Below are 144179 nucleotides of genomic sequence, written 5' to 3'. Positions count from 1 at the left end.
ACACCAGGTTTTGGGGAATGTTCATATCAGTATTTGTGAGATTTTGTGTTGTATATAAATATTATATTTTCAAACTTAAGAGAAATTATATTTTATTAAGATTATCGGCTTGCCTAGTATCGATATAGGCGTCATCACCTAGTCTTACATGTTCTCTTTACCGATGGAACCATCCTCATTAATCTTGGAGGGTTCTATGCTATTTATAGATGATGCTATCCATAACATAAATTCATGAGGAAGTAACTTATATATCTAAGAGAACCAATTAGAGTTTAAGAGATTATATCAAAGAGAACTAATGTATTATAACTATAATACATGCAATTAAAAATACATGTACACTCAATCACAATGGAGGTTGAAAAGATAGAAAGAAAAAGGAGAAAGAAAATGAAAAAGAGGAAATAAAAATGCAATTTTTGTTGGCTTGGAATCCTTTGGGAGGTTTTGGAAAGTTTCTTCAATGGATGTTTAAAGGAGAGGAAGAAAAAAGAGAAAGCAAATGAAGGGGAAATAAATAAATAAATAAATAAAACTAAAATGAGGGGATGCAGAGGGGTATAATTGTAACGACCCGACCGGTCATTTTGAGCTCTAGCGCATCGTCCGGAGGTTTGAGGCCTTAAGTAGATTCACTTCATATTTTATGACTTGTACTTGTGGTCGGAATCGAATTTCGGGAAGTTCGGAGTTGATATGGAAAAACACTTCTAAATTCGGAAGTTTTAAGTTGGTAGAATTGACTAAGGTTTGACTTTTGAGTAAATGATCTCAGAATTGAGATTTTAAGATTCCAATAAGTTCGTATGATGATTTCGGACTTGGGCGTATGTTTGGGTCGAGTATCAGGTGGCATTGGAGCATTTCAGCACTTATTATGGAAGGTTGGCATTTTGAAGGTTTAAGAATTTTTTAAGTTTGGTTTGAAGTTGGCTTTGGTGTTATCGGTGTTTGATTGGGGTTGCGAGCCTTGGAATAGGTTCGTATCGTAATTTGTGACTTGTACGCAAAGTTTGGCGTCATTCCGGAATGTTTTGGTATGGTTGGGGTGCGTTCGTCGAAGTTTGAAAGTTTAAAAGTTTAAAGAAGGATTTCAATCGTCGATTCGTAGTTTCGATGATGTTTGGAGTGATTTGAGGCATATTCTAAGTTCGTAATGTTTTTTCGGACGCGTTGGTATATTTGGTCAAGGTCCCGGGGGCCTCGAGTGGATTCTGGATGGTTAACAAATCGAATTTTGTACTTAACGAAAAGCTGAAGAATTCCGGTTGCTGGTGCAACCGCTTCTACGGAACCTTCACCGCAGAAGCGAGGCAGTGAACCACAGAAGCGACTGGGAGTAAGCTGGACAGAGGTCGCAAGTACGAATAAATTTCCGCTCCTGCATGATCGCAGATACGACCACTGGAGAGTAGAAGCGGATTTTATTGGGGAAGGCTGGGACCGCATATGCGGTCGAGTTTCCGCAGAAGCGGAACCGCACCTACGGATAAGGATTCGCAGAAGCGAGGGTGCATAAGGGCTTAAGAAGTCAAAGATTCGATAGACGATCTTGCATGGGTTCTCACAGGTGTGATATTGAAGTCGCAGAAGCGTCTGTCGGATAAGCGACCTAGAATCCACATGTGCGAAGAGGTCATTGGGCAGTGTTGTTTTAAGAATGGGATTTCGCCCATTTGCTTTCATTCTCTCTTGGTTTGGGCGATTATTGGAGAGCTTCAAGTATAGATTTTCACCATCTATATCGAGGTAAGTAATTCCCATATATTGTGAGTTAAATACATAGTTTATATGCGGATTTGAACATGAAATTTTGTAGAAATTGTGGGAGTTTGGTAGAAAACCTAGAAATTGGTATTTTTGGATTTTGACCACAAAATTGGTCATGGAATTCAAAATAAATTATATAGTTGAGCTCATGGTGTTATGGGTAAAGTTTACCTTCGAAAATATTTGGAATCCGGCACGTGGGCCTGAGGGTTAACTTTATTGATTTTTAGAGTGGAGTTGGAAATTATTATAAATTAATTAAGTATAAGCATTGGAGTATATTTTGATTGAATTGCACATTGTTTGACTATTTTCAGATCATTTGGATTGATTTGAAGATTTTGAGAGGCGTTGGAGCCTGTTATGGAACTTCGGAGCAAGGTACATCTCATGTTTAACCTTGTGAGGGGAAAACTACCCCTAAGTGATAATTATTATTATATGCAACTAGTTGTGGGTGCTACGTATGCACGAGGTGACGAGTGTTCGTATGTAACTAAAGCATGTTTATGTCTGGGTAGACTTAGAACTTTATCATGTAATACTTGAATTATTTGGAATTATTTTTCTAGCTTAATTAATTGAAATTTTTAACTGAAATTGATTTAGAAACATGTAAATATAGTAGGCCGAGCTTTATCACCTGAGTTGTTTCCAAGATATTTGATAAATGAATATGGGTATATCTCTTATTATGCCCATGTATTGTATTATAAACACGTATCTTGTAATTCGATAATCCCCTTCCCTTTTTGTGGAGCGAGCCGAACACCTCGGCAGTATAATAGATGCATCTATGGTTCGTGTCGCACGACCCTCGGTAGTGTACATGTTATTCTGGATAGGGCCGAATGACCTTGGTATAATCATGCGTTATATCGCTGGTAGTATGAACATTCATGAGGTCATCTTCCCACCGATGCCCGGCATTTTGTATGGTATTCCTAATTCATTTGATATTGGCACTTGACATGTTCTGAGCTGTTAAGGTAGAATACAAGAATGAGAAATTCATACTTTAAAAGAAATATTTGGAAGATTACGTAACTTACCGACTTACCCCTTTATTGCAGTGTGCTTTATATCTACTTATGATTTATTATATTGCCTTATTGGTCCTCTAGTAAGTGTCGACGTCGACTCCTCGTCACTACTCCTCCGGGGTTAGGCTAGATACTTATAGGGTACTCGTTGATTTACGTACTCATGCTGCACTTCTGCACTTAATGTGTATGATTTACCTACAGGTTCATTTGATGACTATCTTGGTATGTAGGAGTAGTTGTTGAAGAGACTTCGTGTGTGCCACAATCCAGGCTACACATCGCAGCCCGCACAGTCTCCCTCGTACTACTTATTTTATCCTGTCTTATTTACATTCTAGACAGAGGATGTATTATTATTTTATTCCTTAGAAAATGCTCATGCACTTGTGACACCGGGTTTTGGGATTATACTAGTTGATGCTTATAGTTTCGTATATTATTATCGCCTTTTTAATTCTTGTATAAACTACAAATGTTGTCTTATTAAAATATATGATTTCGAAAATAATGAAATGAGTAAATAAATGGATAAATCACCGTTGGCATGCCTGACGGCGGCGTTAGGCGCCATCACGACATGTAGTAGATTTTGGGTCGTGACAATAATTGTCTCATTTCGTATAGTTTAGGGGCATACTTTGACCCTTTCTAGAAAAATGAAGGGGGATGGGGGAGGGATGTGCCAGGTGGATTTTATAAAAGAGAAAAATATTTCCTCGGAATAAAATTCAAAATTAGGTTCGTTAGTGAAGGAATGTAGAAATGATTCCTTTAGGACACGACATGGGAACAAACGATGTCAACTTTTAACGGAGGGTAAACATGTCCTATTTCGATTAGTCGAGGGACAATTTTAAACCTTTTCCGTTCTTTTTATAATCAATAAATAAAGAAATCTCTAATTTCTCATGCCCTCTTTTATTAACATAATTGTATGCCCATATTCATAAAATCCTAAATATGGCTCTGCTTGTGGTTAGTATATTTTACTCCTTGATCAATACATAAATGACACTATGATCAACTTCTATATCTCAAAAGAACTATGTGGCAATTTAAAATATTTTTGGTCGAAGTTGGAGGTGAACAATAAGGATTTTGAAAGTTATAGAGAGGTACCCTTGCCCATCAAATGGTTGAAGATATATAAGAACACAAAAATGTTTATTGCTCAAATAGATATTCTGTATACGGTCAAAACCTATTTGAGTCAGTCGTACGGACTGGTCGAGACGAGAATGTTTCGATCAAAATATATCCGCATGACAAGCTCGGTCAAGGTCTGAAGTAGGTACGGCGAGCTTCGAGCTCTAAGAACAATCAATGAATAGCTCGATATCATTATCGAGCTCATATCCAAATCGAACTACGAGGCAAAACGGAGATTATAGAAGATGCATGGACCGACCAACACTCACCCCGAATACCGAGACCCCAAGTCAGAATCGAGCTCGGACCAAGACCGAGGGCTCGATCTAATACAGAGCTCGAGCCAGTATCGAGCTCGCAGACTAGGGCCGTTGCAACTACACTATAGGAGAGAATCTTGGTGGAAATCGAGAAAAAGATAATACATCATGGGTTCTCCACTACGTATTTTTTTATTGTATATAAATTAGGATCCCTCTACTATAAGAGGGACATGGATTGTAAGCAAGAAAAAGGACACTGTAACAACAAATCACTTCTCACATTGAAAGATATCCCCTTGTGCTTGTTTTACTTTATCTTATTCATTCCTTTTACTCACTATTCTCATTCTCATAGTCAAGAATACACATATTTCTATTTCTCTACACGATTTATGTCAAATTGTATCACATATCCTTAGAACCATACACAAATCTAACGTTATCCGATTTTTCGGGTAAACAGTTTGGCGCCCACCGTGGGGCTAAGGGTAACAGTGGTTGTTTGATACAAATCTACAATGCACACCAGCTTACAACTTAAAATTAGCAATGGCTTTACCTATCGACCACGAAGCCGGCCTTCAAGATAAAACCAACAACTTGGCACCCGGGGCCGGAAGGCCACTCGATGATGGCACAGAGGCTCGAATCGAAGCACCCAAAATTCGAGCCGAAGTACCATTGGAAGTCAATTCACAAATAGCTCTAGAGGCGAATCAGCGTTCCGAACCGGAAAGAAGCATTCAGGGCGGTACTCGATCCGTAGCTCGAGACACCCATAACGTGGAGGAGATCGAAGTCAGCTTAAGGATGATCTTCGAGATGTTACAAGCCCAGCAAATGGCGATAGCTCAGTTGCAGAGCCAAACTCAGGTACAAAGAAGGCTGGAGCCCAATCCGCTTCGAGAAATCGCCCACAGAACGGAACCAGCCATAGTGAAGTCAAATGAGCAAGAATCGGGGACTACTCCCAAAATTACTAAATTGCGCGAGGAACTCAAAAAACGACGAAGCAAATGATAAAAAAGTAGAAACATATAATTCCAGGGTCGATCAGATCCCGGGAGCTCCACCAATGATAAAAAGGCTAGATTCAAAAAAATTCATTCAAAAGCCTTTTCCCTCGAGTGCAGCCCCAAAAATCAATCCCCAAAAAATTCCGTATGCCCGAAATTATCAAATATAACGGAACGACTGACCCCAATGAGCACGTCACTTCTTACACGTGTGCCATCAAGGGCAATGATTTGGAAGATGATGAGATTGAATCTGTATTATTAAAAATATTCGGTGAAACTCTGTCAAAGGGGGCAATGGTTTGGTATCATAATTTACCATCTAACTCTGTTTTGCTATGCTTGCAAATTGCTTCGTAAAAGCACATGCCGGAGCCATAAAAGTCGAAACCAGAAAGTCGGACCCGTTCAAGGTAATACAAAAGGATAACGAGATGCTAAGGGAGTTCGTAGCTCGTTTTCAAATGGAACGAATGGATCTGCCACTAGTCACAAACGATTGGGCTGTTCAAGCTTTCACTCAAGGTCTAAACAAGCGGAGCTTGATGGCTTCACGGAGGCTGAAGAAATATCTAATCGAGTACCCAGCTATTACTTGGACCGATGTGCACAATCAATATCAATCCAAAATAAAAGTCGAAGATGACCAGTTGATTTCTAGGTCCGTTACGAAAAAGCAAAAGTCGACCAGAGATCGATACCAACCATATAGCAAAAATGATACTACTGCTGAGTATCCGAGGCCTCTTTAAAATGAACCTCATACACTGGGGGGCTTTATCATTAAATGCATATGTGATGATTATCAAGTTCGGTGCAAAGGAAGTTACTTCGTTATTTCATGACAAACAGTGTCTTAACAGGAAACGTTGTAAGAGCCAAATGGTCTAAACGAACCATGCTTATGTAGTTGGCCCGAGCCCTGACGCAAAACATGAACCCATGTATAATGACTTGCAAAGAAAGCCCTCTTCTTTACCGATATTCTATGTTCAAGATTTATTATGCAAACAGGATCGAGTTCGAACAAGCGCTCACTCGACCATAATGCCTACGGGCTACATTATTTCGAGTTCGAATCATTCACTCAACTACTAAGCCTACGGGCTATTTTTATTTAGAGTTCGAATCAATCACTCGACTACTAAGCCTACGGGCTACTTTTATTTCGAATTCGAGCAATCACTCACTCGACTACTAAGCCTACAGGCTACTTTGACTATTACGCCTATGAGCTACATTGCATCGAGTTCAAATCATTCGCTCGACTGCTAAGCCTACGGGCTACCTTTATTTCGAGTTCAAGCAATCACTCACTCGACCATTAAGCCTACAGGCTACTTTGACTATTACGCCTATGGGCTACATTGCATCGAGTTCGAATCATTCGCTCGATTGCTAAGCCTACGGGCTACCTTTATTTCAAGTTCGAGCAATTACTCACTCGACCATTAAGCCTATGGGCTACTTTGACTATTACACCTACGGGCTACATTGCATCGAGATCGAATCACTCATTCGACTCCTAAGCCTACAGGCTACTTTTATTTCGAGTTCGAGAAATCACTCACTCGACTACTAAGCCTACGGTATACTTTGACTATTGTGCCTACGGGCTACATTGCATCGAGTTCGAATCATTCACTCGACTGCTAAGCCTACAGGCTACCTTTATTTCGAGTTCGAGTAATCACTCACTCGACCATTAAGCCTACTGGCTACTTTGACTATTATGCTTACGGGCTACATTGCATCGAGTTCGAATCACTCACTCGACTACTAAGCCTACGGGCTACTTTTATTTAGAGTTCGAGCAATCACTCACTCGACTAGTAAGCCTACGGGCTACTTTGACTATTACGCCTATGGGCTACATTGCATCGAGTTAGAATCATTCGCTCGACTTCTAAGCCTACGGTCTACCTTTATTTCGAGTTCGAGCAATCACTCACTCGACCATTAAGCCTACGGGCTACTTTGACCATTACGCCTACGGGCTACCTTTATTTCGAGTTCGAGCAATCATTCACTCGACTGCTAAGCCTACGGGCTACTTCGACCATTACGCCTACGGGCTGCATTGCATCGAGCTCTAATTATTCACTCTACTACTAAGCCTATAGGCTACTTTGTTTTCGATTTCGGGCGAGCACTCACTCGACTATTACGCCTACGGGCTACATTATTTCGAGCAAAACTACTCATTTATTCAAATTAAAATGAATACTTGACTATTTAAGCTGAAGGATGTTCGAGCCCGAGAAAGCAAAGGGGACTACCCACAAGGCCCGAAGGCAACAGAGATTTAAACTCAAACTATCTATTTAGTTTGAAAGGCCATTTTTCTTCAAAAAGAAGAAAGATTTATATTTACAAATTCTTTGTATAAAGGTGGCTACTCCTCCAAAAATAAGTTCTTTATACAAAAACCGAAAGCGGTATCAAAAGAACGCATCGATCGACCTAAGGCCCTAAATGACTCAATCTTCATCGGAGGCCATAATCTCGGCATCGTCCTCGTCTTCAGACTCCCCCGAGTCATCGGAGTCCTCCTCAGGAAAGGCCAACCTCCGTGATTTGTTCTCCTCCGCCCTGGCGACTTCAATCTCGGCCCCAACATCGAAGCCCTGAGCTCTGACATCCTCGAGAGCCTCTCTCCAAGCATGCCACTTTGCATTTTCAACCATGCTCGCAGCTTTGGCTTGGTTGACCTCGACATCGATCCTGAACTGAGCCACTTTAGCATCGGCTCTTTTGTTGGCCTAGATCACTTCAGATCTGGCCACTTCGAGTTCTTTGGCCAAATCTGCTTTATCTAAAGTGGCCAAATCCAACCGATGCTAAAGCTCTTTCATCTTTTCGATCAGCCCCAAAGCATTTTCTTTCGCAGATCGTAGTTGGGCATTGGACAGCTCCAATTGAGCTTCGATGGCTTCCTTTTTCAAGGCAAGGTTATCCATACACCTTTTAAATTCTTCTGCCTCGGCCAGTAGCGCATTTACCTATAAGTTAAGCCGTTTAATCTACTCGACCCTCTGCCAAACCTGCAGAATCGGATCGTTAGTGGTTATCTATTTTTCATCTTCACTATCATGGAACATTCGAAATACCTGCTCAGCCATCTCCTCGTGCTCTCCCCAAGCCGCTGTCAAATCTGCTCGAAGTGTTTCACTAAGAAGCTTGTACGAGCCACTCTTCTCAGTGAGGCTCCGAACCTCGGCATCATGCTCCTCCCTGATTCGAAGAAAGGCCTCGTAATGCAACACCAAAGCCTACAAACGAAAGGAGAAACATTAGAATTACCTACAACTCTGTGTGAAAGAAGCGGCAAAAACGTCATCAGAGTTACCCGATTCAAAGCATGTTGGGCCTCGTTGAAGAGACAGACAGGCCCCACCGCATTCATCACTGATGTATCTTCTTCAGTCATCAAGGACCGAAGGTAACTGGAAATCCCCACAGAGGAAGAAAAAATTCGGGTATCCGCAGGTACGGAGAGCACTATCTTCCGCCTTCGGTCGGATCGATACTCGGGGCCGGAAATCGGTCCACTAGTTTATGAATCGATGAAGGCTCGGTGGAACCCGACCAAGACACTTTTTTGGGTACCGGCATTCCACCAAAACCGGTAACCTCCTCTGAGGCACCTGACTCGAGCCCCTCCAGAAAACCGTGGATATCGGCCGACTCCTGAATACCCTCATAGGACCGATCCTCTAACATGATGGCCTCTCGAATCATGGCATCCGAAATTTGAGGGGATCCACCAATGTCAACTATCCTGAACTCATCCCTTGAAATATCTTCTACTGCCTGAGAAGATCTACCCTCGGTATCCCTTCCAACCATCTTAGCTCGAGAAGGGACAATCTCGACTTCTTCTTGTTCTGGGATTATGGCCAAGGTTCCCTGATTTGCTTCCACCAAATTGGAAGACTGTTGAATCACAACATTAGCCCGTACGCAGGCTAAATTCTCCTCTCCTTCTTTGGGTTCGTCCCTTGAATGGCAGACCGCTTCCGAAGACATAACACTAGAGCCCCCTTTCGGCTTTCGATGTCTCTTAGCCGGTTTCTTCTTTTTTAAGCTCAGGGAGCCCGATACGTCTTTTCTCTTCCTTTCTTTCACCTGCTTCAGGACAGGAACGTCTTCGCCACCAGATGGCGGCCTCATGAATACATCTTTCCCAAGTCCTACAAAAGGGAAGAGGGAGATTTACCATACAAACCGATGAATAGACAAGTCAACAAAAAGATTTACCATGACTGCTAGCCTCCCATCGACCCTTTGATTATTCGACCCAAGCACGCTTGGAGTACGGTCTCTGCAATACCAAGCTTTTGACCCATTGTCTAAGATCCGGGATCGGTTCCGGCATTCGAGCTACGACTGTGATAAGGAAAAATGGATCAACAAAATAAAAACACAAAATCAAAATGGGCAAAGAGAAACGTTAACTCACGGCTCATGTTCCATTTCTCGGGAAATGGCAAGTCATCGGCAGGGATCAGATCCGAGGTTCTGATTCGAACAAAACGGCCCATCCAACCCCGATCCCGGGTCTCGTCTGGAGAATGGCGCTTTGGTTTCTCGGCGAGCAAGCTTGATCAGCCCTCGTCGATAAAGTTGTGGACTGTAAAGACGCATAAGATGATCGAGGGTGAAGATGCGCCCCTCGACCTTGATCTAGAAAAATCGAAGAAGAATCACTATCTTCCAAAAAGAAGGATGGATTTGGCCCAGGGTCACATCATACCTCTTACAAAAGGCAACGATGACAGGGTCCAGGGGTTCCAACGTGAAAGGATAAGTATAAATAATTAAGAACCCTTCGACATAGGTAGTAATTAATTCATCGGGCAATGGGATTACTACGAGTTTATTATCCCAGTTGTATTCTTGTATGACTTTATCGAGAACTTTTTCGGTGATTGAAGATTGGTACCTCGACATCGACTCACACTGACCCGGTCTCGGAGAAGTCTTTTCAATTTTAAAATTTCCTACTGTCGAACACCCAACCGGAATGAATTCCTCAGGGCGGGGCTCTTCCATATCCTCGCCACCAGCAGGTCAAGATAAAGAAGCGCTCTCTTTTTGCGGAACAGTTTTAGACGTTTTTGCCATTTAAAATTTCGTAAATAAAGAACGGAAGTATTTGATATTCTAAGGAAGAGTTTGCAGTAAAACTCACAGGCTTACAGGCAGAAAACTCAGAAAAGATGAAAAGGAACTTGAAAATTTTGGAAGATTGAAGACGTAAAAATGATGAATGGTGGAAGGAAAGGCTATTTATAGATTAAAGCATTGACAGTTCAATATCGAAGGTGGCCGACCACCGTTTGACACATTAAATGTATCGGTAAAACCGAACCGATGGGACAGCTATCACATACGTCATGGTCGGGATCGATGAAAACGTCAGTATATATCTGATCGAGCTGTTGGGAAATCATATCGTTTCTCGCCACATCCTTTTTCGAGAAACGAGGGGACTATCTGTGTACGGTCAAAATCGATTTGGGTCAGTCGTACGGACTGGTCGAGACGATAATATTTCGATCAAAATATATCTGCATGACAAGCTCGGTCAAGGTTCGAAGTAGGGGCGGCGAGCTTCGAGCTCTAAGACCGATCAATGACAAGCTCGATATCATTATCGAGCTCATATCCAAATCGAACTACGAGGCAAAGCAGAGATTATAGAAGATGCATGGACTGACACTCACCCCGAATACCGAGATCCCAAGTCGGAATTGAGCTCGGACCAAGACCGAGTGCTCGATCCAATACCGAGCTCGAGCTAGTATCGAGCTCGCAGACTAGGACCGTTGCAATCGCACTATGGGAGAGAATCTTTGCGGAAATCGAGAAAAAGATAATATATCATGGGCTCTCCACTACGTATTATTTATTGTATATAAAGTAGGATCCATCTACTATAAGAGGGACATGGATTGTAAGCAAGCAAAAGGACACTATAACAAAAGATCATTTCTCACATTGAAAGATATCCCCTTGTGCTTGTTTTACTTTATCTTATTCATTCCTTTTACTCACTATTCTCATTCTCATAGTCAAGAATACACATATTTCTATTTCTCTACACGATTTATATCAAATTGTATCGCATATCCTTAGAACCATACACAAATCTAACGTTATCCGATTTTTCGGGTAAACATATTCATATAGTATTTTTTGTTAGAAGCGGAACCATGATTTGAATCTTACGAATTCGAAAATCTAGTCCTTTTATATATATATATATATATATATATATATATATATATATATATATCAAAAAAAATTTAAGACAAATATAAGATCTTCAAAAAAGTTACTGAATTTCACCAAACTCCTAATCAAAAACGTTCGCTCCGCCCTGTTTTATGCGGTTGAAGTAGTGCCAGCACATAGGTTAGACATGATCTTGGTCTATTCATAGACAGAGATATGATTCATATATATATATATATATATATATATATATATATATATATATATATATATATATATCTTTTATTTAATCGGGTGCAACTCGTTAAAAAGAATTTTGTCCCTTTACGCTAAAGTTTAACGAGATCGATTCGTTGCATCCCAAACATGCCTTTATGCTCCTAAAAATCTAAAATTCTCTTTTCTCCCTCTCTCTTTTGCGTAATGAAAAGTTAAATCCCAAACGGGACAGCCACAAAAGAAAAAAATACTATTGTCAAGTCACTCAAAAGACATTTATGTGTAATCCGTCATGCAATCTGAAATTTATAGTATTTGACTTGCTATAACAGATAAATGTAACTTGATAGTACAAAGTTTTTTTTACAGATTTACAAATAAACTGTTGGTAGAGATAGTTATTCAAGAATAAGTGACCAAAATACAATATTGGCTTTGGAGAATTGATTTAACAAGGTCGCAGATTCTTTGACTAGTTTGAGTTTAAAAAAGCATACTTTTATTATAAGTACATCAACAAAACAAAATATATTTGTGATAAATTCACTACTATATACTCCATCCGTTTCAATTTATGTGAACTTATTTCCTTTTTAGTCATTTTAAAAAAGAATAACTACTTTCCTTATTTGGAAATAATTTATCTTTATACAATGATTTATAGCTACACAAAATATAGGTGCCTCATTTTACTCCACTGGTTCAAAAGTCTTCTATCTTTTCTTAAACTTCGTGCTCAATCAAATGGATTCACATAAATTGAAACGGATGGAGTATATGATTTCACTACTATAAGACGAAGATCCAGAGTTAGTGCGTCGCTAGCTAGTAATTAATTGATCTCTATATCCAAATAGCATTAGCCCTTAGAAGCAATTGTTTGAGCTTGCCTCTAACATTAAGACTCATAATCTCATTAGAACCACCAACAAAATCCTTGCCAATGAACACGGCTGGCAAACTTAGTTGACACCCTAATTCAACCAATGTATTCTCCATTTGCCTCCCATTTGGAAGTTTATCGAGCTCATAAACTGTAGGATTTGCTCCGAAACCTCGGATTAGGGTTTTAATACTGTGAGATATGCAGCAACTGCTGTTGCTAAAAATCACCACTGGACTTTCTGCTCCCAACTTCATCACCATATCCATGTTTATACCTTAAGAAAATTTATGGTTTTGACTAGACTATGGCAAGTTAGAGAAACTTTTGTGAAGTTGTGTGTGTAGCTAAAAGAAAAGAAATTTGTATAACTAATTAATTAAGTCTTGATTTGGTATGAGAAATGTGAAATTGTAGAAAGGCTAAATATAAGGCTTAAGGTGGTGCATGGGATCAAAATGAACAGAACAAGAGATTACAGAATTCCAAAAGGGACAAGTAGGTGGATATGCAAATTATTCCTTAATCATCATGTATTGTTTCACAAAGGATCAATTCGTCTTCTCTAGGACTTGATAATTGTGTCACGTTGTAGTCCTAATAATTTCCATAGAAATATTTTACTGTTCGAAATATATTCTTGGAATCAAACATTCTCTTACTACTTTATGACCTGATCCACAAAGAGTATGATTTCGGTATCATTATTTAATATGAAATTAATATGAGAGAATGAGCACGTCTATATACTGTAGTGATTGACAAAATGATCCTTTTTATGTCTTAATCTATTAGTTTTAAAAGTGAAAAAATTGAGTGTATATATCTTTTGGGCAGATCCGTACACAAGGCATCTCGTATTTACGCAGGGTTCGGGGAAGAGTCGCACCCCAAAGGGGTGTAATGTAGACACTCTACCCTAATGCACATCTCGAACTCATGACCTATAGGTTCCACAAAAATAATTTTACCGCTGCTCCTAGACTCTCCTTCGTACATTTCTTCTCAAACTAAAAAGAATCAATATTTTAATTACATTTTTTTAATCCCATATACATAATGGCATCTAAGTATTGATTTGAAAAATGAAAGCCGAGATATCCTATAAACATGCTGTTGCATAAAGTCAATAATATTATCCGTACCAAGAGAAGACAGAAGAAGAAGGAGGTACTATATAAAGAGGTATCTAGATAACTCTGCATGTATTTATAAATTGACTTTGCTTTAATTAGCTGGACTGGAATAAATGCTTTTTCAAATATTCTGAACAGTAAATCACATGATAAGAAGAAGGGTACTACGTATTGTTCTCCTTATCGTCAAGGGATTCTTACCTAAAGAAAAGGGCCTTAATTAGCAAGAAGAGAAAGGATCGATTGCTACTTCGAAAGGCCATATATTATCTCCTCTTTGGTCTTTTTACTGAGAAGAGGTACTATAGGAGAATGATCAGCTACTTTTAGGGGCGGAGCTAGAGTTTAAAATACGAGTTTGGATGAACCTAATAACTGTAATTTAAATTTTGTATTTGTCTTAATAATATAAAAGAGTTAAAATTTTAAATGCGTTAAGTTTCAAATACTAACGTCACCTCTAATTACTTCAATTGATCTCCGCAAAAACTAATTTGTGTGGTCATTTTTCCTCAGTTATTTTTCTTGTTTCTTTGTGGAAGTAAGCCACAAAGAAAGACAGAGAGAGGACGGTCGCGTTAGTGGAATAGGAACCCTCTAGTTAAGTGGTAGGGTGAAACACTATCTTCACTAAACTACAATTCTAATCCAATTTAACTGTTATTTGTACTATATCCTTTTGGTTGATTAGTATATTTTACTCCATTTTAATACATAAAAGACACTATGATCAGCTTCTACGTATCTCAAACGATTTATGTGTATTGGTTGTCCAAACAAAGTCCCACATTGGTAGCTGAAAAGATTGGAAGTCTACATATAAGTTGTAGAGATCTCTTAATGGCGTGAGGCCTTTTAGAGAAAATCATATGGGCTTAACGCAAAACTGTTAATATCATACCATGTTAAGAGTATTGTTTGGCCGTTTTAGCCCAACAACTGGTATCACAGTCTAGATTCAGTGAATGAGTATGTCGATGACAAAGTGATGGTGCATGACTTGCTTTGCTTACCCTTACGAGCTTGAAGACGCACATACAAGAAGGAGCTAGTTGCGGGCTTTGGTTGTCATAATACTTTAAAAATGTAGATGTACACAATGAATCTCGAAAATTGACCAGTTGATCGTGATAACTAATGGGCTATGTGGAACTTAGTTCAAGGGGAAGATTGTTGAGTATGCGAATGAAGTCCCGAATCGACCCCCAAGGCACTGCTTCGAGGTCGGAAATGCGCGACGCCCATCTTGAAGGTCGAACTCGATCCAAGACCGAAGGGCCCGACCCAGTAACGAGTTCGAGCTAGTATCGAGCTCACAGACAAGAGCCGTTGCAACCACACCAAGAAAGAGAATCTTGGCGGGAATCAAGGAAGAGACAAGTCATTATGGGTCTTCCACTACATGTTTTATTTTATTATTTTTTGGTAATGACCCTCTTCTATAAAAGGGGGAATCCTTGTAAGCTAGAGGAGGTTGAACACAAAGGGGGGAACATAAAAAAAGATCACTTCCTCTAGATATTGATAGTAATCCCCTTGTGCTTATTTTACTTATTCATTCTTTTTGCTTATTATTTTCGTTCTCACAGTCAAAAATACACATATTTTCATTTTTCTACGCAATTTATATCAAATTGTATCGCATATCCTTAGAACTATCCACAAATCTAACGTTATCCGATTTTTCTGGTAAATAGTTTGGCGCCCACCGTGGGGCTAAGGGTAACAGTGATCGTTTGATATAAATCTAAAGTACACGCCAGTTTGCAACTTTAAATCAGCAATGGCTTCACCTATCGACCACGAAGCCGGCCTTCAAGATGAAACCAACAACTTGGCACCCGGGGTCGGAAGGCCACTCGATGATGGCACCCGAAATTCGAGCCGAAGTACCATTGTATGTCAATTCACAATTAGCTCTAGGGGCGAATCAGCATTCCGAACCGGAAAGAAGCATTCAGGGCGGTACTCGATCCGTAGCTCGAGACGCTCATAACGTGGAGGAGATCGGAGTCAGCTTACGGATGATCTTCGAGATGTTACAAGCCCAGTAAATAGCGATAGCTCAGTTGCAAAGCCAAACTCAGGTACAAAGCAGGCCGGAGCCTAATCCGCTTCGAGAAGTCACCCACAGAACGGAACCATCCATAGAGAAGCCAAATGAGCAAGAATCGGGGACTACTCCCGAAATTACTAAATTGCTCGAGGAACTCACAAAACGAGTCGAAGCCAACGATAAAAAAGTAAAAACATATAATTCCAGGGTCGACCAGATCCCGGGGGCTCCACCAATGATAAAAGGGCTAGATTCAAAAAAATTCATTCAAAAGCCTTTTCCCTCGAGTGCAGCCCCAAAACCAATCCCCAAAAAATTTCGTATGCCCGAAATACCCAAATATAACGGAACGACCGACCCCAACGAGCACATCACTTCTTACACGTGTGCCATCAAGGGCAATAATTTGGAAGATGATGAGATCGAATCTATATTATTAAAAAAAATTCGGTTAAACCCTGTCAAAAGGGGCAATGATATAGTATCATAATTTACCATCTAACTCCATTGATTCTTTTGCTATGCTTGCAGATTGCTTCGTAAAAGCTCATGCCGGAGCCATAAAGGTCGAAATCAGAAAGTCGGACCTGTTCAAGGTAATGCAAAAGGATAACGAGATGCTAAGGGAGTTCGTAGCTCGTTTTCAAATGGAACGAATGGATCTTCCACCAGTTACAGACGATTGGGTTGTTCAAGCTTTCACTCAAGGTCTAAATGAGCGGAGCTCGAGGGCTTCGCGGCGGCTGAAGCAAAATCTGATCGAGTACCCAGCTATTACTTGGACAGATGTGCACAATCGATATCAATCCAAAATAAGAGTCGAAGATGACCGGTTGACTTCTAGGACCATTACGAAAAAGCAAAAGTCGACCAGAAAAAAGCCAACCGCCAGATCAAAGTCTAGAGTAAGGAAGAAAAACTGTTTTGAGTGCAGGGAGCAAGGTCACTACAAGAGAGATTGTCCTAAGCTGAAGAAGAAAAAAGGGAAATAGAAAACAGACAATTCAACAAATATTGTTGACACTAGCAATAATTCTGATGATAGTGACTATGTAGGGAAAGTTTGTGTTGTGTGTTATAGTCATGGGCAGAATTCATGGGTTCTTGATTCTGGTGCTATTTTTCATATGTGTCCACACAAGAATTGGTTTGCAACTTACAAGCAAATGAGTGGGACTGTCTACATAGAAAATGATAATCCATTACCAATAGAGGGGATTGGTAACATCAAATTGAGAATGTTCGATGGAATTATCAAAAATATTGAGTGTTCGTGTGTTCCTCGGATAAAGAGAAATTTCATTTCTCTTTCGACTTTGGATGATCAAGGGTATAAATTTCACTCAGAGAATGAAATACTTAAAGTGTGTAAAGGCTACATGGTACTCATAAAGGGTAAACCACATTCTAAATTGTATCATCTTCAGGCCAGTGTAGTTGAAGGGGTAGTTGTTGTAGCTTCTTGGAATAATGATCTGAATCAGTCGCAGTTGTGGCACTTGCGACTTAGTCGTATGAGTGATAAGGGATTGTTTTTGTTGAGTAAGCAGAATTTTCTGAATGGGTACAAAAATCAAGTTTTGAATTTTTGTGAACATTGTGTGATTGGTAAATAGAAAAGGATAAAGTTTAGCAAGAAGGTCGAACACAGGACCAGAGACAAGTTAGATTATATACATTCAGACTTGTGGGGTCTAAGTAGAGTTTCTTCCAAGAGTGGTATTAGGTATTTTATGACTTTGATTGATGATTACTCGAGGATGGTGTGGGTGTATTTTCTAAAAACAAAAGATGAGGCATTTCCGACATTTGTTAAATGGAAGACGATGGTTGAGAGGCAGACAGAAAGAAAAGTTAAGCGTCTTTGAACTGACAATAGGTTGGAATTTTACAATTTTGAGTTCGATAATTTTTGTAGTGGAGAGGGCATAGTGAGACATCGCATGTGTGTCGGAACACCACAACAAAATAGTATTGTAAAATGTATGAACCGAACGCTTTGTGATAGGGCACAGAGCATGCTTTCACACTCATGTGTTAGCAAGGATTTTTGGGTTGAAGCAATCAATACAACTTGTTATTTGGTTAACAGATCTCTATCCACAGCTACTGAGTTCAAAACTCCTTTTGAGTTATGGTACGGTTCACATGCTGATTATTCAAATCTAAGGATATTTGGTTGTCCTCCTTATGCTCATGTGAGGGATGGAAAACTTGAGCCGAGGGCAAATAGGTACATATTTCTAGGGTATTCAATTGGAGTGAAAGGTTATTGTAAAGACTCGTCCAGTTATTTTGAGTATTACAACCTTGTTCCCTTACTTACTGTTCTTTTTGTGCTTTTCAGTTGTTATGTGACTTGCCGGGGTAGTTGGTTTGGGCCTGGTGAAGTTTTAAAATGAATTGAGACACTCAGTCTCAAGGATAAAAACTTAAGTTGAAGAGGTTGACCGGATGTTGACTTATATATAAACGACCATGGAATTTAGTTTTTATTATTTCAATAGCTTTGTATGGTGATTTTGGACATAGGAATATGTCCGAAAAATTATTTGAAAGTCCGTAGTTGATTTTGGCTTGAAATGGCAAAATTAGGAAATTGAATATTTCGAAGTTTGACCAAGAGTTAACTTTTTGATATCCAGGTCATAATCCATTTCTGAAAATTGTCATAGGTCCGTTATGTTATTTATTACTTGTGTGCAAAAATTGAGGTCAATCAGACTTGATTTGATAGATTTCGGCATCGAATGTAGAAGTTGGAATTCGTTAGTTTTCATTAGGCTTGAATTAGGGTGCAATTCATGGCTTTATCATTGTTTGATGTAATTTGAGGCTTCGAATAAGTTTGTATGATGCTTTGGGACTTATTGGTATATTAGGTTGAGGTCCCCGGGGCCTCGGGTGAGTTTCGGATGGTTAACGAATCAAAACTTGGACTTGGAGAAGTTTTAGAAAATTTCCAGTTCTGGTGCAATCGCACCTGCGATGGAAATAGTTGCAGGTGCACGACCGCAGAAGAGACATATTGATCGCAGAAGCGAACTGGAGCAGTGTAGGAAGAGGTCGCATATGCGCGGGAGGTTCCGCATCTGCGATTACGCAGATGCGAGGGAGGCAGCGCAGAAGTGGAGGAACCTGGCATGGGGGAGTTCCGCAGAAGCGGTCCTTGTCTCGCAGAAGCGAGTCTGCAGAAGCGGATATGGGACCGCAAAAGCTGGAGTTCCGCAGGTGCAAAAGAATGACCGCAGAAGCGGTTAAAATTTCCGGAGAAGAGAAAGAACTGGGAAATGTACAAAAACAAAGGGGTCCGAGATTTTCTCATTTTTGGGCATTTCAAACACGATCTGGCGCGCTTTTTCAGAGGGCATTCAAGGAAAAACTTGAGGTAAGTCACTTATTATCATTGTTAGTCAATAATATTGAATTATCATCGAGTATTTTGACTAGATTACGTATTTTTGAAGTGAAATTAGAAGATTTGGGCCTAGGGATTTAAAAATAAGATTTGAGGATTTGAAGGTCGAGTTGATGTCGAAATTTGGTAAATTTGGTATGGTTGGACTCGTGGTTGAATGAGCGTTCATATTTTGTAACTTTTTTTTGACTTCCGAGATGTGGCCCCACTGATGAATTTTGAGTTGAATTTCAGATTTTGTTGGAAAAGTTAGTATTTTCATATGGAATTGATTCCTATAATTTGTGTTTATTGTATCGAATTAATTGTAACTAGATTCGAGTCGTTCGGAGGCCGATTCGCGAGGCAAGGGTTTATTTGAATATATAACTTACACGGTTTGAGGTAAGTAATACTTCTAAACTTGGTTCTGAGGGTAGAAATCCCTGAATTTCGTGTTATATGAATTGTTTGGAGGTGACGCACATGCTAGGTGACGGGCGTGTGGGCGTGCACCATAGAAATTGTGACTTAATTGATTCCGTTGAGTTGCATAATTAAATAATCATAATACACATATCCTCCACGTATTAGAGGTAATTGAGCAGAGACTCATGTTAAAGATCATGTTTAGGCTACGCGCCGATATTTTGGAGACCCACAGAGGTCTTATGGCTATTGAATCACTTGTTTAAATTTAAAATTTTTGTACTCAGTCACATCTATCATTTACATATCATATCTCAGTCGTTGTTGTAATTCATTGATACATCATATCATCATGTCGGGTTGATTTTCATGTTATTGAGGGCCCGAGAGACTGATGATTTTGAGTGATATTTATGGGATCAGGCTGCACGCTGCAACATATTTTTTTATTTATGTCTGGATCTGGCTATTATAGCGCCTAGGCTGAAGGAGCCCCTCCGGAGTCTGCACCCCCACAGGAAGCGCGATTGATTTTATATTGAGGGATGGATCTTCCATGTGCATGGATTTTACACGAATCATTTATATGTTTCGATGAATGTTCCCTGTCATAGATCATGCCTAATTATCTATATTGAGGGATGGATCTTCCTAGGGATAGATTGGCCTTACACAGTACTGAGCTACTGACTGTCAGTTGATATTATATTTGGGATGGACATTCCCTAGCTGGATTGGCCATATACAATACTAAGTGATTGAGTATTTTGAGAGTGTGAGTACACGAGGTTTCCACTGAGGTGCATCACATACAGCATGTACATTGGCATATAGATATAGAGATACCATATTACTCATATAATTCAGAATTAATTTATTTTACTTGTATTGAGTTTAACTGTTGAACTTGAAAGCATGATTACATTTATGTACTGTTATTTCTATACTTGACTATACTTGTTGAACTTGTCACTACTTTTAGCCCAAAGGTTAGACTTGTTACTTATTGAGTACATGGGGTCGGTTGTACTCATACTACACTCTGCACTTCGTGTGCAGATCCAGGTACTTACGGATACGGCGACTGCTAGATTTCGGAGTCTTATCTGTTGGAGACTATCAAGGTAGCTTCTTGGCATCCGCAGACCTTGTCTCTATTTCCTTTAAGTTATTTGTGTTGCTCTATATTTCCAGATAGTGTTTTATCAGTCACACTATGTTTTCATTTAGATGCTCATGTACTCAGTGACACCGTATTTTGGGAGTATATTTGTATCAGTATTTGTGGGATTTTCTATTAAGTTTACATTTTGTGTTTTCAAACTTAAAAGATTATGGTCTTTTATTGAGGTTATTGGCTTGCCTAGTATTGATATAGCCGACATGTGAATTTTGGATTGTGACAAGTTGGTATCAGAGCCTAGGTTACATAGGTCTCACAAGTCATGAGCAGGTTTAGTAAAGTCTTTCGGAACGGTACGGAGATGTTTGTACTTATCTTAGAGAGGTTGCCTAACCTTTAGGAAAATTTCTCTTTCTTGTATTCTGGTCATGCGAATTTGTTGATTCTGGAAACAACAATTCTATTATTCTATTCTCTCATGGATAGTGAGGACACATACTACCGAATTGGACGGCAGCCACCAGTGCCACCAGTTAAGGCCACGAAAGGTCGTGGCCGTGGTAGAGGTCGAGGCCATGGTAGAGGCCAAGGTGTAGCTCGTATAACAGTTAGAGCAGCACCTGTAGAACCACCAATTGCTCTACCTCAGGAGCAAGTTCTAGATATAGTTGAGCCGGCTGGACCAGTTCAAGCACCAGCTATGCCTATTGTGATTTCAGCCCTTCAGGAGGCTTTAGCCCAGATATTGACTGTTTGCACTGTTCTTGCTCGGGTGGTTTTGGCTCAGGCCGCACCAGCCACTTCTCAGACCGGGAGAGGTACTCACACCCCTGTCGCTCATACTCCAGAGCATGTAGTGCAGGAACTTCAGATACAGGGGCCACTACCAATACAGCCGGTTGCAGCTGCTCAGGCCTAGGTGGGTCCTATTATGATGAAGAGGAGTAGAAGAGACTAGAGAGATTTGAGAGACTCCGTCCTCCATCATTCAGTGGAACTGAGCTAGAGGATGCTCAGGATTTCTTGGACAAATGCCAGCAAATTCTTCGTATAACGGGTATTCTGGACACCAGTGGGGTCTCATTTACTACTTTTCAGCTGAACATAGTAGCCTTCAGATGGTGGGAGACTTATGAGAGGAGCAGACCAGTTAGTGCAGCACCACTTTCATTGTATGCATTCTTCGTATTATTCCTAGAAATGTTTGTGCCATAGACCCGCAGAGAGGAATTGCGCAGGCAGTTCGAGCATTTATGTCAGGAGGATCTGTCCGTGACCCAATATGAGATGCGATTTTCAGAATTGGCTCGTCATGTAGTTTGGTTGGTTCCCACTGAGAGGGAGAAGATCGGGAGGTTGACAGTGCTCGACGGTTAGAAATGGTCCATACTCAGGAGTGTGAGAAGAGGGGGCCAAGAGGTCTTATGGTTTGGGTAATTCCAACAGTGTTCCTTCTGGGGGACAGTCCTATCATAGCAGGGGTCGACCTTATAGGCCCATTCATATGGCTCGCTCAGTTCATCGTGATACATTAGCTAGCCATGATTCATACAGTGCTCGACCGAGTCAGTCTTCTCTTAGTGCACTTCCAGCTCAGAGTTCATCTCGTGCACCATAAGTTCAGGTTCATCTGTACCAGGTTCTTCTGGTAGTTATTTGGGTTCTCGGGGTCCACCTCAGTACTTGCCGACATTTTCATAGAAGGGTTGTTTTGAGTTTGGAGATTTGGGTCACATAAAGAGATATTTCCTCCCCCTACCTTCGGTAGGTTCAGCTTGGCAGAGGAGTCAGACTATGACTTCAACACCAGTTGCTTCACCACTCGCCCAGCCAGCTCGGGGTAGGGATCGATCAGCTAGGGGTCGCCCAAGAGGGGGAGGCCGAACAGGTGGCGGTCAGGCCCGATTCTATGTTATTACTACCATGACAGATGTCGTTGCTTCAGATTTAGTGATCGCATTTATTGCTTAGTGTGCCACATGGAAGCTTCTATATTATTTGACCTTAGTTTCATATATTCGTATGTATCATCCTATTTTTCTCGTTATTTGGTTATGGCCCGTGAATCCTTAGTTTCACTTGTTCATATATCTACGCCGGTGGGCGATACTATTGTTGTGGACCATGTATATCGGTCTTGTGTAGTGAATATTGGGGGACTGGAGACTAGAGTTAATCTTATATTGCATAGTATGGTTGATTTCGATGTAATATTGGGTATGGATTGGTTGTCTCCATGTCATGCTATTTTGGATTGTCACGCAAAAACATGATTTAGAATTGGCAGCCATCATTCATGCATTGAAGATTTGGAGGCACTATCTATATGGTGTGTCTTATGAGGTATTTACGGATCATCAGAGTCTTCATCACTTATTCAAACAAAAGGATCTAAATTTGAGGTAGCGGAGATGGTTGGATTTGCTAAAGGACTGTGATATTACTATTTTGTATCATCCCGGAAAGGCCAATGTGGTGGCCGATGCCTTGAGTAGAAAGGCAATAAGTATGGTTAGCCTTGCTTTCATTCCTGTTGGGGAGAGGTCACTTGCATTAGATGTTCAGGCCTCAGCCAATCAGTTCATGAGATTAGATGTTTCGGAACCCAGTCGGGTTCTAGCTTGTGTGGTTTCTAGGTCTTCCTTATATGACCGCATCAGAGAGCGCCAGTATGATGATCCCCATTTGCTTGTCCTGAAGGACACAGTTCAGCACAACGATGCTAAAGATGTTACTATTGGAAATGATGGGATGTTGAGGATGCAGAGTTGGATTTGTGTACCAAATGTAGATGGACTGCGTGAGTTGATTCTTGAATAAGCCTATAGTTCACGATATTCCATTCATCTGGGTACCACTAAGATGTATCAGGACTTGAGATAACACTATTGGTGGAGAAAGATGAAGAAAGATATAGTGGGGTTTGTAGATTGATGTTTAAATTATTAGCAAGTGAAGTACGAGCATCAGAGACAGGGCAGATTGGTTCAAAGACATGGAATCCTGGAGTGGAAGTGGGAGCGTATTACCATGAACTTCGTAGTTGGACTCCTAAGGACTTTGAGAAAGTTTGATTCTCTTTGGGTGATTCTAGATTGGCTGACCAAGTCCGCACATTTTATTCCAGTTGGGACTACTTACTCTTCGGAGCAGTTGGCTGAAATTTATATCCGCGAGATTGTTCGCCTACACGGTGTGCCAGTAGCCATCATTTTAGATCGGGGCACGCAGTTTACATCATAATTTTGGAGGGATGGGTTGAAGCTCCATCTCCCCGAGCTAAAAATCGTTAAAAATGGAAAATGGGTTGAAGTTCCATTTGCAGAACATAAACATTCTGCTCAGGCATTTCCTCTTCGCAAACACGGAAGATGCCTCGCGTTCGCGAAGCACAATTTTGCACAGCTGCTAAAGCCTTACAGGGTTTGGCCTCCCTCGCGAATCCGATGCCTTGCAGGGTTTGGCCTTCGCGAACGCGTCCCCCTGATCGCAAACGTGAAGCTTTAAGGTCTGGTTCCTAGCCTACCTCGCCCTTCTATGCGAACGCGAGCCCCCTCTCACGATCGCGATGCATAATAACCCCCAACCCTTCGCGAACGTGGCTCCCCCTTCGCGAACGTGAAGAACACTTATTCACCTTCCACCAACTACTCTTAGCAAACGCGGAACTCTCATCGCGAACGCAAAGAAGTAAACCAGACACTAGAAATCTATAACATCACCCATATTCCAAGTCCAAATTCTCATCCGTTAACCATCTAAAACTCACCTGTGACCCCTTGGACCTCAACCAAATACACCAAAAGGTCCTAACACATCATACAAACTTACTCGAAACCTCAAATAACGTAAAACAATGCTAAAAAGCAAATCATACACCAATTCAAGCCTAATGAAACTAAGAAATTTCACTTTTACATTTGATGCCGAAACATATCAAATCAAGTCCGATTGACCTCAAATTTTGCACACAAGTCATAATTAACATAATGGACCTATTCAAATTTCCTAAATCTGATTCCGACCCCGATATCAAAAAGTCAACTCCTCGGTCAAACTTCCAAACTTAAATTTCTATTTTAGCCATTTCAAGCTTAATTTAACTGCGTGCATCCAAATAATTTTTCGAACACACTTCTTAGTCCAAAATCACCATACAGAGCTATTGGAATCATCCAAACTCTATTCTGGGATCGTTTACACATAAGTCAATATCCGATCAACCTTTTCAACTTAAGTTTTTACCTTTGAGACTAAGTGTCTCAATTCATTCGAAACCTCACCGGACCCGAATCAATTTTCCCGACAAGTCACATAATAACTGTAAAGCAAATATTGAGCAATAAATGGGGGAACAAGGCTATAATACTCATAACGACCAGTCGGGTCATTACATCTAGTTATTATAGCGTTTGGGATGAAGGAGCCCCCCGGAGTCTGCATCCCCCACAGTGAGCGCAGTTGATTTTATAATAAGGGATGGATCTTCCCTGGGCATGGATCTTGCCCGAATCATTTATATTTTGGGATGGATTTTTCCTGGCATGGATATTGCCTAATTATCTTTATTGAGGGATGGATCTTCCCTGGGCTGGATTGGCCTTACACAGTACTGAGTGACTGACTGTCAGTTGATATTATTTTTGGGATGGATCTTCCCTGTGCTGGATTGACCATATACAGTACTGAGTGATTGAGTATTTTGAGAGTGTGAGTATACGAGGTTTCCACTAAGGTGCATCATATACATCATGTACATTGGCATGTAGATATAGAGATTTCATATTCCTCATATCATTCAGAACTTATCTATTTTACTTGTATTGAGTTTAACTGTTGAACTTGAAAGCATGCCTACATTTCTGTACTATTATTTCTATACTAAACTGTACCTGTTGAGCTCATCACTAATTTCATCCCAAAGGTTAGACTTGTTACTTATTGAGTACATGAGGTCGGCTGTACTCATACTACACTCTGCACTTCGTGTGTAGATCCAGGTACTTGTGGATATGGCAACTGCTTAGATTTCAGAGTTTTATCTGTTGGAGACTATCGAGATAGCTGCTTGGCATCCGCACACCTTGTCTCTATTTCCTTTAAGTTGTTTGTACTATTCTATATTTCCAGACAATATTTTATCAATCACACTATATTATCATTTAGATGCTCAAGTACTCAGTGACACCGGTTTTAGGAGTGTATTTGTATCAGTATTTGTGGGACTTTCTATTAAATCTAAGTATTGTGTTTTCAAACTTAAAAGAATATAGTATTTTATTGAGGTTATCAGATTGCCTAGTATTGAGATAGGCGTTATCACGACATGAGAATTTTGGGTCGTGACAGTTATAGGTTTAGGTGCACTGATCAAAAGACTCCATGGTTAATTATCAGTAGTTATGTGAAATTTAATGAATCTGCCTCACTGGACAGTTAGAGGGAGAAAGAAATAGTGAAAATATATCATGGTGTCAGTGACCGCATAGAGCTAGAAATTGAATCTCCACAAGCTCAGCCCAGTAGTTCTAAAGTAGAGGAATTGAAAGAGGTGCAAAATACTGATCAAGATGATAATGTTGATGCACCCGTGCAACAACAACCATATAGCATTGCAACAAGCAGAGAGAAGAGAGTGATCAACCGACCGCAAAAGTTTGCAAACATAGTTGATAGGAATCGTCTTGTATATACAAATTCTGTGGGATTTGCTTTGGCAGTTGTAGAGACCGTTGATGTATTTGAGTATTATAGCTATCTGGAAGCCATTTAGAGTACAGAACCAAATCGGATTAGTGCTATGGCTAAAGAGATTGAGTCTCTTAATAAGTTTAGGCATTGCATAAACTTGGTTAATGTGTGCGGCAATGGGTAGAGCCCTCACGAGGGTAGAGAGAAAGGTAGACAGACGCTGTTCCTGTTGATGAAGAGAATTCAAGCCAAGGGAAAGATTTGTTATTTTGTGGCTTGAATTATTTCTTGGTATTTTTAGGAAACCCATATCCCTATAGGTTTAGGAAAACCCATTGTCCTAACAGATTTGGAAAAGAAAAATCTATTGTCCTTGTCAAATAGGGAAACTTTTATCTTATAAGTTTGAGACTATTTGGGATCTATATATAGGGGTTCTAGTTGAGATTGTGCTTTTCTTCTCATTCATAGTGGAAAACTCTCTCTACTTCTGCCCCGAGGATTAGGCTTAGCCGAACCTCGTTAAATCCTTGTGTTGTTTTTTCTTCTCTAATTGCTTTGTGTGCGATTGTGTGCTAGTTAACCCATGATCTTCCGCAACAGGATGGTTGTTACACATAGTTTCATAATATATCATATTATATTGTATTATACTATATAGTTTGATGAATACAATGTTTGGATAGATTGTACCGTTTGCCCTTTTTTGTGATATCATGCACCAGAATTATGAAGAATAAACTTGCAGTATTATAAAAAAAAATTAAAATACGGGATAAATGTATTATATAAAAAGGTAGGGTAAATGATAAAATAAAATTATTTAATAATAATGATGAGTTAGATGAGAGAAAAAAAATAAGATAACGATGCAATCACACCAAATCGGTCATTAAATAAAGTGGCACATTTTGTTATTACGTACGAATTTTACGATACAATAAAATAAAATTTAAATATCAACCAAACATCGTATTTAAAGTAACAATACGGTACAATTCAATAGGTATCAACCGTCCAAACAAGCTGTAAGTAAACGAGGAGATATTGCCATTGAAATATTCTTCGACTTATAGGACGGCATAAGGTGAATATAAATACATGTTTTGTTATCTCAAATGGTTGTAGTTATTCCTCATTTGCTTGTAAGATAACTATCATTTGCAATATATATAATTATATCCTTGTGTTGATAAACACTAGGTATTTGTTGTGATTACAGCATATACCTAGGAGTTCAATATTAAAACTTATGATGTTAGATACAATTCAACGTGAGTAGGCTATACTGATTGTAAGATTCATGATCTTTCTTTCTTAACCTATTTGGTTGTAGATAACATTTTAAACTCAAATCAATGTTCACATTTCTAATTCTTTTTTCGAGGGATTACGTTGGAAAAGGAAATATATACAGCTACCATGCATAATTACAGAACGGGACGAGTATGCAGGGTACGACAAAAGCAGCGGTGACATATGGTTGTACTGGTCAGCATTGGTCAGTCTCTCATTCCTCTCAATCGTTCGGCACTCATCACTCGTACTCAGTAGGTACCTACGCTCACTAGGGGTGTGTACAGACTCCGTAGGGGCTCCTTCAGCCCAAACGCTATAACAAGTCAATCATGATATAGATCAATAAAACATGTTACGGCGTGCAGCCCAATCCCATAAATATCCTCACAATCAGACTCTCGGCCTCACTCAATCTTCAGCATCTCTAGTCTCTCGGACTCTCGGTAATTATGATTATCAGCCCAAACAACAATGATATAATATATCAATAATGAACAATAGAGATTGAGATGTAATATGCAAGTAAAACTGTGATTGAGTATAAAATAATATTTTAGCAGATAATTCAACATGTACACGACTTCTGTGGGTCCCAACAATGCCAACACATAATCTAAACATGATTTCTAACATGATTTGCAGTTCAATTTCTATAACACATGGAGAATATACGGTTAACAACAGATTATTCAACTGCACATTTCCTAGGAATTGACCAAGTCACAATTCCTACGGTGCACGCCCACACGCCCGTCACCTAGCATATGCATCACCTCAAAACCAATCACATGATACATAATACAGGATTTTATACCCTCAGGGCCATATTTAGAACGGTTACTTACCTCAAGACGTGCAAATCTCTAGTCAAACACACCCTTGTCTCGAGAACGGCATCCAAATGCCTCGAATCTAGCCATAAGCAGTTCGATACAATTAACACGGGCTAAAGGAATCAATTCCATTAGAAAATACTAAGTATATAATCAAAATTCAAAAGTAAACTTAAAATCTCCCCCCTCAAACCCGGCCCCCGGGCCCACGTCTCGAAATCTAATAAAAGTCACAAAACCCGAATGTCCATCCAACCACGAGTCCAACGACACCAAATTGCCACCCAAAACCCAAATCCCTAGTCTCAAATTCCCAAATTCCACCTTAATACACACAAACTAGGTGAACAATTTAATGGGGAAACAAGATTATTGATTAAAAATGAACACAAGTGACTTACCTCAAGAAACTCCTTGAAAATATTCTTAAAACATCGCCTAATCCGAGCTTGAAATGATCAAAATGAAGAAAAATCATGAACCCTCAGATTTAAATGTTCTGCCCATCCTTTTAGCTTCTACGGTTCATTTAGCCGCTCTTGCGGCACCGCTTCTGCGGTCGCAAATCCCGCTTATGCGGGTGCGTATCCGCGTAAATCGTCCACTTCTACATACCAGCCTTCCAAGCTCTCTCCCTCTTCCACGATTCTCCACGCGCAGGTGCGATTCCCTACCTACGGAATTCTTTCCGCACCTACGATACACCCAAGGCCATACCAAAATCTCGCTTCTGCACCACTCTAGCCGCACTTGCGGCCAACCCCTTGCAGGTGCGATCACACCAGAGAACTCCCAGCTTCAGCAATGCACTAAGTCCCCTTTTCGATCCGTTAACCATCTAAAATCAACCCGATGCCCTCAAGACCTTAACCAAACATACCAACAAGTCCTAAAACGCGATACAAACTTATTCGAGCCCTCAAATCACCTCAAACAATATCAAAAATAAGAATCGTACTGCAATTCAAGCCTATTAAAACTAAAAAAAATTTAACTTCTACAAACGACGCCGAAACCTATCAAATCACGTCTGATTGACCCTAAATTTTGCACATAACTCACAAATGACACAACAGACATACTCTAACTCCCGAAACTCCAATACAAGCCCGGTAACCACAAAGTCCACTCTCGGTCAAACTTTCAAATTTTTAATTTTTACCATTTCAAGCCTAAATTAACTACGGACCTCCAAATCACTATCCGGTCACGCTCCGGAGCTAACGAAACCGCCAAAAATCACCCAACGGAGCTAATGAAATCGCCAAAACTCCGTTCTGGAGTTGTTTACTCATAAATCAACATCTCGTCAACCTTTTCAACTTAAGCTTCCAACTTTGAGACTAAAAGTATCAATTCATTCTGAAATCTCTCCGGACCCGAACCGACTACACCGACAAGTCACATGATAGCTATAAAGCACAAAATGAGCAGTAAATAGGGGAATTAGGCTACAACTTTCAAAATGACCGGGCGGGTCGTTACACATATATTTGTCATTTTTTCTTGATCATCCTCGTCGCTCCAAGTTGATATTCTATGATTCTTCTTCTTCAGGTTAAGACATTTTAATTTCATATGCTCAGGTTTACCACATTCGTAGCAGCATACGTTCTCTTGTTGTAGAACCTCATTCTTGTGATTCTTTTGATAATTCTCGAAGGATTGAGATTTTCTATTCTTATTCTTTCTACTCTTCTTTTTTCTCGTTCTGGGTATTACGGCCAAGTCTTATCCATCTTCACAATTTTCAGATTCTTCAAGATTTGACTTGGAATTAATTTACTTAACTTTGTTGGTGTCCCCGTGAATATTTTCCAATATGTCCCATATAGCTTTAGCAGTCTCATAGGCAGACATTTTCTTATATTCTTCTTCACTAATCGCACAATAGAGCATGTTGATTAATCTAGCATATGTTTGCATAATATCCAACTTTTCTTTTGTGTAGTTAAATATGTATGGCCCCTTTTACAAGCTTCCTTCCATCACTGTTGTTCAAAATAGGTCTTGGTTCATTCTGAATAACTAGCCCGGCACGATAATCTATTGATTGAACATAAACCTTTTTTCTTTCTTTCTAATAGCTATAGTATTGACTATTGAAGTACGATGGCCTTCTTTTTGAGTATCCCTCATGAAGAACGGTTCTAGTAATTTGAAGACCCCCCATGGATGTTTTCCCACCTGTTGTTAAACAAAAATAAAGATGTGAGACTTGCCTTGATACCAATTGAAAGTACAGGATGGGAGGGGTGAATTGTACGCCTATTAAAAAATTAGTCAACTACGGTATAGGCTTAGTCGACTGCTACGGAGACAGCCTGCATAAAACTGCTTGTCCTTTCGATTTAAACAAGAGTAAATCACAACAAACAGTAAAGTCACATAATATAATATGAAAGCGATAAAGTAAATGACACCAATAATTTTTATACTGGTTCGGAACCAATGTGGTATCCTAATACAGTCCTCTTCGATTGCAAGAGTGTTATATTTTAGAGCTCTTTGTAAATTGGGTTGAGTACAGCTTTTGTGGTTTCTAGCGTTCACCACCAAGGTTTAAAAGAGTTGGTTTTCACTCGCTCACCAATAAACGATAAAGGGTTGGTTTTTACTTGCTCTCCAACAATGACACTTTGGTTTTCACTCGCTCACCAAAGAAACAAACAATGACACAACCTCTTAGTATTTTTCCCTTTCTCTCTATCTTTTATGACGCTTGTAAACTTAAGAATACAGTACTTAACTAAGGTGTAGAAAGTGTAGTAAAGTTGTCTGCGAAGCTGGTGCTAAGAAATGTCTTCAGATCTTCTTTAAATAGTTGTTCCTCTGGCTTGCAATTATTCAGATCATTGCTCCATATTTGGAGTAAATCTTCCTTGATATGATTTCCTGATTTGTCGCATAGTTGAAGTGCCTTGTTCTTTTTTGTTGTTGTACTCATTGCTATTTTGTGCATGACCCAAGAGATTTGAAATTGCTACATAATTATAGATATCCATTGAGAGAGTTTGGCTACTTGTGGGAAGCATGTAATGATAAATAGTACTGATAATCCATTCTAAGGATTTTGACTTAATCTTATTTGAATATGGTTGTGTTCACGAGCATGTTCTTCTTGATCTTCTTTATTGATTATATCCAAAATTTGTCTAATGCACTTCCTTGTATTAAGGCATCCAGTTGTATGGAAAAGATCTTTCAAGATCATATTCCTCCTTAATAGCTGTACCAAGCCCCCTTTTAATACTTTTCCTTATTAAGCATCAAACCATCCTTTTTTAATCTCCTTTTTATTATTTTTCTTTTTAAGTGTAGTACCAATCTTCTTTCCACTTCAAACTTCTTCCTTTTTTTCTATGGAGTAGTAAGTCTAGGGGCGTATTTACTATTCAGTATATGGGGCACGTGGACCCATGGTCTTTCTTCCAAATTAAGTATTTTATATACATATTCTTTAGAATTGATCTAACATTATATATTGGCTCTTTGCTCCAAAAAGCTGAATGCTGCACTTGGTAGAATGCTGAGTGATTAACCAAGAAACATATGGATCAATTCTCACTTAGTGTCAAAACTCTCCCTCGACTATTCGAAATAGTATAGATTTACCCTTAGTTAAAAATTGGCATTATTTGAGCCCTTGCCATTGAAAGTACAAGAAGGGAGGGATGAATTGTACAGCTATTTAAAAATTAGCCGACTACAATATAGGCTTAGTCGACTGATACAAAGAGAGCCTGTAAAAAATTGTTAGTCCTTTCGATTTAAATAAGTGTAAATCACAACAAACAGTAATGTAACGACCTGACCAATCGTTTTGATCTTTAGCATATTGTTCGGCGGTTTGAGGTCTTGAGTAGCTTCACTTCAGGTGTTATGACTTGTATGTGTGGTCTGAATTGAATTTCGGGGAGTTCGGAGTAGATTTAGAAAGAAAGTCCTATTTTGGAAACTTTAAGTTGAAAGAGTTGACAAAATTTTGATTTTTGGGTAAACGACCTCAAAATTAGGATTTAAAGGTTTCAATAGGTTCGTATAATAATTTCGGACTTGGGCGTATATTCAGGTTGAGTATCGGATCATCCGGGAGCATTTCAGCGTTTATTATAGAACGTTAACATTTTGAAAGTTTAAGAATTTCATAAGTTTTGCTTGAAGTGGATTTTGATGTTATCGATGTCCGTTTGAGATTTTGAGTCTGGGAATAGTTCCTTATAGAGATTTTGGTCGTAGGAGCGTGTCCGCACGTTGATTTAGAGGTCTGTAGGTCATTTCGGTATCAATTGGCAAAAAATGGAAATGGGATAATTTTTGAAAAGTTTGCTCGGGAGTGGACTTTTTTATATCAAGGTCGAATTCTGATTGTGAAAGTTGGAGTAGGTCCGTAATGTCAATTATGACTAGTGTGCAAAATTTGAAGTCAATCAGACTTCATTTGATAGGTTTCGATGTCGAATGTAGAAGTTTGAAGTTCTAAAGTTCATTGAATTTGAATTTGAGTGTGATTCGGGGTTTTAGCATTGTTTGATGTAATTTGAAGGCTCAACTAAGTTCGTGTCATATTTTGCGACGTGTTGGTATATTTGGTTAAGGTCCCAAGGGCCTCGGGTGAATTTCGGATGGTTAACGGATTGAATTTTGCCTTATGAACATGCTGGAGCTGCTATCATCTGGTGTAACTACACCTACGAGGTTTTGGCCATAGGTGCGTGGCCGAAGAAGCAGCCCAGGGGTCGCAGAAGTGGAGCAGGTCAGCCAGGGGAAGGACCGCAGGTGCGGTATTTTGGCCGCAGATGCGCAAGCACAGATGCGAAGTGTTGGGCACAGATGCGAAATGTTGGGCACAAAAGAGGGAGAAAGCGCAGGAGCGGATGGGGGCTCGCGCTTCTGATGTCGCAGAAGCGCAAAAGCAACGCTGCAGGTGTGCCTACTATCCCGCAGGTGCAAAAATATCGCTGGGCAGAATCGTTTTAAGAGTGGGATTTGGCTCTTCTTCTCTCATGTTTCACTTGGTTGGGGCGATTTTGGAGAGCTTCGAGGAGGGATTTTCGTCAAGCAATACGAGGTAAGTAATTCCCACCTATTACAAGTTAAATAAATGGATTCTATAAGGATTTAAACATGGAAATTAGTAGGAATTTGTGATTTTTGGTAGAAAATCTAGAAATTGGTATTTTTGGATTTTGATCAAGAAATTGGACATGGAATTGGGAATAAATCGGATATTTGAGTTCGTAGTGTTATGGGTAAAAATTATCTTAGAATATTTTCGGAATCCGGGCATGTGGGGCCCGAAGGTGACTTTATCGACTTTTTGAGCGGAGTTGGAAATTATTAGACATTCATTTATAATGAGTATTAGAGTATATTTTTATGGATTTGCATATTGATTGACTAGTTTTTGGAGCGACATGCATCAGTTTGAGTTGTTAGAGAGGCGTTGGAGCCGGTTATGGAACTTCGGGATGAGGTAAGTCTCTTGTCTAACCTTGTAAGAGGAAATTTATCCCATATGTGATTTAAACTAATATTTGCTGCTAATTGTGGGGCTACGTACACAGGAGGTAACGAGCATCCGTGCGTAGCTACTAATTATGCTTATGTCCGGGTAGTTTACGACCCAAATCATGACTTACTTGTAATGATTGCATCCTTTGTTAATTGAAGTACCTGAATCATATTGGAAATTGTTAGAGGAAATAGTAAAAGACCAAAATTTCACGTACTTAAATTTTTGTGCGAGCTACTCGACCATTAATAGAAATTGTACATTCTTACGTGCTAGCCTCATGATAGTTTCTCATTCTGGAGGCCATAAAGTGTCCTCCTTTCTTGTGGAGCGAACAGAACGCCTCGGTAGTGTAGATGCATCTATGGTTCATGTCGCTCGACCCTTTGCAGTGTACACATTATTTTGGATCAGGTCGAACGACCTCGGCAGAATCGTGTGTTACCACTAGTAGTTCGAATATTCATAAGATAAACCTTCCACTGAAGCCAGACATTTTATGGTATTTCTTATTTATTTGGTTTTGACACTTTGGCATTTTTCTAAGATATTAATGTAGAATACAAGATCGAAAAATTTAATCTTTAAAAGAAATAATTGAAAGATTATAAACCTTGCAGATTTACCCCACTATTGTTGTGCACTCTATATCTACTCACGCTTTTATTATATTGCTTTATTGGACCTTTAGTAAGTGTCGATGTCGACCACTCGTCACTACTTCTTCGAGGTTAGACTTGATACTTACTCGGTACATATTGATTTACGTACTTATGCTACACTTGCTGCACATTTTATGCGGGTGCATATATGTCTAGTGGTTTTTTGGGCGCAGAGGCGCGACCATTGCGGGGACTTACGGTGAGCTACATTCCATGTTACGAATCTGCAGCATACAGAGTCCCTATCATAGATATTTACATTCTCCTGTCTAATTTGTATTCCAAACAGATATTGTATTTTATCATATTCCCTAGTTAATGCTCATGCACTTGTGACACCGTATTTTGGGGGGTTCTTTCAGGTTATTTATTATTGTAGTTCGTGCAGATACTTTCATTTACTCCGTAAATTCTATTATATATTGTTTAATTAAGGAAACATTTGACTTCAAAAAGACTAAAACGGGTAATTAAATTCGTAAAATCACCGTTGGCTTGCCTGACAGCGTTGTTAGGCGCCATCATGACCCATAGTAGATTTTGGGTCGTGACAGCTTGGTATCATAGCGTTAGGTTCACTTAGGTCTCACAAGTCATGATCAAGTCTAGTAGAGTCTTGTGGATCGGTACAGAGACTTCTGTACTTATCTTCCAGAGGCTACAGGGCTGTTAGGAGCACTTCCCTTCCTGAATTTCTTTGAAGAGGTTTAGAGTTGGTAGCAGTTTGTTAGCTTAGGTGCTAGAGAGCCTTATTTTGATTCGATGCAACAATTGGGTAACGAATAATGAGGAAGGACATGTGGGAGGTGTCTTGCAGTGGTTAATTTACTAGTAGGTCAAGTATGAGAAGCGGAAGTCAGGAAGTTTCTTAAAAGCGATGGTTTGACCGAAGTGGGAGAGGCAGAGTAGCATATGAATTTGGTGGTATGATAACCACGTACTTTCAGAAAGTGTATAACGGTTTGAGAATCATGATGGAAGGTGATTTGGTATACGTATTTTACTTGGAATGATGGTTACCGTATGGAGAAAGAGTAAATATGGCAGAAAGGAGTTTGCTTGGAATGAAGAAGGGTGTGAAGATTTGACTATCATTTCAGATGCGATATGACTTGAGTTTGGATGATATTGTTGACTCTCAGTTGATGTTAACGAGGAAGGAACAGACTTATACAATGTCATGGAAAGAGATCGGATATGAGATCGTGGATGATGATTCAGAATGTTCATGAAGAGATTTAACAAAACACTTCGAGAAATTTGGCCAGTTAACGGTGCGATATCATGGTAATTGAGAAGGGGAATCATTGCGGACCCTACATTATGTGATGGTAGCTATGTGGGAGAGCCCCACCATCTATGACTTGATCGTGTGGTTGCCTACTTGTTTGGGTTCTAGCTATAGGTGCATTGGTGAACTATTCATGACCGATAAAAGAAAACATCAGGAGTAATTCGAGCACGGAACTTGATGAATGTGTGCCAAACTTCATCTTATTGATTCGGGTGCAGGATTTGGGAAGACTTAGAGTTTATGCTTCTTGTGGGTGTAATGTACAAGGAAAAGAATTCAGCCGATTTCTTCCTTTAGAGGGTATTCATGTGCTAGCATAGCAATGAATTTTGGTTAAATTCGATATCGGGTCAGAGTGGGTGACTCTTAACAATGTTCCAGTGAGTTCAAGAATTTAGGTCTAGTACCTAAGGATTTCGGGTCCGTTGTATGGTTAAGGATCGAGTTTCTGCAGGGGATTGTGAACGAGAATAGGAGTGTTTTATATTATCATCGGGTATGGGTGAGGTATTGGAAGAAAGGAAGAAATAGCTTCGAATTTATGGGAGGTCTTGCGGAATAGGTATACCAGTTGGAAATGCCATTGTGTGTATGAGGAAGGTATGAGATGAGTTATAAGTATTGAGAGGATGTGGTCTCGTGATTCGGGTCACTCGGTATGAGTGCGGATTAGTTCGTTATGTTTGAATGGAGCTTCTACTATTTCTAAGGCAAGTCAAGCGTGAATTTGAAGAAGTTGGGTTGGTTAGTAATAGTTGAATCAGCATTATTATGGCAGTGATCAGTTCCTTCAGCGTGAAGTTATACATATGGTTTGTGGTTGTACTCGTAGGCTTGACAGCCACCATAACTTGATTGATTCGGGAGGTATTTAATTCAAATGGTCTAGTTGTGTAAACAGATTCCGGAAAAGTCATGGCAGTTCAGATCGCGACTTGAGGTTGGTATATCTCCGCGGTCTGGGAATTCAGTTGTGTGTTGCATTGGTTCTTCAGAAATGAGCTAAGCGAAAGGTTTCTAGCCAATGGAGTGACTTATTCCACTAGTAGTGCAAGGGTTATGGTGAACACGTGTATTATCGCGTAGCAGCATAATAGGTGCAGTGAGCAGCATGGGAACAGGAAGATTGAAGGCCAAGGTTGCGGTTCGGTGTTGATTAGAATGTCACGAGCTCAGATGAGCAGGTGTTCAGAGTAAGCGAGCATTTTCTTTAGTGTTACTTGAGAATGGCATACTGTATACAAGGCATTGTGTATTGAATTGCGGATTCTTAATTTATTTTACAGAATTTTAACGATTGGTGGTATGGATATGCGGAAGGTTGTGGGAGCGTACCCCACAGGAAAATCTGTATAAGTGTGATATGTTTGTCACTTGATTGCTAAAGATTAAAACCAAGTATGTAGATATTTTGGTACTATCGTTAATGTGGGAGTTTATTCCGGATTGGGATGGCTGCTCGTGTGTGTCATGAATAGGGCCATTATGGATCCTTGAAAGGTTGTTAGCCTAGTATGGTTTGATCAGAATCGGTTTGAGGTCTGTTGGTGGGTCTATTATGAAAGTGTGCTCTACATAAGGTCGGACGTGTTCATTCATCATTACACTGCTTACGATGGAGTCGTCGGACATTAGATGTTATCTCCATCATCAGCTATTCCGTGTATCGTATATTGTGCCACGTGGGTTGTGAGATGGCTTGATTATTCACACGTATGCTGAGGTCTCGTGTAGTTTGCGGTGTTATATGAGCAGGATAGCTCTCGAGATGCGGGTCATTTATTACATCTTAGTTGTGCTTGAGATTCGTAACTTGTGGCGTTATTCGCCTTACCAGGATTTGTATTATGCATTGGGTGTGGTTGTGGTCGATATTCGGTCATTTCGTAAGTATAAGCATTAGGGCTTGATGTGTGTGTTTTCTTCTTGATTATTTTGTACGGATCGGGTGGCACGCCGCCGCAGGTATTATGTGTGGATCGGATTGCATGCCGCAACAACGAGATGTTGAGTATGGTTCCCTATATTTATTCTTGTGCATTTTGTTTCTCGTTTTCTGAGAAAGGATCATAACATCTTTTTGGTTGTTGTATTAGCTACGTGGGCTGGGTAGTTCTTTTTTTCAGAGTTCGTTTTTCCTTATATATCATATTCGAGTTGTCGCTTATCGGCACATTGATGTCGTCATATGAGATTTTGGTCAGTGGTTGAGATGGCTTATTGCCTGAGCAGCTTGTATTGGGTGAGACGAGGTCATTAGACCTGAAGTTAGTGTGATCAGGTTTATATAATGTACATTAAGGAAAAAATACCGTTATTCAGTTTAGAATGAGGTAATGATTCTTGTTAGGCGGAGAGACTCCATGAATTGTTGATTCGGCCAGAGTTTATGAGTTTTACACGTCTCTTTCGTCGTGGAAGTATTGCGAGAGTTGGAACAGGACCCATAGGTGTCATGAGGTGTGTTGTGGTCACCGAATTCGTGAAATTACAGCTACTGTGGTCAGGGAATATTACTATGTTCTTGTGAATTATGCGGTGCATGGTGTGACTTCAGCAAGGGTATACTACCATGTTTTGGTACAGTGTGTGGTGATTGATATGGTGGTCGTATGTTAGAAGCAGGTCTTGTAGAGAAATTCGGAGGTTGGAATTTGGTTCAAAGGCTTATTGACTAAATAAAAGGAAGGATGTTCGGTCTGGCTCGAGCTAACATGTTTGGATGGGTTGTGGCAGCACGGGCAGGTGCACGAGGCGTTAAACAATGATTTTGGAGAACTCCGAAGTAGTTCTTAACATGTTCGAGGACGAACATATGCTTAAGTGGGAGAGAATGTAATGACCCGACCAGTCGTTTTAAGCTTTAGCGCGTTGTTTGGCGGTTTGAGGCATTGAGTAGCTTCACTTCATGTGTTATGACTTGTACGTGTAGTCGGAATGGAATTTCGGGAAGTTCGGAGTAGATTTAGAAAGAAAATTCTAATTTCAGAAGCTTTAAGTTGGAAGAGTTGACCAAAATTTGACTTTTGAATAAACGACCTCGTAATCGGTATTTGAAAGTTTCAATAGGTTCGTATAATAATTTCAGACTTGGGCGTATATTTGGGTTGAGTATCGGATCACCCGGGAGCATTTCAGCGTTTATTATGGAAAGTTAACATTTTGAAAGCTTAAGAATTTTATAAGTTTGGCTTGAAGTGGATTTTGATGTTATCAATGTCCGTTTGGAATTCCGAGACTGTGAATAGTTTCGTATAGCGATTTTGGTCTTAGGAGCGTGTGCGGACGTTGATTTGGAGGTCTGTAGGTCATTTCGGCGTCAATTGGCGAAAGTTGGAAATTGGATGATTTTTGGGAAGTTTGACCGGGATTGGCTTTTTGATATCGAGGTCGGATTCTGATTCTGAAAGTTGGAGTAGTTCCATAATGTCAATTATGATTAGTGTGCAAAATTTGAAGTCAATCGGACTTGATTTGATAGGTTTCGACGTCGAATGTAGAAGTTTGAAGTTCTAAAATTCATTAAGCTTGCATTTGAGTGCGATTCGGGGTTTTAGCATTGTTTGATGTGATTTGAAGGATCGACTAAGTTCGTGTCATATTTAGGACATGTTGGTATATTTGGTTTAGGTCCCGAGTGCCTCGGGTGGATTCCGGATTGAATTTGACCTTAAGAAAATGCTGGAGCTGCTGTTATCTAGTGTAACCGCACCTTCGAGGTTTTGGCCGCAGGTGCAGGGACGCAGAAGTGGCCCAGGGGTCGCAGAAGAGGAGAAGATCAGCCAGGGGAAGGACTGCAGGTGTGGTGTTTTGGCCGCATCTGCGCAAGCACAGAAGCGAAGTGTTGGGCGCAAAAGCGGGAGAAGGCGCAAGAGCGGAAGGGGGCTCACACCAGCGATGTCGCAGAAGCGGGGAATGTTTCCGCAAGTGCAAGGCACCGTGTTTGGGTGATTTTTCGTAGAAGCGGTGGCGTGGTCGCAAAAGCGACGCCGAAAGTGCGGCTACTGTCCCGCAGGTGCGAAAATATCGCTAGGCAAAATCGTTTTAAGAGTGGGATTTGGCTCTTCTTCTCTCATTTTTAACTAGGTTGGGGCGATTTTGGATAGTTTCGAGAAGGGATTTTCATCAAGCAACACGAGGTAAGTAATCCCCACCTATTACAAGTTAAATACATGGATTCTATAAGGATTTAAACATAAAAATTAATGGAAATTTGAGATTAATGGTAAAAAACCTAGAAATTGGTATTTTTGGATTTTGACCACGAAATTGGACATGGTATTGGGAATAAATAATATATTTAAGTTCGTAGTGTTATGCGTAAAAATTATCTTCAAACATTTTCAGAATTCGGGCATGTGGGCCCGAGGGTGACTTTAACGACTTTTTGAGCGGAGTTGGAAATTCTTATAAATTGATTTATAATGAGTATTAGAGTATATATTTATAGATTTACATATTGATTGACTAGTTTTTGGAGCGACGGGCATCGGTTTGAGTTATTAAAGAGGCCTTGGAGTCGGTTATGGAATTTCGCGATGAGGTAAGTCTCTTGTCTAACCTTGTAAGATGGAATTTACCCCAAAGGTGATTTAAACTAATATCTGCTACTAATTGTGGGGTTACGTATGCACGAGGTGACGAGAGCCCGTGCGTAACTACTAATTATGCTTATGTCCGGGTAGTTTAGGACCCAAATCATAAATTACTTGTAATGATTGCATCCTTTGTTAATTAAAGTACCTGAATCATATTGGAAATTATTACAGGAAATAGTAAAAGACCGAAATTTCACGTACTTGAATTTTTGTGCGAGTTACGCAACTATTAATAGAAATTGTACATTCTTAAGTGCTAGCCTCATGATAATTTCTCATTCCGGAGGTTCATAAAGTGTCCTCCTTTCTTGTGGAGTGGGCCGAACGCCTTGGCAGTATAGATGCATCTATGGTTCGTGCCGCTCAACCCTCGACAGTGTACACATTATTCTGGATCAGGCCAAACGACCTCGGCAGAATCGTGCGTTACCTCTAGTAGTTTGAATATTCTCAAGATAAACCTTCCACTGAAGCCCGACATTTTATGGTATTTCATATTTATTTGGTTTTGACACTTGGCATTTTTCTGAGATATTAATATAGAATACAAGATCGAGAAATTTAAGCTTTAAAATAAATAATTGGAAGATTATAAAGCTTGCAGATTTACCCCACTATTATTGTGCACTCCATATCTGCTCACGTTTTTATTATATTGCTTTATTGGATCTTTAGTAAGTGTCGGTGTCGACCACTCATCACTACTTCTTCGAGGTTAGACTTGATACTTACTGGGTACGTATTGATTTACGTACTCATGCTACACTTGCTGCACATTTTGTACGGGTGCATATATGTCGAGTGGTCTTTTGGGCGTAGACGCGACCATTGCGGGGACTTACGGTGAGCTACATTCCATGTTACGAATCTGCAGCATACAGAGTCTCTATCATAGTTATTTACATTCTCTTGTCTAATTTGTATTCCAAACAGATATTGTATTTTATCATATTCCCTAGTTGATGCTCATGCAATTGTGACACCGGATTTTGAGGGTTCTTTTAGGTTATTTATTATTGTGGTTTGTGCAGATACTTTCATTTGTCTAATTAAGGAATATTTTGATTTCAAAAATACTAAAACGGGTAATTAAATTGGTAACGTCGTTGGCTTGCCTGACCCATAGTGGATTTTGGGCCGTGACAAATAATTTTTATACTGGTTCGGAACCAATGTGGTATCCTAATTCAGTCTTCTTGGGTTGCAAGAGTGTTATCTTTTAGATCTCTTTGTAAATTGGGTTGAGTACAACTTTTGTGGTTTCTATCATTCACCACCAATGTTTAAAAGAGTTGGTATTCACTCGCTTACCAACAAACGACAAAGGGTTGGTTTTTTCTCGACCACCAACAACGACACTTAAGTTTTCACTTGCTCACCAAAGAAACGAACAATGACACAACCTCTCGGTATTTTTTCTTTTCTCTTTATCTTTTATGACACTTATAAACTTAAGAATACAGTGCTTGACTAAGGTGTAGAAAGAGTAAGAATGTTGTCTGTGAAGCTGGTGCTAAGAAATGTCTTCAAATCTTCTTTAAATAGTTATTCCTCTTTCTTGCAATTATTCAGATCGTTGCTCCATATTTGATGTAAATCTTCCTTGATATGGTTTCCTGATTTGTCGCATAGTTGAAGTGTCTTGTCATTTTTTGTTGTTGTACTCATTGTTATTTTGTGTATGACCCAAGAGATTTAAAATTGCTACATAATTATAGTTATCCATTGAGGGAGTTTGGCTACTTGTGGAAAGCATGTAATGATGAATAGTACTGATAATCCATCCTAAGGATTTTGACTTGATCTTCTATAAATATGGTTGTGTTCACGAGCATGTGCTTCTTTATCTTGTTGCTTGATTGTATTCAAAATTGATCTTATACACTTCCTTATATTAAGACATCCAGTTGTATGGCAAAGATCTTTCAAGATCATATTCCTCCTTAATAGTAGTACCAAGCCTCCTTTTAATACTTTTCCTTATTAAGCATCAAACCATCCTTTTTAAATCTCCTTTTTATTCTTTTTCTTTTTGAGTGTAGTACCAACCTTCTTTCCACTTAAAACTTCTTCCTTTTTTAGACCAATACCAATCTTCTGTCTAATCTTCCGCTCATAAGATAGTAGATCTTCAATATAAAAAATATTTTCTTCCCTAATTGTATAGTAAATCAATATCTTAATTCCATAAATTGAGGATTCTCACTTTGAATTTTGGATGGCTGGAGTAAGTATCATGGACAACAATCCACATATTTATTTTACACGCCTATCTTCTTCTTCAATGGAATCCATATCTAGGACATATCTCAGTTTCCTTGTTAAAATTTTTCTTCTCTTTCTTTGCCCTTGTTCCATGCATCCATACTTTCCTTCCCAAAACTTTCTTCTAGAAATTCCAAAATATATATCGAAACTTTTCTTTCTTTGACTCTTGTAACTTTGTAGAGATTTGCTATCACGTTCATGTCTTCTTAATTCTGAACAAATCTTTATTGCCTTATACGTCTTCATACATCTTCTTTCCTTTTTATCCAAATCCTTTCTCAATTAACAAACTTGTATAAAAATAAATTTACCGCAAGTAAATATTCTTTGATTAAAACTTATATTGGTTTGGTATCATCAAAAATAATATGTAAAACCATGTTTCTAACAGCCATGACCTAAAGGGGTCATTTCTACCCTCCTTCACTAGTGGACACAATTTTTGAATTTTCTTATTTCGAAAAAATATTTTTCTTTTCTAAAATACACCTGGCACACCCCCTCCATCTCTCCCTTTTTAGAAAGAGTCAAAAACTGTCTTTGAACTATACTAAATGGGTTATTTATACCCCTCCCCAACCCTTTATTTTAGTTTTATATTTTTATTTCTTTTTTTTTTCTCTCCTTCATTTTCTTTCTATTTCTTCTTCCTCTCCATTCAACCTTCATCGAAGAACCTCACACCAAAACCTCCCAGAGACCCCAAAAAAGATTCCCACACAAAATAACACATGCTAATAAAAACACATGGGAAAAAGTCCAAATTTATCCCTCTACTTTCAGATATTGTCTATATCTAACCTCCGTTATACTATTCGGCCAAATTTATCCTTAGTAGAGGCTATTTCAAGTACCTTGGGTCGGTTCTCCAGGTGGAAGGGGAGATCAACGAGTATGTCATACACCATATTGGGGTGGGGTAGATGAAGTGGAGGTTAGCATCTTGATTCTTGTGTGACAAGAGAGTACCACCGATACTCAAAGGTAAGCTTTATAAAGCGGTGGTTAGACCGGTCATGATGTATTGGGATGAGTGTTGGCCTGTCAAGAACTCACATATCCAGAAGATGAGAGTATCAGAGATGAGGATGTTGAGGTGGATGTGCGGGCATACTAGGATGGATAAGATTAGGAATGATGATATGTGAAAGAAGTTGGGTGTGGCTCCCATTGATAACAAGATGCGGGAAGTGAGGCTCAAATGGTTCGGGCACGTATAGAGGAGAATCACAGATGCTCCGATAAAGAGGTGTGAGCAGCTGGCTTTGGAGGGTATGAGAAGAGGTAGAGGCAGGCCTAAGAAGTAGTGGGGAGAGGTAATCAGGCAGGGCATGGCGAGGCTTCAGATTTTCGAGGACATAGCCCTTGATAGAAAGCTGTGAAGGTTGAGTATTAAGGTTGTAGTTAGAAGGTAGTTGAGTCTTGCCTTAGTTCGTACCATTGTGAGGCTAGTCTGGTAGGGTTTTTGTCTAAGAGATCTAGTGGCAATATTTTGTCTTACTACTTTTTTATTTTTCATAGTGACGGGTCTATTTACTGGCTATCACTTTTGCTTTGCATCTATTTCCTTGTTTTAATGATGTTGTTATTTTTTCTTATGGTATCTGTTGGTGGTACTGATATTGTCTCCTTTTGCCTTCTTAAGCCGAGGGTCTTTCGAAAACAGCATCTCTACTCCTCGGGGTAGGGGTAGGTCTGCGTATACACTACCCTCCCCAGACCTCACTAGTGGAATTTCACTAGGCCGTTGTTGTTGTTGTTGTTGTTTGTACTATTAATGTGAATGCTAAAGGTACTAAACTATACAAATTATTCGTGGATATTTTTATTTACCATTGCACACACTTATCTTATTTTGATAATGGTTTTGAAATTGGTTTAATTGTTTTAATAATTTTTTAACCATATACACACCGCACAATTCTGTGGGTCTATTTGTTATGTATTATATGTGGATGCTCATCATATGTGTATATGTATATTCGAATATATTTTATAATTGTCTAGTTAGTATAGAGTTCGATCGACTAACTTAAGAGTGCACAATGCATGGGCATTTGATTGAAGCATATATAGTTGAATTTGACAATGCAAAATCTCCAAGGAACTTTAACTTCTATCACTCATACTTGCAAACTCTTCATACCTTTAGTGAAACGAGTTCATTAAAGTTGGGGTGTTGTAAATACTTTTAAAATTTAGACAAGTTACCTAATTTAGATTCTTTAATTTACTATACTCGTTTACTAAACTACTACATTATTTTAATATTTCTTTCTCTTATTTCTTTTTTCAAATTAAGAAAGCACATAAATGCCAACTATTTTGAAAATAGTATATCAAAAAGAAGAATAGGTGACTTAACTAAAATAATTTGGGACATTCTAGGTCACCTGAATGACTGGGGGTAATTTTTAAAAGTTTGTTGATGAAGGGTAAATTCGGCCGGATAGTATAACGGTATGGATAAATTTGGCCAAATAGTATAACGACGGATAGATGGAGACAATATTCAAAAGTAGAGGGGTAAATTTGGACATTTTCCCAAAATAAATTTACTCCAACCCTCAAATGTACAAACATAGCACACCATCATGAAACTTTCATATTCAAGTGAACCTTTAGTAGAATTATACCATGCATGCTTTAGATGACTTGTTTATCCAATGATTGGCCTTTTTCCTCTTGGTTTGATTTTCTTCCGGTGAATGGATGCATCAACCAATATATACTCCATATGTTACGATTACATGTATAGGAAGAAAGTAACTCAAACTAAAAAAAAACTTCAAGACATAAAACTAGTGGGAGTTAAAACATGAATTCTTGGTATATAGGGCCTCTTCGGCTTTTATGTAAAAGTTAAATTAGCATAGTAAATTTTAGATATTCAAGGCAAGGACAACTCGTGAGTGACATAGAATTTTTTTTAAAACTATTAGTTATATAAAAGTTAAAACTCTATTAACATAAAACTATCCTAGTCTTACATTTTCTCTTTAAAGCCGGAACCATCCTCATTAATCTTGGAGGGTTCTATGCTATTTATAGATAGTGGTACCCATAACTTAAATCCATGAGGGAGCAACTTATATATCGAAGAGAACCAATTAGAGTTTAAGAGATTATATCAAAGAGAAACAATATATTTAATAGTAATATTGTTATGACCCGATATGTCATCTTTAAATTTTATATTCAATTCTGTGCTCTGAGACCTCGAATAGTGCCATTCAGAATTTCTCAACTTGCGTGTACAATCCGCATATTTTTCTGTAAAACTTTTATGTGAAAATTTGATAAAAATATGAAATAGTGCTTTAAAACTCATTTAAGTTAACTTCGATCAACATTTTGAGTAAATGGACCCGGTGGATCTGTATCGTGATTTGAATCTTGGGCGTATTTCCAGAATCAAATTTGGAAGTCCCTAGCTCAAATTATCGCCATTTGACGAAAACTAGAAACTTAAAGGTTAAAGATTTCCAAAGTTTGATCGTAGATTTGACTTTGTCAATATCAGACTCGGATTGAGATTCATAGAGTTGGAATAGTTCCGTTATATCATTTTGGGCTTACCTGGAAAATTTGAGGTGATTACGGATTGAATTGACACGTTTCGACGCGAGTTATAAAATTAAAAATTTCATAAACTCATAAGTTCGAATTGAGTTGTGATTTGTAGTTTCGACATTGTTTGACGTGATTTGATACCTCGAGTAGGTCTGCATTATATTATGGGACTGGTTGGTATAATTGGACGGGGTCCCGAGTGGCTCGGATGAGCTTCGGACGAGTTTCGAACCATCTCTAGGCCATTTTTAATTAATGGTTTTTGGCTACAGCAGTGTGCATTGCGAGAAATGCTTGATGCATAGGTCTGATTTGGGAAGCTTATATCTAGTAATCTGTAAGAAATTTGGAGATGATCCAAAAATGCAAGTTGTATCCCTTTGACTCTAGTTTCCATAAATGTAAACCATTCATTATTTAAACACTTGTACATAAAGTTATGATCAATTTATCAAAAATTGGTAATGCAATTGTTTTGCCTAGCAGTGTGCATCGTGAGAAATTTCTGCTGCATAGGGCTTACTTTGGAAGCTTATATCTCGCAATCTATAAGAGATTTAGAGATGATCAAAAAATGAAAGTTGTAGCCCTTTAAATCTAGTTTCCATAAAGGTAAACATCATTTGGACATTTGTATATAAAGTTATGATCGATTTATTGAAGGCTGGTACTGCAAAGTTTTGCCTGGAAATAATGAGACAAGTCGCATTTCACACATGCGACTTTCCTTGACAGAATGTATAAGTCCGGTGTCCGACATTTTTTGTTCATTTTTAGAGTTTTAGACCTCGGTTTTGGGCGATTTCAGAAGGAGTTTTCACTAGTTTGAGTTGGGTAAGTATTTTTTATCCGAAATTAATTATATTTCTTGATTTCATACTTATTTACATCATTAATTAGTGAATTGAATGGGAAAAAATTGGGTTTTTGTAAAATCATCCAAAAATAAAAAATAAAGATTTGAAAGGCAATCTGATGTCGGAATTTGATAATTTTGTATGGTTGAACTCGTATCGAAACGGGTGTCCGAATTCCATGAATTTTTGTCGGGTTCCGAAAAGTGGGCCCCATATTGACTTTTGATTGACTTTTCCGAAAATGACTTATATAAGTCTCTTTCGATTTGTGAATAATTTTTAAAGCTCCAATTGAATTGTTGATAAATAAGTTGCTAGGTTTAATTAGTTTGGAGACTAATTTGAAAGGAAAATCCGTGGTCGAGTGATCACTTGAATTACGAAGCAAGGTAAGTATCGTGGTTAACCTTGAATTGAGGGAATAGAACCCTTGAATTATGTGTTACGTGAATTTCATGTGTAACGACGTATAGACGAGGTGACGAGTGTCTATACGTCGCCAAATTATTTGTTTCCATATTTTTACGTACTTCACTAATTGCCTTACTTCATGAATCTATTGTTATATTAATTGATTCTCTTATTTTCATTGCCTACTATTATGCCTTGATTTCATGCCTTAATTGTTACCTACGTATTTGACTTTTGTGTCAAAATTGTAACGTAACATTTAGCATTTCATATATTAAATTGTCTATCTCCTTTCTGATTCTACGCTTATTTGTTACTTGTCCCTATTTGTTTCCTGCATAAAACATAATTATTATATGCCTTGTTGCCTTATAGTTTCATATTAATTATGGCATTTATTGAAGTAGTCTTACGTATAAGTGTTGTTAATTGATATTGTTGAGAAGTGGGTTGCACGCCGCAACAGAATTTATTTAAAGTTTATATTGTGGGATCGGGTTGTACGCCATAACAGAATGAATTGAAAGATTATATCGTGATATTGGGTTGCATGCCGCAACAGAATTAATTAAAAATTTATATTGTGGGATCGGGTTGCACGCCGGAACAGAATATAATTGAAAGATTATATTCTGGGAACGGGTTGCATACCGCAACAGAATTTAATTGAAATATTATATTGTGGGAACGGGTTGCACGCCGCAACAGAATAATAAAAGAAATAATTGATTGTGACTGCCGAACTGGCCTCGATTGTTGATATGACTTACCCGTTTTACCTTTATTCCTGTTATTATTATTATTATTATTATTATTATTATTATTATTATTATTATTATTATTATTATTATTATTATTGCGTACATGTTAATATAAGCGATCTACCTTAGCTTCCTTACTACTTCGTCGAGGTTAGGCTCGGTACATACAGAGTACATGGGGTCGGTTGTACTCATACTATAGATTGTATTCTAGTTATTTGGTTTCTTTATTATTAATTAAATTGAATTGTTAAAAATGGTAAAATTATTCTAAAATTGTTGTCACGACCCCAAAATCTCACTTGTCGTGATGGCGCCTATCTCAATACTAGGCAAGCCGACAATCTCAATAAACCACCATATCTTTGAAGCTTGAAAACATAATATTTGAATTTTCATAGAAAAATCTCACAAATTACTAGCATAAGATACATTCCCAAAACCCGATGTCACTGAGTATTTGAGTATCTAATATGAATACAAAGTCTGACTGACAAAACACTGTTTGAAAGTATAGAACAGTACAATAACTGAAAGAAAGAGAGTCAAGTTTAGCGGACTCCAGGCAGCTACCTTGATAGTCTCCAACTGATAGCACTCTCAGATCTAATGGTCACCGTGTCCGAAAGCACCTGGATCTGCACACGAGTTGTAGAGTGTAGTATGAGTACAACCAACTCAATAAGTAATAAGACTAACCTCTGGGCTGAAAGTAGTGACAAGCTCCGCAGGTACAGTCCAGTATAAATAATAACAATAAAGAAATATAGGCATGCTTTCAAATTCAACATTTGCTTTCAGTACAAATAAAACAGATCAATTTCTGAACAATAAGAAGAATATGGCATCTCTGTATCTACATGTCAATGTACATACTGTATGTGATGCACCTTATTGAAAACTATGTATACTCACAATCTAAAATACTCAATCACTCAGTACTGTATATGGCCAATCCAGCCTAAGAAAGATCCATCCCAAATATATATATGTATATCCATCAACTAACAGTCAGTCACTCAGTACTGTATAAGGCCAATCTATCCCAGGGGAAGATCCATCCACGAATATCTATGATTTGGACAAGATCCATGTCCAGGAAAAATTCATCCCCCAATATAAATACTTCGGGCAAGGTCCATGCCTAGAGAAGATCCATCCCTCAATATATATATATATATATATATATATATATATATATATATATATATATATATATATATATCAACTACGCTCATTGTGGGGGTGCAGACTCGGAGGGGCTCCTTCAGCCTAAGCACTATAATAGCCAGATCCAGGCATAAATAGATAACCATAACTATCACTCAGAATCTCCAGTCTCTCGTACTCTCAATGACATGAAAAATCAACCCGACATGATGTTATGAAATATCAATGAATGACAACAGAGACTGAGATATGATATGCAAGTGATAGATGTGACTGAGTACAAAATTATAAATTTAAACAAATAATTCAATACCAATACGACCCATGTGGGTCCCAAAATATATCGGCGCGTAACCAAATCATGCTCTTTAACATGAGTCTCAGCGCAATTTCTCTAACACGTGGAGGATATGTGGATAATGATATTTATTTAATTATGCAACTCCACAGAAACAACTTAAGTCATAATTTTCATGATGCACGCCCACACTCCTGTCACCCAGCATGTGCGTCATCTCCAAATAATTTATACAACATGAAATTCAAGGATTTATACCCTCAGAACCAAGTTTAGAAATGTTACTTACCTCAAACCGCGTAATTTCTTACTCCGCTATGCCCTTGCCTCGCGAATTGGTCTCTGAAATCCTTGTATTTAGCCAATATTAATTCGATTCAGTCAATTCAAATTATATGAATTAATTCCATATGAAAATACTAATTTTTCAATAAAATTTGAAATTTGCACTCAAAATCTCCCATGGGGCCCATGCCTCGGAACCCAACAAAAATTACAAACTATGAACGCCCATCCAACCACGAGTCCAACCATATAAATTTCACCACATTACGACATCAACTCGACCCTCAAATCTTCAATTAAAGTCTTTGAAGATTTCTACCAATTTCAACCCAATTTTTACCCATTTGAACTCAAAAATCTTTTCACAAACCTTATCAGTATGTGTATGTATAAATAATACTCTTACACTCAAGAATTATACTTCCATTCACCCATCTTTACCTAAACTCGAAATTGAAGAATTGGGAGAAGAAATTCTTACCTCTTTGAAGCCCTAGCAAGATCCTTGTGAAATCTTCCAACCTTGAACAAGAATTGATGGACAAATGACTAGGTATTCTCTTTCTCTCTCTAAGATACTCTCACCTCTCTCTAAAAATATCAGATTTTTGCTCCAAAAGAGCCCCTTTGCCTCAATATATCGAAATAGGGTCGGGTCAAAAATTAGAAAATTTGAATCCCCGACGTAGATCTGCGGTAGCATATGCGACCGCATAATACTTCTGCCGCCCTCATAATGGGCCGCAAAAAGGCCCTCCGGAACTAGGCAAAAATGTTTCAATCTGCGGCCGTTATACGGTCCGCAGACCTGTTCTGCAGTCGCATAATGCACCGCAGAACTCGTCTGCGACCGCATAAGGCGCTGCAGACCTTTCTCCAAACTTTTCCCACATTCGATTCACTATACGGCCATTATGCAGTCCGCAGAGTGATTCTGCGACCGTATAGTGGGCCGCATAAATGACTTTTTCCAGCAAAAAATTTTTCTTTACTCCCCGGTGTATTGTTCAACCCAAAAGGTCAGAGTCGCGGCTCGCAAGCTCGGCACCACAAAACCTTAATTTCCTTAGCAAAATTTCTCTGGGGTCGTTATATATAAGTTAACATTCGGTCAACCTTTTAAACTTAAGTTCCAAACCTTAGAACTAAGTGTTCCAAATCATTCCAAAACCTCACCGGACCCGAACTAATCACTCTGGCAAGTCACATAATAACCGTAAGCAAAATTTGAGCAGTAAATGGGAAAACGGGGTTGTAATACTCAAAACAACCGGTCGGGTCGTTACAATTGCCTTGCTTAACAAGTGAAATATTAGACGATATCAAGGCCAGGTGAAAATTTCGGGCTGTGACAAATACATGCAAATAAAAATACATGTACACTCAATCACAATGGGGGTTGAAAAGAAAGAAAGAACAAGGAGAAAGAAAATGAAAGAGAGGAAATAAAAATGTAATTTTTGTTGGCTTGGAATTCTTTGGGAGGTTTGAGTGAGGTTCTTCGATGGATATTTAAAGGAGAGGGAAAAAAAGAGAACGAAAATGAAGGGAAAAAAAGATATAAAAAAATCAAACTAAAATGAGGGAATGCGGAGGGGTATAATTGTCTCATTTCGTATAGTTTAGGGGCAGTTTTAGACCCTTTCTAGAAAAAAGATAGGGGAGGGGGAAGGGATGTGCCAGGTGGATTTTAAAAAAGAGAAAAATATTTTCTCCGAGTGAAATTTATAATTACGTTCGTTAGTGAAGGAATGTAGAAATGATCCCTTTAGGTCACAGCATGGGCACAAACAATGTCAACTTGTAACAGAGGGTAAACATGTCCTATTTCGAATAGTCGAGGGACAGTTTTGAACCTTTTCCGTTCTTTTTATAATCAATAAATAAACAAATCTCTAATTTCTCATGCCCTTTTTATTAACATAATTGTGCACTCATATTCATAAAATCCTAAATACGCCTTTGCCTGTGGTTAGTATATTTTACTCATAAAGGATAACATGATCAGCTTCTATATCTCAAAAGAACTATGTGTTAATTAAAATATTTTTGGTCGAAGTTGGAGGTGAACAATAAGGATTTTGAAAGTTATAGAGAGGTACCCTTGCCCTTCAAATGGTTGAAGATATATAAGAACAGAAAAATGTTTAGTGCTCAAACAAAAGTTCATATAGTATTTTTTGTTAGAGGCGGAGCCATAATTTGAAACTTACAGATTCAAAAATCTAGTAAATTTTCTTAAGACAAATATAAGATCTTCTACAAAGTTACTAAATTTCACCAAACTCCTAATCAAAAACGCTCGCTCTGCCCTGTTTTATGCAGTTGAAGTAGTGCTAGCACATAGGTGAGACATGATCTTGGTCTATTCATAGACATAGACATGATTCATATATATATGACATCTGTTTTATATAATCGAATGCAACTCGATAAAAAGAATTTTGTCCCTTTACGCTAAAGTTTAAATAGATCGAATCGTAGCGTCCCAAACATGCATTTATGCGCCTAAAATTCTTTTTCCTCTCTCTTTTGCGTAAGAAGGAAAAGCTAAATCCCAAACGGGACAGCCACAAAAGAAAAAAATACATATTGTCAAGTCACTCAAAAGTCATTTATATGTAATCCTTCATACAATATGAAATTTATAATATTTGAAAATAAGAAGGTTAACTTGATAGTATAATGTTTTTTACATATTTACAAATAAACCATTGGTAGATATAGTTTTACAAGAATAAGTGACCAAAATACAATATTGGCTTTGGAGAATTGATTTAACAAGGTCGCAGATTCTTTGACTAGTTTGAGTTAAAAAGGCATACTTTTATTATAAGTACATCAATAAACAAAATATATTTGTGATAAACTCACCACTATATATATGATTTCATTACTATAAGACGAAGATCAAGACTTAGTACGTAGCTAGCTAGTAATTAATTGATCTCTATATCCAAATAGCATTAGCCCTTAGAAGCAATTGTTTGACCTTGCCTCTAAGACAAATAATCTCATTAGAACCACCTATTAAAGCTTTGCCAATGAACGCGTCTGGCACACTTAGTTGACACCCTAATTCAACCAATACATTCTTCATTTGCCTCCCGTTTGGAAGTTTATCGAGCTCATAAACTGTAGGATTTGTTTCGAAACCTCGGATTAGGGTTTTGATACTATGAGATATGCAGCAATTGCTTTTGCTAAAAATCACCACTGGACTTGCTGCTCCCAACTTCATCACCATATCCATGTTTATACCTTAAGAAAAATTATGGTTTTGACTAGACTATGGCAAGTCAGAGAAACTTTTGTGAAGATGTGTGGGTAACTAAAAGAAAAGAAATTTGTATAACTAATTAATTAGTCTTGATCTGGTATGAGAAATGTGAAATTGTAGAAAGGCTATATATAAGGCTTAAGGTGGTGCATGGAATCAAAATGAACAGAAAAAGAGATTACAGAATTCCAAAAGCGACAAGTCGGTGGATATGCAAATTATTAATTCCTTGATGATCATGTATTTTTCAAAAAGGATCAATTCGTCTTCTCTTAAATTTGTCACGTTGTAGTCCTAACAATTTTCATCGAAATATTCTACTGTTCGAATTAAATTCTTGGAAACAAACATTCGTTTACTACTTTATAATCCGATCCACAAAGAGTAAGATTATGATATCATTATTTAATATGAAATTAATATGGGAGAATGAGCACGTCTATGTACTGTAGTGATGGACAAAAAAGATCCTTTTAATGTCTTAACCTACTAGTCTTAAGAAGTGAAAGATTTAGCATAGATATCTTCTCCGGCGTTCATGCAAGGTGCGAGATGAGCCACACCCCTAAAACATGTGATGTATACAGTTTATCCTAATATAAGTATTAATGACCAATTCTACAACTCGAGTCCGTGATCTATTGGTCACACAAAAATAATTTTATAGTCAGTCCAAGGCTCCCTTCAGCATAAATATCTTCACAGACTAAAAAATTAATATTTTAATTAAATTCTTTTTAATCCCATAATACATAATCGCATCTATTGATTTGGGAAATGGAAACCGAGATATCCTAAAAACATACTGTTGCATAAAGTCCATAGTATTATCCGTACCCAGAGAAGACAAAACGAGGAGGAGGTACTATATAAAGAGGTATCAAGATAACTCTGCATATATTTACAAAATTGACTTTGCTTTAATTAGCTGGATTGGAATAAATGCCTTTTCAAATATTCCAAACAGTAAATCACATGATAAGAAGAAGGGTACTACATATTGTTCTCCTTATCATCAAGGGATTCCTACCTAAAGAAAAGGGTCTTATTTAGCAAGAGAAAAAGGGTCGATTGCTACTTCGAAAGGACATATATAATCTTCTCTTTGGTTCTTTAACCGAGAAGAGGTAATATAGGAGAATGATAATATAAGAGAATGATCACCTACTCCGGGGCGGAGCTAGAATTTAAGGTACGGGTTCAGCTGCACCCAATAATTTAAATTTAAATTTTGCATTTATCTTAATAAATTAATTTAATATTTATAAATTATTAATTTTTAACTAATAACTTAAAATGGTTAAAATTTTGAATCCATAAGGTTCTAATCGTGACGCCACCTCTAGCTACTTCAATTGATCTCCTCAAAAACTAATTTGTGTGATCATATTTCCTCAACTAATTTTCCTTTTTTCTATGTGGTAGTAAGCCATAGGCGGATTTACTGCTCAATATATGGGGCACGTGGTCCCATGGTCGATCCACTAAATTAGGTATTTTATGTACATACTTTTTTAAATTGATCTAAATTATCATGTTGGCCCACATGCTCAAAAAAGGTTAATAATGCACTTGGTTAAATTCTGACTTATTACCTAGAAGAAAGAGATCAATTCTCGCTTAATACATTTTTTCTCCTTTCTTTTACTAGCGCACCCTTATTTTAAAAATCTTAGATTCGCATCTGATAGGAACCCTCTAATTAAGTGGTAGGGTGAAACTTCACCACTAACCTACACTTCTAGGGATTAACTCTAACCCTTGTAGCAACACATCACAAGTTGTTGCGACTACTTTAAGTTAATTCTAACTTGAGAGATACAACTCAAGTACTTGGTACAAATACTTTTAAGAAAAGCTGAAAGGTACAACTCAAAAGTTGCTACTATAATTGAATTAGAATTAAAAATAGACACATGGAACTTATTTTTCAATCTGGTTCATGTTGCTTCAGGTTCGCACTATTAAAACTCATAGGAACTGCTCACAAAATGCCTTGTTATTTTACTCTCAATTCTTGTTTAACTTCAGTATGTGTGCATCCCCTATAAAAGAGAACAAACTGATATTTATAGACTTAGTAGAATAAGGATTAACTAGAGGTCTAATGCTTTACTCTTCATTGGTGGAAGAGTTCTAGTTATCTTCAACTTTTAACTTTTTTCTTATCTTGGATAGAGTTCTCTTCAAGTAAGGAGCATTGCTCCTTATCAAATATGCAATCTTTTCGTTCAAAGATTATCATAAATAATTACTTATACTTATCCCTTGCACGTACATGCCTTTTGCTTGATTCTGACGGTAACTTGTGTACAGTTTTCATGGACCTAGTTAATGCATGGGTTCTTTTGTCAATCATTAAAATCAAGACCGCTCAGGTCATGACAGGCGGATATACTGCTAATATATAGGCACGTAGACCTATGATCTTTCCGACAAACTAAGTATTGTATGTATATATATTTTAGAATTTATCTAATATTATCAGTTGTCCTTCATGTTCCAAAAACCTGAATGGTGTACTTGATTGAATAATGAGTTATTTCGGTGGAAGAATAGAGATCACTTCCCACTTAATATATTCTTTTCTCCTTTCTAGAACGAGATCTTTACACAAATAGTCGGTCATATTCATTGTTTACTTTTTCTATCCTTATACATAGATTATACATTTATTATACATAATTATACACATATAATACATAAATTATGCGTACATTATACCTCCACCGGTTATTTTTAGTTTAAGTGATTGGGTGAACGGCTATTTGGGTTAATTATACTTCTTTAATGCTACACCCATATTCTAGAAATCTTAAATCTGAATCTGATAGGAACTCTCTAATTAAGTGGTAGGGTGAAATATTATCACTAAACTACAATTCTATTCCAATTTAACTGTTAATTTGTACTATCATTGTGGTTAGTATATTTTACTCCTTAATACATAAAAGACGCTATGATCAGCTTCTATATCTCAAAAGAATTATGTGGCAATTGACAATATTTTTGGTTGAAGTTGGAGGTGAACAATGTGCCCTTCAGATGGCTAGTGAAGATAGATAAAAAAAGAAAAATGTTTAGTGCTCAAACTTAAGTTCATAGGGGTAGTATCTTTTATTTGAGGCGGACCCATGATTTGAAACTTATGAATTCGAGAATTTAGTACTTTTAAGTTACTAAATTTTAAATAAATAATTTGTACATATTAATGTCTATCGGAAACAACCTCTCTATCTTTATAAGGTAGGGGTAAGGTATGTGTATACACTACTCTCCCCAGATCCCATTTATGGGAATACACTAGGTTTGTTGTTGTTGTAATTTGTACATGTCAATGAATTTTCTTAAATAAATATAGTATTTACACTAAAGCTACTGAGTTCGACCGAATCCCAAACAAAAACGCTCGCTCCGCCCCTATTTTATGGAGTTGAAATAGTGCCAGCACATAGGTGAGACATGATCTTAGTCTATTCATAGATAAGAGACATGATTCAGATCGATCTATATACATGACATCTTTTTATATAATCTGATGCTACTCGAAAAAAGAATATTGTCCATTTACATTAAAGTTTAACGAGATCGATTCGTAGCATCCCAAGCATGCAATGCCTTTATGCTCCTAAAATTCTCTTTTCTCCTCCTCTTTTGCGTAAGAATGAAAAGCTAAATCCCAAAAAGGACAGCCACAAAAGAAAATACAAGTAAAACAAAAAATAGAAGGAGGGAAGGGGTACAGAAGGGAAGGGAGAAAGCTACAAAGAAAAATGAAACTCTTTTTCTTTGGTTGAAAAAGGGAACAACAACATACAGACGACTCGGTAACAGATCGCTTCTTCCAAAGCGCGCCCCATTCGTTCTGCTCGCAACAATCCAATAAGTTCTCCGAGTGAAAAAACATTAGACATTCCATCTTCTGAAACCAACACTTTTGATGTTATTTGACGTACAATAATTTTTATATGCCTATTATGAATCTGCACCCCCTGGGAGCAATAAACCTGTTGGATTTTATTAACCAAAGAGATTCGACTTTGCGCTATAGTTAGCTCAGCACCAATCAAGAATCCCCAAGGAATTCCAAGAATTCTTGTTATATATTTATTCCAGTATTATCCCACATCGTGGGATCTAGGGAAGGTAGTGTGTACGGAGACCTTACCCCTATTTTGTGAAAGTACAGAGGATGTTTCTAATAGACTCTCAGCTCAGGAAAACGTAAGCACCACATTAATTAAAAGATAGACAATGAGGGATAACACCAAAAAGCTATATAAAAGCAGCATAGAAACAACACTATAATAAGATGATCAAAATGAAAGAAAATGACGGGTAATCACAGAAACCTACTGCCAATAGAATGCGAGAGTGCGTACTAATCTTACTAGTATAAACAATCTACCACCTACCCTACTACCCTAATTCTCGACCTCTACATCTTCCTATCAAGGGTCATGTCCTCGGTCAGCTGAAGTTGTGTCATGTCTTGCATAATCACCTCTCCCCACTTCTTCTTCAGCCTACCTCTACCTCTTCGTAGGTCCTCCAATGTCAACCTCTCACACCTTCTCACTGGGTCATACGTGCTCCTCCTCCTCACATGTCCAAACCACCTAAGCCTTGCTTCCCGCATCTTGTCATCAATGGGGGCCACACACACCTTGTCGCGAATAACTTCATTCCTAATTCTATCCAATCTGGTGTGCCCGCATATCCATCTCAACATCCTCATCTCTACTACCTTCATCTTCTGGACATGGGCGTTCTTGACATGCTAACACTCAGCCCCATACAACATATATAGTCGGTCTGACCACCACTCTCTGTAGAACTTACTTTTAAGTTTTGGTGGCACCTTTTTGTCACACAAAACACCAAAAGCGAATCTCCATTTCATCCATCCTATCCCAATACGATGTGTGACATCTTCATCAATCTCCCCATCCCCCTGATTAATAGACCCAAGGTACTTAAAACTTCCTCTCCTAGGGATGATTTATGAGTCCAGCCTCACCTCCCCTTTCCCTCCCTGAGTCTCACCACCAGTGGTGGAGCCAAATGCACTCAAGGGGTGTCAACTTATACCCCTTCGTCAGAAAATTACACTGTTTAGCTCGGTAATATTTTTAAATATATATACTATATAATGATACCCCTTGACTTCTGGTGAGTTTATTTCTTTATATTTTGACTCTCCTTAATGAAAATTCTGACTCCGCCACTGCTCACAACTCAACTTACACTCTAAATATTCTGTCTTGGTCCTACTCAGCTTGAAACCTTTAGACTCCAGGGTCTGCCTCCACACCTCTAACCTCGCGTTCACACTGCCTCGCGTCTCGTCAATCAATACAATATCATTTACAAACAACATATACCACGGCACCTCCCTTGAATGTAGCGCGTCAGAATGTCCCTCGTCTGGTTGAAAAAGGGACAATATTATAAATAATTAATATTGGTCATTACAGAAAGAAGAAGCATTAGTAGCATTATGCTATTTCATAATCGCGATTAGGGCTAGTTGGATCTTTTTGCTCTTTACCTAAGGAAAAATAATCTTAGCATAAAATGCTCCATTTGCTAATATCAGTTAACTAGTTAGCGCAGAAAAATTTCCTCTAAACGTTAAATTAAGGAACAGCAGAGCCAGCTTTTTGTAAAATATAGCAATAGCAAACTAGTATGAAGTAGTATTAATTATTTGTTTGAAATAATACTTTCGAGAGTTAAATTATATATATACACTGACAATATAATGTAAAAACATAATATTGTTATGTCACTAAAAAGACATTTGTATGTAATCCTTCATAAAAGAGGAGCAGTTTCTGAGGGGGAGCAGCTCAAGCTCGAGAGGTATAAGAGGTACCACCCTCCTACTTTCAGCGGATTGACGTCAGAGGATGCCCAAGGTTTTCTTGAGGAGTGCCACCGTATCCTTCGTACTATGGGTATTGTGGAGTCTAGTGGGGTTTATTTCACTACATTCCAGCTTAAGGGAGCGACTTATTAGTGGTGGCGTGCATATGAGTTGGGTAGTCCGACTGAGGCAGCGTCACTCACTTGGACTCAGTTCTCGGATATGTTCTTGAGGGAGTATGTTCCCCAGAGTCTAAGAGATGCATGACGCGCAAAGTTTGAGCAGTTGCGCCAGGGCTCTATGTGAAATTTGTAATCTTTAAAAATAAGACAGGTTATTCGTTATAACAGATAAATATGTCTAGATAGTATAAACGTTCTTTATATCGTTGGTAAATATAGTCTTACAAGAATAAGTGACCAAAATGGGACCCATATAAATAAAAGAAGTAAAAGAAAAAAAGAAAAAAGACACCAAGTTGCAAATTAATGCAACAAATTTTTCTCTCCTCAAAATGAAACAAGTTGCAATAACAGCAAAAACATTTGCAAATTGGTTTTGGACGGTGCAACAGGTTATGGAAAACTGCAATACCCAAATTGTAAATCCAATCCTTTGATGGTTGGAGGAACAGTTCCTCACTACCATAAAAGGAGGCTTCAGCTTTTCATTTCAAATACACAAATCAAAGGGAACACAATAGAGCGTAGAAAGTGTAATTCATAAATTATAGTATGTGAGATAAATAGAGAGCGGGAGTAATATTGTAGCGTGATGATTAAAATAAAGAGTGTTATTTCTTTTAAAGTTATAGTAGTTTCTTGACACTACCAAGTTGTAATATTATAATGGTATTATATTGCTCCGCTCGGGTATTGTATTTTACCCTGTTAAAAGGTTTGGTATCGTTGTTACTCTCTTGTGGTATTGTTATTTATCGTGGATATTATTTCTGTGCGGGATATTATTTTTTTTAATAACGTGGTATCAGAGTCATGGCGAGTAACGGTCCACTATCTTTTCAGTACCCCGTCTCACAAAAGATAATTATGAGAAATGATGTCTACGTATGAAAGCCACTCTTGGCTCGCATGATGTGTGAAAAATCGTAGATAGAGGGTATGCAAAACCCGATAATGAGAAAGCTCTGCCTAAAAATAAAAAAGATGTATTGGCAAAGACAAGGAAGAATGAACAACAATCCCTCATGCTCATCCACCAATGTTTGGATGATGTTATGTTTGAGAATGCGGCATATGCTACCACCTCTAAGGAAGCTTGGGAGATTTTACAAAATTCTCTCCAAGGAGTTGACAAGGTGAGAAAGGTAAAACTTCAAACTCTAAGGACTGATTTTGAAGTTTTAAAAATGAAAAAATCCGAATGTATTTCGGATTATTGTTCAAAAGTGAAAGTTATTGTAAATCAATTAAGACGATACGAGAGGACATAGAAGATGTACGTGTGGTAGAAAAGATATTTTGCACTTTAACACCTAAATTTGATTTTGTGATGTTTGCTATTGAGGAGTCTAAATATTTAGACACTATGACAGTGAAGCAATTGGAGGGTTCTTTACAGGCTCATGAAGAAAAGATCAAGAGGAGGAAAGAAGTGTCACTGGAGCAACTTCTTAAAATTCAGGCATCTTTAAGGATTATGGAGGTGAAAAAAGCTATCGAGGGAATGGACGAGGCTGTGGAGGTCATGGAAGAGGAAGAATTAATGGTAACAACTTCAACAATGAAGTTAAAATCTACCATACATTCATAGGTCATGGTCGTAGACAAAGAGGAGGAAGAGGACGCAGCTACTATCAAGAAAATAATTGACAAATATATGACAAATCAAAAATTGAGTGTTATAATTATAATAAATTTAGCCATTATTCTTGAGAATGTCGTAGCAGTATTGAAGAGAAAGCTAACGTTATTGACGACAAGAAAAAAGAAGATGAGTCAACATTGTTGTTGGCACTCAAAGAAGAAGACATGGATGATTGTAGCTCGTGGTATTTGGACAATGGAGCAAGCAATCATATGTGTGGATGCAAAGACAAGTTTGTGGATATCAATAAGTCGGTGAGAAGTGATGTGTCTTTTGGAGATACCTCAAAGATTCAAATCGAAAGGATATGTACAATTCTAATCTCCTGTAAAGATGGTGGCCACAAGTTAATCCAAGATGTTTATTATGTGCCAAAATTAAAAAGAAATATTTTGAGTTTGGGCCAACTTCTTGAAAAGTAATATGACATCTACATAAAAGATATACATCTTTGGCTGAGAGATTCAAGTGAAATTCTAATTGCTAATGTGCATTTGGCAAAGGATAAATTATTTTCTCTGAATCTTAAGACAATTGATGCAAAGTATTTGAAGGATAATGTGCAAGATGAATCATGGTGTTGGCACATGCGATTTGGGCACTTGAATTTTGAAGCGCTCAAATCAATGGGATGAAAAAATATGATGCATGGGAGACCATTAATCAACAATCCAAATCAATTATGTGAAGCTTATTTTCTTGAAAATATACAAGGAGCAGTTTTCCAAAGGAGACCATGTCAAGATCAACCAAGTCACTCCAACTTGTTTACACTGATGTGTGTGGACTAATCAATCCACCTTCATTTGATAAAAGTAAATACTTTCTGCAATTCATTGAAGACTTTAGTAGAAAGACTTGGGTTATTTCTCGAACCAAAAATCTGAAGCTTTTGCTGCTTTTAAAATTTTTAAAGTACTTGTGAAAAAAGAAAGTAGTTATGAAATAAAATATTTAAGGTCTGAAAGAGGAGGCGAATTCACTTCAAATGAATTTAATGACTAGGTGTATATTGAAAGCTAAAAGTATGCCCAAGGAATTTTGGACCGAAGTTGTTTCTTATGCAATTTATTTGAACAACAAGTCTCCAATAAGAGATGTTAGAGATCAAATCCATCAACAAGCATGCAGTGGAAGAAAGCCAAGTGTCAAGTATTTGAGAATCTTTGGGAGCATAGCCTATGCTCATGTGCAACAGCAAGGGAGAGTGAAACTTGATGATCAAAGTGTCAAGCATGCATTTGTTGGCTATGATACGAGTTCAAAAGGCTACAAGTTATACAACCCAAGCAACGGCAAGGTGGTGGTGAGTCGTGATGTTGAATTTGATGAAGAATTGGTATGGAATTGGGAAGCTCAGGAAGAAACTTCATATGATTTTCTTCCATATTTTGGTGATAAAAAAGAACCAGAGACTGTGGAACTTGTGCAAGATGAAACTCCACCTCCTTCACCAAGTCCAGGAGCCTCTATGAATTACGAACCGCACAAGAATTGTGCGGCTGCAATCCTAAATCTGCGGACCACAGAAGAGTTGCCTTGCGGCCGCAGAAGAATGCCTCGCGGTCGCAGTTCAGAAATGTGCGGTCGCAAAACTCTAGCTCCTGCCAGATGAAGAAATTTGCGGACTGCACATCGAATTGTGCTGCCACAAAACCTCCCGAGGGACATTTTTGTCTGAGATTTTTAGCCTTGTATAAATAGACGAGTTTCAAAAAATTAGGTCAAGTTTGAATCTTTGAAGTTGTTGTAGCAGTTTTTCTTTACTATTTTAGGAAGCTTTACTTTGCTTTGGTGTATTTATAATAGACTTACTCATTTTAAGCTTCCATTATATGTTTAACAAGTTTTTTCCTTATTTTCTTCAAACCCTATTATGAATAGCTAGAATTTTACTAGGGTTGTGATCGAACCCTAGTTAGTAAACCTTATGGGTATATAATTTAGTGCAATCTAGATAATGTAGTTGCGCAAATTGAAATATATACCCCTAACTCCCATCTTAGCTCCCTGTGGATTCGACCCCGATTCTTAGTTGGTTTTTATTATTGTAGACGACCGTTTTTTATCTCTATTGAGGTGTGCTTTGGGCATGATCAATTTTTGGCGCCGTTGCCGGGGAGCTAAAACCGATTTTAGCTATATATTTGGGTGTGTTTTTGGTGTATCTTCTTTTCCTTCCGTATTCCTAAATTGTTTGAGAAATCATAGGTACAACCATGGTAAACAATGAGCTCGGAAATATTGCTTTGGGGGATGTGGACGTCGAAAATGAGCAAATTGATAAGGTTACTCTTGAACCGCAATCCAATAAAAGAGACTGAGTGCCTCATGATAATGTCCCCGCTCCACCCCCACCTCCACTACGAGAGGCTCTACACCGGGTGTTACCCAATAAAGCATAGGCTAGTGCAATAGTCCCTCCCTGTATTAGGGTGGGCAACTTTCAAATTACCAATGTGATGCTCACTTTGCTAGAGCAACAAGGTTTCTTCACCGGTGCTTCAAGTCAAAATGCATACAAATATTTGAAGGGGTTTGTGGATACTTGTTAGGGGAGAAAACAAAAAAAATATCTTCGAGGATGCATTGAGGCTAAGTCTTTTCCCTTCTCTCTAAGGGGAAAAACTTTAGATTGGTTGGAACGTTTGTCGAACCATTCCATTCACACTTGGGATGAATTGGCGAAAAAGTTTATTTCTAAGTTCTTCTATCCGAGACACATGGCTACACTTTGGGATGAGATTTTGGCATTAAAGCAACAGCCAAATGAACCGCTACACGAGATATGGAAATGCTATAGAACAATGGTTAAGGAATGTCCCAACAACGATATGACGGAGAATATGATTCAACAAATTTTCTACCGTGGGATCAACACAACCAACCAATGTATAGTGAATCAACTTGCCGGTGGAAACTTCATGACTACACCTTATGTGGAGGTGTGTGATATTTTAGACAAAATGGTGAAAACATCATCGGCATGGCAATCCCGGGCTAATGTTCCACAAGGTGGTCCCAACATGATCCACCTTCACAAAGAGTTGCATGACCATGGTCAATCCATCACCGAATTGACAACCACCATGGATCAATTAACAAAAGGCTCAACTTCAACAAGTGCAAAATCTTAAGCAAATCAATGTCATGGAGGGAGTGAACATGATGGTGAACAAAAGGAGGACCAAGGGTCCAAAAGTGCAATATCGAGTGGAAAATTATTTGCAAGAGGATAGTGGTTTTGATCAAGACAATTCTTACAATGAACAAGAAGAGGAAATGCAATATGTGAACAACTTTCAAGGGCAACGAAACAGATTCCAAGGCCCAACCCAACAACAATGGAGACATTAAAACAATTAGGGAAATTGGAATTCTAACAACCAAGAAAATTGGAGTTGTGGAAACAATCAAGGGAATTGGCATAACAACAACAATCAAGGAAATTAGAGTTAAAATAACCAAGAAAATTGGGGGGTAACAATCAAGGAGGATAGAACAATAATCAAGGCAATCGGGGGTCAGGTTTTCAAAGGCCCCCGATGTATCAACAACCGAGCAACCTGCCTCCTTATCCTTCCCATGGTCCTAGTTCTTCAAACAATTAGATGGGGAATATTGAGAACATGTTCAAGCGAATGATGGAAAAGAATACCGATTCGGATGCCCAACTTGCCTTACATAACACATCGATCAGCAACTTAGAAGTTCAAATAGGGCAAATCTCTCAAGCTCTAAATTCTCGTCCTAATGAGGAACTACCAAGTGACACAGTGGTAAACCCAAAGGGTGGAAACAACCCAGGGCATGCCATGGCCGTTACTACAAGCAGTTGAAGAGGTGGGAATGCACCCACCTCAAGTCAAAAGCAACTTGTGGATGATGAGCAAGTGGTACAAAAAGAAGAGGTCCTGAACAATGTGGTGCAATCAAATGATGAAATTTGTATTGATAGTGATGATAGTGTGGAAGAGACCCAAGAGGAGGTGAACCCATCTAGGGATCACATTATTGACATACCGGAGCCGGTAGCGCAAAAGTCTAAGGCACAATTGCCTAAACCTCCACCTCCATACCCTTAAAGACTTGCCAAACAAAATGGTGAGAATCAATTCAAAAAGTTCATTCAAATGATGAAGACTCTCTCAATCAATGTGCCATTAGTATAAGCTTTGGAACAAATGCCCGGTTATGAAAAGTTTATAAAGGATCTCGTGACGAAAAAGTGGTCAATGAATTTTGAAACTATCAAAGTCACTCATCCAGTTAGTGCAATTGTGCAATTGATGAGTGCCTTTGATAGTTTCAAAAGTCATTGACCGCTTCTTCGTCACGAGAACTCACCTTGCTACGGGGAAGGATCTTTATGATGTTGAACCTGGAGAACTCACCTTCCAGGTGGGTGATGAAAAAGTGGTATTTCATGTGTGTAAGTCCATGCAACAACCAAATAGCAACGAGGTGTGATCTTTTGTGGACTTAGTGACCGATGTTATTGTTGATGATACAAGTGTCACAATCAATGTTGGTGATATGTTGGAGGCCGTCATGCTTAACTTTGATGATGATGAGATAGATGGCTTCATGGAATGGGTGAACTCCTTGCAAGGAATAGGTTCGTACAATTATGCACCACGGAAACTATCTTTGGATCTTGAAAATAGGATAACTCCTCCCACAAATCCTTCCATTGAAGAGCCTCCTACCTAGGAGTTGAACCTATTGCCTCCACATCTTCGGTATGAATTTTTTGGCCCTTTTTCTACTTTACTAGTTATTTTTTCCTCTTGTTTGACTAACGTGCATGTAGATTCTACATTGGTGGTGCTACATATGAGGAAGAAAGCTATTGGGTGGACATTGACTGATATTCGGGGGATAAGCCCCGCATTTTGCATGCACAAGATAAACTTGAAGGAAGGATCCAAACTATCTATTGAATATCAAAGGAGACTCAATGAGGCTATGCAAGAAGTGTTCAAAAAGGAGATTATCAAGTGGTTGGATATCGGGGTTGTCTACCCTATTTCTGATAGTTCTTGAACTTCTCCGGTTCAATGTGTCTCGAAGAAGGGGGCATGACGGTGGCCACCAATAATAAGAATGAGTTGATTCCTACAAGAACGGTGACTAGTTGGAGAGTGTGTATGGACTATCGCAAGCTCAACAAAATCACTAGGAAGGATCATTTTCCACTTCCTTTCTTAGATCAAATGCTTGATAGATTGGCCGGTCATTCTTTCTATTGTTTTCTTGACAGATATTCGGTCTACAACCAAATTCTTATTTCTCCAGAGGATAAAGTGAAAACAACCTTTACATGTCCCTACGGTACTTTTGCCTTCAAGCGAATGCCATTTGGTTTGTGCAATGCACCGGTGACTTTTCAAAGGTGTATGATGGCTATCTTCACAGACATGGTGGAGGAAAACCTTGAAGTTTTCATGGATGACTTCTCGGTGGTTGGATATTCTTTTGATGATTTTCTTGCAAATTTAGATAACGTATTGGCAAGATGTGAAGAAACAAATTTGGTGCTCAATTAGGAGAAGTGTTATTCCATGGTCGAGGAAAGCATTTTCCTTGGCCACAAAATATCAAAGAATGAAATTGAAGTTGACAAGGCAAAGATTAAGGTGATTTCTAAACTTCCACCTCCAACTTCGATGAAGGGTGTGCGGAATTGCTTAGGCCACGTGGGGTTTTACCGGCGTTTCATCAAAAATTTCTCTAAGGTGGTAAACCAGTTGTGAAAGCTTCTTGAGAAAGTTACTAAGTTTAACTTCAATGATGATTGCATGAGAGCCTTTGAATTGTTAAAGTTCAAGTTGACAACTACTTCCATCATCACCGCTCCAAATTAGAGTGTCCCTTTTGAACTCATGTGTGATGCAAGTGACGTAGTGGTTGGGGCAGTTTTGGGGCAACACATCATCAAGATTTTTCATCCAGTCTACTATGCTAGTAATATCATGAATGGTGCCCAAGTCAAGTATACCGTTACGGATAAAGAGCTCATTGCCATTGTGTTTGCAATTGAGAAGTTTCGTTTGTACTTGATGGGTGAAAAGGTTATTGTCCACACGGATCATGCGAAACTTCGTTATCTTATGAGAAAGAAATATTCCAAAGCTCGGTTGATGAGATGGGTGCTTTTGTTGGAAGAGTTTGACATTGACATCCAAGATAGAAAAGGGAGTGAAAATCAAATGGCAAACCACTTGTCTCGTTTGGAGGAGGGGAGACCGCATGATGGACTTGAAATCAATGACTCCTTCCCCGATGAGCAACTTTTGGCTATTTCAATGAAATAGGTGATATGGTTTACGGATCTAGCAAATTTTCTTGTGTGTAGAATCATCTCGGATGAGTTCTCTTCAAACCAAAGTAAGAAGCTCAAACGGGATTGTTAAGATTAATATTGGGATGAACCATACCTTTTTCAGATTTGTATGGATGGGGTGATTAGAAGATGTGTACCGGAAGAAGAGCAAGGTGAAATTCTTAGGGCTTGTCATTCTTCGACATATGGTGCTCACCACGGTGGAGCAAGAATGGCGGCTAAAGTGTTGAGTTGCGGGTTCTATTGGCCCACTCTTTACAAGGATGCTAGTGAGCTAATGAAAAGATGTGACGAATATCAACGAGCCAGTGAAATCTCAAAGAAAAATGAAATGCCCCTCACCACCATTTTGGAGATTGATAGTTTCTATGTGTGGGGTATTGACTTCATGGGTCCTTTTGTGAGTTCTTGTGGAAACGCATACATCTTGGTCCCGGTGGATTATGTTTCCAAATGGGTGGAGGTCGTTGCTCTACCCAACAATGAAGCGAGAAGTGTGCTACACAAGCTAGTGGTCAAGTGGAAGTCCCTAACCGGGAGATAAAGAGTATTTTATCCAAAACAGTGAATGTTAACCGGACGGATTGGTCCAAGAATCTTGATGATGCATTATGAGCTTAATAGACGGCTTACAAAATACCTATCGGAATGTCGTTGTATCGGTTGGTGTTCGAAAAAGATTTTCATCTTCCAGTGGAACTTGCACACAAGGCTATGTGGTCTCTAAAGAAGTTGAATCTTGATTGGGATGTAGCTTCTAACTTGAGGGATGCACATTTGAATGATTTGGATGAATTCATGTACCATGCCTATACAAGTTCGTCCTTGTTCAAAGAAAAGATAAAATATCTTCATGACAAATGCATTTGGAACAAAGAGTTCAAGGTGGGCGATCTCGTATTGTTATCCAACTCAAGGTTGAGGATGTTCCCCGAAAAGCTAAAGTCTAAATGGAGTGGTCCCTTTGAAATTGTGGGTGTGACATCTTTTGGTGCATTGGACTTGAAGAAAAAAAATAATGAAGTATTCTGAGTCAATGGTCATCGGGTGAAGCACTATTTGGGAAAAATTGGAGATAGCCATGTCGTGGCGGTCATTCATTTCAATTTATGGTATTCTACGTCGTGTCGCGACGTTAAATCAGGCGCTTCTTGTGGGGCAACCCATGTTTCTTTTCCTTTTTTTCTTTTGTAGTTAGGTGTTATTTTTTAGCTAACTTGATTTGAAGTGTGCTACAGGGCTGAGTGTGACTTACAGGAATGATGGACAAAAATGAGGCTAATTATTGAAAGAAGTGCAGACCGCACAATTTGGAGTGTTGTAGCAAAAGAGCATTGCGGCCGCATAGTTACCTTGGAGACCGCACAAATGGAGGATTCAAAATGCCAACTCTATGAAGTTGGTCTGTCAAAAAAATGGCCAATCTGCGGTCGCAACAGGAAATCTACGGCCGCAACAAAGAATCTGCGGTCGTACGCAATATTCTGTGGACTACAAATAAGGCACTAACTTAAGCTCACCAGGTAACAGAGTGCAGACCGCAACTGAAATTGTGCGGCCATACTTGCTCCTCTTTCCCTTAGAAAATCAATAGTATAAATAGAGGGCCAGGGCAATTGTTACACTTTTCCCTCTCTAAGCACAAAACTTGCACTATAGTGAAATTTCTTGGTGAATTATCTGCCCACACGCCCAACAATTGTGATCACTCATCCTTTGCACTCATTCACATATGGTATGCTTAAATTCCTTGTTAGAAGTTTTCTTTTTTTTATTTTAATTTGTAGCTTTTTAATTATTTTGAGGCTATTTATCAATAGAATTCAATTGTGTATTCATGTGGGGGTAAATCTGTAGTGGGTTAACTAGTACATGTTCTATGGGGATTGGGTTAACATATTTTCATGCCTTTATGCTTTAATGCACAAAAAATTTCAAACCCTAGATTGAAATATTGAACTATTCGTATATTTTGAATTTGGCGACCGCACCCAAAATTGTATGGTCCGCAGAAAATGATTCTAGGGCAGCTTTAGTAAAGAATGGGTCTGCGGTCGCAAAAAAACCTTTTCACTGTCATCTAAGAGTTTTCATTGTGCGACTCAAATGTGCAGCTGCATGTCTAATTGTGCGGACCGCAGAAATTATGTTGCGGTCGCACATCAGAGAGTTGGCATATTTTGGATTTCTGAGATGCAGCCGCAAGTGAAATTGTGCGGACCGCACTTCACTTTTGTGACCGCAAAGCTAAAATGTACGGACCGCACTTCACTTTTTTCACCGCAAAGCTAAAATGTGTTGTCCGCAAGGCCTCATCTGCGGCCGCAATAAAATTGTGCGGACCACAGATCCTTACCATACAAGCATATTGTGTATGTGACCCTCACTGTGTTTTCTAGTATAGTCTTGCCTATCTCCTATGTATGCCTTAACATTGAACTGCAACTAACAACCGCCTTTGCTTGATACAGACAATCGTTCGATCTAGAGGTAAAGACGACACTTCCAAAAGGAGGGGTGAACCTTCTCGGGTATGAGGCAAGTATGCTTTACCTATTGCCCAATAATAGAAAATCAGAAAATGATAACAGTCGGGAGAGGGAGAGGTACAGATCTACCCGAGACGAGTTTATATGCCCCGTCTAGGGATGTATCAGAGGGCAACTCGGCCTCTGTTCAGGAATAACCGGCAGTACAGTCCAGGCTATTAGGGAGATTTCAACTTAGGGATAAGTCGTCCTTATCACATAGCACTTTCGAGGGATCAGAAAGTGCTAGTCAGGCTTTTGAGCCTTCAGCAACACCAGTCCCTATGACACAGGATACACCCATTCAAGACATACCCGATGATGGTAGAGGGGGAGATGCCACAACTACTAGGATTGAATGAACAAAGAAGAAAGAGGTTTGGGAGGACCGATTAGTCAGCCGAGAAACTTTCACTAGTTTTCGCACATGGTGGACGGCGAGGTCGCTAACACTTGAGCGACAGTTCTTACTGACAGATTTACAGAGGTACAACCTGGCCAAGCTAAGGTAGTTTAGAGAACGCAAAGGGTGGATGTGGCTTATCCAGAGTGTGGTGGATGCTAAGGAATTCCTTGTCCTGGAATTCTACGCCAATGTTGAGCATATCAAAAAGGGGACAAAGGTGACAAAAAGTGCGAAACCTCAAAGTGCGATTTGATCAGCACACACTGAACACATACTTGGGCTTTGATGATGTCGAGCCAAAATAATACCTGGAAAAGTGTGCACTTAGGGATGCATTTCATCCTTGGTTAGTGGAGATTCTAGCTGCACCAGGACCACCACCACCATGGATCACCGCTGGGGTTCCTATCCACCGGAGCACACTGAGCTTCGAAGCAAAAGGGTAGCAATTATTTATCTGCAGTAGACTGGACCCGAGTCAAAATGAGACTCACTTGCTGATTCCTCGAGCAGTCTTAGTTGCCTCTATTATGGCCGGGTACCCTATCAATGTGGGTGTTGTGTGAACCGGGTGACTCGTCCCAATAATGGATGGCGTAACAACCTTCTTACAGAAATGAGTCTATTTTTGGTGTTTAGGTAATAATAGTAGTAGTAATGAATAAAAAGACTTAATTAAGTCATACTCAAAGAGTCAAACATGCTTCAATTGGTACCAATACACTTAACTACGTGCTTATGGTTAGAAACAAGGTTTTTGAAATAAATAGTTCTAGTTAGTGACTTTGTGACTCTTGTTTTGACTTTGGCAACCATCGAGTAGTTTAATTGAATCATAGTGATTTTCAATCGTGAATGTGGTCATTGTGGACCCTCGACTCTATCCTCTTTAAAAATATAGTTGTGTGAGGGGTGAGATGCTTTGTTTCTAGTCCAAGCACAAGTGCGAAAGGTCTAGAACTTGCCCTGGATGTATTTTAAGGCAAAATCTTACGTTTTGCTTGGCTTGAGAAGTGATTGTAGGCTTTCCTTGGCCCGTTTGAGTTTTCTATTTCCTACCAATGTTGTTATCCCTAGTCAACCCCTTTGAGCCTCGAGCCTTTCTCATTTGACAATCATGTTACAAGCCTTTACCCGTTTTATCGTGATCCTCTCTTGGCAACCGAGCTTTCCTTAACACTCTTGTGAAACAAATGGATAAAATCATAAGTTTGGGGGAGAGACGAGGAACTTGAAAAAGGTGTCAAGGCACAAAAAGAAAAAGAAAAATTAAGAGAAGTAAAGGCAAGAAAAGAATAGAACAAAAAAGAAAAATACAAAAAAGTGAATAAGTGGAAGAGTTGAAGGGTTCAAAGAGAGGTAATGATCCCAAACATGGAGAAATCAAAGATGGAGGAAATGAATGCAATGATCAAAAAAGAGTGATATTAAGTCTCTCTAGTTCCCCAAGGAAAAGAAAGTGCCTCAAAGAATTGGTGAATTGTGAGCCGTTAAATAAAAAATGGAGTGCTTAAGGAAAGGTGTAACCACTCACCCATATTGTATCCAACCCAAATCCAAAAACCTTCATTACATCCCGAAAGAAGTCCTACTTGATTTCAAGCCTAGTGAGCTTACATTAGTGTCGATCTACATGAGGGGTAAGCCTATGGTACTCATCCTCACAATCAGGCCCTCGGCCTCACTTAGTCATCAATCTCTCCAGTCTTTCGGGCTCACAATATCATAAAAAATAGCCCAAAAATGATGATATGATGTATCAATAAATAGCAACAGAGACTGAGATATGATATGCAATGAAATGAATATGACTGAGTATGAATTTTCAATTTAACAGAATAATTTACAGCAATATGACCTCTGTGGGGTCCCAATAATACTAGCACATAGCCTCAACATGATTTTTAATATGCTTTTCAGCTCAATTTCTTTAACACATAAAACCGCATGGAAAATGCCAAGATTATTTAACTACAAAATTTCACAAAAATAATTATGTCACAATTTCTATAGTGCACGCCCACACGCCCGTCACCTAGCATGTGCGTCACCTTCCAACAATTCACAAAATACATATATTCAGGGTTTATATCCTCAACTCCAAGATTAGAAGAGTTACTTACCTCGAACAAGCTGAATCCAATGTCGAGCAAGCTAAACAATGCTCCAAAAATCCTATTATGCGCGTATCAACTCCCGAATGGTTCGAATCTCTTTGAAGCCCTAGCAAGATCCTTGTGAAATCTTCAAACCTTGAACAAGAATTGATGGATAAATGACTAAGTCTTCACTTTCTCTCTCTAAAATGCTCTCACTTCTCTCTAAAATATCATATTAAATCCTTCAAAATAACCCCCAATAGTGTTTTATAAGAATGGGGTCGGATTTATAAAATCAGAAAAATTAAGCCTCGAAACACACTATGCGGTCGCATATGCGACCGCATAACGCTTCTGCGGCTCGCAAAATGGCCGCGAAATGTGGCCTCCGGAACTGGGCAAGGTTGCCTCTGTATACGGTCATTATGTGGTCCGCAGACCTATTCTGCGGTCGCATAATGCACCACATAACCGATATGCGGCCGCATAATATGCCGCGAATTTTCCTCCATACTTGCCCCTCTCCTGATCCACTTTGCGACCATTATGTGGTCCGCAGAGTGATTGTACGACCGCATAGTGGTCGCATAAATGACCCTTTTTCCGGCAACATTTTTCCTTTACACATCAGTGTATTTCTATAATCATTGTACTAATTGATCTACCTCGGCACCACAAAAACTTAATTTCCTTAGCAAAATTTCTCCGGGGTCATTACACATGAGTCAATGTCTGGTCAACTATTTCAACTTAAGCTTCCAACATGAAAATTCATTCTTCCAAGTTAACTCTGAAATACCTTAAAACCAAAACCGAAAATTCACACAAGTCATAATACCTCGTAGGAAGTTATTCAAGACTTCAAATAGTTAAAAGGAGCGTAAATGCTCAAAACGACTGATCGGGTCGTTACAAATAGCACTTGGGAGTTAACAACTCTTCCCAAGGGTCATCCAGTAATCGGAGTGAAATGGGTATATAAGGCAAAGAATAATGTTAATGGAAAGATGAAGAGACACAAGGCAAGACTTGTGGCTAAAGGCTACAAGCAAAGGCAATGTGTTTCCAATAAGGAAGTCGAGCTCAAATATGTGAAGTCTCATGATCAAGTTGTAAATATCTTCACAAAACCTTTCAAGTTTGATGATTTTCAGAGATAGAGATCAAGACTTGAAATGAAAAAGAAAAATTAAGGGAGAGATTTGTGTGACCCATATAAATAAAAGAAGTAAAAGAAAAAAAGAAAAAAGACACCAAGTTGCAATAACAACAAAAAAAAGAAATAGCAAAACCAAATTGCAACAAGTTTTGGACGGTGTAACAGGTTATGAAAATCTGCAATATGCAATTGTAAATCCAATCCTTTGATTGGTTGGAGGAACGGTTCCTCACTGCTATAAAAGGATGCTTCAGCTCTTCATTTCAAATACACCAACATCAAAGGGAGCGCAATAAAGCGTAGAAAGAGTAATCCACATATTGTAGTATGTGAGATAAATAGAGAGTATGAGTAATATTGTAGTGTGGTATTTAAAATAAAGAGTATTATTTCTTTTGAAGTTGTAGTAATTTCTTGACACTACCAAGTTGTAATATTATAGTGGTATTATATTGTTGCGCTCGAATATTGTATTTTACCCTGTTAAAAAATTTGATGTTGTTGTTACTTTCTTGTGGTATTGTTATTTATCATGCTTATTATTCATGGGCTAGGATATTGTTTTTTCCCTAACACAAAGTACACTATTGGCTTTGGGGAATTGGGTTAACAAGGTCGTAGATTCATTTACCACTTTGAGTTAAAAAGCATACTTTTATTATAAGTACATCAAGAAACAAAATATATTTGTGATAAATTCACTACTATATATATGATTTCACTACTATAAGACGATGATCTAGACTTACTAGCTAGCTAGTAATTAATTGATCTCTATATCCAAATAGCATTAGCCCTTAGAAGCAATTGTTTGAGCTTGCCTCTAACATTAAGACTCATAATCTCATTAGAACCACCAACAAAATCCTTGCCAATGAACACGGCTGGCACACTTAGTTGACACCCTAATTCAACCAATGCATTCTCCATTTGCCTCCCAGTTGGAAGTTTATCGAGCTCATAAACTGTAGGATTTGCTCCGAAACCTCGGATTAGGGTTTCGATACTGTGAGACATGCAACAAGTGCTTTTGCTGAAAATCACTACTGGACTTTCTGCTCCCAACTTCATCACCATATCCATGTTATTTTAGATCTCAAAAGAATTTTTTCTTTTTTTCTTTTTTTGTGAATAAGTGTAACTGAAAGTAATTGAAGAAATTTGTGAAGGCTAGTAGAGAGAAAAAGCTGCCTGTATTGAGTTTAATTGGAGGCTTTAATTGTTATGATAAACATGAAGTTGTAGAAAGGGTATATATAAGGCTTAAAGTGGTGCATGGGATCAAAACGAACAGAAAAAGAGATTACAGAATTTTCCAAAAGGGACAAGTCGGTGGATATGCAAATTATTCCTTGATCATTTGATTGACAAAGGGTTCACTTGTCTTTCTTTAGGAAATGCTATATAGTTGCATAAAGTTGATTATATTCCTAAATAAATGAGGAGATATTTCCATTGAAATATTGTTCGACTTATAGGACAGTATAAGGTGCAAATATAACTAAATGTTTTTTTAATCTCTCAAATGGTTGTAGTTATTACTTATTTCTCATTTGCTTGTAAAATAACTGGTTTGTTAAGGTTCTGTCTTATTTATCATTTGCAATATAATTATATTCTTGTGTTAATAAACACTTGATGTTTGTTGTGATTACAGTATATACCTATGAGTTCAACATTAAAATTTATAATGTTAGACACAATTCAACGTAAATAGGCTATATATACTGATTGAAAGAAAGATCATTAATCTTTCTTACTTAACCTAGTCATAAAATCAAATTGGGTGTAGATAACATTTTCAAACTCAATTTTTCAATATTCCACGTTTCTAATTCTTTTTTCGAGGGATTACGTTAGAAAAAGAAATATATATAGCTACATGCATCATTACAGAACGGGACGAATAGGCGGGGTACGACAAAACTCGCGGTGACATATGTTGAGGTTTTTGTTATTTAAGATGAAATAGTCTTAAAATGAGGGTGAATGGGAAATGGAGGGGAAAATAAAATTTTTGAGTAAAATTTTAAGTTTCCCCCTCTTGATAATGAGACATTGTCCCATATTGGAAGAGGAAAAGATTTTTGGTGGGTATATATATAATTGCTCTTCTTGTGGCTCTTAAAGAGTTAAGAAGAAAGCAAGCCTCGCGCCGTCGTCGTCGCTCGCTCTGCTCGGCTTCGGCTTCGGTCAAATGATTGATTGATTAATTTTTTGGACCAAATTTATTTGTTAATAGTAAATATTAACGTAAGATTATCCGCATTTGTAACGGATATATTCCAATCCGTGTATTGACCACCAGCTGCAATAGCAGCAGCTGTTGAAGAAAGATACACCAAACTGAAAACGCTCAACTTTGGCTATACATTGCACTCTTTCCTCTCAGCATTTTCATATGATTTTCTGAGTTTCTACTCCTTTGTTCTGCATTGTTTTAACTTCAAACAAAGCAACTGTAAGTGTGATATGCTACTGAACTTTGTGTTCGCTGAAACACTGGGGTTTGAAATACCGCTACACCAGTGTGTGATTCGTTCTATCCTGGGAGAAAATAATCCATAACCTTGGGTACTAGGAGGGGATTAAATTCCTTAAGGAAACACTGTGAATTCAGTGGGCTCGAATTAATTACTATTTCATTACGATAACTTATATTTCCCAGAATTATTATTTACAAATACAGCAATATTGGCGGGACTAACAATCTTAAGGAATTTAATATTTATTTCTGTATTTGTGTTATTATTATTATTCTACAAACTAAAACCTTTGTGGTTTTGTGTACTCCCGTTTTGGAGAGTAAAGCCTTCGTGGCATTTTGTTGGAGATTAAAATCTACGTGATTTTTACTCCAGTTTGAAAACGTTTATTAAATGTTTATTTGTGTCATTCTTTTACAGAAAAAATGACGACTGAAAGCGAAAACCAAGTTGTTCCGACGGTGACTGCCAACATATCGACAAGCCGAACACCGGCGTTGGCACCGGCAGAAAAACCCGGAAAATTTTTCGCGATTGATTTCAAGCGCTGGCAGCAGAAGATGTTCTTCTACTTAACTACGTTATGTCTACAGAAGTTCATCAAGGAAGATGTTCCTGATCTGCCAGATAAAACTCCAGAGAATGAACGCTTTGTAGTGATTGAAGCGTGGAAGCATTCTGATTTTTTATACAAGAATTATATTCTTAGCGGATTGGATGATAATCTGTATAATGTATACAGTGGCGTGGAGACGTCAAAAGAATTGTGGAATGCACTTGAAAAGAAATATAAAACTGAAGATGCCGGGATGAAGAAATTCGTTGCCGCAAAATTTTTGGACTACAAAATGGTAGATAGCAAGTCTGTTATTACCCAAGTCCAGGAATTTCAAGTGATTATTCATGATCTACTTGCTGAAGGTCTTGTCATCAATGAAGCATTCCAAGTAGCAGTAATGATTGAGAAGTTGCCTCCGTTGTGGAAGGACTTCAAAAATTATTTGAAACACAAACGAAAGGAAATGTCCCTTGAAGATCTCATTGTTCGGTTGAGAATCGAAGAGGACAATAAAGCTGCTAAAAAGAGAGGCCGTGAAAATTCAACAATAATGGGAGAAAATATTGTTGAAGATAACAAAAAGAGGAAGAAGGCTTCTGTTCCGAAATACAACCCAAGCAAGAAGCGGTTCAGTAGAAATTGCTACAACTGTAGAAATATCAGACACAAATCTACGGAGTGTCGTGCTCCGAAGAAAGACAAGAAAAGGGGTCAAGCAGACATGGTAGTAAAGCATGATGATGTTGATAACTTGTGTACCATGCTTTCTGAATATAACTTGGTGGGAAATCCTAAACAGTGGTGGTTTGATTCTGCAGCCACTCGCCATGTTTGTGCAGTTAGAGAAGCTTTTGCTACTTATGCTCCTGCTGGACCCGGAGAGACAATTTATATGGGAAATGATTCAACAACAAAAGTTGAAGGATATGAAAAGATATTTCTGAAAATGACTTCTGGCAAGGTCATGACTTTGAACAATGTCCTTCATGTTCCCGAAATGAGAAAGAATTTAGTCTCTACTGGACTTCTTATTAAGCACGGTTTTAAGTGCGTTTTTGTGTCCGACAAGGTTGTCATAAGTAAGAATGAAATATTTGTAGGAAAAGGTTACCTCACCGAGGGCCTTTTCAATCTAAATGTAATGGTTGTGGAAAACAATAATAATATTTCAGCTTCTTCTTACTTACTTGAGTCAAATGATTTATGGCATGTACGTTTGGGTAATGTCAATTATAAAACCTTGCAGAAAATGATTAACTTGGAAGTACTGAAGTTTGAATGCGAAAAATCAAAATGTCAAACATGTGCGAAATCTAAGTATGTTAAACATCCTTATAAGTCAGTTAAAAGGAATTCAAATCCTTTAGACTTAATTCACACAGATATTTGTGACATGAAGTCAATACCATCTCGCGGTGGAAAGAAGTATTTCATAATTTTTATTGAAGATGGTACTCGATATTGCTATGTTTACTTACTGAATAGTAAAGATGAAGCAATAGACGCATTCAGGCAATACAAAAATGAAGTTGAAACGCCACTTAACAAGAAAGTAAAAATGATAAGAAGTGATAGAGGTGGTGAATATGAATCTTCTTTTGAAGAAATATGTTTAGAATATGGAATTATTCATCAAACAACAGCCCCTTACACGCCCCAATCTAATGGGATTGCGGAAAGAAAGAATCGCACATTAAAGGAGATGATGAACGCGTTGTTGATAAGTTCTGGTTTGCCACAGAACTTGTGGGGAGAAGCCATTCTTACGGCTAATCGAATATTAAATCGAGTGCCCCATAGCAAAACACAATCCGTTCCATATGAAAAATGGAAAGGAAGGAAGCCCAACTTGAATTATTTTAAAGTGTGGGGGTGTTTGGCAAAAGTGCAAGTTCCTAAACCCAAAAGGGTAAAGATAGGACCGAAAACCGTTGATTGTGTTTTCATAGGATATGCGACGAATAGTAAAGCATATCGATTTCTGATTCATAAATCAGAAAATCCCGACATTCATAATAATACAGTTATAGAATCAGATAATGCTGAGTTTTTTGAAAAGATATATCCATATAAAAAGGAATGTGAGTCGTTTGGTGAAGGATCTAAACGACCTCGGAAAGAAACAAAAGAAAGTACATGTAATCAGGAGGATCCAAGACGTAGTAAACGTCAAAGAACGTCTACTTCATTTGGACCAGATTTTGTGACTTTCTTATTGGAGAATGAGCCTCAAACATTTAAAGAAGCTATGATTTCTTCGGAATCATTGTTTTAGAAAGAGGCAGTCAATAGTGAAATAGAATCCATATTGAACAACCATACATGGGAATTGGTTGATCTTCCTCCTGGAAATAAACCTTTGGGTTCTAAATGGATTTTTAAGAGAAAAATCAAAGATGATGGCACTATTGATAAATTCAAGGCAAGACTCGTAGTCAAAGGGTATAGACAACGAGAAGGTCTAGACTACTTTGATACATACTCTCCAGTTACAAGAATTACGTCCATACGGATGTTAGTAGCATTAGCTGCAGTGTATGGTCTTGAAATTCATCAAATGGATGTTAAGACGGCCTTCTTAAATGGAGAGTTGGAGGAAGAAATTTATATGGAACAACCTGAAGGGTTTGTGGTTCCAGGTAAAGAAAAGAAGGTATGTAGACTTGTTAAGTCTCTTTACGGACTAAAACAAGCACCCAAATAATGGCATGCGAAATTTGACCAAACAATGTTGTCAAATGATTTTAAGATAAATGAATGTGGTAAATGTGTGTACATTAAAAATGTTCCAAATCACATAGTCATTGTTTGCCTATATATGGATGATATGCTGATAATGAGTAATGACATTGCCAACATAAATGCTACTAAGCGTATGCTCAATAGCAAGTTTGATATGAAAGACTTGGGAGTTGCTGATTTAATTATGGGAATTAAGATCCATAAGACTCCTCAAGGTCTGGCATTGTCACAATCTCATTATATTAAGACAGTACTTGAAAAATTCAAGCACTTGGGCTTTAAAGTTGCAAAGACTCCAATTGACGTGAATCTTGCATTAGCAAAGAATAAAGGCCAAAGCATATCACAATTGGATTATGCTCGTGTGTTGGGATGCTTAATGTATATCATGAATTGTACACGACCAGATATAGCTTGTGCTATAAGTAAACTGAGTCGATATACGAGCAATCCAGGCCAATCTCATTGGATGGCAATGAAACGAGTTTTGGGATATTTAGAACATACCCAGAACTTTGAATTGCACTACAGTAAATTCCCTGCGGTGATTGAGGGATACTATGATGCAAATTGGATTACCGGTTCAACTGATTCTAAGTCCACGAATGGATATGTATTCACTATTGGCGGAGGAGCGGTATCTTGGAAGTCGTCCAAACAAACATGTATTGCCCGCTCTACAATGGAGGCTGAATTCATAGCCTTAGATAAAGCCGGTGAAGAAGCTGAATGGCTCCAGAATTTCTTGGAAGACATTCCATTTTGGCCCAAACCGTTGGCACCAATATGCATACATTGTGATAGTCAAGCGGCAATTGAAAGGGCTGGGAGCGTCATGTATAACGGTAAATCTCGTCATATACGACGAAGACATAAAACCGTTAGGCAATTACTCTCTAGAGGAATTATCACGATTGACTATGTAAAGTCAAGTGATAATGTGTCGGATCCATTTACAAAAGGCCTAACTAGAGAGGTAGTTGAGAAATCATCAAGGGAATGGGGCTATGGCCGAGAACAAGTCATTGTGGCGGTAACTCTACCTAGAAGACTGGAGATCCCAAGATCTAGGTTCAAGGAGATCAAACAAAGTCATTAATGACGGTTCAACATTATCAAATAAAATTTAAGTCCGTTCTCGTGATGAGACAATGTTCAGTACCAAGGATAAAGCATTAAGACTTTTTAATGATTTCTAAATTTGATACGGGGTATATCAAATAGTGTATCTACAGGATGACACGTTTAGAAATCACCTATGTAAGTGTGAAGTGTTAGCCGCTTCAAGGAGAACTTTGTAAGGCCAGTTCTCTACGCACTTATGAAACCAGGCGGTGTTCATGGCTGAAACGAACACAACAATGAGAACCAAAGACGGTTAAGGGTTGATTGTGTGACTTATGGTTGTCTAGGTATACACCAAAGATCGACGGTTCAAAGATATCAAATCTACCGATTGACCGAGTATATCCGACATAAGTTCACTACGGAAAGTTCAAAGGGAAACCTACTTATCCAGATGCGATTAATCTTTGCTTGTAAATTACACAGTTTTTCCATGCATACTTTCGTGATATAGCCATTCCCCCATTCATGTGGGGGATTGTTGAGGTTTTTGTTATTTAAGATGAAATAGTCTTAAAATGAGGGTGAATGAAAAATGGAGGGAAAAATAAAATTTTTAAGTAAAATTTTAAGTTTCTCCCTCTTAACAATGAGACATTGTCCCATATTGGAAGAGGAAAAGATTTTTGGTGGGTATATATATAATTGCTCTTCTTGTAGCTGTTAAAGAGTTAAGAAGAAAGCAAACCTCGCGCCGTCGCCGTCGTCGCTCGCTCTACTCGGCTCGGCTTGGCTCGGCTCGGCTCGGCTCGGCTTCGGCTTCGGCTTCGGCTTCGGATTCGGATTCGGATTCGGTCAAATGATCGATTGATTGCTTCAAAGCTGACTGCTATAAATATGTGCAGCAGCTGTTGAAGAAAGATACACCAAACTGAAAACGCTCAACTTTGGCTATACATTGCACTCCTTCCTCTCAGCATTTCCATACGATTTTCTGAGTTTCTACTCCTTTGTTCTGCATTGTTTTAACTTCAAACAAAGCAACTGTAAGTGTGATTTGCTACCGAACTTTGTGTTCGCTGAAACACTGGGGTTTGAAGTACCGCTACACCAGTGTGTGATTCGTTCTATCCTGGGAGGAAATAATCCATAACCTTGGGTACTAGGAGGGGATTAAATTCCTTAAGGAAACACTGTGAATTCAGTGGGTTCGAATTAATTACTATTTCATTACGATAACTTATATTTCCCAAAATTATTATTTACAAATACAACAATATTGACGGGACTAACAACATATGGTTGTACTGGTCAGCTTTGGGCTGGAGATTGACGACTGAGCGTGTTTTGGCAGCTTGTGCCGAGTACTCTCTGACGAATTCGTTGTATTATTGCCTCCTATTCTTAAGGGAGTAATTGGGATTAAACCGCATGGCGAAAAAAACATGTGTCGTTGAGAGTACTTTTTTATTTAAGCATACACTATCACGTAGTTAATCTAACAAAAGAAGTTCCTAATTTATCCTTTTCAATTGTTTTTTAATGTAAAAACCGGAGGAACTACAAAATAAAAAAAAAAGTATTATGCATCTCAATCCCATAAAACATATTGGCATCTTCATTTAATTTTGAAAATTGTTGTTGCTTGAAGTACATAATATTTTCCGTACCAAAAAAAGAAGAAAGTACTAAAGAGAAATCTAGATAACTCTCACATTTTCGTTTACAAATTGACTTAGCTAACTTTAACGAGATTGGAATAAATTCTTTATAAATATTCCAAATAGTAAGAGAAAATGGCCTAAAGGCTCAAGCAAGACGAAAAATGGTCGGTTTGTTACTGCGAAAGGCCATATAACATCTCAATCTTTTTCTTCTATATAGAAGAGGTAAGATCATATATAGAATTAGTTACTTCGATTGAACTCTGCAAATACTCATTCATTAACTTAATTAATACTCTAAAAACTCCTCTCTCTTTTTAAATAATTTGTTTAATCACTAGCATCCACAGAGCCAATTTAAATATAAATCTATTCTAGTTTAATAATTCTTGAATTTAGGATATCAATAAATGCAGTATATGAAATCAATACAAGTAAACCGGAAATGCATGCTCGGCTCAAGCTCGGTTAAGTAATACTTCCTTCATTTCAATTTGTTGAACTTTTGCAGAGTACGAAGGTCAAAGTCGACTAATTTTTGTGAGAATACATACATAGATTCTTTAAACTATTGAAATAAAATTTACAAAATTAGAATATTCATAAAAGTACTATAAGTCACGATAGTTAAAAAATTAAAATATTTAAAAACTATTTGTGAAAACATGATCAAATACTGCAAAAATCTTAATGAAACTTGGTTAAATTCGACTCTGACTTGACTTACTCGGCATCGCGATATGATTCAAAAATATCAGTCCTTTTCTAGTATAATCTGATGCTTCTTGATAAGAGGCATCTTCCTCATTTACATTTTATAGTACTCAAACGCGATCGATTTCTAGCGTCTGAGGCATTTATTTATGCTTCCTAAAATTCTCTGTCCCACTCTCTAGCAAAAGAGAAAAGAACAAAAATCAAAAAGCAAAAGGATAACAAAAAAGATCCAAAAACTGGGTAAATTTCACAAATGGTCATATAACTATGACTTTTTTTCACTAAAGTCATATACTTTTTGTTTTCTCACACAAAAATCATAACTATGACTTTTTTCCACTAAAGTCATATAATTATGTTTTCTCACACAAAAATCATAAAATTTTACTAACTCACACAAAAATCATAGTGGTTGGAAAATATAATTTTTCAGTAGTATTTTCTTATTTTGTGGTTATTTATTTCTTATTTTCAGTCTAATAAATAATAATCTAATTAAAATTGGGATGAACCAACCCGACCTGACCCACCTTACCCAATACTCATATATAAAAATTAAAGTAATACTAAAAATAAATAGTAAATCCTTCAAAACATGATACTTCTATCTTTTATTTTTCTTTTCAAAATTTTTATTCAAATCGATAACATTTTTATTTCAAGTGCTCTCAAATTATACCTGTTATTTCCTTATTTTTTTTTTGTCAGAATCTCATGCATTCCGAAATAAGTTTCTTATGGAGGGAAGAATTCATTTTTAGTATTATTTTAACTTACGTATATGGGTATTGGGTCACGCTGGATTGGATCATTTCTATATTAAGAGAAAAATATAAAATTAATCGATCGGCCGAAATTAATTGCATTTGCTAGCCAGAATATACGTAGAATGTGTATATTATATGTCCCCCAAAAACTCGTATATGCGAACTAAAATTAATAAGTTAGCCAGCAAATTTGTCTTTATGCCCAAGGCTGGCAGCTTCTAGATGAGTTTACCTTCATTTATTTTTGCTTAATTATCCTGAATTTGGTATATATTGGTTCAACTAATTTGGATTAGCGGTGTGTATGTGAATATATATGGAGATACTTAAAGCATACACTTAAATCATACTAGGAGAAATATGGATGATTTGGAATGAAATTATTCGGATAAGGTGGGAGTAGCCCCCATGATTGACAAAACGAGGAAAGCGAGGCTAAGATGGTTCGGTCATGTTAAAACGAGATGCACAAATGCTCCAATGAGGATGTGTGAGAGGTTGGCGATTATGGGTCTAAGGAGAGGTAGGGGAAGGCCGAAGAAGTACCGGGGAGACGAAATTAGAGTACAGGACATGGCATATATTCAGCTTACCGAGGACATAGATCTAAATGGAAGAATCTGGAGGTCGGGGATTAGGTTAGAATTTTAATAAGAGTCGAGTTTGGGACACTGTATCTGCAGATCATTCCATTCTCAATTTATTTTATTCTTCAATATATGTTATTCATTGTTGTTACTCTTGCTTCTGTTGTCTTATTTTTTTGTTATTGTTATTGTTCCTGTTTTCAGTAGCCTCAACATAACTTCTTCACTACTATTTTTTTTTAAAACGGTTGAAAATACTTTTCTTGAGCCAAAGTTCTTCCGAAAACAGTCTGTCTACCTCCACAATGTAGGGGTAAGGTATGAGTATATATTATTCTCACCAAATCCCACACTGCGGGAATACACTGGTATATATTATTGTTGTTGTTGTTGTAAGTAAGTCTTATTCCGATTGAACACCTATAGTAGGTCCAAAGTGTAGCAATCAAGCATATTTTGCTTACATGATTGATTGCATGAGTTGTACCATGTAGAATGCTCTTTGGTTTGATATTTCTGGTTGTAGTTTGCCCAAAATTAAACTACAACTAGTATATTTTTTAAGTGAAAACAGAGTAATTAAGAGATAGAAGGGTGTATGAACATATAGTTATGAATCGAAAATACTCTTAGGATCAGAGGAGGAGTCAGGATTTAAAACTTATGAGTTCAATATTCTAATTCTTTTAAGTTACTAGGTTTAAATTAATAATTTGTGCATAATTCAATAATTTTTTAAGACAAATACAGAGTTTGAATAAAGTTACTGGGTTTAACCAAACTCGTATTACGAAGGGCTAGCTCCGCCCCTACCTAGGACATCAATAGAGGACAATCATTCCATAGGTGCAACTCACGCTATCAACCATGCCATTGTTTGATTGGCACACTTTGGGTTTACTATAGATGTTCAATCGAAACAAGTTTTACTTTAAATGTCTAAATAAAAAATTGCGTGACAAATTTAGGTATCTACGTATATATTTGGCCTAAAGAAGAAAATTACTTTAGAATTTTTTTCATTTTCAAGGCCTTACATATCCAAGATCTCAGGTAGTGGGATCCAATATATACAATGACGAAGAGAGAATTTTCAATAAAAGAATTCGAAATACAAAGAACCACGCGAAGAGCTTGTGGGTTATGTCTGTTGCGTTTTTTCTTTAAAGGGTGTGAATGGGAAATGGAAGAGGCACCTTTTGAATTGCACATTTTCATCTTACCCTTTCTTTGTCTATAAATTTAGAGGTTTGGCCTCATTTTTTAGATATGAAAAATCTGAAAACTTCTCCCCTCTTTTCTACATTGTTGCATTATTTTCAAATAAATATAAGTGTCAAGTGTGATTTGTTTCGTTTGTTGAGTTCGCTGAAGTTCTGTGATTTGTAGTGGCGCTATCACAGAATAGTTATTCCGTTCTATCCTGGGAGGAATTAATCCATAACCTTGGGTAACAGTGAGGGGATTAAATTCCTTAAGGACACACTGTGAATTCAGTGGGCTCGGAATTATTTTATAATTTGTTTATTGAACTAACGTTTGTTTGCTTATCTGATTTTCTGATTTCGAACACAGTATTGATAACAATGTCAAGATAATTCAATATCTACTATATGTATGAAGTAATTCAGACCTTGTATATTCAGTGTGATTTTCCAAGGAAGGTTCAGGTTTGAATGAAACCCGTTCCGCCCTTATACCATATTTCTTGATGGTGTCAAAATTTGCTGTTACTATTTTTAGATTGGAAATAGAAACAATATAAGTTATTCGATAATTTAAATCGAATATCAAGATTTGGTATAAATATCAGCTGCTTTACTCCTCAAATTAAAACACATAAATATGTTACTCATATCTAACTGCTCAAAGATTATTTGATCTCTTCCTCGATATATTCCCCAAATCTTATACTGGCGACTTGTCTCAATCTGCTATCTTGGTAGTTGGCTTGTTCATTAGAGAAAAAAAATACCCTTTTAATCTAAAGCAAAATGTAATTAGTTCAAAAAAAAACAATAATTTTAAGGTAAAAGTCCAAATTTAACCCTAACCTATAAAATATGGTCCCCATTCGCCATCATTAATAAATGAGGTCGGATATATACTTACTGTTAAGTTGAATGGCCAAAGATTATCGTGTTATGACTTGATCTTTTATTTTTAATTAAAATAAATATTCAGTATTTACTACTGTAGTTACTACTCAATTTCATTGGGTGATGGAATAACCACCGGAAAAGAACAAAGCAAAAAAAGCATTTAAACGTCAACCACACTGCCTTTAAAGTAGCCTCATATTCGGGAGTGTCAATGCTTCGGTTCAACGTTTATTTTGTAAAATTTGTATCATATCAATTTTTCGGTTATTCTATTATATATAACTAAAATTAAATTTTTTGGTATCGGTACAATTTGGTTAATTTTCGATATTTTTTAAATATCATGTAAAAATCACTAATAAAAGTAGAATATCATAACATACATATTTTTATAGTACTTAGCAAAACTCTCTAGACAATTTACTATTTAAATGATGATGAATTAAGAAAATATGAAAGATGGACAGAGTATAGATCCATCAACTACTCTACAACAGTATAAAAGACATTAAGCAAAGACGAGTAGAAAAATATTAACTAAGTTAGGACTCATGAATAAAGTTTATAGAAGATTAAATATTCAAAAAGATAAATCTAAATTATACGAAGAGAAATATATTCAATACATTGTAGTTTGCTACTCATAACCGCTAGAATATATACTTTGTGTCTTGCTAGTGAATATGTTAGAAATAATTTAGTTTCAGTAGGAGTAGCATATTAGGTTTGGGAATTAGGATTTTGATTTTAATTACTTATTGACTTATAATAATTTTCAAAATTCCTAGGCCCAAAGAAAAACATAATTATTATTTTTAAACTTAACATATATATCTTTCACATATAAATTTATTTGATACGGTTCGGTATTTTTTCGGTTTATTTTCATAAAATAAAAAACATACCCTAATTATCGGTACGATTGTAGAGTTATATAAAAACCTACGATTTTATTAATAGAAACCTAAAAACCGGTTCGGTTCAATCGGTTTTCAAATATCCATTGACACCCGGTTAAGATTTTGATTTCATATACGACCAATTTCTGTCTCCTAAAATCAGTGTGTGAGTAATTCTAAACTTCCGATATATTTTAAAAAGTAAAAGATATGATTGAAACAACATATCAAATTGTTGAGAGTGGGATTTGAACCCACGCTCTTTCGGACCAGAACCTTAATCTGGCGCCTTAGACCAACTCGGCCATCTCAACATTGACACAATTGAAGTTGCTAAAATTTTAATCATTTAGTTCAATTCGAAGTGAACAATCTTGTTGAGAGGAAATTTTCAAGCCAGAGTATCTAATTAAAACAGTGGACAACAATAAGCCATCATCATTAATTAACACTTAATTACTATTCTTGACAAACAATTGTTGATCATTAAAATCTGAAAAACCAAGAATATTTCCTACTTTTAACAACTTCGAAACCTGGGGAATATAGATTACCTTGGTACATTATCATTACATAAAAACACAAAAATCAGTCCCATGAATTCTCAAGCTTTCACACAGCAATTGAAGTAACTGAAAATGCTTCTCCTTGTCTGTCAAAAGAAATTAAAAAAGAAAAGGTGAATGTCAAAACAAATAAAGGAGGCCACTAAGTAGAGCAAAAATGTTCCCTATCAAAAGGTTCTCTATTCTCAGGCTCGCAACCGAGACCTTTGGTTAAGGAGTGAAGGGATCCTAATGTTTTCACCGCGCCGCTCGGTCCTAATCGTCTATCTTTCAAATCAAATCCAACATTAGAGGTTTCTTGTTGTTAGGTAGAAATTAAAATCAAGATGAAATATGTTCTTTCAGATCAATGTTATGTCATTCACACAAGTGGAAGAGATTGTATCTGCAAGACAAAGCCACAGTTTCACCACAAGTTAGACACTAAGTACCTGACATACAATAGCAATTGCATGTGCATTACTAGAATTAGACCATTTCCTCAGGCAATTTTTCTGAGTAAGAGAAGTTTCTTACCCAATAAGGCAAACATCACTTTCTTAATTGCAACTTGTATATACAGATTTCATGTGATATAGTACTTATCCAATGACCACATTGCATCAACATCAATGAGAGGAAATCCACATGAGAACAGCATTTGTGCCTAATTAAAACCATTTATATATGGACCATGCTTCTTTCCCTATTGTCCACGCTAAAAATTCAAGTAATTTCCATTAATGAACAATGAACACAAATATTATTACCCTATTTGCACAGTATAATTTCAAGACGAATTGGATCCTATGCATAACATGGCTCCGCCACTGGCCCTACCAATGTATCCCTCTAGATACTTTTTGCCACTCTTCATAAATAATTGACAACTACTTGTCTTATCTATGTATTTAATGCTATAATAAATCCTTCTAAGCTAACTAAAAACCACTATTAATAACTATATCAGCAATTTAAACAAAAAACGTCACGAAATCTTACAGTTGGAGATTGGTTTTGATGGTAATTTTGATCATTGTTGTGGGCTGAGTGGCCTGTATTTGCATTAGTTGTAGTTGAGGAAATAAGCTCTTCCTCATTACCAAGACTAACTCTTGACAAATTCCTCTTGTTCTGTTGCCTATTCTCTCTTATTTTTGAGAAATCCAGTGAGTAGTCTGGCAATGCACCTTTTTGGTCCCAGTCCCCAAACTGTGGTACAGATAACCATGGTGCAGTCTTCTGTAAAATAAAGAAGATTTACGTAAATGAGTCGTAGTGGCGGATCCAACCATGGGTTTGCCGGTTTTGTAGAACCCAGTGCTTATACACACGTGCAAAAAACAAGTGTAGATCGAGTTAAATATACATTTCAAAATCCAGTCTCATAACTCACACCGTCTAAATTTCAAATTTGACACTTAAATATAGGGTCGGGTAGCGCAGTGCAAGAAGCACCCTGCGTTAACGCAAGGTTCAAGGACGGGCCACACCCCAAGGATGTGTGATGTAGGCAGCCTGGCTGATTCCACGACTTGAACCCGTGACCTATAGGTCACATGAAGATAACTTTACTGTTGCTCCAAATCTCCGCTTCTGACACTTAAACACAACGTGTAGTATTTATTCAGATACTCCTATATACTATTCTAACCTAAAAGCAAGTTATTTCATATTCTTCAGAAGGTTTAAGTCCAGTTTAGTATTCAAATTCATCACACCAAAGTTATACAGAGCATATCAAGTCACTGATTTTCATTACCTACAAATTTTCTTTAGGAATATAAACGTAGACACTCGTGTATTAACAATCATAAATTTATTAAAGAAATATTAACTAAAATATATAGGCTGGTCCAGCTGGAAGGCAACAACTGCTAAGTGGAGTACATATTTTTCCTTCCATTGAACATTGCATATTCAAAATATTTGTGCGATTAGCTTACAATTCAAAGTCTAACTTTGACTAATCATGAGCCAATATTCTACCACAAATAAAACTTAAAAAATACAATAACATAGATTTAAATGGAAGAAAAGAAAGTAGGAAATTCTGGTCATGAATTGGCACCCATAACTCCTCAGACAACTCCAGAAGAGTATGCAGGAGGGAAATGAGAACTTTGACTAATTACCCCTATTAATTATCCAAATACTTTAGATGATTAAAGTTGACCATATTGATGATTCTTGACTAAATTTGGTAAATTTGAACCACCAAGCAAATAAAAAACAACTGCTTTTTCACAGTAACACATGCAGATGATGCATAATTACTACTTCCTCCGGTCACTTTTACTTTGCACGTTTTGACTTTTCACACTCCTTAAAAAATAATAAATGAAGTACATAATTTATCATGTTACCCATATTAATTGATGCATATTTTATTGGATTTGAGAAAAAGATTTGAAATAGTAATAAATACTATGGGTAAAACAGGAAAAAATTTGTTGTCTTCTCTTGATATGTGTAAAGTACCAAGTAAAAGTGAATATCTATTTTTATTATACATGCCAAGTGAAAGTGACCGGAGGGAGTACAAGTAAATAGCCTTGAGCTTTAGTCTAGTGGTAAAAGTCAAAGAGTTATATTGACTTCTATCACATACAAAAATCTGGTATTTAAGTGACAGGAGTAAAGGGACGATCTAATTATTCGCCAAATTTGGAACCATACGCCACTAACCTCGCCAGCAGCGGACGTAACCTTTCAGTTAGAGATTCATCTGAATCCATAGTTGTCCATACGGAATATATATAAAATTTTAACAAATATTAAATTTGAACTCATAATTTTAATAATATAATTTTGAACCTAGCAGATTTCTCGAAAGAGACTTAATGATTAGCAGAACAAAAGCATCTATAAATCTATATGGGATATTCTTGTTCAAGTTGAATGTATAGATACAAGCAGAACATACACGTACAGAAACATCAAGAAAGGTACTTCAGCAAAACACAAGAGACAGTTCTAAGTTCTAACTATAAGTTCCCACCATATTCAATAAAAAAAAAGGTAGCAAGAAAAACAAGCAATAAGCATATAGTATAAGAAAAGATAGATTACCTCTTTGCGATCTTCCATTGCAAACCAGAGTTTAGAAAAAGTATTCTGAAGTTACTAATATGAAAAGGGAAAGAACTAATAAAGCAGTTAATGGTGTGGTGTAGCCTTGTAGGGAAGTTGACAGAAACAGGGGAAGGGACTTTCCTGATTGATGTGTTGTATATTGGATAGTACGTTACCAAGAAGAAAGATCGTATTATTATTATTATTATTATTTAATTTTTAATTAAAAGAAATGAAAGAGAACAAGTAGGGCCTTTGGTTACGTCTAAAAAGCAAATTGCTATTGGATTTTAAATTTGAAAACAAAAGGTCTTTACAATTTACATATTTGCAGTTTTGCCTTTTGGTCCCCTTTTTCATGCTAAATTGTAGGGTGGGCATCAGTCGGTTTGGTTCGATTTTGTAGAATTTTGATTCGGTTAATTCGGTTTTCGGTTTGTGATTTTAATAATCAAAACCGAACCATAATAACTTCGGTTCGATTCAGTTTATTCATGTTCGGTTCGGTTTCGGTAGAATTTCAGTTCGGTTAATTCAAGTGCTTCTACTGTCTTCAAGAAAATTCTAACCTTCTTACGTTCTTCAAATTCATATAATTTCCTTTATGATAATCCCTTGACTGAGCTAAGACAAAACAGAAGCAACAGCAGTGATAGTGACAGCACTATAGGAGAAGCATTGGGTGTTCATTTGCTCAAGAACCAACTCATTGTCTCTGATAACAAAGAGAATGAGACACCAAATAAACCCGAAAAATCTAATCTTTGTGATAATAAAAATGCTTTACCGTTTAATTGGACAAATAAGGTTGTGAATAAAGAGTCTGCTTTGAAAGACTCGGTTCTGAAGGCATCTTCACTTCAGTTATGTATACAAAATAATGAACCAGAGTTCAAGATTGGGTTAAAAATTTGGGAACATCCGGATATAGAGAACTGAACAGAATCCAAGATTGGGTTGAAAATTCGGTTTTTAGGTTTAACCGAAAACCGAACCATTAAAACCGACCACCGAATCGAACTTTTTAAAATAATAAACCGCAAACCAATCGAATAAACCAAAATTTTCGGTTCGGTCGGTATTATGCCCACCGCTACTAAACTGGCTCGAATTCTACGAAGCTCAACCCTAGTTGTCAAGTCTTTGACACGTTTTCTTTTTGAGTTTAACTTAAATTGTGGGGAGTATGCGTTAACGCTAGTGTGTGCAAAGTTTATTTATATTATCGGGTTAATTCTAGAGCAATTATAGTAAATTTTTATATAAACAACAACAACAACAACAACAACAACAACAACAACAACAACAACAACAACAACAATAACCCAGAGGGTAGTGTGTAACCGTACCCCTACTCCGGAGAGTAGAGAGACTGTTTTCGAAAGACCCTCGGCTCAAGAAGACAAAAGGAGACAATATCAATATCACCGACAGATACCCTAGGAAAAATAACAACATCATGAAAATCAGAAAATAAATGCAAAGCAAAAGCGATAGCCAGTATACCCAGCACTATATATTTTTTTTAATATATAAATACTAAAGATTAAATTATATATACTGATTTCCGTATACTATTTCCTATCGTAAGAAATTAATGTAGTTATTATTTGCTATTCGATCTTATCGGCGATTACCGACTTCTAGGTTCATGCAAGTGAATTGCAGCTTGCAATTCGAACTGCGAATAAGTTTTTGGGGTTAGCTTACTCTCACGGAATGCCACACTTTGGCCCGGCCTTTGTGCTCAAGGCATAAGGGTAGAGTTGTGCATCGATCGGATCGGATCAGATTTAGTACATCTCAGATGATAAATTCGAATTTTGGATTTTATAAAATGCAATCCGAATTAAATTGGATCGGATCGATTTTAAAGTTTGGATTGGGTAAATATTTCAGATTTTCGGATCGGATTGTACACCTTATTAAGGCTACTAACAATCTAATCGAGCTACTACATATACTTTTTAAGGCTACTGCTATTCACCATTCTATTAAATTAGAAGGCAATTATTTACCCGTAAAATAGTACAGTTGAATTTATACGCAGTTTCTATATAAGTGAATTAATTTGATCCTAAAATAAATAAATAATTGAAGAATCACGCAATACTTAGCCTTAAGATATAGGCAAAGCAGCAGAAGCAACAATTTCGGGAATAAGGTTTCCAAGCACAACAACAAAAGAATCAAGAAATCAGAAGATAAAATTGGATTGAGTTTTGTATAAAATATAATATAAGTTTGCCAAAAAATTTTCCCCTTTACAATGACAACTGAGCTCAATATTTATATCTATGAAGAAAATCCTAAGGTCGTACCCTTCTTTAATGTCAATTATGCGGGGTATTTATAAAGATGTAACGGTAAACATAAATGCCAAATTTCTTGTAACGGATAACTGCTCTTAATGCTATGAATATTCTCTATTGAATGCTACCAGGTGAAGAGCATTTATTACATCTCCCGGTGACAAACGAAACAGTTGTCTTCAGTCTTCAATCATCTCTGTGACTTGGGCTCCACGTATCCCTTTCTTGGACGGTCACGTGTCATAACATATTTTACCCAATACAAATAGTCCACCTGCTTTCTGATGACATAACTTTGTGTTATCGGGAACTTGGTAGAAATACTTTTTTGGCGGGAATTACTATAATTCCCCCTGAAGGCTTCTGACGGTTGATTAGACGCATGTCTCTCCGTATTTAATGCCCCGAATACGTATCTTCCCATGATACAGCACATCTTTTGCCGATTATCGAGGTAATCCTGGCCATGAATTTAGCCGCCAAAAACTTTTACTTATACATATCAACTTTCACCCTTATATTTCATAATTGTTCGAACTTCCTTCATATAACTTGTATATTGTTTCTTCATCTTTTTTGCTAATTCTCTTCAAACGAAAAAACTTTTCTTTCTTACAATGGCTTCTTCTTTGAAACGTACCGGTTCCTCAAAAAGTAAAAATAAAGCCGAGGATTTTTCTCCTCCAACAGTGGGCTCCATCATCCCTAGAAGTCTTATTACCACAAAAGACTTCAAAGAGAAATTCCCTATTATTAATTCTCATACATGGGCCGTTAGCACGTATCCTTATTCCATATGTCCTTTGAGCATTCCTACTGTGAAGGAAGACTATCGCTGCCATGACGTAGAAATTATCGCTCCTGATCTATCGGAGTGAGTCACCCTTCCCAAGGAGGGTTTTACATATGTTTACACGTATTCCTTTACTTTGGGTGTGTTTTCTTTGAGCGGAGAGCTTGACTCCGTGATTGCGAAATTTTGCCTTCGTTACCAGGTGTGTTTGGCATAAGTAAGTCCTTCTGTGTGGAGGACGGCTGCTTGCCTTCGGTGTTTGTGCTAGAAAACTGGAGAGGAACTATCCTTAGCTCACATGATGAATCTTTATTCTCCCAAAATCTTCTGCGGGGAATGATAAACCTCTGCAAGCATGGCCACCATGCTTTATTGTCTAGCATGGATGATGACAACAACCGTGGGTGGATGGAATGGTTCGTTGTAATTTCCACCAACGATATCATACCGGCAACGACTTCATTCTTTCCGGCCGCTTGGAGCCGCACTCGTAAGCCTTTTGTTTAGTATTTCCTTTTACTAAAATATTTTAATGGCCGTATTGACCCTCCATCCTTCATTTATTTCAGCAACTCGATGGGTCCCACCGGTGATTGAAGATTTGGACCGGCGAGTACAGAAAATCTTGGACGTTACGACGCCCGAGACTCGCTTGTGGAAAGAACTGGCCCCTAAATATGGGCGGAAGGCCAAGAATCATGGTAATTCAAACTCATCTTTTTTTAATTTTTCGTGTAAAGAACTTGATTAATCTCTTCTAACTTGTCTATTGATGTCACCCAAACTCACACCACTAATTTAAGTTGCGAGGCGGTCGATGCAATAATAAAAACCCAATGCGAGTCGGGGTCGATTCCACAGGGAGCTTGATGTGGGATTAGGTATATACCTAGTGTGAATGTACGACGTGCCTAAGATTACACTTCAACATTTTCAATTGTCGTTTCGACTTCTACTTTTATGCTAATGCTTGTAATTGTAAAGCTAAGAGACAATGTTTTTGGTTTTGGTTGTTTTTCACGTTATAAAATAACTAGGGTTGCGACATCCGCCTAGTTGGTTACCTAACGGATTTAGAGCTTTAGGGCATATTTGGTTGATCGAGATACAATATAGCAATCACATTTATTTACTCACTCTATACCTCTCGGTAGTTTGAGTGATTTTGCCCAATTTGGCTTTCTCAAGTCCAAATGGGTATATCACGAAATAAGTGATAAATGCTGAAGTCGGGTCTTACTATCTCTAGATTCGACCCTTTAATTAGGGCTATCAATTTATTGAGTTCACCATAATTCTTGTTAGCCAAGTTTTCCTAGACATAGTCTCACTTTCTCAAGAAAAAACTAAGTTAATTAGGTATGAAGCAATGTTTGCAACCATCAATTCTCAAATTCAAGCAAGAACTAGGCTAAATATCATATACCCAATCATAAATAAGCCCTAAATCAATCATCCATTAAGTACTCATACTAGGATTGAGTCACAACCCTAGCTAAGGGTTTAGCTACTCATGGAAAATGAAGAAATTAAAGAAGAAGCTAAGATAAAATGCATAATAATTGATTAAGAAAAGAAAATCTAATGTTTAAATGCTAAACTAGTACAAAGTTACCCAATACATTAAATAAAAACGGCTCTAAATGTTCAGGTGCACCAAACTTAACCTAAAACTAACAAAAAGATCTATTTATACCCAGTTGAAAATATCTGACAAAATTGCCCATGCGAAGGTTGTGCGGCCGCACAATTATGTGTGTGGTCCGCACTTTGAGATTGACTAGTCAGGTTGGCTTTCTGCGGTCGCATAAAAGTGAGATGCGGCCGCACTTCCTCTAATTGTTCGGACCGCACATTTCTGAGTGCGGCTGAACTCTTGCTCTTGGACTAGATCTTGGCTTCATTCTGCGGACCGCATATTTATAAGTGCTGCCGCATTTTGGCATCCTGTGTCCGCACAATAATAGTGCGGTCCGCACATCTTTAAGCTCCCAAACTACAAATCTCTGAATCTAGTCTTCTGCGGTCGCACAATAATTGTGCGGTCCGCACTCTGTGAAGAAATTCTATCAGTGCATCTTCAGATTTTGCGACCGCACATAGTATTGTGTGGTCATACTGCAGCCTTTTTGTTTTGTTTTGGTTCTTGTCCAATTTTACTCCTTTTTGAGTTAATTTTCACTTCTTTGGCTCATTTTCCAATATGCCTGCAAGAAAGCACATTTCATTAGTTCTCAGGAATACCTTTAAGCATTTTGTGCTAAAACGTAAGTAAACAAGAGCAAATAAGCGGTCAAAATTCCTACTTATCATCTATGAAATTAGGTCTACCCGCGGGCTCTGTTACTGTTCTCGAGGAGGATGTCTTGGCTGACCCTGCTGATGCGACGAGGCTGCTTCATGAGGCACTTACTCGAACAGGTGGCTTTGGGCCTGCTTCGAGAGCAAATGCTTCTCTCCGGAGTCTCCGGCTGGAAGACAAACAACTAAATAGAAGACGCTCTTCTACAACCGGGGAAAATAATAAAAGGGTGAGGACCGATGTCCCCGAGTCTTCTCCGGCAACGATGGTGACTGGCCCTCCTTCCGGGCCGGTCATAGACACCGTGATGATTGATGATGATGAAGAAGCTAGTGATGAGGGAGCTTCTCTACATAGAAGAGGACGACTCTTATCATCTCCACATGTTGCTCAACCTATTGAGAGAGTTACACCAACCGAGGACGATGCCTCGGCACTTTGGGGTGAATTTGATTTAGTAGATAATGTCGACTCCCATTTTCGGGCCCCAACAACTGCACTTGACGCAATTGTTTTTCACTTTTCAACTCTATTAGCTTCATCTTCATCTTCACCAACACCAGCAACTGCTACATCACCTCTGCCGGCTGCGTCTGACTACGAAGAAGATGTTCCTCTTCCACAGTCCCCAGTTCATGGGAATTTGGGGCAAAATTATGCTTCCCCTTCTGAAGATCCACAAAGGAGGAGGAATGTTACTCTTTCGGTCTCTACCAGATGAATCTTGCTATCCCGACCGGTGGATCTTGCTAATTATCTGAAGCCTTTGGCTTCAGATAAAGACTGGGAAAACATTCGAGCACTCTCAGGAGAGTGTTTGTTGAACAATGCTATGCATAACGCCGCATCGGTACGTTTTTTTCTTCCTTTAGTACTTCTTCCACTTTTGGATGTGAACATCTCCTGAATTTTACCCTTATTACTTTTGTAGGCAAACTTTCTTGCTTCTGAGAGCCTTCAGAGGTTGATACGTGAAAAAGAAGAAATTATCTCAGCACGGTTCAACTTTTGGCAGAGAAAGAGCAACATGTTTCTTGCCTTTCAGAACTGGAAACCAAAGCCACTGAGGCTGTTCTATTGGAAGCTTGTTTGCGGCATAGTGAACAAAAAGTAGTAACCCTTATCCAAGATATTGGCCCTTTGAGGGTTAGATTTGACGAAGCAGGGCCAAATGGGTTGAAGTCCATAACGCCATTCTTGCCGCAACCGAACATGAGGTTGCCTCTGCTGAAAGAGTGATTAACTTAGAGGCAGTCTTAAACTCCAAAATTGAAGAGCTTTCTGCAGTGGGAGCGAGACACGCCCAGCTGGAAGAAAAGTACAGGAAAACTATAGAGCATAATAGGCTCTTTAGTTCAATTGTTCGCGACCTTGATGTCAGCCTCAAATCTGCTAGGTCCGCCTGGGAAAACCTTTCTACCGAGGTAACCCGACTCAAAGAAGAACTTAAGCGCCGAGCGGCTTCCCTCGTTGTTGAAAACACTTATGACATGTACAGCATGAGGAGAAAAACCTTAGAAGAGGCCAAAACTGGTGTCATTGATTTTGATGCCGAAATTGCTAAGGCCCGCGAGCTTGAGTTAGCTGCTAAAAATGGACTCCCATCGATGTTCGATGCACCTGGTCCTTCTGATTTTGGTTCTGAATTTTCGGGAACCGAAGAAGAATTGGAGGATAATGATGTCGAAGGCCAAACTAGTGAAAACGTTTGAGCCATCAGCGGATCCATCTACTTTTTTCGGGGGCGCGAACACTTCTCTTCTTCCTGGTTCCGGAGAAAATGCAGTTTAGCTTTTATTTTCTTTTTCCAGTTCTCGTATATATGCCATTTTGTCATGAATTTAAAAAACAACTTTTGCTCAAGTATTGTTTGAGTCTTCTTATTGTTAGAATATTCATGGAAGCTTTTAATCTTTGCATTTTCTTTAAGAATTTTGCGTAGACTTTTTTGTGTCTTATTATGTGAAACTTTTGGGTGTATTCTCCCCGAAAGCATTTTTGGCTCCGGGCATCAGCCCTTTTCCGTGAGGGCTTTGATAAGTATTTGCGCAAGTTTACTTTTTGCGTCCTTTTCGTATGCGGCTTCGGGTGTATTTTTTCCCGATAGCATTTTTGATTCCGAGCATAAATTCTTCCATAACCAACCCTTTACCATGAAGGTTTTTATAAGAGAGGGTCTTCTTATGTTTATGGTGCTCTTAAAAAGGACGTCTCATGTTCATTACGACACTAACATTTGAAGTACTTGTTTAACTTTCAAATGACAAAGCTAATTCATCGTTCAGACAAGAAACAAGATAAAAACAAAATGATTTCATTTTATTCCTTCTTTTTTGAAAAAATACATAAGCATTTGTTATGCTGAAAAGAAATCGACATTATTTGTGGCTAACTTGTACAACTTGTTTCTACGAGGTTGTTCGCACAACCCCCGATTTCGATGATGTAAATATACTTCTGATTTTTCGTTCCCCGTTAATGTGGTTGTCATTGTTGCTGTATCCTCATATCATCCCCCATTGTTCGAATGCGAAGAATGCGCATTGGAACAATAGAAGTCTTGTATATTCGAAGATTCCAGTAATGTGTTGTTAGATAATCCTTAACTTGGTAACACACTTTACTTCCCCTTAGGAATTTATTCTATCGAGCGAAGAACTATCCAACAACCCTCTAGTGGTTTGTGCTCGTGTATGATCAGATAAACTTTGCTCAATAACAAACTTAACTTTACGGTGGGAATTTACTATAAAGCAAAAGATTATCTAACCATCCCTAAGTGGATCTCTGCTTGTGTGCCTTGCTATTAAAGGTCTTATTGTTGTTGTCTTCGTAGTATTCTTTCTGTTACTGCCTCATTAAAAACCTTGCCAGAAAAATCCAATTGGGACAAAAACTGAACGAAGGGAAAAAGAGTGCAACACATACTTTCTGATCAGATAATGTTCATCAGCAATAATATCTTTTGAGGTGTGCCATATTCCAATTCCTGGGAAACTTCTCTCCATTTTGGTTTTCCAACTCGTATGAACCTTTTCTGGTGATAGTTGAAACCCGGTAGGGGCCTTCCCTCATTGGACCTAGCTTCCCCGCGTTGAGCTCCCGGGTATTGTGAGTTACTTTCCTTAGGACCAAGTCACCTATTTTGAAATAACGGAGGTTGTCTCTTCGATTATAATACCGCTCCATTCTTTGCTTTTGAGCTACCATTCTTATATATGCCAATTCCCTGCGTTCATCGAGCAGTTCCAAGTTGACAAGCATTGCTCCGTTGTTCAATTCTTCTTATGTCTGGAAGTATATCAAGGTCGGTTCCCCTGCTTCTACCAGGATTAAATCTTCTGCACCTTACACGAGGGAAAAAGGGGTTTCCCCTATGCTCGACTTGGTCGTAGTTCGGAATGCCAATAGAACTCCGGGTAATTCCTCGGGACAATTTCCTTTAGACGCTGCCAACCTTTTCTTGAGGCTTTGAATAATTACTTTGTTCGTCGACTCCACTTGACCATATGCACTCGGATGATAAAGGGGAGATGTGATCCTATTTATTTTCAAATATTGGAGGAACTTTGTAACTTTTGCACCGATAAATTATGGCACATTGTTGCATGCTATCTCTTTTGGTATTCTGAACTTGCAAATTATATTTTTCCACAAGAAATCCACCACTTCCCGTTCTTTGATTTGCTGACAAGGACCTGCTTCTACCCAATTAGAGAAATAGTCAGTTAAAATTAAAAGAAATCTTACCTTTTCGGGAGTCGGTGGTAATGGTCCAACGATATCCACTCCCCATTTCATGAACGGTCACGGAGATAGGACCTAATGTAAGGGTTTTGTCGGTTGATTCACCAGTGGCGTGTAGTGTTGACACTTATCACATTTTCGCACGAAGTCCTTGGCGTCTTGTTCCATGCAGGGCCAGTAATATCCTGCCCTTACCAACTTTAATACCAAGGAATCTGTGCATGAGTGGTTGCCTCATATCCCTTCGTGAACCTTTATCATGTCATATTTAGCTCCGGACACTCCTAAGCATCGGGCCAGTAGGCCTTGAAAAGATTTTCTATACAATTGGCCTCCCTTGAAGCTATATCACGCTGCTTTGGCGCGCAGCGCCCGGGACATTTTGGGGTCTTCAGGTAGCTTCCCATGTTCGAGATAATAGATAATTTCATTCCTCTAGTCCTAGACAAGGCTAGTTGAATTTACCTCGTAGTAACCATCTGTATCCAGGATTGAGTTCATCATTTGTACTATCGACCCTGACTCCATTCCCTTTGTTTCTGTTGATGACCCTTGGTTTTCCAATGCGTCTGATTCTGCATTTTCTTCCCTTGGGATATGAGTAATTGACCGCTCTCAAAATCACGCCAGCAGAGCTTGAACCTTTACCATATATTGTTGCATGCTCTTCGCTTTGGTCTCGAAGATCTTGTATACCTGATTTACCACCAGCTGTGAGTTGCATTTGATTTCAATGACCTAAGAGTCAAGTCCCTGGGCCAACTCTGGTCCTGAAATCAAAGCTTCATACTCTGCTTCATTGTTAGTTAAATGGACCGTCCTGATAGCATTCTTCAGGGTTTCCCCCGAAGGCATGATTAAGACTATACCGAGCCCGGACCCTTTCACATTGGAAGCTCCGTCCGTAAATAAGGTCCAAACCCCTGATGTCAATTCTAACATCATCATTTCTTCCTTGGTTTCCTGAGGCAATAATCCCGAACTAAAATCGGCCATGAAGTCAGCCAAGACTTGCGATTTAATTGCATTCCTCGGCTTATATTATATGTCGAACTCACTCATTTCGACGGCCTATTTGGCCAATCTACACGAGAGCTTGAGTTTATGGAGGATGCTCCGCAAAGTGAAAGTAGACACCACGGCTATCGGGTGGCATTGGAAATAGGGCCTCAGCTTTCGAACGGCAACTGCAAGAGCTAAGGCCAGTTTTTCCAAATGTGGGTAACGGGTTTATGCTCACGTTAAAATTTTACTAACATAATAAATGGGAGATTTCGTACCTTCATCTTCTCAGACTAAAACCACACTTATCGTAACTTTCGAGACCGCGAGGTAAACCAGCAACGTTTTCCCTTTTTTTGGTTTTGAAAGCAATGGAGGGCTTGACAAATACTTCTTTAAATCACTCAAATCCTGTTGGCACTCCGAGGTCCAATCAAAATTAATTTTCTTTTTGAGCAGTGTGAAGAAACGATGACACTTTTCTGACAATCGAAAAATGAATATGATCAAAGCTGCAAATCTCCCCGTAAGTCTTTGGACTTCCTTCACACTTGTCAATTGGTCCGGGATATCCTCTATGGCCTTGATCTTATCGGAGTTTACTTCAATCCCCCTTTGTGATACTAGAAACCCCAGAAACTTACCAAAGCTGACCCAGAACGTGCATTTCTTGAGATTAAGCTTCATATTATGCTTTCTTAGAATGTCGAAAGCCTCTTGCAGATGTTTAAGATGATCACCAGCTTTTGAGGATTTAACAAGCATATCGTCTATATAAACTTCCATAGTTTTTCCTATTTGATTTTTAAATATTTTGTTCACAAGCCGTTGATAAGTGGCTCCGGCATTTTTCAACCCAAAGGGCCTCACATTGTAACAATATATAACGAAACTCGTTATAAACGAAGTTTTTTCTTGATCTTCCGGGTTCATCTTAATTTGGTTGTACCCGAAATAAACATCGAGGAAACTCATTAACTCGTGCTCGGTTATGGCATCAATCATTTGATCCATATTTTGCAGTGGGAACGAGTCTTTCGGGCAGGCCTTATTAAGAGCTTTATAATGTATGCATATGCGAAACTTATTCTTCTTTTTAGGAACTACTACTACATTAGCTATCCAGTCTAGATATCTTACCTCTGGGATCGAACCGATGTTAAGTAAGTGGGTTACCTCTTCTTTGACAAATTTACTCCTGGATTCAGCGATCGGGCGCTTCTTTTGTCTTATCGGAGGTATGTTAGGATCCAAACGTAACTTGTGTACGACAACCTCTGTCAGGATACCTGTCATATCCTCATGCGGCCATGCAAAACAATCGGTGTTAGATTTAAGGAATTTAATGAAGTCGGACCTGAGTTCCGGGTGCAGTCTTGTCCCCGGGTGGAATTTCCTTTCTAGGAATTCCTCTAACAATGCCACTTGCTTCAGCTCTTCCGCTGTGGACTTCATCGCATCGGTCTCTTATGGATCTTGGAAATATCTCGGCACCTGATTATCTTCCGATGCTTGGCTAATTTCATCTAGTTTAGGAGTAGATGCCGGGCCCTGTAATTGCTATGCCATATGTTCCTTTCCTTTGCTACTGGAGACCGAAATTGCATTCATCACCCTTGCCGCCGGTTGGTCACCCCTTATCTACTTATTTCCCTCGGGTGTTGGAAACTTCAGCAATTGATGGTATGTTGATGGTACAACTTTCATCTCGTGCAACCATGGCTTTCCCAGAATGATGTTGTACCTTATATCAATATCTACCACTTCGAAAAGAGTTGTTTTCATTACTCCTTCAACATTTGTGAGTAATAAAATTTCTCCCCGAGTCACACTTGCGAGGTTGAATCCATCGAGGAGCTTTGTGGCCTGAATAATGCTTCCAGTGAGTTTATCTTTCTCCAATACTCTCAATTGTATGATATTAGCCGAACTCCATGGATCCACTAAAATATGTTTAGTCTTAAAATCTAGCACATTTAAATAAATAACCAATGCGTCATTGTGTGGTAGCAGCAATCTGTCTGCGTCCTTCTCCGCAAAAGTGATATCGTCTTCCCGAAACCTTTTGCTATGCGTTATTGATACTTTCATCTTCTCTACTGCTGAAAAGGTGACCCTATTAATCTCGTTCCCTCCGAAGATCATGTAGATTGTTTGACGCGGGGGATCTTCTCCTGCTTTTAAGGGTTCTGCGTTGTCTCGGTTATGACCATAATTGTTCTTAGCTCGGTCACTCAAGAATTCTTTGAGGTGACCATTCTTTAGTAACGTTGCCACTTCCTCCCGGATATGTCGACAGTCCCATATCTGGCGGCCATTCGTCCTGTGGTATTCACACCACACGTTGGGATCCCTCTAGTTAGAATCAGATCTCACCGATCTTGGTAACCGTGCTTCTTTGATGTTTCTCATGGCCGATACCAATTCCACTATACTGACATTAAAGTTGTATTCTGATAATATGGGGTATGAAGGATCTTGTGATCCTGCCACTTCCTTATCCTGCAGTGATCGATCATTTCGACCGCGATCGGCCCTCCTGTCGATCGCGACCCTGTCTAATAAACGGAAACCTCTACTACGGCCTTCGGTTCATTCGTAAGGCAAAAATCGGCCCCTCGAAGTCCACCTGTCTGCGTCATAATCATCCTTTGATTTTTCCTTAATCTTTTCCTGTCCTTTGGTCGATAATGGAAAACCAACCTGATCATCTTCGATCCTTATTATTGATGCATATAGGTTGTGGAAGTCGGCCCAAGTCATTTCTTGAAACTTGAGTAGGCTTTCTTTCAATTTTCGGGAAGCGTCTGAACTCCTCGGATTCAATCCTTTGATGAACGCCTCAGCCGCCTATTCATCCGGGACAACCGAGAGCAACATTATCTCCTTCTAGAATCCGGTAACAAAATCTTATAGCAGATCGGACTCTCCTTGCGCTATCCTGAATATGTCGGCCTGTTAGGCCTGTACTTTTCTTGCTCCAACATGAGCCTTAATGAAAGAATTCTCAACATTTCGAAGGAATCTATGGAATGCTCGGTTAACAGTGAATACCACGTCAAGGCTCCCCTCATGAGGGTTTCTCCAAATTTATTTAGCAGCACAGATTCAATTTCGTGAGGAGCTAAATCAATCCCTTTTTTCGTTGTTATATAGGTGGTAATATGCTCCTGGGGGTTGTAAGTTCCATCATACTTTGGTATTTTAGGCATTTTGAACTACTTCGGGATTAACTCTGGTGTTGCACTTGGCTTGTACGACACTTGAGTATACTTCTTCGAGTTTAGGCCTTTTAGCACTTGTGGCGCGCCCAGGATCTGGTCCATGCGGGCGTTTACTTCCCTCATGAACCGTAAAAGTTCATTCTTGAAAAAATCATTCTCGTTGTTGAGACTGGATCCGTTCCCCTACCCCACCGGAGCCAATTTTACCCCTCGGAGTGTTGTTGTCGATCCTTTGTGTTGTTTGATTCGTGGTAATCCCGGGAGAATCTCGTCTGTTTGCATTATTCAAAGCTCCCGACAGCACTTGCTTCAACTCCGTCATAAATTTATCTTGTCGCGTGAGGTGGCCTAGAATGATCGCTTATTGCTCTTGCAAGACCCTTATTGCGTCAACGACATGCTCTTCATCGACATCATCGATGGTGGTCCCCCGAACATGTCGAGGATACTGTCTGTAATGCACTGGTGTAGCGTCACTTCCTTCGCTATGGGTATCGCTGATTGAGTCCTCGGACTGAGGCTGATACCTTCGAATCTCGGGGTTGTGCATATCATTACCAGTGTTATCTGCCATTGCTTATGATTTTTTCTAAGACAAAAACGATCAAAACATATTAGTAAAAAAGGCAAGGATCAATTTAATTACACGGCTATCTAGGCCCCACGGTGGGCGCCAAACTGTTTACTCGTAAAATGGTATAGTTGAATTTATATGTGATTTCTAGATAAGTGAATTAATTTGTTCCTGAAATAGATAAATAATTGAAGAATTACGCAATACTTAGCCTTAAGATATAGACGAAACAACAGAAGCAACAATTTCGGGAATGAGGTTTCCAGGCACAACAACAAAAGAATCGAGAAATCAGAAGATAAAATTGGATTGAGCTTTGTATAAAATATAATATAAGTTTTCCAGAACATTTCCCCATTTACAATGACAATTGAGCTCACTATTTATAGCTATGAAGAAAGTCTTAGGATCGTGCCTTTCTTTAATGTCAAATATGAGGGGTATTTATGAAGATATAACGGTGAACATAGATGCCAAATTTCTTATAACTGATAACTGCTCTTAATGCTATGAATATTCTCTATTGAATGCTACCGGGAGAAGAGCATTTATCACATCTTTATGAGCATTATACTTTCCGGTGACAAACGAAACAGTTGTCTTTAGTCTTCAATCATCTCCCTGACTTGGGCTCCACATATCCCTTTCTTGGACGGCCATGTGTCATAACATATTTTACTCAATACATCAACAAATGTCTTTCATAGCAATAGAAAAAACAAAAGTTTCATAGTAAAATAAAATAAACTGAAATTTCAAACAAATGTCTAATAAGAGAGAGGCATTGTTGTCCGTCGATAGGAAGGAGATACTGAGAATGAGAGACACAAAGATTAGACTTAAGAGAAGTGGACAGAGCAATCTAAAGAGAGGGTAGAGAGAGAAACTTCGATATAAACTAAGAAAAGATAAGTCTAAAGAGGGGCAGATGAAATGAGAAGACCTAACCTAAATGTAAGTCTAATATTTATACATGTCCATATAATTCGGATTTCGGGTCTGATTGGATTAATATTATACCGATCCAGATATCCAAATGCTTAAAAAATCTAACCCATATCCAATTCGAATCTCCGAAATCCTAATTTAAAAATCGAATTGAGTGAACCGGTTCGCACTCTCGAATATTCAGTCCAAATGCACAGCCTTACATAAGGGGGCATGATGACTTGGTGACTTCCTTCCTTAAAAAAGAATAAAATATGCATTCAAAAGTCTCTACTTTAATTAAATAGTGTTATAAATATATTATATTATGGATGTTAATTTACTACTCCATTGTAAATAAGTTTCCTGAAGAACTTATCTATATGAGACTCCGCCGTAAATATGTTTATCTATTTAGTATTCTATTGGAAATAAGCCTCCTGAAGAAGCTTATCCTTTCGGTACTCCGTTATGGATAAATATCACCCCCGGTAGAAGATTATATATATCTGGTACAATGAGCTTATCCTTTCGGTACTCTGTTATGGATAAATATCATCCCCGGTAGAAGATTATCTATATCTGGTATGATGAGCTTATCCTTTCGGTACTCCATTATGGATAAATATTACCCCTGATAGAAGATTATCTATATCTGGTGCAGTAGCAACTTACACAGCAGCTTACACAACAACTTCCTTTCTTCTATAAATAGAGGAGATTTTAGTTCATTATGGACATAGATTTGAATTTTGAATAATATATCAGTTTCTCTCTATACTTGTCTTTACTTTACAGTCTTTATTTCATAACACGTTATCAGCACGAGATTCTGCCATCTTGAGCAAATACTTTGAAATTATTAGAGGTACAAACTTTCTTTTTCTAAATAATATTAAATCTTTCTAAACTTGAATTTGTAGCCCTCGATATATCTGGAAGACACCATCAAGGACAAAAATTAATCATCAAACCAAGACTATGCCAAAGCAATGATATTCCTATGCCTTTTTAGAACGTATACATGGGGATATATATGGACCTATTCACCCACCAAATGGGCTGTTTAGATATTTTATGATCCTAATAGATGAATATTCAAGATGGTCTTATGTGTGCCTACTATCATCTCGCAACCTGGCGTTTGTAAAGCTATTAGCCCAAATAATTTGATTAAGGGTATAATTCCCAAATTATCCTTTAAAGGCTATTCGCCTTGATAATACTGGAGAATTCTCATCTCAAGCTTTTGATGATTACTGTCTATCAGTTGAGATAAAAGTTGAACATCGTGTAGCTTATGTTCATACTCAAAATGGCCTTGTAGAGTCATTTATTAAATGCCTGCAATTGATAGCAAGATCACTGCTATTTCTGAAAACAAAATTGCGCACTACTGTTTGGGGCCATGCTATCTTGCATGCAGCATCACTTATCCGTCTCAGACCGACACATTATAATAAATATTCTCCGTAACAATTAGGTTTTGGTCATGAACCAAATATTGCCCATCTACGAATTTTTGGATGTGCTGTATATGTGCCAGTAGCATCCCACGATGCAGTAAGATGGGCCCGCAGAAAAGGTTAGGAATATATGTTGGATTTGAATCACCCTCTATTATTCGCTATCTTGGACTATTAATGAGAGATTTATTTACTGCTCGATTAGTAGATTGTTGGTTTGATGAAATAAAATTCTCACAATTAGGGGGGGAGAAAAAAGAAATCAAAAGAGAAATTGCGTGAAAATTTTTATCATTATCCCATTTTGATCCACGTATCCCTATATGTAATCAGGAGGCCCAGAAGATCATCCATTTAGAAAATATAGAAAATCAAATGCCAGACGCGTTTACTGATTTGAAAAGGATAACTAAGTCACATATCCCTGCAAAAAATATGCCTATCCAAATTGATGTCCCAGCAGGACCATCTACTAGCATGAGAGCTAGTGAGCTTAAAGCACGCCTAAAGCGTGGTAGGCCTTTGGGTTCTAAGGATCGAAATCATCGGAAAAGAAAATCGATAAATAATCAAAACGATACTATGAAGGGATCCTCCTGAAGAGACCCAAGATCTGATTATTTCTGACATTCCTGAAGAAATCAATGAACCCGAGATTCAAGTGAGTGAGAAGCTTTTAATAAGTTCTACTGGTGAAGGAATTAATTTAAATTGATTTGAAATAGTGGTGGATAATATTTTTACATATAATGTTGCACTTAACATTATGCAAGATAGTGAGGATCTTGAACCCCGATCTAATGAAGAATGTCGATAAAGATCTGATTGGCCAAAATGGCAAGAGGCAATTCAATCAGAATTGAACGCACTTGCTAAAAGAGAGGTCTTTGGACCAGTAGTCCAAATATCTGTTGGTATAAAATCAGTTGGTCATAAATGGGTTCTTGTGCGAAAAAGGAATGATAAAAATAAAATTGAAAGATTCAAAGCTCACCTTGTCGCACATGGATTCTCACAACGACCTGGAGTTGATTTTGATGAAGCATATTCACTTGTTATGAATGCCATAACATTTTGATATCTCATCAGTTTAGCACAACATGAAAAGCTTGAAATATATCTAATGGATGTAGTTACAGCTTATCTGTACGGTTCACTTGAAAATGAAATTTATATGAAAATCTCCGAAGGATTTAAAATGCCTGAAGCAAATTCAAAATCTCGAAAAATGTATTCAATCAGATTACAAAGATCATTGTACGGTTTAAAGCAATTTGGATATATGTGGTATAATCGCCTTAGTGAATATTTGCTGAAAGAGGGTTACATAAATGATGTTATTTGTCCATATATTTTTATAAAGAAAATGGCATCAGAATTTGTTACTTGTTATTTATGTTAATGACATAAATCTTGTTGGAACTCCAGAAGAGCACCAAAAGGCAATTGAATATCTTAAGAAAGAATTTGAGATGAAAGATCTTGGAAAGACAAAACTTTGTCTTGGTCTGCAAATTGAACATTTAGCAAATGGGATCTTTATCCATCAATTTGCCTATACAGAAAGGGTCTTAAAATGCTTTTACATGGACAAAGCGCCCATTGAGTACACCAATGGTTGCTCAATCACTTGAAGTGAATAAGGATATGTTCCGACCTCCAGAAAAGGATGAGGAACTCATTGGTCCCGAAATACCTTATCTTAGTGCAATTGGTGCATTTATGTATCTTGTTAATTCTACAAGATCTAACATAGCATTTTCTGTTAATTTACTAGCAAGAAATAACTATTCTCCTACACGGAGACATTGGAACGGGATATTGCAATATTTAAAGGGGAACATGTGATATGGGTTTATTTTATTCTAACAAAGGTAGTGCAGATCTTGTTGGTTATGCAGATGCAGGTTATTTATCTGATCCACATAAAGCTCGATCTCAAATCGGGTACGTGTTTACATGTGGAGGTACTGTCATATCATAATGCTCCACAATGAGTTTATCCTTTCAGCACTCCGTTATGAATAAATATTACTCTCGGTAGAAAATTATCTATATCTAGTGCAGTAGCATCTTACAAGCAGCTTACACAGCAGATTGAACATGTGGAGGTACTGTCATATCATAGTGCTCCACAATGAGTTTATCCTTTCAGCACTCCGTTATGAATAAATATTACTCTCGATAGAAAATTATCTATATCTAGTGCAGTAGCATCTTACAAGCAGTTTACACAGCAGGTTGAAGAAGCAGCTTACACAGCAGTTTCATTTCTTCTATAAATAAAGGAAATTTCAGTTTATTATAGACATAAGTTTGAATTTTGAATAATATATTAATTTTTCTCTATACTTGTCTTTATTTTATAATCTTTATTTCATAACAAATAAATATAAAAGGAAAGGAAGAAGGGCAAAAAAATTACTTTAATTTAATACGTGTTGTTTGGACGTATTGGATGGAGATTCTACAACAAAGGGAAACGTGGGGTTCATGCATGGAAACAGTATCCACTTTTGAACATTTGTCAAATAATTGGCTATTCCTAGTTCTAGTTCCTAGAAAGGATAGCAAATTCCTAGAAAGAATAGCAAAATCAGAATTCAATTTATGTAATTTTCTGAGCAAAAATATCCTCCTAAACACAACCATTTTCTTGTTCAACATCAAATAGCATGGAAAGATCTAAAAACCTAAGTGTAGTATTTATCTTTTGGCTTGTCACATTTTCCTTTGCAACTATTCACACATATGGGGATGCTGCACAAAAGAACGTCCGAGACAAGCAACAAGAAGCCTATTCTACCCTTCTAACATCGTCGTTGCGATCTTGGGATAAGGTCAAGTCGTATATCAATCAACTCCAACTTAAGTTTTTTCCTGCTGATTTAGAGTAAGCTCTCTATTCCCCCATTGAACTCTCTTTTTTCCCTTTTCATTTCTTTGCTGTTCTTGAATTTGTTGTTCTATGTGTTCCACCGTTTCATGATATCCAGGGGCGGATGCACGTATACCCAAGCGGCGTCAAGTGACACCGCTTCATCGAAAATTTCTACCAATACACATAAAGATTACTTAACGAAAATATATAGTGTTACCCATAGGCGGAGCTAGGAATTGAAGTATGTGGGTTCTAAATTTTAAAATAAAGCATTGCTTTAAGCGAAAATCAAACCCTCATCTTTCCCAGCGAACTCATAGCCCTTACCATTGAACCAAGACCCCTTTTGTTACTGGGTTCGGCAGTATATATTTATATAGAGTTAGTAAATATTTCAATACAAATATAGGGTTCCGAAAAAAGTCATCGGGTTCGCCCGAACCCGCATCTACTATTGTAGCTCCACCCCTGGTGTTACCAGTGACCCCATTTAACTATTGATACTCCGTGGTCCACTGGTTAAGTTTGTCAATTTATGGGTAAAAGTCAGCGGATCAAAACTCATTAACCACATTAATTGCTTAAAATTTTTAGCTTCATTATTTAAGAACAACTAGTATGGACGAAGATCGTTCATAATCATTTTCTAAGTATAACTTTTTTAGCCCCATTGTTTGGAAACAAATAGTATGGACGAAGCTCATTCATAAAAATCTAAGTGATAAATTAATTCTATTTCTATAGAAAAATTGTCTTGTTCTTTTGTTTTTTTCCTCTAACATAGATGAAGAATAAAAAGACAGAATTTTTATGTTTATGGTGGAATTTTTTTAAATATTTACTGTCGTTAATTAGTAGCTTTATCATTCAATATTCATTTTAGTTTTTAAAATGTGACACCGCTCGCCGATGATATCGGAAAATACTTGGGGGTCGTTTGGTTGGGAAACAAGTTATTCCAGGATTAATTATTTCGGAATTACTTATTCCGGAATTATTATTCCACACTCCTATAGGGATAAAAATAGCACTATAATCCCGAGATAACTAATTCCGAGATTAGTTATACCGCAATTTTATCCTAACCAAACGTTGGATGAACTCATCTCAAATTTAATGTTGATATTAATTATCTCTTATCCATCGTACCAAACGAGTCCTTACTTTACCAGTTGTTTAGACCAAAATATACTAACTTACAAGGTTATGTGATTAAATACAAAGAGAATGTATTTTGATCAACCATGGTAAGATGATAGAAGTTTATATGATAAAATTTGTAATACATCTCCGTTGATTTGGTGTAAACATCTGGCGCGGCGAAGATGTGTTTGTCTTTGTCAGATTTGGTCCTTCTTAATTGGGTTGAATTGATTCGACCAAAAATCCTATGCTTATACACAATACGTACACTACTTTTTCTTTTCCTGAAAGTTTTGTGAGGACTACTTTAGGATGACGGACAATGAACCATAGGGGTTTAATTGATTACCCGCGTAATTCCAGCAAAGTGAAGATACTCAGCTCTTCACTTTTGAGATTGGATTGCATGTGTTTATAGATTGAACGAGATGTAAGTCAGGATAAATGCATGGTTGGGATTTGCTAGCTGTGTTAAAGGGATAGCCGTAATATTTCTGAGAATAATAATGTAGAGATTGTTGTCAGGAGCGGCTCAAACGTGAAGCAACTAAGCGGTCGCTTTAAGCCCCAAATTTGAGGGGCCCCATTTTTAGAAATAGTAGGCTTATGTCTTTTTTGTATGGAAATTTAAGTTATCATTTAGAAGAAAATTTTGAGTACTATTTGTAATAAATGTGTATTATATATAGAGAAACAATTTGATGTAAATATTGATAATAAAACCATAAAGTCTCTTGAAATATTTTTTAGAGTTGATTAGTTCTTATACATAGTAGATCAAGCCATGTTTTCACTTCAATAAAGATTTTGAATAGTTTGAAGTGTATAAAAGTATTTTTGATTTTCTATTTCGTGTAAAAAATTGAATCAAGTTGAAGATAATACTCTAATTGATATATATTCAATCAGTTAAGAAATTTGATTCTTTTTCAAATGTTTATATTGCTTATAGAATAATGTTAACAGCTCTGATCCTGTAACAGTTGCTTCACCGAAAGAAATTTTTTTAACACCAAAATTAATAAAATTTTGCCTAAGATCAATAATGTCTCAAGAAAGATTAAAAAGATTAGCTATATTATCATTTGAGAGAGAATGATTAGAAGAAATCGATTATAAAAAAATTATTAATAAATTTGCATCTCAAAAAGCTAGAAAAATATACTTCAAATAAAAATTAGAAGTTTTTGTTTAAGTTTAAGGCCTCCAATTTTGGCTTTAGGCCACAAATGTTATAAAGCCGCCCTGATTGTTGTATTTGGTAGTTATACTGTTATTTCTCCATTATCATGTTCAATTTTGTACTGGAACATATTATAAAAACTTTTACGCTTTAAAGCGACGATAATTTTATTTTTTTAAGAATTACTTACTATATCTTTAACAACCTTGCATTAGAACACAACATTTTTGTTCTCATTTGTGATAAAGTGAGTTTGGGATTGGGGCTAATTTAATAAAATAGTCAGTTTTGGGAGCAAGGAGGTTGCTACTGCTGATGGTGGTGCCAAGGAGAGGATGAAAGAGGCTGCCCAGAAGAGCTTTGGTAAGAGCAAAGAAACCGTTGAGGAGACCGCCAAATCGGCTGCTAAGGTGGTGGAGCAGACAGTGCATAAAACAGTTGAGAAAGTGAGAGGAAGTGCGTCTTCTGGACATGATCATGACGAGCTCTGAGAAAGCTGAAAATCATTCCTCTTGAGCCAAGGAATGATAATTGATAGCTATAGTATCACTCTTGTAGAGTTCTCTTTTTTAGTTAGCTTACCTTGTTATGTTTTAGCTTAATTGTTGTTGTAATTTTGATATATATACCCCAAGAGAATGGTTGAATGGTTGTGGTATAACAGTAACATTGTGGAGATTTTAGATGTATATTAATTTTGAGGTTGCGGTAAGAATTCATGAATTTAAAATTCTAAATTTGATTTTGAATTTATGAGTTCATAATTCGGTGATACATATGCCTCGAGTTTGGATGTGTACCAAGGTAATTACCTAGAACCTATATTGTGGAAGTTGTATCGAACTATTTGGTGGATTAGTCTTCAAATATCAATAGGTTAATGTTTCGTTCATATATCTTTCCAAAGGAAATATTATAAAAAGAATTTCCATATAAATAATATACTAATTAAAGATCTACGTACACAAAAATTAATTTATTATAAAATCACAAATGTAAAAATATAAACAAAAATATTCTCGAAATATTGATCCACTTTTAAAGACAAAATATATAATTCAATGTAGGATAAAATTGTTAATATTTAATATTTTACCAATGCTTCAAATTCAACTAAGACTTTTATTCAAAAGATAGGGCTAAATTTGTAACGGATTCTAACTTAAAGAGTCCCAATTTGAATAGGATTGGATTCTCACCTTTTTCAATCTTTTTTAGTTTAATTAGATTACAATCTGACGTTAATTAGAACTCTAATTAAGTTGGCTAATGGCTATTCCTATTCACAAAAGCTCTCTATTCTGAAAGGAAAAATTTTACAACGGATTCTAACATGTTAAGTAGTTGATAGTGCTTTCAACCATAGTGAAAGGAAAAATTTTCATGTGCCACCCAATTTTCTGTCATCCGTTGAATTTATATTCACTTTTTAGAAAAAGTTTAACTGATACCCAATTTTTAGATAAGTTCATATACATACACTTTTTCTCTTTTTCTTTAATTTTGTTTTCTTCTTCTTTTTAATTGCAAAATGTGTTTGTTAAATTTATTGTTATTTCGATAATTTATTGATCAAGATTTGTTATTTATGATATTTGAAAGTTGTGTTTTAAATTTGAGCTCATTTAAAGTAGATTTGGGCATTGAATCGTGTATTGAATTGTTGAAAATCGAAAAGTAAGTTTATGTTTCAAAATTTAAGATTTGAAATCGTAAGTTGCATTCAATAGAGTAACTACTTAAGATTCGAATAATCTTAGAGGCTTTGTAGACAGAGGTTCATTCTGTACAGTATGTCAGAGGCCTTGACGGCCTATATGTATTTATGTTTTAAGAAAGATGGTTCATTGATACAGTATTTTTCCACTTACAGTTGTATATTATGAGTGATGGCCATGTGGGCCCATGATAGTCACAATAGGAATGAGTTCAGTTAACTCGACCAATGTATATTCTAGTTTTGGTCGAACGATCATGAGTTACAGAGTGGTTCGCTCGGGCCAGCACGGCACCGGGTGCCAGCCACGCCTCCCCAGGTTTGGGGCGTGACAAAGTGGTATCAGAGTAAGTCGTGTCCTAGGGAGTCTACAAAGCCGTGCCTAGTAGAGTCTCACTTATGGGTGTGTTGTGTGCCACATTAATAACTGAGAGGCTTTAGGGCATTTAGGAAATGTTACCCTTCTTTTGTTTCCAGATCGTGCCATAGAGCTGAGTCGTAAGAAGTCAGTATGAAGCTTTCGCCAGATTTTATATGCACAAGAGGTGCAGGTATCACAATAGAGTTTTAAGGCGTAATTTCCGCCTATGTTGAAGGGAGGTTATGAAAGAAATAGAAGATACGATGCGTGATTGAAAAGTAAGTAAGGTAAAGATGAAGAAGATATAATATACTCAAGTATAAAAGGTTGTGAATAATCGAGACTTCAGATATAGTTTGGGTTTTAGTTTAGTTTACAGAGGAAACCCTAGTGAATATTTTGTAAATCTCTAAGAGTTAACATTCGAGCACGAATATTTTAAAGGAGGGAAGGATGTTACATCCCGTACTTTAATATTAGGATGAGTCAAAGTAATCCATATGAGCTTGAAGGGATTAAGACCATTCATGAGATTATAGAGGATTTGTGACTATGTTATTGTAAGACCCCGTAAGTTTAATAACCTTGATACCGTTATATACATATGATATGGTATTTTGAGTGAAATATTTTTGTAAAATAAAAAGTTTGAAAAATATGATTTTATATAGTTATTACTATTACTACTTTCGAACATGCTTTAAATTATACACATAATATGAGAAAATTTATGAGATTTTCTTTATTGTAAAAATATAAATTATTTTCTCACAACAAAAGAAGGTTATCTTTTTACCATTTTAATAATTAAGCGTACGAAAATTTGTACTCTTTATATGAGATTAGGAAAATTAGAAGTTGAGAAAATATATGTATTTTTACATGGATGTTTTAATGAAGTAATAGTGTATGTATTGATTTTATATGGTACCATGATTTATTAATATTTTAATACTTTAATAGTAGTACTTTAGGATGAGGACAAGACTATTTTCGAGATTATAAGTATTTATGCTAGTTCAAACAAGTGATAAGTAAATTTGTGAAAGTGAGAGGGTAAGCGAATCAAAAAAAATGAGTTTCGTTGAAGATTGTCAATTTGGGATATAATACGATTCGAGCCATAATATCCGATATTTATGGACCAGTGCCATACAAGGTACCCCATTACTACCATAGTAGGATACATAAAGTGTGTTAAAAGTGAGTAGTATTTTAAGTAATTTGAGATAATTCTTAATTATATGGGTAATTGGTTAATTATTGGTTAATGGGAGATTAGCTAGTTAATTAAGAATTGGTGAATAAATTAATTAAGAACCTTGAATAAGACCAAGGAAACCTCCCCCCCCCCCCAAGTGGCAGCACCCCACATCACATTTAAATGACTCTTAAGTCTTGCATAGATGGTATATTTTGAGGAATTAGGGTGGCTTAGTCATCCACTAAGTGGGCCACACCCATTAAAGGCTTTCCTACAAATTAGTAAGATGTTACATGCCATCAAGTTTGCTTCACGTTTCTACAAATGTAAATTCATGTGTGTCTTGCAAATCTAATTGAATCTCTTATGTAAAGATCGTGAGTCCTTCGGAAAGCAAAATAATTTCATATCTGTAACGATCCGGCCGGTCATTTTAAATATTATAACCTCATTTCCCCATTTATTGCTCAATTTATGCCTTGCTATTGATTTATGACTTATCAGAGTGAAATGAGACACTTAGTCTCATAATTGAAAACAAATTTAGTTAGAAAAGAGGACCGGATATGGACTGATGTGTAAAGGACCTCGGATTCGAATTTTGATAACTCTAATAGCTTTGTATGGTGATTTCGGATTTAGAAGCGTGTCTGGAAGAATTTTTGGAGGTCCGTAGAGGAATTAGACTTGAAATGCCGAAAGTTGAATTTTTAGGAAGTTTGACCGAGGGGTTGACTTTTTGATATCGGGGTCAAAAACCGATTCTGAAAATTTTAATAGGTATGTTATGTCATTTATGACTTGTATGCAAAATTTGATGTTAATCGGACGTGATTTGATAGGTTTCGGCGTTATTTGTAGAAATTAGAAATTTCAAAGTCCAATAAGCTTGAATTGGGGCATAATTCATGGTTTTAGCATTGTTTGAGGTGATTTGAGGATTCGACTAAGTTCGTATGATATTTTAGGACTTGTTGGTATATTTGGTTGAGGTCCCGAGGGCCTCAGGTGAGTTTTGGATAGTTAACGGATCAAATAATTGAACTACAACAGCTGCTGCAATTTCCTTCTGTTGAAAATTTCTTCTGCCAGATTCGAGCCCAGAAATCGAGCCCATATGTGAGCCCAGATCGAACCCAGGGTCGAGGGCCACGATCGAAGCCATGATCTATCCCAGGGTCTAGGGCCACGATCGAAGCCATGATCAAGCCCAGGGTCGAGGGCCATGATCGAGCCCAGGGTCGAGGGTCACGGTCAAAAGCCGGGGTCGAAGACATGATCGAAGGCCAGGGTCGAGGGCCATGATCGAGGATCAGGATCGAAGCCACGATCGAGGCCTTGGATCGAGGGCAGGGATCGAGGACCAGGATCGAGGGCCAGGATCTAGGCCTAGGATCGAGGACCAGGATCGAGGTCTAGGATCGAGGACCTCGATCGAAGGGCAAGATCGAGGCAGAACCGAGGTTGTCTCGGCAGAATTATAAAAACAGGGACTTCGTCTTATTCGCTATTTTTAACAAATTGGAGCTTGAGGCGATTTTTGATATATTTTCAAGGAAAACTTGAGCTAAGTCCCTTGTGATCATTTCTACTCCATAATATTGAATTATCATCGAATAATCCAACTAGATTACATGATTTTGAGATGTAAATCAGAGATTGGAACTTAGAAATTTGGAAATAAGATTTGTAGATTTGAGGGTCGAGTTGAGGTCGGATTTTGGTAAAATTGGTATGGGTAGACTCATGGTTGAATGGTTTTTCGGATTTTGTAACTTTTATCAGGTTCAGAGATGTGGGCCCGATGGATGATTTTTGAGCTAAATTTTGGATTTTTATGAAAAATTAGTATTTTCTTATGAAATTAATTCCAATAAATTTTATTGACTGAAACGAATTATTTGTGACTAGATTCGAGGCATTCGGAGGCCGATTTGCGAGGCAAAGGCATAACAGAGTAAAGAGTTTCACGTTTTGAGGTAAGTAACAGTTTTAAATCATGTCCTGAGGGTATTAAACCCCGGATTTTGGTATCATGTGATTATTTTGGAGGTGACACACATGCTAGATGACAGGCGTGTGGGCGTGCACCGAGGGGATTATGACTTGGTCCGTCCTAGAAAATTGTAAAGTTGAATAATTTGTTGTTAACTATATGCTCTCAATGTGTTGATAAAATTTGACTGTAAATCATGTTAGAAATCATGCTTAGGCTATGTGATAGTACTGTTGGGACCCACAGAGATCGCGTACTTGTTGAATTGCCTGCTAAATGCTATATGTACTCAGTCTCAGTTTTTACTTGCACATTTTATCTCAGTCTCTGTTATTATTATTGATACATCATATCATTGTTGTTTGGACTGATTTCATGATTAATGAGAGCTCGAGAGGCTGGAGAGATTTATGACTGAGAGAGGCCGAGGGTCTGATTATGAGATATTGATATCATAGCACGTGAGTTGTTCGTGCAGCACGTGAGTTAGCCGTGCAGATCCTTATATTATACTATAGCACGTGAGTTGGCCGTGCAGCACGTGAGTTGGCCATGCGGATCCTTATATTATACTATAGCACGTGAGTTGGCCGTACGGATCCAGATATTTATATTATGGCACGTCAGTTGTCCGTGCAGATTATAGCGCTTGGGCTGTAGGAGCCCCTCCGGAGTCTGTATACCCCCAGTGAGCGCGGGTACCCATTGAGAGTGAGTGATGAGGGCTAGGAGCCCAGAGAGTGATGAGGGCTGGGAGCCCAGTGAGTGATTGTTGTCCTAAGAGGTTGTACTTGATTTCTATTTGTTGTTGCACTTAGTTGCTACCTGTCATTGTTGTGAAATCTCTGAAAGATTGTTGATATACGAATTACATGAACAGGAATTGTATAAAAAATGATTTGACATTAAACTGCCAGATTTGATAGAATGTCTATTCTTTGCTGGAATTACTGGAAATGAACTATAACTGTGTAGTTCGTTACTATCTTCAGTTCCTTATTTATTATTGTTACTTGCTGAGTTGGTTGTACTCATACTATACCCTGCACTTCGTGTGCAGATCCAGGTGTTCCCGGACATAGCGGGTGTTGATCCTTCTGCAGACCTTATCTCTCCTTCTCTATCTCTTTGTTTACTCTATTTGGTCTCAGACTATTATAGACTATATTTTCCAAACTTGTATTCATATTAGATGCTCATGTACTCAGTGACACCAGGTTTTGGGGAGTGTTTGTGTTGTATTTAAATATTATATTTTCAACCTTAAAGAGAAGTTTTGGTTTATTGAGATTATCGGCTTTCCTAGTATCGAGATAGGCGCCATCACGACAGGTTGGGATTTTGGGTCGTGACAATACAAAATATAGATAACGTTGGTTGTTCATTCTATAAAGTGTGAATTGAAAATTCTAAAAGAATTGGTTCAGGTATGCTAAGGCTATCCCTTCTTTTCTTTTGGCATGATCCAAGTAACGATAAGTAAACGTAATGTTATTCCATAAATGGTTCTACTCTTAGCAGTTAAGGATGTCTATGTTATTCATTCCAGTAAAGTTATATTCAAGTATGTCTAAGTACGTTCTTAAGTCTCTATTGAGGTATATGATAAAGATGTTAATGTTTATAATATAGTGATACATGCATCTTCATGCATTTATCACCGTGCTACGGCCGATTGGGTAGTTACATATTTACCACCGAGCTACGGTCGGTCAGGCAGTCATGCATTTACCACCAAGCTATGGCCGGTTGGGCCGTTACATATTTACCACCGAGCTACGGCCGGTCGGGCAGTCATGCATTTAGCACAGCGCTAAGGCCGGTCGGGCAATTATCACTTATCAGTTGGGCAGTCATGCATCATGAGATATGGGTAGTAGTCTCAAAGAGAAGCATATACAATATGGATAATAGTCTCGAAGAGAAGCATTATATATATAAGTATGCATATACGGTGGCACTTCAGAGATTCAGGTTGATTCTTATATGTCTTTAATTAATGTTGACTTATTGTTATGTTTCAGTTCTTCCTTATATACTCGGTACATTATTCGTACTGACGTCCTTTTGTGGTGGATGCTGCATTCATGCATGCATGCAGGTATAGATAATCAGTTTGACGAGCCCTCATAGTAGACGAGGTTAGCATTCAGTGAAGGATCAGTAAGACTTCACCTCATTCGGAGTGCAGTCGAGTCTATGAGTCATCGTGTCAGAGTTTTGCTACAGACTCATGGGTAGGCCAGTACCCTGTTCCATTTGATGTCAAATAATCTTAGAGGCTTTGTATACAAAGGTTCATTTTGTACAGTATGTCAGAGGCCTTGACGGCCCATATGTATTCATGTTTTAAGAAAGATGGTTCATTGATACAGTGTTTTCCCACTTACAGTTGTACATTATGAGTGGTGGTCATGTGGGCCCATGATAGTTACAAACGAAATGAGTTCAGTTAACTCGACCTATGTATGTTCTAGTTTTGGTCGAACGATCATTGGTTATAGAGTGGTTCGCTGGGGCCAGCACGACACCGGGTGCCAGCCACGCCTCCCCAGGTTTAGGGTGTGACAAAGTGGTATCAGAGTAGATCGTGTCCTAAGGAGTCTACAGAGTCGTGCCTAGTAGAGTCTCACTTATGGGTGTGTTGCGCGCCACATTTATAACTAAGAGGCTATAGGGCATTTAGGAAATGTTACCCTTCTTTTGTTTCCAGATCGTGCCATAGAGCTGAGTCGTAAGAAGTCAGTATGAAGCTTTCGCCAGATTTTGTATGCACCAGAGGTGCAAGTATCACAATAGAGCTTTAAGGCGTAATTCCCACATATGTTGAAAGGAGGTTATGAAAGAAACAGAAGATACGATGCGTGATTGAAAAGTAAGTAAGATAAAGGTGAAGAAGATATGAGATACTCAAGTACAAAAGGTTGTGAATAGTCGAGACTTCAGATATAGTATGGGTTTTAGTTTAGTTTAAAGGAGGGAAGGATGTTACATCCCGTACTTTAATATTAGGATGAGTCGTAGTAATCGATATGAGCTTGAAGGGATTAAGACCATTCATGAGATTATAGAGGATTTGTGACTATGTTATTGTAAGACCCCGTAAGTTTAACAACCTTGATACGGTTATATACATTTGATATGGTTTTTTGAGTGGAACATTTTTGTAAAATAAAAAGTTTGAAAAATATGATTTTATATAGTTATTACTATTACTACTTTCGAACATGCTTTAAATTATACACATAATATGAGAAAGTTTATGAGATTTTATTTATTGTAAAGATAGAAATTATTTTCTCACAAGAAAAGAAGGTTATCTTTTTACTATTTTAATAATTAAGCATACGAAAATTTGTACTCTTTATATGAGATTAGGAAAATTAGAAATTGAGAAAATATATGTATTTTTACATGGATGTTTTAATGAAGTAATAGTGTATGTATTGATTTTATATGGTACCATGATTTATTAATATTTTAATAATTTAATAGTAGTACTTCAGGATGAAGACAAGACTATTTTCGAGATTATAAGTATTTATGCTAGTTCAAACAAGTGATAAGTAAATTCGTGAAGGTGAGAGGGTAAGCGAATCAAAAAAATGAATTTCGTTGAAGGTTGTCAATTTGGGATATAATACGATTCGAGCCATAATATCCGGTATTTATGGACCCAGTGCCATACAAGGTACCCCATGACCACCATAGTAGGGTACATAAAGTGTGTTAAAAGTGAGTAGTATTTTAAGTAATTTGAGATAATTCTTAATTATGTGGGTAATTGATTAATTATTAGTTAATGAGAAATTAACTAGTTAATTAAGAATTGGTAGATAATTAATTAAGAACCTTGGATAAGACCAAGGAACCCCCCAAACGTGGCAGCACCCCCCATCATATTTAAGTGACTCTTAAGTCTTGCATAGATGGCATATTTTGAGGAATTAGGGTGGCTTAGTTATCTATTAAGTGGGCCACACCCACTAAAGGCTTTCCTACAAATTATTAAGTGTCACGACCCGAATTTTTCACCTTCGCAACCGTGATGGCGCCTAACATTTCACTTGCTAGGAAAGACAACGTTAGAATAATATAATCTATTTTAAAATAATTTTTAAATTTATTAATAACAAAGAAATAATTTGCGGAAGTAAAGTCTGAAATGTAGTGAATAATCCATAAAAATAACGAAGTCTAAATACCATCATAGAATTGGTGTCACAAATGCACGAGCTTCTAGAATAATACAAATAAAGGTCTGAATAAAATAAAGCTGTCAGGAAGCAAACAGACAGCTAAAGTAAAGTAGACGGGGACTTCAGAATTGCGGACGTCGTGCAGTTATACCTCAAGTCTTCTCTGAGTAGCTGAAATCCGAGCAAGTTTATGGTACGCCGCTGGGACCAACTCTGAAATCTTCACAAGAAGTGCAGAGTGTAGTATCAGTACAACCGACCCCATGTACTGGTAAGTGCTGAGCCTAACCTCAACGAAGTAGTGACGAGGCTAACGCGGGTCACTTACATTAACCTGTACGCAATATTAGTAACAACAACAAATAATAAAAATAAATCGGTTAACTCATTTATAATAATTGAAACCAACTCAGCAGTCATAACCCATTATTATTTCAACCAATTTCCGTTGCAGTGTATAAAACGCTCCCACAATATATTCATTTTCAATCCTCTCATATATTTATTTTAATTACATATAGACTTTTAAGTAAATATGTTGCGTCGTGTAATACGATCCCCCAATATTGACTTTTAAATAAGTCTATTGTGGCGTGCAATCCGATCCCCCAATAGTGACTTTTAAATAAGGCTATTGCGGCGTTCAATCCGATCCCCCAATATTAATTTTTAAAAAAGTGTATTGCGGCATGCAATCCGATCCCCCAATATATATATATATATATATATATATATATATATATATATATATTTGCTTTTAATAAATCTGTTGCGGCGTACAACCCGATCCCCCATATATATATATATATATATATATATATATATATATATATATATATATATATATATATATATATATATATATATATATACCAATTCTTATAGAAAAAATAGCCCCAATAAATGCAATATTTAATATAAAATCTTTAAGATAACAAGCATACAATAATTATGATTTAATTATGAAATAAACAATGACAAATAGAAATTTATTATGGAAATCAGAGAGAAAATAGGCAGTTTAATATTTAATATGCTAAATGTCAAGTAACAGTTAAGATACATAAATCAAATAGCATGTAACAATTATTGCAGGAATTTAAGAATTAATATTTGACAAAGAATAGGAGAGAAACAATTATTATAACAATTAATTCGTGTCTTAGAACAATTTATGATTTTCAAATAATTATGCAAACAATTAATAATGTATAGACACTCGTCACCTCGCCTATACGTCGTTCTCATGCATTTCACATAACAAATAAATTAAGGGTTCTATTCCCTCAAGTTAAGGTTAACCACGACACTTACCTCGCTTTGCAAATTCCAATCAATTACTCGACCGAAGCTTTTCCTTTTAAATTTGTCTTCAAAAGTTTCAAATCTATTCACAAATAATTCGATATATTCAATACGAATCATAAGAATTAATTTCATATGAATTTAATAATTTTTTCGGATAAAAATCCGAAATTCATTTGAATATTCGACAGTGGGACCCACGTCTCAAATCCCGGAAAAAATCGCAAAATCTAAATACCGTCCGCTACAAATCCAACCATACAAAAATTATCAAATTCCGATGTCAAATGGACCTTCAAATCTTAAATTTTCTTTTTTTTGAAGATTTTATAAAAATCTGATTTTTCTTCCATAAATTTACGGATTCATGATGTAAATGAGTATGGAATCATGAAATATAATCAATATAGGATAAGGAACACTTACCCCAATGTTTTTCCGTGAAAATCGCCTAAGAATCGCCTTACCCGAGCTCAAAAATTGGAAATGGTTGAAAATGGGTCGAAATCCCATTTCCAGAACTTAAGTTCTGTTTGCCCAGATTTTACCTTATGCGATCGTGTGCAATGCTTTACGATCGTGAAGCACATTTTTTTGGCTGCCCAGTTTTTCTTAATCGCGATCGCGGAAATGGCCTCGCGATCGCGATGCACAAGCAGACTGCCCACATATTTTTCCCTATGCGAACGCGAAAACACTCACGCGATTGCGGATCACTATCCCTCAAACCTACGCGAACGCGTCCAGACCCACGCGACTGCGTAGAGAAATTTCCTCCCCCATCTACTGCTCAATCCTTCTACGCGAACGCGACCTCAGTCACGCGTCCGCGAAGCATAGCCCTATTCACGTACGCGATCGCGTCCCTTCCTCTGCGATCGCATAGAACAAAATAACCCTGCCCCAAATAAGCTTACGCGATCGCGGATGGACTTATGCGATCGCATATAAGGAAATCTGAAGAAGGCAGCAGTAGATATCAGCAATCTCACCAAGGCCAAAAATGATCAGTTAACCACCCGAAATCACCCCAAGCCCTCGGGGCTCCAAACCAAATATGCACCCAAGTCCTAAAATATCATACAAGTTTACTCGCGCGATCAAATCGCCAAAATAACACTTAGAACTACGAATCGGACACCAAATCAAAGGAAATTTTTAAAAAAACTTTAAAACTTATATTTTCACAAACGGACGTCCGAATCACGTCAAATCAACTCAGTTTCTCGCCAAATTCGGCTGACAAGTCATACAATTATAGTGGACCTATACCGGGCTCCGGAACCAAAATACGGACCTCGGAATCTAACATCAGTAACATCAGTAACTTCTTAAATCTAACATCAGTAACTTCTTAAAAATTATTAAGCTTTCAAACTTTTAATTTTTCATCAAAATTCCATATCTCGGGCTAGGGACCTCGGAATTTGATTCCGAGTATATGCCCAAGTCCCAAATCACGACACGGACCTACCAGAACTGTCAAAACACTGATCTGAGTCCGTTTGCACCAAAATACTGACCAAAGTCAACTCAGTTGAGTTTTAAAGCTCTAATTCACATTTTTATCCATTTTTCACATAAATAATTTTTGTAAAATTGTACGGACTGCGCACCAAGTCGAGGAGTGATAAATAGTGCTTTTCGAGGTCTTAGAACACAGAATTACTTATTAAATTTAAAGATAACATTTTGGGTCATCACATTCTCCACCTCTAAAACAAACGTTCGTCCTCGAACGAAGTTAGAAAAAATACCTGAGTTGGAGAAAAGGTATGGATATTTACTCCGCATATCCGACTCGGACTCCCAGGTAGATGCCTCTACCGTCTGACCTCTCTATTGCACTCGAACTGAAGAATAACTCTTAGACCTCAACTGCCGGATCTGCCTGGTTAGAATAGCCACTGGTTCCTCCTCGTAAGTCAAATCTTTGTCGCATTGGACTGAGCTGAAATATAACACATGGGACGGATGACCGTGATATTTCTGGAACATAGACACATGGAACACCGGGTGAACCGCTGATAAACTAGGTGATAATGCAAACTTGTAGGCTACTTCACCCACCCTTTCAAGAATTTCAAAGGGTCCGATATGCCTAGGGCTTAACTTGCCCTTCTTTCCGAACCTCATTACACCTTTCATAGGTAAAACCCGGAGTAATATTCTTTCTCCAACCATGAATGCAATATCACGAACTTTACGGTTGGCATAACTCTTTTGCCTAGACTGAGCTGTGCGAAGTCGATCCTGAATAATCTTGACCTTATCCAAGGCATCCTGTACCAAATCGGTACCCAACAACCGAGCCTCTCCTGGTTCAAACCAACCAACTGGCGATCGGCATCGCCTTCCGTATAATACCTCATGTGGAGCCATCTGAATGCTCGACTGGTAGTTATTATTATAACCAAACTCAACAAGTGGCAAGAATTGATCCCAAGAACCTCCAAAGTCTATAACACAATCGCGAAGCATATCTTCCAATATCTGAATAGTGCGCTCTCACTGTCCGTCTGTCTGTGGATGGAATATTGTACTCAAATCAACCCGCGTGCCTAATTCATGTTGTACAGCCCTCCAGAAGTGTGAGGTAAACTGCGTATCTCGATTTGAAATAATAGGCACGGGCACACCGTGTAGGTGGACAATCTCATGAATGTAAATTTCGGGTAACCTTTCTGAAGAATAGGTAACTGCCACTGGAATGAAATGTGCTGACTTGGTTAACATGTCCATAATGAACCAAACTGTGTCAAATTTTCTCTGAGTCTGTGGGAGTCCAACAATAAAATCCATAGTGATACGCTTCCATTTCCACTTAGGAATTTCTAACTTCTGAAGCAAACCACCAGGTCTCTGATGCTCGTACTTAACTTGTTGACAATTCAGACACCGAGCTACATATGCAACTATACCCTTTTTCATTCTCCTCCACGAATAATGTTGCCACAAATCTTGATACATTTTGGCGGCACCTGGATGAATAGAATAACTAGAATAGTGTGCCTCTTCAAGAATTAATTCACGAAGTCCATCCACATTAAGCACACAATTATGACCCTGCATTCGCAGAACTCCATCTACCCCCACAGCAACCTGTTTGGCATCACCGTGCCGCACCGCGTCCTTAAGGATAAGTAAATGAGGATCATCATACTGTCGCCCTCTAATGCACTCATATAAAGAAAACCGAGCGGCTGTGCAAGCTAAAACCCGACTGGGTTCTGAAACATCTAACCTCACGAACTGATTAGCCAAAGTCTGAACATCTGCAGCTATCGGCCTCTCACCAACCGGAATATATGCAAGACTGCCCATACTCACAGTCTTTCTACTCAAAGCATCGGCCACCACATTGGCCTTTCCGGGGTGATACAAAATGGTGATATCATAGTCTTTCAATAATTCCAACCATCTTCTATGCCTCAAATTAAGATCTTTTAGTTTGAACAGATACTGAAGGCTACGATGATCAGTAAATACCTCACACGAGACACCGTAGAGGTAATGCCTCCAAATCTTTAGCGCCTGAACAATGGCTGCCAGTTCTAAGTCATGAACAGGATAATTCTTCTCGTGAACTTTTAACTACCGCGATGCATATGCAATCACCTTGCCATCTTGCATTAATACTGCACCAAGCCCAATGTGATATACGTCATAATATACCGTATATAATCCTGAACCTGTGGGTAATACCAACACTGGCGTCGTAGTCAAAGCAGTCTTGAGCTTCTGAAAGCTCAACTCACACTTGTCTGACCATCTGAATGGGACACCTTTCTGGGTCAGTCTGGTCAATGTGCTTGCTATAGATGAAAACCCTTCCACGAACCGACGATAATAACCTGCTAAACCCAGGAAACTCCGGATCTCTGTAACTGAAGTAGGTCTAGGCCAATTCTGAATAGCCTCTGTCTTCTTAGGATCCACATTTATGCCTTCTACCGATACAACATGCCCCAAAAAGGCAACTGAGTCTAACCAAAACTCATATTTTGAAAATTTGGCATATAACTGATTATTCTACAAAGTCTGAAGCACCCTCCGAAGATGATGCTCATGCTCCTCTCGACTGCCAGAGTAAATCAAGATATCATCAATGAATACAACTACAAAAGAATCCAAATAGGGCTTGAACACCCGGTTCATCAAATCCATAAATGTTGTTGGAGCATTTGTCAACCCAAATGATATCACTGGGAATTCATAATGCCCATACTGAGTCCGAAAAGCTATCTTAGGGACATCAGATGCCCTAATCTTCAACTTATGGTAACCAGACCTCATAATTATTTACTTGAATTAACGAGTCACATTTAACGCCACCTGGGCGGGCACATATCTCGTAGGTTAAAACTCAATAATTACAATACAAATTTGGCAAGTATGCACAGCGAATTTCATACAAGAATTTTCAATTAGGCCTAACAGGCATGACTCCCTATTATTGCTATAGTACAACTTTAATTTCACAAGGGAGAACTTAAATACAAAAATTGTTCTCACAAGGATCTTGTCCTTATATAACTTCCACCGTAGCTCATAGTCCGGTTTAAACATATCAATTTATATTAATATGTGAGGATCTCATCCTCAGTTCTGAATCATAAGTAATATGCACATCGTAATTTTCCATTTTCTCCTTTTAAATAATTTCGGTTATACAAAATCACAACACATAATGAACCCCACACCGATATGGCATATAATTCATAATTTGTAATTAATTATCCGAAAATTACATCAAAACTTACCGAAATGGGTAACATAAAGCCACCTTTAGCCTCACAGCTCATATTAGTGACCAACATGGAATAATAGGCGTAGTTATCTCCATAGAATCTCCCAACAGGAGTAAACACATAAGTAGATTATAGAATCATGAAGCTCACTCATAAGTGGAGCACAATAGGAGGACTCATTTCGATACTCAGAACCGAATCAAGTTAAGAAAATTATTCCTTTATATTAAATCAAAGTTATACCTGTAACGACACCATCTGATATAGCAACCTCAGCCATACCCTAAAACAAATATAACAATGGTTGGGTCTCCACCTCTAAGACGCCTTCTACCAGCATGTCCTCCACCCCTAACTTATCATGTGGGTGGTGTAGTAACTGCAAAGTTTGGGACAATTTTCTCGTGATGTGCCTGATATCACCGTATTCATAACAACCCCTTTGCAGGTTTGGCTATTCATATTGAGTCTGTGCCAGATACCTGGAATAACCATTTGTAGGAACTCATGTCAGTGGTGCATTAAAAGAACTTAATGTAGCACCCCGGGTAATCTGATGTGCGGACTGGGCTGGCCGACTGCCCGAGCCCTCGCCATAATGATCCATACCTGCAGAGTAGAATCCATTGAATCCCCTAGAATCTCGAGACGTCTTGGTCTCCTTGGTTTCCTTTTTCCTCATCCCGGACACGTTCTAATATCTTGGAAATTTCTACCACTTAGCGGAAATGAAGTATCATCCTGTAGATCCCGAGTCGTGCAAAATTTTACGATTATAATTGAGTCCTTTAATGAGTCTGTGGACTCTCTCTCTCTAGCTGTAGGAAGCAAAGTAGGAATATGACGAGCTAACTTATTGAACCTGATGGTATATTATGACACCGTCGTGGTGGCCTAACACAACCGTTCAAACCTTATGCGCCACGCATTACGGAGAGTCCGTGAACAAACTTGTTCAAAAGCGTTTCTGAGAACTGAGCCAAGTGGGCGGTGTTGCATTGGCTGGTCTGCCCTCTTCATAGGCTTGCCACAGACATCTGTGGAGAATTCTCTCTCCCAAGGCCAATTTCTTCTTTTGTTATGCTGACCCAACACTGTTGAGCTGACACATTTCTTAACTTACTCTTCGATTTTTCTTTGGGGTAACCCTTACCCCTATTTATAAACAACGATCACAAAAGTAGAGCTCTATACAGACAAATCTTGGCACGAACCACATAGTCCATAATCTCGTCAACCACTGTACTTCCTCTGAAGCACCCCAAAATCCGCAACCATAACGTCCACGCTGAGTAGACCTTCTGTAAATTTAAATTTTTTTCTCTAACTCCTTTGGTAGTGAAGTATAGGATTATTAAGTAGGCGGACATACCGCAAGTCCCAACCTTATCCTCCACAAAATCTCAGGCCTTAAATATGAGTAAATTTTGGGGAACCTTTCAGTACCACATATATACATTTCAGACCAAAACTTATATAACACATGACCCCTCAATCCATCCATTGATACTGGACTCCCCAACTCGACGCGAAGTTATAGGTCATAACGTCCAATGATCCATAATATTAACCTTCACAGCTCGTATAAATCAACTAGATGCCAAGGTCCGTTGCACCCCCACATGTTCCACTGGATGATCTCTCAATACGTCTGCGTCTTCAATCGGATACACATGTTGAGGCAATATTTGAGCATCTTTGGCTCCCTCGTAGTCATTCTGCAGCATCACGAACCGTCGACACACAACTGATATCGAGTGCGCAATGTCATACATGAGTGGATACAAAGGAATATGAGATATATGTTTCAAGCTAAATCAATGTCGCAGGATAAGGAATGAAAGAAGTGATATTGTTCCTAAACTTCATAGCCTCTGAGAGATAAGTACAAACGTCTCTGTACCGATCCTTCAGACTCTACTAAGCTTGCTCGTGACTCGTGAGACCTATGTAACCTAGGGCTCTGATACTAACTATCACGACCCGACATTCCCACATTCGGGACCGTGATGGCGCCTAATATTTCACTTGCTAGGCAAGCCAACGTTAGAATAATATAATCCATTTTAAAATAATTTTTAAATTTATTAATAACAAAGAAATAATTTGCTGAAAAAGTCTGAAATGTAGTGAATAATACATAAAAATAAAGTCTGAAACAATTTGCGGAAGTAGTCTGAAATGTAGTGAAGTCTAAATACCATCCCAGAATTGGTGTCACAAGTGCACGAGTTTCTAGAATAATACAAATAAAGGTCTAAATAAAATAAAGCTGTCTAAAGCAAACACACAGCTCAAGTAAAGTAGACGGGGACTTCAGAACTGCGGACGCTGTGCAGTTATACCTCAAGTCCCCTCTGAGTAGGTGAAATCCGAGCAAGTCTATGGTACGCCACTGGGACCAACTCCGAAATTTGCACAAGAAGTGCAGAGTGTAGTATTAGTACAACCGACCTAATGTACTGGTAAGTGCTGAGCCTAACCTCAACGAAGTAGTGACGAGGCTAAGGTGGGTCACTTATATTAACCTGTACGCAATATTAGCAACAATAATGAATAATAGAAATAAATCGGTTAACTCATTTATAATAATTGAAGCCAACTCAACAGTCATAATCCATTATTATTTCAACCAATTTCCGTTGAAATCTATAAACCGCTCCCACAATATATTCATTTTCAATCCTCTCATATATTTATTTTAATCAAGTATATATAGACTTTTAAATAAGTCTGTTGCGACGTGCAATCCGATCCCCCAATATTGACTGTTAAATAAGTATATTGCGGCGTGCAATCCGATCCCCCAATATTGACTTTTAAATAAGTCTATTACGGCGTGCAATCCGATCCCCCAGTATATATATATATATATATATATATATATATATATTCTTTTATTTACGTTGCGGCGTGCAACCCGATCCCCCAATATATCCATTTACCAATTCTTATAGAATACATTGTCCCAATAAATGCAACATTTAATATAAAATCTTTAAGACAACAAGCATACAATAATTATGATTTAATTATGAAATAAACAATGACAAATAGCAATTTATTTTGGAAATCAGGGAGAAAATAGGCAGTTTAATATTTAATATGCTAAATGTCAAGTAACAGTTAAGACACATAAATCAAATAGCATGTAATAATTATTGCATGAATTTAAGAATTAATATTTGACAAATAATAGGAGAGAAATAATTATTATAACAATTAATTCGTGTCTTAGAACAATTTATGATTTTCAAATAATTATGCAAATAATTAATAACGTATAGACACTCGTCACCTCGCCTATACGTCGTTCTCATGCATTTCACATAACAAATAAATTAAGGGTTCTATTCCCTCAAGTTAAGGTTAACCACGACACTTACTTCACTTTGCAAATTCCAATCAATTACTCGACTACATCTTTTTCTTTTAAATTTGTCTCCAAAAGTTTCAAATCTATTTACAAACAATGCGATATACTCAATACTAATCATAAGAATTAATTCCATATGAATTTAATAATTTTTTCGGATAAAAATTCGAAATTCATTTGAATATTCGACAGTGGGACCCACGTCTCAAATACAAAAAAAATTCGCAAAATCTGAACATCGTCCGCTACGAGTCCAACCATACAACAATTATCAAATTCCGATGTCAAATGGACCTTCAAATCTTAAATTTTTGTTTTTTAGAAAATTTTATAAAAATCTGATTTTTCTTCCATAAATTCACGGATTCATGATGTAAATGAGTATGGAATCATAAAATATAATCAATATACGATAAGGAACACTTACCCCAAAAATCGCCCAAGAATCGCCTTACCCGAGCTCAAAAATTGGAAATAGTTGAAAATAGGTCGAAATCCCATTTCCAAAACTTAAGTTTTGTTTGTCTAGATTTTACTTTATGCGATCGTGTACAATGCTTCACGATCGCAAAGCATATTTTTTTTGGCTTCCCAGTTTTTCTTAATCGCAATCGCGGAAATAGCCTCGCGATCGCGATGCAAAAGCAGACTGCCCACATATTTTCCCCTACGCGAATGCGGAAACACTCACGCGATCGCGGACCACTGCCCCTCAAACCTACGTGAACGCGTCCAGACCCACGCGTTCGCGTAGAGAAATTTCCTCCCCCATCTACTGCTCAATCCTTCTACGCGAACGCGACCTCAGTCACGCGTTCGCGAAGCATAGCCTTATTCACGTACGCGATCGCGTCCCTTCCTCTGCGATCGCATAGAACAAAATAACCCTGCCCCAAATAAGCTTACGCGATCGCGGATGGACCTATGCGATCGCGTATAAGGAAACTAGAAGAAGGCAGCAGGAGATATCAGCAATCTCACCAAGGCCAAAAATGATATGTTAACCACCCGAAATCACCCCGAGCCCTCGGGGCTCCAAACCAAACATGCACCCAAGTCCTAAAACATCATACGAGCTTTCTCGCATGATCAAATCACCAAAATAATACTTAGAACTACGAATCAGACACCAAATCAAAGGAAATTTTCAAGAAAACTTTAAAACTTATATTTTCACAACCGGACGTCCGAATCACGTCAAATCAACTTCGTTTCTCACCAAATTCAGCAGACAAGTCATAAATATTATAATGGATCTATATCGGGCTATAGAATAAAAATACGGACCCGGTGTTAATAAATCCAATATCAGTAACTTCTTAAAAATCATTAAGCTTTCAAACTAATAATTTTTCATCAAAATTCCATATCTCGGGCTAGGGACCTCGGAATTCGATTCCGGGCATATGCCCAAGTCCCAAATCATGATACGGACCTACCGGAACTGTCAAAACACTGATTCGAGTCCATTTGCTCAAAAGGTTGACCAAAGTCAACTCAGTTGAGTTTAAAGCTCTAATTCATATTTTTATTCATTTTTCACATAAAAACTTTCCGAAAAATTATACAGACTGCGCACGCAAGTCGAGGATTGATAAGTATGCATATACGGTGGCACTTCAGAGATTTAGGTTGATTCTTATATGTCTTTAATTAATGTTGACTTATTATTATATTTCAGTTCTGCCTTACATACTCGGTTCATTATTCGTACTAACGTCTTTTTGTGGTGGACGCTGCATTCATGCATGCAGGTATAGATAATCAGTTTGATGAGCCCTCATAGTAGACGAGGTTAGCATTCAGTGAAGGATCAGTAAGACTCCATCTCATTCGGAGTGAAGTCGAGTCTATGAGTCATCGTGTCAGAGTTTTGCTACAGACTCATGGGTAGGCCGGTACCATGTTCCATTTGATGTCAAATAATCTTAGAGGCTTTGTAGACAGAGGTTCATTTTGTACAGTATGTCAGAGGCCTTGACGGCCCATATGTATTCATGTTTTAAGAAAGATGTTCATTGATACAGTGTTTTCCCACTTACAGTTGTACATTATGAGTGGTGGCCATGTGGGCCCATGATGGTTACAAAAGGAATGAGTTCAGTTAACTCGACCTATGTATGTTCTAGTTTTGGTCGAATGATCATGAGTTACAGAGTGATTCGCTCGGGCCAGCACAGCACCGGATTCCAGCCATGCCTCCCCAGGTTTGGGGCGTGACAAACCCGATCCCATATAACATTACCTGTCCGGCGATAGCCGCATGCTCACAATTTCAACATAAATCAGGTTATTATCAAGTCTACCGAAACAACAAGACAAGTTGCAAAATATATAAAAATAAACACAAGGAATACCCCAACATCACATGAAAATTACCAACACAATTACTCCATATTATCATATATCATCCCTGACAATAGCCACCATTATCTCTCCTATAGCCACCCTTATCACTCCTATAATAGCCTTACTTATCCCTCCACTCTGACAATATCAATAGCCACCCTTATCGCTCATATAGCTACCCTTATCGATCCTATAGCTACCCTTATCACTCCGCCCAGACAATATCCCAACACTCATAACAACAGTGAAATGCCACCCTTATACTCACATAATATCAACAGTGGAATGCAACCCTTATATCCTCAAAATAAAAAATCAAATAACACAATAATTTACATGGTATATTATTACGGAAACATAACAAAATCAATTCATATCACAATTTTCCCAATGACCACAATCAAATTTCAAAGATATAACAAAGTCAATTAATTTTACAACAAATAGCCCAAGGCTCCACATAATGTGTATAAAACCTCAAAACAACAACAGAGATGGAAAATACTCAGTATAGGGCAACGCCTTCATTAATCCAAATTCTCAAAAATTATATAAACACCGCTTCTTAAGCTTATTTAATTAATTATTTGCAGAGGAAAAATCCATGATAAAATTAAATTCCAAGAAATATCAAACCATCAAACTCGCGGAATTCACATAAATATACAGGTAACATTCACATCAAATCGTCATATAAAAACAAATTCAATAAATGCGAATTGAGGCATGGCAAATAGATGATTAAATAAATGCCAACAATTATTCAATTTACTACACACTATGCCTAAGACTTTAACCTAATATATTTTGCACATAGAATCCCGAGTACGCACTCGTCACCTCGCGTACACGAATTTTCACATTTCACAAATGGCACATAAGACTCGATGTCTAAAGGGTAATTCCCCCACTCAAGGTTAGGCAAGATACTTACCTTTTTGAAGTTATGCCGATATTCCAAAATTGTCTTCTTGCTTGAATTGACCTCCGGACCGCTCAAATATATCCAAATTAATTGTATAACTTCATTAAAATTCGTCGAAAATAATTCTGGATAATAATACGTCGACTAAAAATATTTACTCCAAAAAGTCAACAAAAGTCAACGTGAGGCCCGCCTATCAGAACCCGACATAATTTTCATGAAATCCGAACACCCATTCCGATACGAGTTCAACCATACCAATTTTATCCAATTCTGATAACAACTCGACCTCCAAATCATAAATTTTTATTTTTGGAAGATTTTACAAAAATCTTGATTTCCTCCATTTAAATCCGAATTAAACAATGAATATAATAATAGATTCATGAAATATAATCACTTTAGGATATAGAACACTTACCCCAACCAAACTTGTGAAAAATTCCTCCAAAATCGCCCAAATCCGAGTTCCAAAAATCCAAAGCGAAAATAGCGAAATGACCATTTTGGTCCTTATGATTATGTCCAAGCTCCGCACCTGCGGACAACATAGCCGCACCTGCGGTTCCGCAAAAGCGACACAAGGAGCGCAGAAGCCAGACTCGTCGCAGATGTGATCGCTGGACCGCAGAAATAGCCTTCGCCCCTGCGTGGCTGCCTCCGCAGAAGCGACGCCACACGACTTGCACCAACGTCGCAGAAGCGACCAACAACCTCGCAGAAGCGGCTCCACATCTGCGATCAAATCTCCGCAGATGTGGATACACCAGAACACTGCCCAACACTAGTTTTAGCCAAATTATTCTGATTGATCTGAAGCTCCTCTGAAACTCACCCGAGTCCTTCAGGACCTCAACCAAATATACCAACACATCCTAAAATATAATACGAACTTAGTCGAGGCTTTAAACCACGTCAAACAACGCCGAAATTATGAATCGCGTATCGAATCAAATTATGAGTTTTTAAATCTTTCAACTTCTATATTTTGCGCCGAAACGTATCAAATCAATTCGAAATGACTTCAAATTTTGTACACAAGTCATAAATTATGTAATTGAGCTATTCCAGTTTTCGGAATCGAAATCCGGCCTCGTTATCAAAAATTCAACCTTCGGTCGAACTTTCCAAGAATCTTCTATTTTCCAAATTTCGCCAAAATGCGTCAAATTGTCCTACGGATTTCCAAATCCAAATCCGAATATATGCCTAAGTCTGAAATCATTATACGAAGCTATTGCCATCATCGAAATTCCATTCCGGGGTTGTTTTTTCAAAAGTGAACTCTCTAGTCAACTCTTTCCATTTAACCTTCTAAACAACAACAACAACAACAACAACAACAATAACAACAACAACAACAACAACAACAACAACAACAACAACAACAACAACAACAACAACAACAACAACAACAACAACAACAACAACCCCATTAGTGGGGTCTGGGGAGGGTAGTTTGTACGCAGACCTTACCCCTACCCTGGGGTAGAGAGTCTGTTTTCGATAGACCCTCGGCTCTCTCCCTCCAAGAACTCCCCACCATGTTCTTGGGGTGACTCGAACTCACAACCTCTTAATTGGAAGTGGAGGGTGCTCACTACTAGAGAAACTCACTCTTGTCTAACCTTCTAAATAAGAATTATTTTTTTAATTTAATTCTGAATCTTTCGAAAATCAAACTCGACCACACCCGTGGGTCATAATACATATTACGGAGCTGTTCAAAACCTTAAGTCACTGAACGGGGCATTAATGCTTAAAATGACAAGTCGGGTCGTTACATTCTCCCCTCTTAAACATACGTTCGTCCTCGAACGTGCCAAGAATCGTTGTGATGACAATAAATTACTGAGTGCATTATTTCACACATACTACGGGTGATTCTACGTCACCGTAAATTTAACAGGGGTCCGAAAACATCATCTCAGTGGAGATTATTTCTTTTATTCACACTTATAAGTTTTTAAGCCAATTCCTTATACTCCAAATAAATTTCGAATTCCTGACATCAACACATGGTATTAGTCTCAACCGGTTGTAGCAATTCGTTCCTACGCACACATCATACGTATGTCCATAACCACATATCTAGTCATAATAGTTGTTTATAATTAATTTCCAGCATCCTCAATTAATCTCATATTCACCAAAATTTCATTTCAATTTTTTTTTTGTAACACTATCAGCAACACGCGAGGTATGAATACCTCATAATTATTTATCCGAATTAACGAGTCAAATTTAATGTCACCTGGGCACCCACCTTATAGGCTAAAACTCAATATTTACAGCACGAATATGGCTAAATATGCACAGAAAAATATACAAGAATTATCAAATAAGCCTAACATGCATGACTCCCTATTTATACTATAGTACAAATTTAATTTCACAAAAAAAGAATTTAAACTCATAAATATTTTCACCACAAGGACCTCGTCCTTATATAACTTTCACGGCGGCTTGTAGCCTAGTTTAAATATTTCACATCATATAAAAATGCGAGGATCTCGTCCATAACTCCGAATCACAAGTATTTTGCACATTGTGCCAACTGAAATTTTTAATTTTCTTTCTTTCTTATTTTCAATAAATTCCGTAAATAATTTTCACAACACATAATGAACCATGGTCCAATAGAGCATATAATTCATAAAATTGAAATCAATTATTCTGAAATCACATCAAAACCCACTGTAGTGAATGATAAAAATTACTTTTTGACTTATAGCCCTCAATGGTGCACAAAAATATAAATGATAAACACGGGCTAACATCATCAAATCTCCCAACAAGGATAACATATAAGTGAGTCACAAAGTTACGAAGCTCATCCATAAGTGGAGCATAATAGAAGGACTCGCCTCAAAATTCATAACCGGATCAAATTAAGGAATATATCCTTTTATAACAGATCAAGATCATACCTATAACGACACCATCTGGTGTAGTGGCCTTAGCCATATCATAACAATTATATCAACGGGTTGGGCCTCCCCCTCTAGGGCGCTCTCTACCCGCTTGTCCTCCATCCCTAATTTGTTGTGCACGTAGAGTAGTAACTGCATTGGGGTCATAGCCTGAGTGTTCTGATAAAATCCACCCCTTCCAAGTCTGGGACAATCTCTGATAATGTGCCTAGTATCACCACACTCATAGCAACCCTTATGAGGTCGCGACTGCTCATACTGAGTATGTGCCGGATAACTGGAATAACCACTGTAAGAATCCTGTGTCGGTGGTGCACTATAAGAACTTACTGAAGTATCCCGAGTAATCTGATATGCGGACTGAGCTGGCCGACTGCTCGAGCCTCCGCCATAATGGGTCATAGCTGAAGAGTAAAATCCATTGAACCCTCCAGAGCTTCGAGACCTTTTGGCCTCCTTATACTCTCTTTCCGCACCTAGAACACCCTCAATCCTCCTCGCAATCTCCACTACTTACTGAAATGGAGTATCAGTTTGCAACTCTCGAGCCATGCATATTTTAAAATCATAATCGAGCCCTTCAATGAATCTGCGGACTCGCTCTTTAACTGTAGGAACCAAGATAGGTGCATGATGAGCTAATTCACTGAACCTGATAGCATATTCTGACACTATCATAGTGCTCTGATGCAACCATTCAAACTTTGTGCGCCACACATCTCGGAGAGTCTGGGGAACAAACTCTTTCAAAAATATTTTCAAAAACTGAGCCCAAGTTGGTGGCATTGCATCGGCTGGTCTACCTTCTTCCTAAACTTGCCACCACTGATCCGTTGTGCCTAACAGCTGAAATGTAGTAAAGGCAACTCCGCTCAATTCCACAATACCCATGGTGCGGAGAATACGATGACACTTTTCTAGAAATCCTTGGGCATCCTCTGAAGTTGTGCCATTGAAAGTAGGTAGACTATACCTTTTAAACCTCTCAAGTCTCTTTTGTTCTTCTTCTGATGCCTCTGGACTGACCTCAGGCTAAACCAGAATAACATGTTGTACTGGTACTACACCCCGAACCTGACCAATGTGAATTTGCTGCTCTGGAATAGGGGCAGTAGGAGTCTGAGTTACTCCCCCAATCTGTGAAATATTTGGTGCAACAGAGATCAATCCCGCATGAGTTAATGTACCAAACATACTCAGGAACTGTGCTAAAGTCTCCTGAAGTCTGGGGGTAACAACAGGTGCTTCTGGTACCTGTCCCCCAATTGGAGCTACTGGCGACTCCTCAATTGTTGTTCTAACAGGTGCTCTAGTTGCGGCATGTGCCCTTCCTCGACCCCGGCCTCTTGCATCCCTAGCAGAATGCGTGGGTGCCTGCTCAGCTGAACCGGTAGCGCGTGTCCTCACCATCTGTGAAAGAATAGAGATACAAAGGCTCAAATTCCACAATCAACAAATCCGCACGACAGGAATGGAAGAAGTGTAAATTTCCTAAGAGTTCTGTAGCCTCTCGAAGATAAGTACAGACGTCTCCGTATCGATTCGCAAGACTCTACTAGACTCATTCATGACTCGTAGAACCTATAAACCTAGAGCTCTAACACCAACTTGTCACGACCCACAAATCCCACCACAGGCATCGTGATGGCAATTAGTCTCTAAGACTAGGTAAGCCGATTACAATTACATTTCAAGCCATTGTTTTTAAAATAGAAACTAACAACGGAAATAGTTACAAACAACCTCCCAAGACTGGTAATACTGAGTCACGAACTCTAACTGCATACATGAAATGATCTCAAGGATCGAATACTCAATACTGTTTGAATAATAATTAACAGTATAATAAAATGGAAAGACTCCAAGGAACTGCGACGATCAAGCAACTCTACCTTGAATCCTTGTGATGACACGTTAACCTTGTCCGAGTCCGATAGCTCCAATGCCTGGCTCTGCACAAAAAATGTGCAGAAGTGTAATATGAGTACACGACGGTTGGTACCCAGTAAGTATCAAGACTAACTTCAGTGGAGTAGTGACGAGGTACAATCAAGACACTCACTAGTCTAATAACATGTGCAATATAGTGTACAAAATAATAGAAAATAAATAACAATAATGGCAACACTAATCAACCAGTGATATGCACAGCAGGGAAATAAGAACACCATTAATATTGCTCAACAAATAATAAAAATAAGTACACCTAATTAAATCAAGTCCTTCAAATAAATATTTTTCAAATATAATTCTTTCAAATATAATTCTTCAAATAAATATCTTCCAAATGCAATTCTTTCAAATAATACTTTTTGAATAAAAATCCTTCTAAATAAATACTTTGAATATAACTCTTTCAATTAAAAGTCACCATGTGACACCCCATTTCATAATCATAAAAATACGGGTCTCAGCCCTTTTCATATTTCAACTGCACTTTGTGCCCATAATTAAATCATCATATTTTTCCGGCACGTCGTGCCCACTTTTCATATCACAGCTGCACGGACAGTTCACGTGCCAATAATAAAATCATCAAATTTTCCTGCCACCTCGTTCCCACGTTTCATATCCGTTGCGGCGTGCAACCCGATCCCATATAACATTACCTGCCCGGCAATAGCCACAGGCTCACAATTTCAACATAAATTAGGCTATTATCAAGTTTACCGAAATAATAAGACAAGTTGTACAATATATAAAAATAAACACAAGGAATACCCCAACATCACATGAAAATTACCAACACAATTACTCCACGTCATCACATATCATCCCTGAAAATAGTCACCCCTATCTCTCTTATAGCCACCCTTATCACTCCTATAATAGCCTCCCTTATCCCTCCGCCCTGACAATATCAATAGCCACCCTTATCGCTCCTATATCCACCCTTATCGATCCTATAACCACCCTTATCACTCCGCCCAGACAATATCCCAACACTCATAACAATGGTGAAATACCACCCTTATACCCACATAATATCAATAATGAAATGCCACACTTATATCCTCAAAATAAAAACTCAAATAACACAACAATTTACACGAAATATTATCACGGCAACATAACAAAATTAATTCATACCACAATTTGCTCAATGGCCACAACCAAATTCCAAAGATATAACAAAGTTAACTAATTTCACAACAAATAGCCCAAGGCTCCACACATGTGTATAAAATCTCAAAACAACAACAGAGATGGAAAATACTCAGCATAGGGCAACACCTTCATTAATCCAAATTCTCAAAAATTATATAAACACCTCTTCTTAAGCTCATTTAATTAATTATTTGCAGAGAAAAATCCATAATGAAATTAAATTCCAAGAAATATCAAACCATCAAATTCACGAAATTCACATAAATATACAGATAACATTCACATCAAATCGTCATATAAAAATAAATTCAATAAATGCGAATTGAGGCATGGCAAATAGATGATTAAATAAATGCCAACAATTATCTAATTTATTATACATTATGCCTAAGACTTTAACCCAATATATTTTGCCCATAGAATCTCGAGTATGCACTCGTCACCTCGCGTACACAACTTTTCACATTTCACAAATGGCACATAAGACTCAATGTCTAATGGGTAATTCCCTCACTCAAGGTTAGGAAAGATACTTACCTTTTTGAAGTTATGTCGATATTCCACAATTGCCTTCTTGTTTGAATTGACCTCCGGACCACTCAAATCTATCCAAATTAATTGTATAATTTTATTAAAATTCCTCGAAAATAATTCCGGATAATAATACGTCGACTTAAAATTTTATTCTAAAAAGTCAACAAAAGTCAATGCGGGGCCCGCCTCTCAGAACCCGATATAATTTTCATGAAATTCGAACACCAATTCCGATACGAGTTCAACCATACCAATTTTATCCAATTCCAATTACAACTCGACCTCCAAATCTTAAATTTTTATTTTTGGAAGATTTTGCAAAAATCTTGATTTTTTCCATTTAAATCCGAATTAAATAATAAATATAACCATTGATTCATGAAATATAATTACTTTAGGATATAGAACACTTACCCCAACCAAACTTGTGAAAAATCCCTCCAGAATCGCCCAAATCCGAGCTCCAAAAATCCAAAACGAAAATGGCGAAATGATCATTTTTGGTCCTTATGATTTTGTCCAAGCTCCGCACATGCGCACAATATAGCCTCACCCGCGGCTCCGCAGAAGCGAGACCCGTCGCAGATGCGATTGCTAGACCGCAAAAGCGGCCTTCGCACCTGCGTGGCTGCCTCCGAAGAAGCGACGCCACAGGACTTGCAACAACGTCGCAGAAGCGACTAATAACCTCGTAGAAGCGGCTCCGCATCTGCGCTCAAATTCCGCAGATGCGGTTACACCATAACACTGCCCAACACCAGCTTTAGCCAAATTGTTCCGATTGATCCGAAGCTCCTCCGAAACTCACCCGAGCCCTTCGGGACCTCAATCAAATATACCAACACATCCTAAAACATAATACGAACTTAGTCGAGGCTTTAAACCACGTCAAACAACGCCGAAATTACGAATCGCACATCGAATCGAATTATGAGTTTTTAAATCTTCCAACTTCTATATTTTGCGCCGAAACATATCAAATCAATCCGAAATGACTTTAAATTTTGCACACAAGTCATAAATGACGTAATAGAGCTATTCCAATTTTCGGAATCGAATCCGGCCTCGTTATCAAAAATTCAACCTTCGGTCGGACTTTCCAAAAATCTTCTATTTTCCAACTTTCGCCAAAATACATCGAATTGTCCTACGGACTTCTAAATCCGAATATACGCCTAAGTCTGAAATCATCATACGAAACTATTGCCATCATCAAAATTTTACTCCAGGGTCATTTGCTCAAAAGTCAACTCTCCGGTCAACTCTTTCCATTTAAGCTTCTAAATAAGAATTGTTCTTTTAATTTAATTCTGAATCTTCCGAAAATCAAACTCGACCACACCCGCGGGTCATAATACATATTACGAAGATACTCGAGACCTTAAGTCACTGAACGAGACGTCAATTCTTAAAACGACAAGTCAGGTCGTTACAAAACCAAACCAAACCAACAAAGTCGGGTTCTTCAATCTCGATTTTTCTCGGATTTTTCGGGTTTTTTCGGATTTTCAGATTTTTTTTTTCCGGTAAAGTCTTCATAGCATAAAATATGTAACTTGTGCTCCAAATATTTTTTAAGTCCTAGTAAAATATAACTATATAATGTGTTTTCCAAGAAACTAACACAATAATATGAGATGAGTCATAGCATTATACTAAAATATTCAATAACAAAGATAAAATAATACAATTACATAAAATAAATATTGCTAATTAATAAGACATAATAAAAATTAATATAATTTGAAAATACTATATAGGTCATGCTAAAATAAGTATAGCTAATAAGTACTAATATTAATTACATAACTAAGCACTAAAGGAAAAGACAAACTAAGTTATGCAGTTTCATCATAAACCAATATAAAACTAAAATAATTGTCCAACACTTTCGTCATTCCTAGTATTGAATTGAATTTCTTTTTTTAGCATTAGTATTGATTTGAACTTTGTTTGAGTTACTATATTTATGGGCTATAAAATTTATTTACCATTCAAGAATATTAAGTTTAAACTTGAAATAATACGTTAAAAAATAAAATTGTGAAAATATTTAAGAAATATTTATAAATTACATTACAATAAATATTTATATGTATAAAATATTTTTAAAAATTATATAAATATACTATCAGATTGGTTTGGTTTCAGTTTGACTTTTTTTTAGTTAAAACCAAACCAAACCAATTATGGTCGGGTTTTATTTTCTAATACCAAACTATATTGGGTTTTTTTTCCGGTTTAACTCGGATTATCAGTTTGGTGAGGTTTATCGGTTTTCTTTGTACACCCCTAGTTGCCTCTATTTGATGCTTTCTAACATAGATTTGAAGTGTAATACGTTTTATATTCTGGTTGCTATAACATTAATAGAACTAGTTGAATCTTGTATCACCTGCTTCATTGCCGTGAAGAAGATAACGCAATTGGAAACAAAGCTAAATTTCTTAAAAAGAGAGAAGAAATTGTTGGAAAGTAACTTAGAAAGGTTGGTGGTCCTTGCACGTTTGAACTACCAATGCTACATTGCTATGAAACTACCTTTGAGAAAAATGGAATGGCCATACATATTCCACCACCAGATAATCGAAACATTGTAAAGGTAATCGTTGTGTGCTCTGCTTAGGGATCAAATGGGCGAATTGGGTCGATTTTGGGTGGGTCAAAATGAGTTGATGGTCAATAATTGGGCCGGTCAAATAACCCGTCCAAAAGTTACTTGGGCTAAGATGGGTTAAAATTTGGGTATAGGTCAACCCGCCCAACTCTTATCAAGTTTTGCTTAAAAATAAGACTTTTTTTTTCTTTTGTTATAGTCATATATAACATATCAAACAAAAAAAAAAGTTATTTCTAAGATATTTTGAGATGAATTATGTCAAGATAGACTGAGTTCAATA

General features: G+C 37.8%; 4 protein-coding genes, 1 long non-coding RNA gene and 1 other non-coding gene across 6 annotated transcripts; 1 reads left to right on the top strand and 5 right to left on the bottom strand.

The window, feature by feature from the left end:
• Nucleotides 1–12549: 12549 nt before the first annotated feature.
• LOC104089796 (monothiol glutaredoxin-S1-like) lies at nucleotides 12550–12858 on the bottom strand. The gene has a single exon (XM_009594774.4). The coding sequence runs from the start codon at nucleotides 12856–12858 to the stop codon at nucleotides 12550–12552; it is 309 nt and encodes a 102-aa protein (XP_009593069.1).
• Nucleotides 12859–57963: 45105 nt separating this feature from the next.
• Nucleotides 57964–58278, bottom strand: LOC138891943 (uncharacterized). Its single transcript, XM_070175632.1, has one exon. The coding sequence runs from the start codon at nucleotides 58276–58278 to the stop codon at nucleotides 57964–57966; it is 315 nt and encodes a 104-aa protein (XP_070031733.1).
• Nucleotides 58279–74533: 16255 nt separating this feature from the next.
• Nucleotides 74534–74842, bottom strand: LOC104094644 (monothiol glutaredoxin-S1-like). The gene has a single exon (XM_009600608.4). It carries the CDS (start codon nucleotides 74840–74842, stop codon nucleotides 74534–74536), a length of 309 nt encoding a protein of 102 aa, XP_009598903.1.
• A 12738-nt stretch (nucleotides 74843–87580) lies between these two features.
• On the bottom strand, nucleotides 87581–87661 carry TRNAL-AAG (transfer RNA leucine (anticodon AAG)). The gene has a single exon. It is a non-coding gene; the product is annotated as a tRNA-Leu (tRNA).
• Nucleotides 87662–87756: 95 nt separating this feature from the next.
• On the bottom strand, nucleotides 87757–91130 carry LOC104094645 (uncharacterized). The gene is made up of 3 exons (XM_009600609.4): nucleotides 90965–91130; nucleotides 88895–89134; nucleotides 87757–87999 (listed from the first exon to the last, which is right to left on the bottom strand). Exons 1-3 carry the CDS (start codon nucleotides 90980–90982, stop codon nucleotides 87952–87954), a joined length of 306 nt encoding a protein of 101 aa, XP_009598904.1. The 5' UTR covers nucleotides 90983–91130; the 3' UTR covers nucleotides 87757–87951.
• Nucleotides 91131–109841: 18711 nt separating this feature from the next.
• On the top strand, nucleotides 109842–113236 carry LOC104094647 (uncharacterized). Its single transcript, XR_011415932.1, has 2 exons — nucleotides 109842–110207; nucleotides 112808–113236. It is a non-coding gene; the product is annotated as an uncharacterized lncRNA (long non-coding RNA).
• Nucleotides 113237–144179: the final 30943 nt, after the last annotated feature.

The sequence above is a fragment of the Nicotiana tomentosiformis genome, chromosome 5, assembly GCF_000390325.3.
Source record: "Nicotiana tomentosiformis chromosome 5, ASM39032v3, whole genome shotgun sequence".
NCBI classification, from domain to species: domain Eukaryota; kingdom Viridiplantae; phylum Streptophyta; class Magnoliopsida; order Solanales; family Solanaceae; genus Nicotiana; species Nicotiana tomentosiformis.
The sequence above is the reverse complement of the archived record's forward strand: the minus strand, read 5'-3'. Positions and strand labels throughout refer to the sequence as shown.

Bases quoted from the DNA above. Each gene is read 5' to 3' on its own strand.
- LOC104089796 (XM_009594774.4), bottom strand. From the start codon at position 12,858: ATGGATATGGTGATGAAGTTGGGAGCAGAAAGTCCAGTGGTGATTTTT.
- LOC138891943 (XM_070175632.1), bottom strand. From the start codon at position 58,278: ATGAAGGTAGTAGAGATGAGGATGTTGAGATGGATATGCGGGCACACC.
- LOC104094644 (XM_009600608.4), bottom strand. From the start codon at position 74,842: ATGGATATGGTGATGAAGTTGGGAGCAGAAAGTCCAGTAGTGATTTTC.
- LOC104094645 (XM_009600609.4), bottom strand. The intron at 88,000-88,894 runs GTAAGATTTCGT...TTCTTTTGACAG, and splicing joins ATCAAAACCAATCTCCAACT to ACAAGGAGAAGCATTTTCAG.